Source organism: Cynocephalus volans, chromosome X (genome assembly GCF_027409185.1).
Source record: "Cynocephalus volans isolate mCynVol1 chromosome X, mCynVol1.pri, whole genome shotgun sequence".
Classification (NCBI taxonomy): Eukaryota; Metazoa; Chordata; class Mammalia; order Dermoptera; family Cynocephalidae; genus Cynocephalus; species Cynocephalus volans.
Window position 1 is genome coordinate 113,729,082 of NC_084478.1, and position 144,179 is coordinate 113,873,260.

Here is a 144,179-nt window from a genome sequence, read left to right on the forward strand (position 1 = left end):
GATGTGTATAAATGCACAGCAAAATATCTAGAGAGATAAATACCAGCCTGTTAAAATAAGGTAACCTCTGAAAAAAGGATGGTGGACCAATCTTAAATCAGGTTTCACTGGTAACTACAATTTTCACCCACTGAAAAAGCCCATCAGGCAATCCCTAGCCCTTAAGACTATGTGGGCAGGTATCAGGGAAGCTGAGGGGGAAATCAGTGATTAAAAATGCTAGACATTATCAGCCAGCCACCAAAAATGGAAAAAAAAAAAAAAAAAGTAAATAAAATGCTTGAAAACTGAGCTTTGGGTGCTAGTACAGTATTTTCACTAAACAAACAATATCCTCTAACTGAAAGGACACAAAACTCTGACCAGAAATTAAAGGGCAAAGTCAGTCTTCAGAAAGCATTGAAATCTGTGAATATGGAGACTGACACTGTGGGAATCAGAAAACTCCTGGCTGAGAGAAATACAGACACATTTTGTGAATGATCAGACAGTAGTGATAGTGGCCACTGTCATGGCTTTATATTGTAGCTATCATGCTTACAAAATGTTTCTTTAAAAATTCATTGTGATGGGGACAGAGGGATAGAGTATCTGAGGGTATCAGAGATTTAGTTAATGAGTAAAATCCAGAAAGCCCACCTTGGGTCTCATATAGTATAAAGGTTCCACAAAACAAAGTAATGATAGCTAGAATACTAACTAAAGAAAGCAAGATGGCCCAGTGCCAATCAGACTGTATAAAACATATAGAAGTGGAGCCAGGCTGGACAAGAACTGTTTTGAAAGCCACACTGGTCATGAGCAATTCCTTAGTAAAAGCTTGAGAATGATAGCTAATATCTACTGTATATCATTGGTGCATACATTCATGCATAAGGAAACTACAAAAAGTAATTCACCAGCCAGCCACAAAAAATAAGTTTTATGTGGTTCTCATTACAGAGTGTGAGTTTAATCATTCTCTACAAATTCTATCATTCATACAAAGCCCCAAGTTAAATGAAATGTCTGACATTGCTCAGAAAAATACCTGCACCACAAGACAAGGCTTGTATGCCCAGAGTGAGTTAAGTCCAGGGAAGCAGCCTTCCTAAAGAATTGCCTCAGTAACTTTTATTGTCATCTGAGTATCCTACACATCCAGCAATCAATCACTACCTAGGAACCAGGAGGCAGACATCAAAAGGAAGGAAATATCCATCCTTTTGATATCTGGCTGCTACTTATAATACAAGTTTACAGAAATCTTTCCTACTGTCACTGCACTTCATACCTCCTTTCCCAGAAGTTTAATACTGCTTCATGATCTGACAGATGTATTGTGCACATACTTCATTAAAAAGTTGGCATTACATAGTGTATTTTTTTTCCAAAACAAGCCAGACAAGTGTTTTTTTTTAAGCTGTTTTAAACTTTGAATCTGCCAGTTTCTATCTTGAGTTTCAGGCTGTTACCATTGTTTACTCACTTAGTATAGGTACTCTCTGATCCACTCAGACACCTTCTGTTTCTCTCCCTCATCTAAATGTTGTGCAAGTTCCATCTCCTCTTTACTGCTCTAGCCTGTTTTTCTCTCATCTCCAATATCATATGAAACTGACATTAGTACTCCAGAACTTAGTGTTTATCTAAATGTTTCATGTGTTAGTTTTCCTTACTGAACTACATAGTCATTTCATTTTGCCACAGGGCTTGTGTTATACCTATCTTGCACCTTACACAGCATTTGGGTCTTTGGTAGGCATCCAATACAGTGAATCAAAGGGGGGGGGGTGATCCAAGACATGGAGAAAATGGGGCACAAAGTACGGACAACAGTCACCAACTATATTCCCACCTGTTCCCTATAGGTTAGCTCTACGTTAAGCCAAAAACTGTGAAAAGACACTTGTATATTTGTCTTAGATTTTTATCTTTAATTTTAAGTTTACTTAATGTCTGTATAAACATACATTTTAAGAAGCGAGTTCATACCAGTTAATAAATCTTAGATCTTTCCTTTTTTAAAAAATTCACTATTACAACTACTCATTTGTCCGTGTTAAAGTTATAATATGCATGCGTTTTGAGAGCTGTGCTCATGAGATATTCCATCAAATGGGCATACTTTACTTAACCAAACTCTCTAGAAACACCTGATGTGCTCCTTATACCAACTTATTCTGTAATAACCAATCATTAAAACATTTTGTGTAAAAATATTTTGTCCCCATTTTCCTATTTAAGACTCCCAGAAGTGGCTTTAGTGGGTCAAGAGTTATAAGGCTCAAAATACCTTGACAAATTACTACCCGGCCACAAAGCTGTACCAATTTCTAATCCCACACGTAGTGTGCAAAAATGATTATCACACCTCATAACTCTGGCCTGCACTACAAATCCTCATTTAAAAATATTTGTGTAGGCTGGCCGGCCAGCTCAGTTGGTTAAGAGCATGGTGCTGATAACACTAAGGTCAAGGGTTTGGATCCCAATAACAGCCAGCCACCAAAAAAGAAAAAATTGTGAATTTGGTAAGGAAAGTGAGTTCAGTTGTTCAGTTTGTATTTCTTTATTAGTGACCTTTAATCACTTTAAAAATGTGTCCATTGGCCATGTATATTTCAGCATTTGTCCTTTGCCCATTAATTTTAAGTTGGTTCTTAGTGATTTTAACTTATAATACTTATCTTTCCGTGAACTTTTCAAGGTACCTTTGTATTTCCCCTAGGTTGTTCTTTTGTTGTGACACTGAGATTTTTAATGTTTTATATAATCAGATGTGTAGTTTTTCCATTTTTAAGTTTAAAAATTAACAAAAGATGGCATTTTATGGATTTTAATTCTTTAATCCATCTAGAACTTATTTTGTTAGTTATGAACTGTCAATCTATATTATTTCCCCCTAAGTAATTAAATTTTGTGGCACCATTTATATTTCCTTTACATACCAATAAATACCAAACTACATAAAGATGTGGGCATTCTTCCCTTACCACCACACCCCCAACCCCACCCCAATCCCAGAAGTATCCTCTGGAGTGTGTATGCCTTCAAATCTGAATATGTGACATGCATTTACTTAATTAGTTTTGACAAAAGTGAATGCATATTGCTCTGCATCTTACATTTCTCACTTATCACGGGTATTTTTCCATGTCAGCACATACCTACCTCTTTTTAATACCCACATCACATTCTATAAACTATTACATACTATAATTTAACCTTAGGTTGTTCCCAATATCTCATTAGAAAAATACGTAATAGACATCAGTGTACAGATATATCAGAACATTAGGCAAGTATCTGCGAAGGATATATTCCAAGAGGAATTATTTCAATGAAAAGATCTGCTTATTTACAACTTTGATGAGATAGCCAAATTCACCTCAGAAAGAACTGTTTTAATTTGCATTCCCAGCAAAAACATAAGTTCATTCCTCTATACATTCAGCAATACTGTACAAACATCAGTTTTAAGGTTTTTTTTTTTTTGCCAACTTCACATGTAATAAGATATTCTCATTTGAATTTGTGTGACATCGAGCATCTTTTCATACATTCATTGGTCATGTATCTTTTTCTTTTTTTTTAAAAATATTTTATTTTGTCGATATACAATGTGGTTGATTATTGTGGCCAATTATCTTTTTCTTACATGAATATTTTTGCTCCCTTTTCTACTAGGTTGTTGGCTGCTTCTTACTGACTTCTAATAATTAAATTAGTTTTTTTGTATATTGGAAATATTTTTCCCAAACTGTCACTTTTCTCTTACATTTGTTGGTGTCTTCCTATAGCTGTGTGTGGTGGGTGGGCGGGGTGGGTGGGTGGGTGGGTGGGTGGGTGGGTGGGTGTGTGTGTGTGTGTGTGTGTGTGTGTACGTACCTACCTCAATATCACAGACAAATCTGTCAATCTTTTCCTTTGTGACTTCGGCTTTCATGTCATGCTTAGGGAAAATGCTCTCAAACCAATATTGTAAAAGTGGTTTCCTATATTATTTCTTGGTATTTTCATAGTTTTCCTCAAATATATAACTAACTTTTCCTAATGTTCATTACTGAAGAGTCCATCCTTTACCCACCGATTTGAAATACTATTTTACAACATTCTAAATTCCCAGAGGTATATGGGTCTTTTAAGGTACTCTTTTCCCAAAGGTTTTTATTTAATTTTATTTTTGGCAGCTGGCCGGTATGGGGATCTGAACCCTTGACCTTGGTGTTATAACAGCACACTCTAACCAACTGAGCTAAACAGCCAGCACTAATTTGTCTCTAAGCCATCTGTTCTCTCAGTGGTATGCCTGATTGTTTTCATACCAGTACCACATTTATTTAATTATCACAGTTTAAAGGCATAAATGCTGCCCTGGAATAACACTTGTAAATGGGTATCGAGGATGTCTGATGTATTATTATTTGAAGTAGCAAAAAACTGGAGTCAACTTAAAAGGCTATCAATAATGATTTTGCAAAATGAAATGTGGTAATGGGTATCGAGGATGTCTGATGTATTATTATTTGAAGTAGCAAAAAACTGGAGTCAACTTAAAAGGCTATCAATAATGATTTTGCAAAATGAAATGTGGTATATCCATAATATGGAATATCATGGTAGCTAAAGGGATGCCACTGTGAATGGAATCATATAGAACTCTATGAAGGGACATGAAGACATCCAAGACAATTTGCTGAATAAAAATAGCCAGTTGCAAAATAGTACCTATAGTGTGACATTGTATTTGTATAAAGAAAAACACAAAACAATATTTTATATATATTCATACACGTTTTTTAAACAGGTACATAATTTAGTGATCTAGAAGGAAATAGAGCAAGCTAAGAGTGGTTAACTCTAGGGAGAGTAAGAGAATTGGGGGTGGTGAGAAAAGGAAACCTGAGCCTACTCTGTAATATTTTTACTTGTTATAAGGAGATTGTATTCACATATCAATTATGTGATTAAAATTTTATAAAACAATATTTAAAATTCACACTTTCTGATCTATCCTTATCCATGGATCTCACAGACAGCCTGATTTTCCAGTTAATCATCACTGCATATTGTATACTTTGTAGGCATATCACTCAGGCTGGTTTCTCTCTCTCCTTCTAGGTTATGCCCATCCTCAGAGGCCCAGGTCAAGGTCCTTTTCCTCCTTAAGGCTTTCTCTATTTCAGGTAACCCTGGCCCCTGCTTCCTCTGTGCTTCTACTGGCCCAACAGTCCACTTCCATATCTTTAGCCCTTAATCATTCTCTAAATTGCCTCATGTAAAGGGGTTTTGTGCCTACCCATCTAATACACCTCTTCCACCAAGGCAGTGCTCTCCTCTGAAACCTAGCTTTCTGAAGGAAGAAAAATAAGAAGGAAAATATAGTGACACCATGAGAAAATGTAGCTGTCAAAAGACTGAGTAATCTTCCTTCATCCCCTCATGCAAGCACTGGGCCATTTGGGAATCAGACTCCAAATACTAACATCTTTTGTGTATGCATGTGTCACAAATGAATGTGAATAACATCCCCTAGTTTGTTGGAATAAACCTTTAAATGCACATATACCATATCAGTTACATTTATGTTAATTTTCTCTTCTGGATCTTGGAACATTTCCTTCATGTTTAACAGATTTTTTTTTTTTTTTTAGTTTGAGACAAAGGAGGAACGATATAAAAGCTGTTAGCAGACTGATTATGGTGTGATATGCTAGTTAAAATTATAGCTCCTGGAAATTCCCTCATAAATAAATATGACCAATATACTCAAAACCTTTCTAAATTGTTAGGACAAGCCAGAAGTCATAATTTCAGAATTCAGTTCTAGTAGTAACTGCTGCTTCTGGAAAATGAGGAGAGAAACCAACAATATTAATTCTTTTTTCAATTCCAAAACAAGGTATCCATTGCTTTTAGATGCGTGTGTAAGTGTGCATGTGTAAAACATGATGTATCAGGACCAATAGAGCAATAATTATTATTAAAGCCAACACTTATACATGTTAGGTACTGTTGTGGTTCTTTACATGTAATCTCCTCAACAATCCTATGAAATAGGAACTATTATCATCTCTACTTTACATATGAGGAAACAGGTAGAAAGTGAGTAATATCTTGCCTGGGATTACACAGTTAAGTGGCAAAGTGGCAGAGCAAGGATTTATATTCAGGAAGTCAGTACTTGCTCTTAACCACTAGACTATGCTGCATATCGGATTCCCCCCGCCCCCCTGTCCGCACCCCCCCAATATACTATAGTGATTTGTGGATCCATACCCAAGCGGATCAATTGTAGTATCTTCTATCAAAGGATTTAAGATTACATAGCCCTCTGTTGCTTATCTGCTTTCTATACTGGAAGTACCAATGGACTTAGCACCATCCTTCCCTTAGATATTAGAGTACTTTCCCAGAGAGGAGCTTATTAATGTCCAAAATATTCCTGGACAGTCAGGAAGGTTATGTGGTATTATCATATTTAAGAACTGAGGCCAGGAGAAGGGAGACACTTACCCAAGATTCTGTAATCAGGGATGGTTTGCAATCAGGATCAGATCTGATCCTTACTGTACAGCAAACTTAGTTTTTCTGACGGTGACCTAGAAGGTCAAACAAAGGGACAGAAAAGGACATAAAATAAGAAGATATGAGATGATGGTTTTCTTCTTCAGTCAAGGCAATTTTATCACACACAAAGGAACACCAAAGCTGATAAATAATGTACAAGTGTTTCTTTTTCCTTTCTTGTGGCTTTATTTTCAAATTTACTTTATCTGATTTTTGACAAATTATTTTTAAAAACTTTTTATTAAGAATAATTTCAAATTGATAAAAATGTAGAAGGAATAGTATCATAAACCTACAAGAATCCATCATCCAGCTTCAACAATTACCAACTGAAGGCCATCTTGTTTCATCTATAACCCCACCCACTTCCCCCCCTCCACTTTTTAAGCTCACCGAATAGCTGAATTCTGTATTTTATTATGGAAAATTTCAAGTATATACCAAGGAAAACTGATTAATGTAAGGAACCCCATATTCCTATCACTCAGCTTAAACAATTATTAATTTAGGGCCAAACTGGTTTCATCTACACTCCTCCCTATTTCCCACAACCGCTGAGATTTTGAAGAAAATCCTAGTCATCAACGAATTTTGAAGCCAGCCCCAAACATTATATTATTTAATCCGTAAATATTTTCGTATATATCTCTACAAAATAAAGACAACTTGAAAATATAACCACAATATCACTCTAACGCCTAAAAAATTGACATCAGTTTCTTAAATAACACCAAATATCGAATCCGTGTTCAAATTTTCTCGATGCATCTTACACAGATTTTTACAGCTGGTATGTTCGAATCAGGGTCCAGACAAGGCCTACTCATCGCATGTGATTCATCTCCAGCTCGCTCTCGTTCTCCATTTCCCCCCACCACCACCCCCCTTTTTAACTTTTCAATATGGGAAAATTCCAATCCCCGCTATTTTGAGGCAATTCCCAGGCAGCAAATTATTTCATGGGTAAAGATCGATGTATCTCCTTCATCTCTAATTTCTTCTATAGAAGAAGCCAATGGGCAGAAAAGGCACTATAATCAGCGAATTTACAGGTTTTCTCATTCTGTTACGCTGATATTTATACCCATAACAATATCTAATATCATTAGGAGCTAGGCTCATATTAAGTGGCTTACGCACATTACTGTATAGTACACGTCTCTGAGAGATACTATTATTATCACCATTTTACAAACATGGAAACCGACACACAGAAAGAACAGGAGCCTTGCCCAAGCTGGGCGTTGGCGAGCCGGAATTTCAATCCAGATCTACCCGATTGTGAAGCCACTAGCTAATCCCTGTCACTATACATGACGAAAAGAGAAAATCATCGACCCTTTCTCCCCACCCCCACCCCGAAACCTGAAATCCAGTTCTTCCCAGCAGCCGACGTGCGATGACTGCCGTTCCTCCAACCGCCATAGTAAAGCCAGGTTTCTCTGGCAACTGATATCCATAGGCAGACACGTCACCCTGAAGGCGGGCTTATGCTCTTCAGCCAATCAAAATCATCTTGTCTAAGTTTTAGAATGTTCCATAACCAAATGATTGGACGCTGACTCTTACGTCAGCAATGACACTTAGCCGCAGTAAAGGCGGGTGCTAGCAACCTGCTTCTTCACGGTTAAGGCCTAAAGCAAACCAATCATCTTCCTCCTTTAGTGCGGTTTCCGGCCAATGACGCTTGCTCTCTTAGGTTCTTAGCCCGCCCTCCAAAAGCGTGACAGCCGTTGGGTCATAAGTCTATAGGGCAGAGTGTTCACGTGGCCTATTTTCGCGACCCAGAGTTCCCCTGATCAGAGGGTTCTTTTTTTATTTTTTTTTTTGCAGGGAGGCATTATGGGTTTGTGTCCCCCCCCCCCCCCCCCCCCCCGGGAAAGGAAGTGTCTACGTGGCCTGCGGAAATAGGATAGGCGGAAATGAGCTAAGGTTCCCGCGAGTGGGGAAGCGCGAGGTCAAATCTGGGGCCACGCCCCCAAGCCTGTTGCGCAATTCTCGAAGCAGGAGAAAAAAAAAAGCGCAGTGAGGGTTTTGAAGAGTGTCGGAGTTGGGGCGGTGAATGTCACGGACTCCAGGTTTCAGGACCAGTGTGTATGTGCGCGGGCAAACTCGCGTGGCCTTGGCGTTGGGGTGTGAGCACGCGCCAGCCCTCATGGCGCCGGAGGTGGTGGGTGTGCGCAGGCGTGCGCCTCTGGCGTTGGGGTCGGTGAAAGTGTGTGCGTGTGTATGTGTTGGTGCGCTGCGCTATACTGGTTGTTCTCTCCTTTATATTTTGAAAACTGTTCTAATGAAAAGGAAAAAAAGGCAAGGCGACCCGAACAGAAATAGAGGGTCTTTGTTAGAAATATTTCGGTCTTCCCTACTGATTTAATTTTCGACCCCCAAAACAGACTTTTCTCACGGTTTTCTCTGTGCTAAAATCCTGTTCCAAACCGCAGTCTTCCAGTGGTTAACACCCAAACCCTCCCATCCCCATGTTAGCAACTCCAAGGAGCGCTTCTTTCATTTTCCCTAGTATCCTTCTATTCCCTTCTCCCCGGGCACCCTCCCCTCCACTACCCCCGCTGCCGCCGCCAAAGTTGGGTGCAATTCTCCTGACACATATAGAATTTTCTGGTGAGAATATCTATATACAACAGGCTTCCACTCCGCTGGGGACTCCGAATTTTTGTGAGAGCTGAGGCTCTCCTACGTTTTTGTCCTGATCTCCAAGCACAGTGCCCTTCAGGCAATGCCGACTCAGTTAATTTTCCAGAAAGTTCTCTGGGTGAGGTTTATACCTCTCCAGTCTGCCAGTAGATGCCGCCAAATTCCAGCAAAGGATTGGCTGTTTGGTCCCTAGAATTGTGGGATTTTGTCCCCCTTCCCCCTTTCTGATTTGCTGAATGAACTCTCCAAACCACCTATAGGGATCATGTATATCTTTTATTCCTAGGGAAAAATAAAATCAACTTCTGTAAATAGCCCTTTTTGGCAGGGGACTATGACCCAAGATCCAAATATTTTTGCTCATTTCTTTCCTTCTTGAAAAAAAAATTTCCCCTCTCTATTCCTCTATACTTTCTTCCATGCCTTTTTTTAGAGAGTTGAAGCATGATTCCAGGCACTGATGCTGATGAAGATCATAACCGTTTTTGCTCACCTTTTAACATGCGCACAAATCCCCCAATGGAAAGTATATGGCTGTTTAGTCAGTCAGTACAGATGGATAAGATCTCAGAGGTAAAACTTGGACACTGGTATTGAAAATGGATCTTCCTTTCCTCTTGAAATTTTATGGGATATGTGTGTTTGCACCCTATTATCTGTAGAGGTACTGCTAAACTTCATCGTGTCTTTGGAGTCAGAGATCTGATTGTAAACCCTATTCCACCACTTACTAGCCTGGTGTCCTGGGCAAATAATTTATGTTCTGTGATCCTCAGTTTTTTGGCATGCTTTTTCTATGTGTTAGATACTGTGATTCCTTTATTCTTCACAAAATCCTTATTAGATGGGTACTACTAAATCAAAATCAAAGAACAAAAGCCATACCTCTTTCAGTTATCAATTATGTATACTTGTATACCCACAGGGGGAAGGATTTCTAGAATGGTGTTCTCAGCGTGTCCCGGAAGGACCAGAACGATCAACATCACCTGGGAAGTTCTCAGAAATTCAGATTCTCAGGTACCACCTCAAACCTAACAAATCAGAAATTCTCAGGTGGGGTTTGGCAGTGTGTGGTATTACAAACTATTCCAGTGATTCAAATACACACTGAAGTTTGCGAACCGCTGCTTGGGAGGGCAGAAATGCAATGCTTATTTTCATACACACCACTAGAGGGTGCTACAGAATGTAAAGCAAAATAAATGATGTATGTTTTGAGACAGCTGCATGTTATTAGTCCCATTTTAGAGATGAAAACTAATGTGTAGAGATGTCAAATTATTTTTCCAGTGTACACAACAAGTATGGGAACCAGGATTTGAACTTCACCTGTTTCACGAGCCCAGGCCCTAACAGTACTCTATCGTTCAACCACAGTAGCTTGTCTTTCTGGGCCTCAAAATACATTGCAGATAATCTTGTTCCCTGCTTGGCGTAATGTTGACTGGAGTGTCAAGAAGAGAGCAGGAAAGCAAACCAAGTAAATGGAAATGTTTTGATGATTTTCATACCCTTCTTCATCTCCATTCTACAATAGGATATCACATAAAGTTTTGCCTGTTTCCTTTTTTATTTTTTCTTTCCCAAATGCTCTCTCTACTCTGCAGTTATCTTTTTTAGTTTATGTTCGAATCTCTGCTATGTGTGATGGAAGGAAACAAAGTTATTGAAAACCCATTATGGGCCACACATTCGATATAGCTCTGTATCCATTAATTTGAACAGTAGACCTGTAAATTAAGCAACAATTATCATCATTTTATAAATGATGAAAGTGAATTCTAAAGTCTGTAATTATTTTTATGTGGTCATATAACTTGTAAGCAGTGGAGCCTGGATAATTCCTGGTGTATCTGACCCTATTCTACTAAGCTTTCTAGTCCTCGGCTTTGAACCTGGTTTAGTTACTTACTATTTAAGTAACTTTTAACAAGTTCTTTAACTTTTCTAGGCCTCAGTATCACCATATATTAAATGGAACCAAATATTTCTGCTTCATAATCTTAGAGCTGCACTATCCAATATGGTAGCCACTAGTCATATGTGGCTATTTAATTAAAATAAAATTTTTAAAAAATTCAGTTATTTAGTTGCACTAGCCACATTTCAAGGGCTCAGTAGTAACTTATGGCCAGGGGCTACTGTATTAAACAATGTGGATACAGAATATTTTCAACATCAGAGAAGGTTCTACTGTACAGCACTGATTTAGAAGACATAAGGTATGTAAAAGGGCCTAGTATAGTGCATGTCCCATGGCAGTTGCCCAAGAAAAGTGATTTTTTTCTGCCCTTTCCTTTCAGCATCAGAGCTAGGAGTGTTCTCTTGTTTTATTGATGGGGTCAGGAGAGGGGAGTAGCTTACCCAAGGTACTATAACAAGAGATATGTCAGGCACTGGAACCCACATCTCCTGACTCTTGCTCCAACATTCTGTCTAGTAGATCCATTCTTATGCTTTACCAAGTGAGGTTTCAAGGCCAAGGGTGTGAATAATATTAATTAACTTTGGAGTCAATATGGTAGCAGAAAAAGGCATAGGAACTGAATGCCTTACATGCGCCAGGTGCACTGTGCCCAGCTCTTTACATCTATCTTAGCGAAAACTTACTGAAGCCCAGAGAAGTTAAACACTCACTCTAAGCTGCTCAGCAAGTAAATGGCAGAGCAAGAATTCAGAATTCTCTTTGACTCTAAAGCCCAAGCTTTTCCCCATTATGCCATGCTACCCCCTCAAATATAAATACTCCTTTCCCACCTCCACTTACTAGTGGGATAAGGCTTCAGAAGATTCCTGACTCACAGTGGATCATTTATGGTCCCAGCCTTCACAGGAAACCTAGTGGCTCTAAGAACCCTGTGTTAATTTTCAAGGCCACCATTAGCTCATACAATGCCTTTGTGCTAATTAGAAACCTGTGCTAATTGTGCCACGTGGGGGCAGATAGATTGCAGAGAGGTGTTCATTCCAATGGAACAATGAAAAAAATGCTTTTCTTTCTCTGGGTGGTTGCAAGCTCACCAGGGAAGTTGAAGATTGAATTTCAGCCTGGACTTGTGCCCTTTAGTTAGGCACCCTTGTGCAGGGTGCAGCTTGCTCAACATTATCTGCTGGCCTTACTTGTCTTACCTTGTGGCTAAGAGAGCCTTCCCAGGTCTGGAAGGTAGTGGTTATTCTGTTCTGGAGAGTGAGGAGAGACCCCAGGATTCTCCCATGGCTCCTGGTTGGTAGATGAAATTGGTCTATTCTGAGGTTAATTTGATATTTTAAAAAATTTGGTTTTGACTAGTTTATTGGATGTGTTTGGATGTATAAGTTAAAAACAAAGCCTAATGTTTCAAGGCTAAGCAAAATGGTATTTCTTTAATAAGGATGTTTTTCTGTCTGTCTATTTATTCCTGCCACATTCCATAGGGATTTTATAAAACCAGTCCAGTAAATTAGTCTGGCTCAATCTAGTTTGCTAGCTCATGACAGATAAGGCAAAAGACCGTCATAGCCATAGGAAAGTTTTATCCTTTTAGGAGTATCTTCTTCTAAGTCCTTGGATGACCTTGGGATACCAGATAATTTCTTGTGTTCTCCTTCCTGTGTTTATAGTTTAACATTTAACTTACCAAAGTCTGTGGTTCTTCGAACCACAGACTTCACTTGGAATGATCATGTAAAGTCACCCATGTTACATATCAACCAACAGAGATGAAGACTGATTTCCACCTGTGTACGCTGACTCATAACTCTGAACATTGTCTCAAAAGGATCCCTTGAGCCATTTTTCCAGTGAAGTTTGCTTATGCTTATAACCTCCTCCTATAGCCCCCATTTCACTGGGAATAGGAAAAAAAGCTATGACTTTTGGAAATATTATTTATTTAGTTATGTATTTGAAAATATTATAATATATTATTTAAAAAGGACAGGCCAGTAGACTTAAAGTGCTACATCTAAATTGTTGAAGTTTAATGATGGATACATGGGGGTTCATTATACTATTTCTCCTACTTTTGTGTATTTTTGAACTTTTCCATAATAAAATATTTAAAAAGACAAAAAATTTATTAAAAGTTCCATCAGTCCAGAGGAAGAGAACATACATGGATTTATTTTTAGTAGAATACTTATTAACCAAAGGGATGGTTGTGTGTTAAACCCACACCCTTTAGTAGGGATTTACCATGTAAAAATCTGGGGAGGGGCTTTTAGACTGAAAAAGCCTCTTTGCCAGAAATTCTGATAAGATCTTCTAGAAGGGGAATCTCCTCCTGCCTGTAGTCCCCCTTGACGAGACCCCATAAGAAGCGCCGCTGGTAGTGAAAGAAGTGTATCATGTCCCCCAGGCATTTGGGAGTGGAGAGAGGTTGAAAACCACAGAAACAGGGAAGTTGGTGAAAACCATGTTAGTCAGCAGGCAGAGAAACTGGCAAAGGGAATGTGGGGGCGACAGACAGAACTAGGAGTATAAAGGGGCTTCCTTTTCACCCCAAGTGAGTGCTGGAGAGGGCAAAGCTGCTAAGGGAGAAGGATACCAAGGAGCAGTATATGTGGCAAAGAGACCCTCACTGAGGACCTCAAGGGTATTCTTGGAAGACTTCAGGCCCAATCTGATTTGCAGTTTTTAAAAACGAGAAAGACACCTGAAGGCAAAGGCGAAGATCTCACACACACACACACACACACACACTCACACACTCACTCACTCTCTCTCTCTCTCTCTCTCTCTCTCTCTCTCTCTCTCTCTCTCTCTCTCTCTCACTCTCTCACTCTCTCACTCTCACCTGGAACCTGACTGCTTTCAGCTTGGAAAGGTAGGTTCCATTCCATAAGTACACATTGAAAACTGTGTGGATTGTTCTTTTTTTGTTGTGTTTTTACTGTGTGACTAAGCAAATGAGGGTGTTTGTACACTGCTGGAAGTAAGCAGATATCATTGGAGAGGTGGAGCACTGTTTAGGGCATGGAGTTCTCTTAGAGAACACGTTCTTTCAAGGCCCTGAGGCTGAGATAGAATGATTTGAAACTGAAGACAGAGAAGAAAGCAAGGGCAGTTCCTAAAAGGTACAAAGCCGAGATTTACGCAGCTGCTCCCAGGCCAGAGTTGTGGGTGGGATGTCAGTGAGACCCAGGCGGGAACAGCCAGCTTTCAATAGAGCTGGTCTGTGAAACTTGGCTGAGAGGACAGAGGAAGATTGATGTTAGCTGCAGAGTGGGGCTGTCAGCTGTGTTCACCGCCTCACCATGCTCCCAGCTGTAAACAAAAGTCCTGGCCCTTCATGGCACCACAGAGCAGTCCAGGCTGGCGTAAGTCTCTGAGGACAGCTAGACCATTTTCTCATCCTGGCTGACAACGAGAAGACAGAAGAAACAATAGAAGGTGGTTGGTGGTGGGGCGGGATTGCAAGGAGGCGAAAAGCAATGACCAGTGGAAGGAACTGTCAATTTCAGATCTTAGGTCTTCAGATGCCAGTAGTAGAAATCTTTTAGGGAAATCAGACCCCTTTCCTTGTCAGCTTCAGAGATAATAGTGAATTACTAAAGAGGTCCTGTGGGGACTCCAGTGCTTCATTCCTTCATTGATTCAATGAATACCTTATATGCCCATCACTGTGCTAGGTACCTTGGGTGATGCCAAAGTAATAGAAGACAGTTTGTAAATTCAAGGAGCTTACGAGGACTTTGGGAATACATGTAAAGTTAAGTAACAATAGTAAATACAGATGCACTTCAACTTATGATTGGATTATGTCCCAATAAAACCATCATAAGTTGAAAACACCGTAAGTCAAAAATGCATTTAATATACCTAACCTACCGAACATCATAACTTAGCCTAGCCTAACTTAAAAGTGTTGAGAATGCTTACGTTAGCCTAAAGTTGGGCAAAATCATCCAACACAGACTATTTTATAAAAAAGTGTTAAATAGCTTGCGTAATTTATTGAATACTGTACATTATGTCAAAATTGTGATGGTTCCACACTATCATAAAGTCAAGAAATTGTAAGTTGAACCATCATAGGTCAGGACTGACTGTGGTGAATCTTTAAATGCTAAGTGAAAAACATGGATTAGAAGTTTAGAAGCAAGAGTAGTCATATCTGGCTGTCATCAGAGAAGATGGGATTTGAGAGGGCTACAGAAAGATAGGCACGATTTGGCTAGGAAGAAAAAGTCTTGAGCATCCCAGGCTGGGACACAATCATTAGTAAAAATGAGACCTGATTTGGCCAAAGCAGAATGTTAGTGTGCCAGAGATTCTCTTCATGCCTCACCATGGCTAACACAGCCTTCAAGTCTTACTTTGTCACTTCCTCAGGGAGGCTTTCCTTGCTTTCCCGGACCAGGTTAAGTACTCTTTCTTTATGTTCCTATGGCACCCATTACTTTCCCCTTTCCAAGATACTGCTGTTTTCACCTGATGACCTACTCTTGTCTCTCTACAATTTGTTCTTCCCACTGCAGTGAGGTTTTTTTGTTTTTTGTTCTTTTCCAAATGCATATCTGTTTCATCACTTCCCTCTTTAAAACTCTCCTACACCTAACATCTTCCTTTTCATTTGCCTCCGTGGTCATTCCTGCTTCTTTCCCTCTTACTTTTCCTTCAGGTCACATCTTAAATGTCTCTGTTTCAGGGAAGCCTTCCATGACATCCCCTCCCCCATCTTCTATCACAACTAGGCCAAGTTCTTCTCTTATACATTTCCATAATACTTTCACGTTTTCTCCATTTTAATATTCTCCAGCAACTTAGTCCAAGTTTGTCTCTCCTGCCAGAATATAAGCCCTCTGAGAGAAGGAGCTGTTTCTTCTTCACTGTGTATCCCCTGTATTTAGTACAGTGCCTGGCATATTGTGGTAGGTACTCAACAAAAATTTGTGAGTGAATCCAAGGGAGATGAGGCAATATCTGTAGGTGAAAGCCAGCCTGAAGGATTGATCTTACACCTATGTGCAAACCTTTGTTTGGACAAAGAGTCCAAATATTTAAAATTTTCTATTATGGTAGAAAAAAATCATGAGAGAACACTGACTTCTGAAAAAAAAACCACAAAACAAAAAATGATCAAACAGGGCTGGCTGGTTTGCTCAGTTGATTAGAACAAAAACTTATAACCTCAAGGTCACAAGTTCTGATCCCCATACCGGCCAGATGCTAGAGAGAGAGAGAGAGCGCGCAAACAAAACCCAGAGAATTCCAACTTCAGCTTACCCCAAACTCTAGCCTCCCAATTATCTTGTAAATTCATGTTCTCTCCCTCCCTGTTCCCTCACCCCACGCCCTCAGCCAGAAACACACAAAAAACTCACTCATTGGTTTTTCCAACTGGAGAGATTTGGCAGTATGACCAAATGTGCTTTTCCACATGTGTAGTTGTTTATTTGCTTGGCATTTATTGCCCACCTTCATTGTTCCAAGTGCTGTTCTCATAGCTACAGCTGAAGGAGAACTTCTCTCTATGTCATTGGAGCTCACAATTGAGTGAACCCCCTTACATTGATCTCTCACTTGATAGCTTCAAATTTCCAGTGCTTTGCCTTACCTGGGCTCAGTGAAGGAGAATTTTCAGGGTAGTGGAGCCTGCAAAGGACCTTAATCTCATGGATATGCCCTTTGTAAAACTGGGGACTCAGTGAGACCAGAGAATGGATGCTTATGCCATTTTACACAAGACTTTTACCCTTCCATGAGGAGGCTAAATGGCAGGGTGGAGAATGTCTAGAAAGGTGTTCAGGCAGTAGCCATTTCTTAACCTTGTTAGATCAGGGCACCAAAGCATACCTCTTGAGTGAAGCAGGGTGGAGAAACTCAGGAATAACAGTAAAAGGAATTGTATTCTCCAATAAGAATAGAGCAGCTTCCCTGCACCCTGAGGGGTGCTGAAACAAGAACGTAGCTCCAAGAAACCTTCCAAACACAGTCCGAGAACACTCATCCTCTCCCTGGGGTAACCTTTAATGCCAAGGGATTTTTTTTTTTTTTTTTTTTTTTTATCTTAGATTCAGTTCCCAGGTGGTTAGAAGGATAACAAATGGAGATGTCAAAGAGGCAGTGCACACCCACCCCCGTCACACCCCCATCCCTGCCCTAAGGAAGGGTACAGGGAAGAATTGGATACTCTTGTAGCTGCAGTTCTAACTGGATCTCTTCTGGTTGAAGAATAACGTCAGACATGGTTTCAGTGACGCTTTGAAGATATATTCATTAGTTTTGACCCTCTTTCTCCCTTGAGTTCTTTACTCTGAATGTGAATCTACCTCTAGAATATCGGGGAGTGAGACTACATAAGGAGCAGAAAGACACAAATGAGATTAATTTCCATGATTCATTGGTCTTCTCTGGTGGCCAAAAGTGAAGAGAATTTGTACATCTGGAACTTGAAATCCTAATGAGATGGGACAGGAAGGGTTAACTCCAAAATCAACAGAGTACATTTCATAGAAGGGTAATGATTAATAAAGAACAACATCGTCTTCTTCCTTAAAGGACTGACCTGAAGCTTAGGCCAATCAAATGATGACAACAGGTCATGTTTCTACTAGGGAAAGGCTAAAAGAAATATGTCTAAGAAATCCACAGGTTCACAAAGAAACCCTGGTGAAAGAGACCCTGAATGTCCAGAATTTGGAACTTAGTATGACCATTTTACACCTGTAATATTACCCTAACTGCCACCAAGATCTGTGCTATCCCCTTTCTATGGGGATTGTGGACATCTAATAAATGTGTTAGTCAACAGATGAACAAGGCAGAGGTTGGGGACTGAATGGTCATCACAAGAACAATTTTCTCTGATGCAGATTACCTTTGGCTTTGGATCTGTCACAGTCTGTGAGTCAGAGCAGTCCCAGAAGGGAGCCTCCAGAGCTAATAAATGCTGACACACTCTAGTCTTCATTTTCTTTTTCTTTTTTTTTTTTTTTAAGTTTTATTTTGTCGATATACATTGTGGCTGATTATTGCTCCCCATCACCAAAACCTCCCTCCCTTCTCCCTCCCCCCCCCCCCTCAACAATGTCCTTTCTGTTTGCTTGTCGTATCAACTTCAAGTAGTTGTGGTTGTTATATCTTCTCCCCCCCCCCCCCGCCGGTTTGTGTGTGTGTGTGTGTGTGTGTGTGTGAATTTATATATTAATTTTTAGCTCCCACCAATAAGTGAGAACATGTGGTATTTCTAGTCTTCATTTTCTATTCTATTACTTCCTTTCATAGCTTCAACTAAATTAAGAAAAAAAAAAGTGGGTTATACGTACGGCCTGGGTTTTGTCCAATTAAGCCCTCAGTGTCCCCATGTTGTCTGATAAGAAAACCAGACTAAATGATCTGGGAAGTCCCTTCCAGGTCTGGCATGCCAGGTTGTAGAATTCTAAGACATTGTGATCTGTTGACCCAGTTATCTTGTGGGAAATCCCATGAGACATTAGTTTTCTAAAAGAGCCAACTGTTTCTCTGTGTGGCAGTAGTGTTGAGAGTTAAACATAGTCAAGATAGCAAATGTGTTGCTGTGACCAATGAAGCATTCTTGCCCTTCTCATAGTCATGGCTGTCTTTATGACAATGATTCTCATTGCCTGAAATAGTTAGGGATTAGCATTAAATTGAGTACTGATAAACTGAGATCAGTCGGCCACGCATTGTTGGTAAGTATAAGGGGAGGTAGGGTAACAAGTATTCTGAACTTCTGGAGGTTGATAAATTGAAGAAGTGCTCGGGCCGAGCCCGTGGTGCACTTGGTAGAGTGCTGCGCTGGGAGCACGGCGACGCTCCGGCCGCGGGTTCGGATCCCATATAGGAATGGCCAGTGCGCTCACTGGCTGAGTGCTGGTCACGAAAAAGACAAAAAAAAAAAAAAAAATTGAAGAAGTGCTCAGAGTCAGAAAGATGCCCAATTGTTAGCTTCCTTTTTCATGACTGCCCTTCACCTTAGGCTATTCTCAAAAAACAAGGTCTTCCTATAATATTAGCCAAAAAATACAGTTGTAACACCCCCCCCTTTTTTTTTTTTCCCTTTTTTGTGACCGGCACTCAGCCAGTGAGTGCACCGGCCATTCCTATATAGGATCCGAACCCGCGGCCGCTGGGAGCGTCGCCGCGCTCCCAGCGCTGCACCCCCCCCCCCGAGTGCGCCACAGGCTCGGCCCCAGTTGTAACACCCCTTGACCTGTTAAATGGCTTACCTCTGAAAGTTGTAGGTGATGCAGTTTGTTTTTATTTTTTCAAATTTTTAAAGCAGCAGTAAACTGTCTCCTCACTCCCCTCCTTCCCCAAACAAAATATTATGGTGAAGCAAATATACAAGCTGAAAAGTGGAGTTACTCTGATTGAAATCTGTTTATATGTGTGTGTGTGGGTGTGGGTGTGCATGACTGCCTGTTCTTCCTTCTCATGAAACCCTAAGATTCCTTAAAGATGATTTTGAAAATCCCTTGCCCAATAGATCAGCCATTGTAGTGAGAAATAGGAAACCTGGGTTTGGGTTTTGTTGTGAGACTTGAATAAGTCACTTAATCTCTCTGAGCCTCATTTTCTCACCTCTTGCCTGGATACATGGTTATCTTACCTCATAGGTTTGCTTTGAGGATGACATGCAACTTAAGTGCTTTGAAAATAAAAATAAATACAAAGGTGCTTGCTACCTTGATCCTATGGTCCTTCATGACGCAACCCTTGCAAAGAAAGTGTAGTTGGTGAGAACTAGCATTGCAATTTGGGTGGTTACAAATATTTTAATGAAGAACTACAGTGCTCATTACTTAATTTATTTTTATGCTGTGAGCTTTGTATGGGGAATACAAAGATAAATACATAATAATCCCTGACCTCAAATTTATGTTTATGTAAGAGGGAAGCAGACAAAAAAAAAAAAATGCTATATAATCTTGTAAATACAAATATAGAGCGGTGTACAGGGCATCATGGGAGACCTAAAGCTGTCTGAATGCTGGGGTGGCAGGGGTTTGAGAATGCTTCATGGAAAATGTGATATCTGGCTAGAGTCCTGACAGATGGGTAGAAGTACCTCAGGTGAAAGAGGTCAAGGGAAAGCATTTAAAGGCAAAGAGTGTTAGGCAGGATGAGTTGCTGGGTTCAGGGATCTGTGAGTGATTTAGTATGGCCAAATGCAGGGTGCATTTAGGGGAGCCAGGGGAGTTATGAGAGAAAAGGCTGGAGGCACTGGCAGGGGCCAGAGAAGAAAATCCCTTGTAGGCCAATTTAAGAAGCTTGGTTGGGCTTTTTCCTGAGGCAATAGGGAGCTATTGAAGGACTCAAAGCAAGGAAGCATCATAAAAGACTGTTTTATAAAGGTCAAATTGTCAATAGTGTGGAGGATAGGAAACCATACTGGAGTCAAATGTTGAACCAAGATGAGGTCAGGGAGGATAGAGAAGGAGGGAGAGATTTCAGAAACATTTGAAAGGTAAACTCAACAAGACTTGGTGATTGATTTTATTGAGGGCTGTGGAAATAAGAGTTGTCAAAGATGACTCCCAAGTTTCTGGCTGAGCTGACTGGGTAGGTAGAAGGGCCACTCATCAAGATTGGGAAGATTGGAGGATGGGGTGAAGGAGAACGTTTCTCTCTGAGAAAGCTGAGGCTAGGAGAGATTAAGCAGTTTTCCATAGTTACATAGTTTCTAAGCATGTTATACGCCAGTGGGAAGAACGCAGTGCCAGTGGAGAGACTAAAAAGATAAAAGAGAGGTGATTTTAGCTTGACCTTTTCTGTGAGTGCAGACTCAGCAAGATGAGACTCACAAAATGGAAATCTGAAGTTCCAAATGGCCCATGTGTTAGACATTTGACAGGTGTAGAAGAGAAACTGTGGTGATGTAGTCTGGTCATGTAATAGCTAGTTTTTATTGAGCACTTACTATTTGCCAAGCACCAAGTTAAGCACTTTTATCTACATTATCCAATTTAATAACTGCAGCAACCCTATGAGGTACATAATGTTATTGCCTTCATTTAATAGATGTAAAAACTGAAGCACGAAAGGGTTCAATGATTTGCTCAAGGCTACATCGTTCCTATGTACTGGGTCTTTCAGAGACTTCACACAACCTTTTAGAATAGGAACTGAGGCTGAGGGAGGTGAAGTCATTTGTTTAAGAGCCCGTATCTAGTAGGTGCTCGAACTGTAATTCAAACTCAGGCTCTTTCTGGTACCAAAGCCACCAAACTGTCTTAATCACTGCAGTGTCATGAATGGAGGCTATTAAAATAGAGAATATAGTATATTTTTCTGTATCTAGCTCTGTAAGATAAAATGTTCCCTGAATTTATGTGATGGTAAGAATTTGCCCTTAGTCCAGGGATTTGATAATGAGAGCATGTACTTCCTTGATAATGTACTACACAGTATAATGTAGCTGGAGTATTTGGAGAAAGCCTCATGGCAAAAGCAGAGACTAGGAAAAACAGAGCTACTTAGGCAAGTGGCAGTGGCTGAGTTCTCATGTGACTTCTTTAGGTGGCTCTATGACAGCAAACTTATATCTTTCTTCCATGGAGAGAATGCTCTGTGAGGCAGGAAGCCCTTGGCTCAGGTACCCATCTTCATCCTGGCCTAAGATTTGCTAACAAGATGTTGTGACACCACCAGTCCAAGTTTGTAGACTATAAACATTATCCTAGTTGTGAAGCATGATGTAGCGAAGAGTATGAGGCTGGGAAGAACAGCTTAATTGCTGTCCCTTCCGAGATGACCAGCTCTCCAGTGGGAACAACCTGTGGAGCAGGGGGAGGCAGATGGTTGTACTGCCAAAATCCCCTCTACTGTACTCGCTTGTCACTGCCAGGGTTTTCATCTGGTGATTGGTTTTTGAATATAACTTGATACTAGTCTTATTTGGTGTATTATTAATATTTAATCAAAACATTGTGATTCCAAATTCAGTGATGTAATTTTTTTTTTTCAGTGATGTAATTTACAAGGTTTTGCTTTGCTGTCTTCATGTGTGTGTGCATGTGTGTTTTGTGAGCTTTTTCTTTTTTTTATTTTACCAATTTTAAAAAATTGAAACATGATTATACATGTTCGTGGTATAAGTTTTGCTGTCTTCTTAACTTTGGTTCTGTTACACAAAAGACCAACTTGTGTGTGTGTGTGTGTGTGTGTGTGTGTGTGTGTGAACTCTATCTGATTTCATAAGATCTCTTCCAGGTCCATTTTTCTGTGATCAATAAATTAAAGGAAAGAGGATGGACAAAAATATGGTATATGATAAACCAAGTGGGAAAGCATGCTTTCATTCTACATACACATACTGAGTGTTGCTAGGTACAAGGAGATGTGTGGGCTAAAAAGTTGTATAAGGCAGTCTCTGCCTTCAAAGAGCTTATTCGACATTTCTTCCACTGAGCGAATAATAATACCACCTGGATTCCTAATCCCTTGGTGTTTCTCATGCTGTTTGATTTGTCTTTCATCAACAGAGCAGACTAGGAAGCTCTCCAATCCCAATACAGTGAAATCAAATTTAAGATTTTGTTAGAAAAGATAAGATAGTAATAATAACTACAACATTAATAATAGTAAATTGAGAGTGGAGAGAGACAAGTAGGGACACATGTACAGATTCCTAGGAGATGATATGTCCTGGACAAAGTTGAGATATTTGCATAGCTCAGTGAAAAGAGAAAATAACTTCAAGAGTCAACATTTCAACTAGAAGACTGCCCGTTCTTTGGTGATAGGAGGGGAAAAATGCTTATGGGAGAAAGTTAAAGCAATAAATTTTCTTCACTACCTTTCCTCCAAATAGAAAGCTCTTTTTGCTTAGCCTGTGAATTCCGGGACAGCAGGAGGCCTTGCTAGTGGATTGAGGGAAAAGAGGAAGACAGACCACTGCTTTTCCAAAAAGCAAAGCAAACTGAAGGGAAGGTGGAGGTGCTGATAACCTTAACAACAACTGAATAAATAAATAAAGCTCTTTCTCTGGAAAAATATACATGTAAAATATTTAACCGACCTTAAATATTAACAACGAATTAATTTAAAAAACACACCTGAAACATTTTATTTATGTAGGAAGTTTTTTTTCCCTTTAAAAAAATGCTGTTTTAAATCTCAAAATAACTTTAGATGTGATCCAGGCAGTAAGTAGTGTGGGTCTCTGGAGGGGTGAGTGCTACAAGAATGAGAATAAATGTAAGTGACCTCCAAGTGAGCTTCTTATATCACCTCCTGCCAATTCACTGTAGTAAGAAGGTTCCAAGCTCAAGAATTCCATAACTGAATAGATTGTTGTGTCAGACACACCCAGTGAGATCCAGCATTTCCCTGGCCTCTGTACATATGTGGGAAGGGTGAGGAAAATGAAAGCCATTTGTACTTGATTCTGACACCATGCATCTCCCTTCTCTGCTTAGGGGCTCTGATGGGGAGGGATACTACCTTCCACATGGCATTGCCTCTGAGCAGCTTTGTGAGTTCCTTTGGGCTATTATGTTGGTTGGTACTTTGGCTTCTTTGGCTCCCAGCACCAGCTGATGATGCCCTGATCTGAGTCCCAGTTGGGCAGGATCTATTGCTCAGTGCTGTAGCTGTCTCCAGGGCATTGTTCTTGAGACTTCCAACAGGGCAGATTTGTGCAGTTGGCCCATCTGGACAAGATCTGTAACAAGTAGAGCTCTGTGCAATAAGCTCATCTCCATAGTCCACCCCCGCCTACTACCCCCGCCTTCGGGCTGCAGCAGCCTGACACCCCAGCCCAGTCATGGAGAGTATCAAAGAGATACTCTCTGCTTCTTTCAAAAGGGTATTGCTTGTGGCTTCTCATTGATTGGCACTACCTGGGCAGAAATGGGAAAACAGGAGCTCTCTGCCCTTCTCAAAAATTCTATCTCCTCCCTTTAGCCAATTTTTTAGTTTTGAATCTCCTTGGCACCAGAGTAATAATATTGCCAATAAAAATAATTTCTGGACTGGCTACCCTGGTCAGCCCAGAATGCTCTCCTCAAGACAAAGAGACATAAGAGGAGCATGTCAGTGAACAGGGAAGAACAGACAAGCTCTATAGGAAAAGGGGGAAAGAAAGCAGATATCTTGGTTTAACTATAGGATTTGATTTGACCATTGAATTTATTGACTTTCAACTTAAAACACCGTGTGGAGGGAGAGAGGGAGTGAGGGAAAAAGGGAGAGAGAGAAACGGAGGCTGGGGTGGGGTAATTGGGCTTACATAGTTAATTATTCTAGGTCCAGAGAAAAGGATGCAATGTTGAAGAGATCATTTGAGCACCTCTCTCCTGCAGCTATTAGCCCCACACTTTAATCTCTCCCATTTCCATTTCTCACAGTTGGGTCATTTCAAAGGACTCAGTATACCAGGCCCGTGCATTCCCATGTCCTAGTGGTATGTCAGGCCTGAAATGGGCTCTTCCATACCAACTCTCTTTATTCTGACATTTCTGGTAGCTTTGAGTGACGGCTACACCTCCTCATGGCTCCTTACTGTGGAAATAAAGGGAAGCAGGAGAAGAGTGAAGAAACATCTCTGACTTATGCTTCTATAACTTCTAGAACTACTACCCTGAGGTTGGTCAAGCCAGTATTTGTCCAGGATAGGGGTCCTGTATATGCCTAGTTCCTCCCCAGGAACTTCGAAGCCCTCTGAGCAAGGTTGCATGGCACTATTATTTGCTCACCGAAAGGAAGTGAAGGAGCAAGTTGGAAATGAGAGGTCCTGGAAAATAAAGAGATTTTGGAGAAAAAGAAGAAACAAATGTAAGTCCAGCCAGCAAAAGACTCTGTGAGGATAGTTTTTGTATTCTATCCTTCCTGGGTCCTATTACCCTGGATCTCAATTTCCTTGAATGTTTTCTAGCTTCATCAAGTTAAGTTTCTTAACGAATAAGTGTTTTTATCTTTTTACACTCCCCAGCAGCCCAACAGACCCTGCCACCGTGATAGCTAGTTAAGGAATAGAACAAATATTTCTGAGACCAGGAGGTTCAAATGGATCTGGAAGGGTGGTCTTTCTGAGGGTCCAAGGTTCCTGCCCCAATTCTGACAGTGTTGGGCTCTCCAGGAGACTTGAACACCTCTCTGTTGGGTTTCATAGCAATCCCTAGCCCAGTGCAGCCGATGACTGTCCAACCTTGTTGAGAGGTAGGGAAACTGTGGCTTTGCTTTCCTCTTACTGGAAGGAAACCTGACTGCATCACACAGGGCACCACTTGTGGATGGGAAAGACTCCCTATCTGAGCCTGCAGTAGAAAGGCAGAGGGCAGAGTGAAGGCCAGGCTCTGGGTGGGAGGTGACAGGGTGAGGAGTGTTGCAGATTAAGATGACAAATGCCAGAATCTAGTAGCAGTGGTCTGAATATTCTCCACTGGAGTACTGGAAAACAGAGATTCCAGCAAGGGGAGAAGGTCATCCTGGCCTCACGAATATGGCCAAACCTTATTCTCATGAAGAATGGGAGAGTATGGAGAAGATCTGGATTAGGGTAAATAAGCCATCTTTATAAGTACAGCCACCACTGGCACCATGCAGTATAGGCCCACATATTGTTGGGACTGGTAGTTGAAGTTCTGAGTGGGAGATCAGGAAGGAATGGTCCAAGCCCCTGACGGAGTCCAATGGAGGGGGAAAGCCTACCCAGGAGAAAGCAGGAAGCCAGCATTTGGACTCTATAGCCCCCATCCTATTCACAGTGCCTTGTGGATATCTTCTGAACGTAGTACTTTATAGACAACCCAGTAGAAGATATTGAAGATGAGGAAAGTGAAAGGAAAGACAGCCCGTGAAATGGTGTCAATTCTCTTGGCTCGGTCCACGTAGAGTTTCCGCATGGTTTCTCCCTCCCTTAGAAGAGGGGTTGGAGGTTGGGAGCTATAAATGCCAGGTCCTTCCATTGGACCTCCATCCCTTGTCTGGAGGCAGTGGCCCAAGCCATAGCCACGGAAATAGAAACGACTTTCTCGGATGATATCTTCCTCCTGGAATTATAAGAAGAAAAGGGCAGAATTTGAGGTCAAAGCTCTAAGGTGGAGGGATAGAGATCAGGCCACACAAATATCTCATAGTGATGCTATGCAGACAAGGTGGCTGAGTACACAGACCCATTGCCTGCTTTTCTATGGCCACAAGACTACTCATGAGATAGATGTATGCTAAGCAGCTATATGTGGTTCATGGCGTATGTTATGATTCCAATTTCAGTTAGGCCCTGAGCTGCCTTTTTAAAACGCATAACATCATTTAAAGCCATCTAAAACCCAGTGAAGTGCCAACCACTGTGAGAGGTCACCTGAATGTCGAGTTATCTGGGACTGATAATAAACAACAATGAAACCATTAGACAGTGAAGCTGAGATAGTTAGATTTGGTAAACTTGACCTTAATGACTTCCAAAAGCTTCAGAATTAGTTCTCCTTGTATATAATATCTTTTAAAAATTATCTCACTTCAAAGCTAAAAATTCCAAAAGTTTTAAATAACCTAATAAGTTAATCAAGTTAGAATAAAGCTGATTCCTCTATTGCAGGTATGGGGGCTTCTCTGCAAATGAGCAGATTTGACCTAGGGGTCAGAACATTCAATTTATTACCCAATTATTACCCAATGCACGTTCTGTTCATGTACAATACATGCAGTATGATAAACACATTAACATTGAGGAGGTAATTATTACATAAGTACTAAGTAATGTGGCAGACTGCAGAAAATCCATTCATCTAATAGTCAGCTAACAACCTTAAGTAGCTATAACATAGTTGAGAGCCAGGAAGTAAGGACAGAACGACAGAAATATCAAGGTAAAAGATAAAAGATTATATATATGTGTGTGTGTGTGTATACATATACATATATATATATATATATAGAGAGAGAGAGAGAGAGAGAGAGAGAGAACCAAAGCCCCTTATTGATCAATAGAGCTCTACTTATATGAGGCCCCCAGGCCTCCACTCAGAGCCTATTTACTCTTATTTTATCAACAAACCAAACAATTCTAATTTTATCTGCTTCTAAAGGACAGAGTTGAAAGAAATACTTCCTTCAAAGTTGGTTATAATTTTTAAGAGTATTGATGGCTTTGGAGCAAACTCTTCAGCTATCTAAGAAATCACCTGAAGTGAAATTCCCCTTTGTAAGATGATGCCAAATACCACCTCACTTCGCCCAGGAGTGAAGGGGTTCCTGGGGACTTTCAGTGCTGAAACTGGGGAAATCCAAGGCAAACCAGGAAGAGATAGCCACCCTATAGCTGCCTGAGGCATTTACTACAAATTATAAGAACAAGATAGATGTATATTATGTAGCTATGACATAGATATATATAAAATGTAGATAAAGTATATTTTATTTATTTATTTGGCACCTGGCCGGTACCAGGATCCGAACCCTTAGACCTTAGTGTTATAATGCTGCACTCTATCCAACTGAGCTAACTGGCCAGCCTGATAAAGTATGTTTTAAACACTCTCTAGTTAGAGGGACATTATAGGATCTTTATAATGGGACCTCTGCAGCTATGGTAACACATTGAAAAGTGGCTTCTAGATGAGACGTTGGTGTGGTAGGTCCTAGTATCCCCCGATTATTACATCTCTAGAAGCTGACCTGTCATCATAAGAGCAGGTCTGTTACTGGGCATGAGGAGCAGGCAAGCTCAGGCTGGAGATTCGCCAACAGATTCCATTTCTTTCTCTGCTGCCTGTGAGCTCATAATAAAAACTTGCTGTGCCCCGGCGCCTAACACTGTGCCTGGAACCTAACAGGCACTCAGTAGATATCTGTTGAATGAATGAACAGATGGATGAGCCACATGCTTCAGAATAAAGGGAAGGGAATGGCTTTTTGTTCTTGTGAAGCCAGTATCCTCTCAGGGTCTCAAACTGAAGAGTCTACTCGGGAGAGAATCTTATTCAAAGTGCATGGCAGGAAAAACAATTACTCCTTGCCTTGCTCTGCACAACGGCCTGATGCCCTTTGTCTCTGGAAAGGGAATGGCACTTTTGGTTTAGGAAAGAACTGCTCTAAAGTCTGCCCACCAGAGTGCTTTGCTGCGCAATTCTTGATTTTGCGAGTCTCTGTGGAGAGAATTGTACACATGTAGGCCAGAGGCAACTCACTAGCGTGGTTGTTCATTGACTAAGTTGTAGTGGGGCAGCCTCAGCTCTTTGCTCAAGGTTATTTCCATAGCCTCATTCATCAAAGGCCTTGGCTTACCGTACATGTATTTTCTAATTCATTTTAATACTATTCTTACAGGGGAGTTTGTGCTGGACCTATTTTAGAGATGTGGAACGAGAGGCAAACAAAGTATCTCCCAAAGACTTCAGAAATGATGGGGGTAAGTAAAATGATTTCATTCCTTGATTTTCAGTTCAGGCTCCCTCAGACCACCCTTTTCCTTATTGTTTACCCTCATCCCCTCACTCCCACAGCTAGAAGATACAATCATGGAATATACGTGTTTGCAAAAAAGCTCTGAAGGAGAAAGTTGGATCCAACTGCTATTTCTGTTTCTATATATCCAATTTTTTCCCCTTTTCTCCAATTACAGTAAATCTAAAGGGAATTATTTAGAAATATTTCCTAGGCTGGAAACTGCCATTTCACATGAGAGAGAAAACACAGCCAATAGAGTAAGCCGCACTTGGCTCTTTCTGAGTTTAACATACTGTACCTCTTGTAGTTGTGGGGAGCAAAGATGATTAACCTGAAATTTGAGGGTGGGGTATCCTGGATTTGGATATTATCTATTTAGGCCAAATTCTGAGGGATGTGTTTGTGCGTGTGTGTGTGCACGTGAGTGTGTGTGTGTGATGGGGAGGAATAATGGAATCTCAAATACCATTTTATGGCTTCCATGATCATTAAAATAGAACTTTTTTTTCAGTGATCTATAGAGGAGGAGGAGCTAGAGAGGGAAGATATTCCAAAACCAAGCTGGGGAGGGAGTGCATACTGCAGGAGGTGAGGTGTGGAGGTGGGAAAGAGTGATACATACTGAAGTGAGAGAGGCTGACAGACAAGAGATTAGAGAATGGGGGCAGGGTGCTAGAGGATGGAGAGAGGTAAGCAGGGTTTTGGGACCAAGCCTCTGAGAGGACTTGGCAATATTTTGAAATTTCTTCCAGTTCTTAAGTTATTCTATTAATAGTGGAAAGGCTTTCTCTCCAGTCTGAGAGCAAAAACCCTTGCCAATCAGCCTGCAAAAGTTGGTGGGCTGGGTTACATGGCTGCTGTGTCCACAGCCTGGTGCTATGGCCTGCTGAGGTGATAAAGAGCCTCATTTTTCCCTGTGAAGCTTATAGACTAGCTGGGAAAACAAAGCAGAAGTGCATGGGAAAAAAATTAAACCTCTTTAGACAGTGACATGGAAGGAGACCACCAGGTGGTGAAGATGGGTGGTTGAGGAGAGATTGGAGAAGAAAAGGATTAAGCCGAGAGCTGGCTAAACAGCTGGCTGGCTCCTAGAATAATCTGTACTTGCTCTTGGCTAAGAGCTTCCTGAAAATTGTGTGGATTTCCCTCCTCCCTCAATAGGGCTCTTCTCAGACTGAAAACTTCTGCTTTTCTAACTGGAACAGTAGGGTCCAGAGAGAAGTTCTAGAAATTTCCTAACTCTCCATCAACCTTTTCAGTCTGCTTGGTGCCTCCAGGAGCCCTGCTACAGTTCCACTGGGATGGCGATGGCTTTAGGAGACTCAAAAAGGGACATGATTAATGGCACAGGTTTGATTTTCAGGTGTAATTCACATTAATAATAAACCTCAGTCCACTTTCAGGCAGTCTCCAGGGTCCTAAGCAGGACCCAGGCTGCTGTTATAACTTTGAAATAATTGAGCACTGGTTCTGACAAAGTCCATTATGAGCCCAGCATCAACCTACATATGAGCAGGAAGACAGGCTATGGGCTGTTGGGGGTAGGGGTGGTACAGGGAAGGAGGAGGGACTAGTGTCAACCTGGAGTAGCTCTACAGTAATTGTGGCAGCCTATTGTTGCTGAGATATCTACAGAGGCAATTTAGCTGGTAAAAGGACTTTGGACTGGTTGGTGGCCTGCTCTTCTTTTCCAAGGTAGGCATGGAGAAGGCATCAAGATCAAAATCCCTATGAAGCTAAGATTTTGGTGCCTGCAGGTAGGTGTGACACAGCTAAAGAAGGGGTGAGGGCAGTTAGCTTAGAAAAAAGAGCATCCATTACCTTTTTTCTTGCCCTTCTGCCAAGTTTATATATATTTCTCTAACCCTGGTATGGGACAGGAAAGGCTTTTAAGTCTCTTGAAGAATGAATGAGCCCTACTCAAGAAAATGCAGTTGTGGATCAATCCACTAGAGGGCATACATCCCAGGGCCCAACTAAAGGACTAAAGTGAGACAAGAATTGATAAATTTAGACAAACCATTAGACAAACCACTAGAAGAGACAGGAGCCTGCCCTCAGCAGAAAGAGACCTTAGCAAGGAACGTGAAACCATGGGGAGAGTTTGTGAGATAACTTTTACTGAGGACATATGGTAGGGGTGCCCCAGGAACAGCACAAGTGGGAAGTGAGGTGTTAGGAAGAGGGAGGAGTCCTTGTGCTAGTGTGACAGAGACAGGTTAGAGCCAGGATTTTAACAGTGGGTTCAAATCGTTGTTTCCTATACGCCCAGAGATCATTACATGCTTGTTCTTTGGCTTTGGAGCCTTGGATTAGGCAGAAAATATAAATGCTGTGCACTGATTGAATTGTGTCCCCCAAAGTTCATATATAAGAAGCTTAATTCCCACCATAACTGTTGAGGGTGGGAAATCCCATTATGGTAATTGAAAGGGGGGGGCGTTTAAGAGATGATTAGATTATAGGACCATGCCATAGTGAATGGATTAATAACAGTGGTCAGGGGTGCGATACTGAGGGCTTTAGAAGGAGAGCACGTGAGAATCTCTCTGCTCTGCCATTTCACAATGTGATAGAAGTCACCACCAGAGAAAGCCTTCACCAGATGTATTCCCTAGACTTTGGACTTCCCAGCCTCTGAAACTGTAGGCAATAAATTTCGTTTTCTTATAAATTACCCAGTTCTGTGTAGTTTGTTATAAGCAACAGAAATGGACTGATACAGAAAATTAGAGTCAGGGCACAAGATGGACCAGTATTCTGTGTCTCTGGTGATTAAGCAACCAGAATGTAGCTCAGCAAAAGCTTTCAGCTTTGCTCATAATTGGACACTTGCTTCTGTGAGGGTGGACGAGGCACCTCTGTTGTCATGACAACTTACCTAGCACCTACTGCCTGGGCAATTGGGGGTAAACTGCCTCTGTTGTCATGACGACAAGATTCCTCTTATATTTTCTCAGGTGATCACTCTACTGTGGAAGAAATGGGGTTAACAAACAAGAGTGAGGGAGTACAACAGCTCAAGCCCAACAACTCTGATGCACCCAATGAAGATCAAGGAGAAGAAACCCAGCGGCCAGAAGAGGCAAGTATTGCTTTTTCAATTCCAACTTAGTTATGGGTACCCTTTGATAATGCTCCCCTAGAAAGGTACCAACACCTGACTTTTGAATTCTTAACCACCACTTAGTGCATAACAACCTGGGGTACTTCCTCATGGGTTGGGGGAGAGCCAGGAGCAACCATTCCTACTTCTCAAGGCAATCTCATATTAACAAACTTGATAAGGTTCTAATACTGGCTAACCTATTTTTTTTTTTTTTTTTTTTTTTTTTTTGTCGTTTTTTCGTGACCGGCACTCAGCCAGTGAGTGCACCGGTCATTCCTATATAGGATCCGAACCCGCGGCGGGAGCGTCGCCGTGCTCCCAGCGCAGCACTCTACCGAGTGCGCCACGGGGTCGGCCCCTGGCTAACCTATTTTCAGTGCTCATGTTGTGCCAGTCACTGTGCCCATGGTCCTAATCACTACTGTACTGCTTTGTGGGAATTAACGTCCCATTGGACAGATTAGGAAACAGAATCAAAGATTTTAAAGTACTTAGCTTAACTGTGACCCACCTGGGACTAGAATCTGGGGTTCCTGATTGCTTGTCTAGTCTTTGCAGCCCTAGATTTGGTCTTGGTTTGTGGCAGGAGGAGTAGGGAGCAAAGAGTCCAAAGGAGAAAGAAGTGGACCCCTCCCTAGTTGTACTCACCATGCGTTGGCGCCTTTGCCTTCTTCGAAGTCGCATGAATTCCTTATGCTGACGGGAGACAAAATTGACAGCAGCATACTCCAGCAGGGCAGCGAACACAAACAGCAGGCACACAGCCATCCAGATGTCGATTGCCTTCACATAGGACACCTAGGACATCCACCAACAGAGCAGTCAGCCTTCTAGGAGTCCTTCCATGGCCTATCTAGTGGATTTCCACCCCATATCAATTGCCTGCTGTTCTTCAGTTTTATCCTGAATTTCTTGATAAATCCCATTGCCTGAAGGTCCATGTCAAAGAGATTGGGCTACCCATCATCCTTCACCTCTCTGCACTCTCTACCCTCTACTTCCATCCACTTTTTCTTCCTACATTTCTTTTCCTTTCTTTTCTTATTCTTCTTGTGCTTCTGCTTCTTATTATTCTTTTCCTTCTTATTTTCTTCTGATTCTTTTCTTTCAATAAATGGCAATGAACATGAACATTGTATTTGTTTGCCCTCTGTTATCTCCTAGGGTCCTCGCAGCCATGGTGATAATTGGGCAGGGCCCATGATTCCCATGAGAGACACATGAGGATGCTTAAGGTCCAGAGAGGAAGGGTCTTAGCCAAGATTACCTAGTGAGAAGGTGGCAGTAGGACTTGGGGGTTCTGGGCTTTCAATTCAGTGGCATCGCCATTTACCTAGGCTGCAGTCTCACTGACAACCTAGGAGCTTCTTCCTTTCTTTTCTTCACCTCTGTTTTTCCCTTTCCCCTGTGGTTTTTCCTGCTTCTCTTCTTGAGAGGCCCTGCTGAGAACATGGGCTCAGTAGTGAGCTGGAGCATCATCTCTCACTCTGGAGAGAAGAATAGGACAGGGATCCTGAGAAGGCACCACTCACCCTTGTAAGGATGCTTCTTTAATTGCATGGCACTGTTGGCATCCACCTATCCAGTCCCTGGTGCTCTCCTCTCGCTACTTGCCTTGGTAGACTCTAAGTACTTTTCTCTCCCACTCCCTTGTGAAGGTTGAACCCTGATCTCTACTGGAACAGGGTTGCAGTTGGGTGGGGCCAGGAGGGGAGACGGAGCTCAGGCTTATGAGATCCTTGCACCTCCTGAACCAGATTGACTCCCTATATAGTTTTGAGCTGCTAAGCTCACCCCATAGGGATCCCCAGCAGGAACAGGATTTATGACCGGCAACTTTCACCAGCTTCTGCTATGTTGGGCAGTGAGGGTGCTGCAGACCCCAGGTAAGGAGCAGGTTTCACTGGATAAACCATCTACCTCAGTAGTTCTTAATGGGACAACTTTGCCCTCCCCCCACACCCACCCCCAGGGACATTTGGCAATGTTTGGAGACATTTTTGGTTGCACAAGTTTGGGGTGGTGGTAGCTCCTGTCATCTAATGGGTAGAGGCTAGGGATGTTGCTAAACATCTTACAGTGCACACCACCCCCAACACACATGCATGTGTGTGCATGTGTGTGCATGTACACATCAATGAGTTATCTGACCCCAAATGATAGTAGTGCCAAGGTTGAGAAACACTGCTCTACCTCTTTTAGGGCAATTCCACTGAGATGGTGATGGTGGATTACTAGGCAACCATGATAAGGCATCACTTTGCTATCTACTAAGAGGGCATCCTATTTCATTCACCATCTCCTAGTCCCACTGAGCCCTCAGGGATATCTAATACCTGCTACAAAAATCAACAATGAGTTAATGAAAAGGGAGGACCATGAAGAGCTTTGGACCATCAAAGGAAAAGACACTTCAAGCATCAGAAATTCTTGTTAATGAGGAGTGTGTCGATAATACATCTTAAAAATCTCTGGAACCCATCCACTCACAATTCTAGCTCATCTGAAGGACTGCAGTAGTTTCCTAAATCGTCTCCTGGCATCCACTCTTGCCACCTCCAATCTGTTCTCCAAACAGCAGCCAAAGTTTTGTTTTCAAAATGTAAATCTGATCATTATCACTCCCCTGCTTACAACCTGTCAGTGGTTCTCCATTACCCTTATGATACAGTTTATACTCCCCTTCCCATGACATCCAGCTTCTGGCTTCCTCTTTAGTCTCATCACGCCCCTTGCAATCTGTGACCCTGCCATGTTAAACTATTTGAGCAGTTTCCAAAGGAGTCAGTCTCCCTTCCCCTTTCTCTCCTTTATATGGATAACTTTTACTTGTCCTTCAGCTTGCACTTTAAATACTACATTCTCTGGGAGGCCTTCCCTGATCATCCCAGTCTGTGTCAGTTGACCTGCTATATGTGTCCAGGTTACCTATACCTTCTTAGTATCCAACACATACCTGGCCATTCCCTCTACTAGACTATGAGCTCTTCAATGGCAGAGACTGTTTCTATCTTGTTTACTGTTCTTTCCCTAGTGCCTAACTAAGTGCCTGGCACATAGTAAATATGTTTCGAATGAATGAATGGATAGATGGTTTAACAATGTGTTTGTCCTTGCTGACTTCTGCTTGCTGTCTTTGCCCCCCCTGTCTTTGTCCTACCTGCCCAAAGAGCTATGGGCCATTTAAATTACAGGATCTAGAGAGAATTGAGTCCTTCTTCCCTACTGAAACTTTAGATCTAATCAGCCAGTCTCTGGTAGAAACTTCAATTTATACTTTATATTCTGCTCTGAGCTACCTGCAGTTGTGGAGATCAAGGGCCTGACAAGGAGACAGTGATCAGTGCCTTTGTAGGGCTCACAAAAGCAAAGAAAGAGTAGCTTTCTGGGAACATGAGGACTGGCCACCCCAGCTGAGTTCCCATACAAAGTAACCCTCTGCTACTCTCATCTTGGACACGTCATATTGGGGAGGGTGATTGTTGTGGCTTTCAGAACCCCCTGGCCTGGCCCCATCTCTTTTTTTGGATCTCCCACCAAACCTAATGTTACACAAACTCAGGAGTAAGCCGAAGCTCCCTGGCTTACTGAGTCCCCTTGCTCTGTGGGGCTGGCTAATGAGGCTATTTAGTGTGGGGTGAATGCCTGGGTATCTTGCTAACTGGCCAATGAGGCCATGAAAAAGTCATTAAAATCTGACAAGAAGGCACCAAATGCTGCAAACAAACAACCCTCCAACAAAGTCCGTTTTTTTCCAAATGAGGAAACTAAGTGATTCATGGAGGTAGATGGATTGTGCTCACTCACAGGAGGGGACCAGAAAAGGAAGTTCTCTTGTCAACAATAAGGCACAAATTGCAGTATCTCCCTGAGTTAGAGAAGAATCTCCTTGCATGGCAGAGGCAATAAACTAGGGCAGGGCTCTTAGGTCTGAACTACTTTTCTGGCTTTGGTCTCCATACAAGGCCACTACCAAAACACAGCCATCACAGCCTGGCCCTGTAGCCCTTGTCTAAGTCCAGCCTGCCTCTCAGAGTCTCGTCATCTAAGAAACACATTTACAGGAAATGATCCCTAAGAACTTCTCCCGGGACACTTGATCCTGATCTGAGCTTTGTCACTGTTTATCCCTAGAGGGCTTTGAACCACCTAAAAGGTTTCCTGGCAGCTCAAAAATAATTGGAGACAACACCAGCTACTTTAGCCCCAGATCTATCACTCAGTTTTTTCAACCCTGACACCTAATAATTATAACAATAGTTTTAACATTTGTTGAGCAGTTATTATGTGCCAAACATTGTCCTATGTGTTGATACATTATTTTTTACAATAACCCTATGGAAGAGGTAATATTCTTATTCCAATGTTTATAGGTGAGGAGACAGAGGATAAGAAATTTATCTAAGGTCATGCTATTAGTAAATGATGAGGCTGGGACTTAAACCCCAATCTGCCTGACTTTAATATCTACTCATAACCACTATTCCCCCCATATAGCAAATTCATAAATTCACTATGGATGTCCCAGATTAAAAGCCTTATTACAAAAAAGCACCGACAGATGGGAGATTAAAGGGCCTGGTTTCCAACAAATCAGAGCAAGAGGGACTCTGTTCACTGTAAGATCCACAAGGAACTGTGTTGCTTTTGCTTCCCGTTATTTTTCCATGACCAAGTACAGTGCCTAGTACATAGTACATGCTCAATAAATATTTATTGAATAAATTATTCAATAAATTATTCAAATAAATTTGGCCTTGCTCCCTGGTTTGTTCAGAGCCTTGCTGACTGTAAGGACTTTGAGGTGACCTCTAAATTCCCTCATTAAGACATGAGGCAGGGAGAACCTGTGCCCAGTCCCATCAGCACAAATCTTTCTGCGTAATCAAAACATCACCAGGCCCCAGATGATCAGAGTCCACTAACTTTAATTGCTATTTGCTACCTCAAAATTTTCTCATCCCAAGAGAATGGAGAGTGTCTCTAAAGTTCTTTTAATAGTATCTGATTTCTGGCATAGTAAGAGAACAGAAGTTGGTTCAAAATCCTAATATTTCTTTGGTTGTTTCTTGTGGGGCATAACCTTGAGAAGTTAATTTTACCTCTCTGGGCTGTATTCTCATCTATATCAAGAGAGAGTGGGACTTTCTACTTGCTAAGGGTCTTTTGATCTCGGACATGCTAGTATTTCCTGATGAAAGTCAGAGTAAGTAAGGCATGGTCTCTGCTCCTTTCCTAGCCAGACAGCAACCCTAACCCCAGCCTCCACATTGTTAGCAATGTTATCTGCAGTGTGTTGTGGGAGAAGAGAGAATGCAAGACACCTGCTCTTGTTCTGTGGCTCTTTTCAACCTAAAATCCAAGGTAAATAGTGATCAGGAAGGAGCATGGGATGAATGAGAAATGGGGAGCTCTATGGCAAGCAAGTTCCCTTGCATGTCTCATCACCTTAGGCAAAGAGGCCCGGGAGCCAGAGCTCTGGGTTGTCATGGTGAGCACGGTGGTGATGCCGAGGCCCACGCGGGCAGGGGCAGCATCCATGTTGATCCAGAAGGAGACCCAGGACAGGATGACGATGAGTAGGCTAGGGATGTACATCTGAATCAGATAGTAGCCCATCTGCCGTTCCAGGTGAAACTTTACCTCGATGCAGGTGAATTTCCCTGTAAGGAAAACAGTGAGGTATCAGGCCTCAGGTTCCCAGCCTGCAGCTGAGCCAGAGGCGGCAGGACTAGGGTAGCCCTATCTGCTGGTGAGCCTCTGGGCACCTCAGCTGGCCCGAGAAATGAGCCTTTCAAAATGGACCCATGTAGTGCCAGATGTATGTACAAAGGAAGCTCTCAGAATGGCCATCAAGGACTTGGCCTCTTGCTCCCAGCGCTTTAGTTTCCAGCAGAAGGCCTTTCACATGACAGCACAGCAAGAGGATAAACAGCAAGAGGCCTCACGAGTCAGACTGCCAGGGTTTGAATCTTGAATTCTCCCCTTATTAGTTGTGTGACCTTGGGCAAAACATCCAATCTTTTTGAGCTTAAGTTTCCTTGTCTGTAAAACAGAGTAATAGCAATATCAACTCCACCACTGAGCTATGGAAAAAATTAAATGCGATAATGTATTTGAAGTGTTGAGCACATAGGCAGCTATTACTATTTTTATCATTATTAACAAAGTAATTAGCTTAGATTCCACTCAGATCTCAGCAGCCTTCCTTGTGCTTATGAGGACCCCAGAAGCTCTCTAGAAACAACAATTCACTGAGATAAACACTGCCTGTGTCTTAAGCAAGTGAGAAGAGCCGGATAGCAAACATCTGGAAACAATGCTCAACAGAGACCATCTCTGGACAGCGGGCAGTGGGTTCCTGTAGAGCATCAAGCAGTAGCATTCTATTCCACCAACAAAAAGTGCATTGGCCCCAGGCACATGTACCAGTGCTCCACCTCCCCTGCCAGCCATCATCACTTTACCCTGCTTCCCATGGCCCAAGGCTAAGAAAACACTAGCTCAGAGCTTCTCTCAGAAGCAGGGGCTTAGGATAACCCAAGCAAAAAGGAGAGGATCTATATATTATTTATTCTGGACTAGGCTTACTCTTATCAGACCTGTCTGATTTCTAAGGGCTAATGATTTCATCAATGACTGATTAAGGCTTTGGTGTGATGTATGATGCTGTGATCTTCTACTGTTCCCTGAGTCCACCCTGCCCCAGGCTTCTTGCCATGATATGCCTTTACTAGGTACTCATATTTTCTTTCCCTTCTTTTTTTCTTCTTCTTTTGTTGTATTTAATTGCAAAATTAACTCTTATTTAGTATAGTAAAAATGAGAAGTAGAGAAGGAATAATAAGATTCATAAGGCTCACCTTTATCAAGCCCCTACTAAGTGTCCTGACTTTATATATTTTATCTCATTTAATCCTATAGCAACTCTTTGGGGCTGGTCAAATTATTATCTCCCTTATTACAGATAAAGATACTGAGACACAAGGAGATTATGTTTCTCAGGGGCACCCAACTAATAAATAGTGGAGCCAGAATCCAAACACAGCTCTATCTGACTCCATAGATTTTGTTCTTTTCTGTTGTATCACACTACTTTAGCATTTAGTGCTATTTCCTTTTAATATTTTTAAATGCATCTGTTTGGTTTGTTTCTTTTACACAACATAATAATTCTATGTATACAACTTTAAATCTTACCTTTTTTCACTTGTACTTTTTTATGATGACATAAGCACTTTGTAAGCATTCTTTCTAATGTTTGCATACTATTCCACCAAGCAGCCGCACTAGGTACTTTACTTAGCCTCTAACCTATTGGTGGATATTTAGAACAGTTCCAAGTTTTTGTTAGTATAAATAGTGACCCAGGAGCCCTCTTAGGGTCTAAAGTCAATGTGATATTTTGGACTATTTTTTATAATACATTCCAGGGAGTAGGATTCCTGGATAAACAAGTAGGGAAAAAATTTTAGCTTCTTGACTAAAGTTTCTCCAAGTATGTTCCCCGGACCACCTGCATTAGAATCCTCAGGATGCTTGTTACAATGCAGATCTCTGGGCATCACTCCAAGTATATGTAATCAGAATCTCTGAGACGTACAGCCCAGAAATCAACGTTTAACAGACTCCCCTGGGGAATATAACACACACCAAAGTCTGAAAACCACTGGCTTGTATACAAATTGCCAAACTTTCTCACCAAAAAAAGGTTATACTAATTTCAACTTCCACCTGCATTTTTAAAATTCAATGGCCTGTTTCTCTTCACATTTCCCATGCCCAATGTACATGCACACACATATGTATAAGGCAGCACCCAAAGCATATCAGTGGACCATAGGAGGGACCAAGGATCTCCCCTCTTCAGCCTGTTGCCTCTGTCTCAGGGACAGAGCTCCTCACAGCCAAATTGTCAGGGGAAATGAGGAAACAGTAACTCTTAGGGAAGCTGCAGCGGGCAGATGCTCAGGCTAGAAAAGCAGCCCCTCTCTGCCTCCTGGCCCACACTTCACACCTGGGAAAACAAGTCAGTTCATGAGAGCTGGGCAGTGGCAGCGGCAGGGGGAGGTGTGAATGGTAAGCTGGCCACTGCCCTCAGACCTATTCCCTCCCAGCCACTGACTACTCCTAGATGTGGATTCCCCAGCTTCCATGCAAAGTTTTTTTCCAGGAAAAGTGGAACACTCCTGCCACTCACTGTCACAGGCCCATATGCTCTGCAGCATGTGACAGGGACAAGAACATGGTCTTTGCAGTAAGACAGATCTGGATTTGAATTCTAAATCTTCCATTTACTAGCCATGTGACTTAGACAGTTGACTTAACCTCTTAGAATTTCAGTATTCCCTTTTTGGAAAAACGGTGTTGATAATCGCTACCAAAATGAACTATGGTATATGAAGCACTTAGCACCATATCTGGCATAGATTGGGCCTTCAATAGAAGCTGCCTGCCTTGTCCCCTGCCTCTCATCTGGAGGCCCTCCTGTGGCTCACAGCCAGTTAAAGATTCTGGTTTTTACCTGTGTTGTAGTGCTTGGTACAATAGCCTAGATCCTTCTCATCCCGCAAGATAAACTGGGGCAGAGTCAGCCCCTCAGCCACTTGGACAGCAGGAGCATCTTCCAGCCACTCAAACACGAGGTCATTCATGGTGTAGCCAACTGAAAGTGACAGAGATGACAGAGGGCTGCAGTGTGGGTGTTGGGTGGGGGTAGGCATAGGGTTAGAACTGGCAGGAGGGAACAGATGAGGAGTAAGGCCTGAGGTTTAGGAGCTTTCTGCTCATCTTGGAAAGGGAAACTTTTCTGAAGAGGGAACTTGGTTAATTGTCTCATGGGCCCATCCTAGGTGGGCCAACCAGGAAGATTCCAGACTCCTCTGCTACCCAGTACCCAAACTCGAAAAAGGCCCAAAGAGAAATTATTCTGGCAGACTTAGAAAGCAGGTCAAGAGGGTTGGAAAGATGTCAAGGAACCCAGCTGGGAACCTCCTGCCCTATCTCAAGCCCAGGGGAGTTAGCATGTGTACCAACCACATGTTTAGAACTAAGCCAGCCTCAGAGCCAGAGCTTCTGCCACCTCACCTCAGGGAGGAAAGAGCTATTTATATCCTGGCAGTCATGCATGGGACAATGTGTATACCACAGACTCCTAGCCAGGGCCTTGAATTGGGGAAAATAGAGAGCTAATATCTGAACATGCCAAGCTGTTCACAGATAGCTAGCAGTTCACAAAGGCTCACTCCACATATGACTATATTCACACACGTCAGGCAGAAATGGGAGCAGAAACACCAAGGCTCACAGACATTCAGTATAGGGCCTTGACCCAGAGTAGCTGTGTGACTTTGGGTAAGTCATTTCCCCTTCTGTAAAATGGGGATAACAGTAGCTGCTCCACCACTTTCCGGAGTTGTGGGTGGGTAATGAGAACCTGGATGCGAAAGTGGTTTACGAACTCTAAAGAGCTGACCACAAAGGACACATTCTATTCATTACTGTTATCATATGCTGGAAACAGCCTTACAAGCCTTCTTCTTCTCTGAGGGATGAGTGGACATTTCCTGATCTCACAGTCTCACCTCACCAGGGAGATGGGGAAGGAGTGAAAATAGGTGATGGTCCAGCCTTGACATGTTTGGCTCCTCTGCACTTTGGGCAGCCCCTGCAGGCTGGCACCCTTGCCATAGAGGAGGCCTTGGCTGACTCCACTCTAGGCACTGTCCCATGCCTAGAACTGTCCTCTCCTACCTCTGTACAAAGGTTATCTGTGTTCATGGGGAATTAGGCTCAAAGAGTACCCCCACCCTGCCCACACTAGCATTTTTATAGGTATCTTCAATGTCTTAACTCAGGGGGAGTAAAGGTAGAACTACTTAAGGCACAAGGAGAGGGGACATACCTTTGAGCAGAGAAGGTGACCCCAATCACCCCCCACAACCAGCACCAGAATACTGGAATGTATGGCTGATGCCTTCCCATTCCTTGGCCCTGTGGAACAGCCAGACCAGAAAGTAGTGCAGGAATAGAAAAATGCACTGGACTGGGTGTTAGGGAGCCCTGTCTTTTAGTCCCATCTATGCCAAGAATTGACTGTATGTACTTGGATAAGTCCCTCTCCACTCTAGGTGGCCCTTTTCCTGTCTGGAAAAATCACAGGATGGGGTTAACTAGCTGTTATTCCAGGCGTTACTCTGTAACTCTCTAGAGACACTTACAGCTCTCCAGCTGCATTGTGCAGGTCTGGATGTCCATGGGGAAGTTCTTGAGGTCCATTGGGCAGGACAAAATGAGGGTTAACCTGGAGGGGACAGTAAGAGAGAAGTAACATCAGCTTACTGGGGCCCAGCACAGGGATACCATCCTCCCACCCCTCAGCCTCCATCTGGTTTCTTCTCCTTGACACAAACTCTCCTGCAAACTTTCCATCCAGCGGGTGCACCTGATGCTGTAGAGCACGTTTCCGTTCTTGAAGATGCGCAATAACTTGTTGTCCGTGGTCACCTCATGGAAGTTGGCCCCTTTCTCATTGGCAAAGAACAGGTCTGGCTTCCAGATAGAGTCTAGCATGGAGGGATCAAGGTCCAGAGAGTCATCGGGATATTCTCGGTAGGCCAGGCGTGGGTCATTCCACTGCTGCCGCAAGAAGACATTCACCCGGTAGTCCTGGGAAGGTGCAGAGATGGGGCCCATCAGAGGCAGTGCTATCCCCAGGATCCCAGCAAGCCTACATGGGCAGGAGGGCCATGAGGAGGGAATGCTGAGAGCACATCTTGGGGGCAGTAGGCATTTTCCACTGCAGAAGGAGCCTGCCTTGTGCTGATATGGCAAAGATGGGAAGGGAAAAGGCACTTATTTAAGCACTTACTATGTGCCAGGCTCTCTGCTAAGTGCTTCTTTATATGCACCATCTTATTTAAATCTCACACCAACTTTGTGAGGAGGGTGTTGTCATGATCTCCATTTTACAGATGAGGAAACTGAGATGAAGAGATTTAAGTAACCTGCCTACATTATCACAGCTGTTAGATGGTAGTCAGGATTCTAACTCAGGTTTGTCTGATTCCAAAGCCTGTGCTCTGCATCAAGTTACTTCACAAGTTTGACCATCTTCTGCTTAGGTTAGTTTTGTGTTTAACCACGGAATTCCAAGGCTAGGGAAAAATGTCCTCCCAGTGGCCAACTTCAGATATCTCATGGCTTTAGCCATGACCATGAAAAGGGAAAAGACAGCAGAAGGAAGAAATGCTTGCTATCTGATAGGCTTCTCCCACTCACACTAGAGTGGCAGCAGGAAACAGGGAGGCCCCTTACCATGGTAGTCTCTGTGACGGAGCCAAAACTGTTGATGAAGATGTTGCAGGTCACGTTCACAGGTGGGCCTAAGGGTAGCAAAGCACAGCCCATTGGCAGGGCATTCCAGGAGGCTGGGAGTAGGTTCCAGGACTCCCTCCCTGAGCTTCAGGCCAGGACACTGCTGGGAGAAGGCAGTACCAGCTACACAGGCCCATGGGCAATGGGGAGGGGAGGCTCTTTCTGAGAACTAGCCTTGGACCTCCAGCCTCCTTTCCTTGGAGCAGGCAGTAGGGGCTGGCTGGGTAGTGTGCCACCAAAAGTGGTGAGGAGGGAGGGGTTTTTGTAGGATGAAGGTTTCTTACCTTTAAAATTGGGCCGAATCCTGGCGTCATATCCAGATGTTCGCCCCATAAGCTTGTCCAGGAAATCAGAGGGGGACATGGGCTGGAATCCCTTGGCCCCAGATTTGACTTCCTCTTTTGCCAAAGCCACCCTGGACAGGAGAGGTAAAGAAGTCTGAGGCCCATTGTCTTCTGCATTTATCACAGACTTTCTCCATTAGCATCCTCACCCACCTCTGACTGGTGTCCCCATCAGGCAGGAGGACAGGAGAGGATGGGTCTTTGGGCGCCCATTTGCAAAAGGAGAACAAAAACAGACATAAGCCAATTTGGCTGCTCATCAGTTAGTCCTAGAAAAGTGCTTTTACATAGATTAGATCCTTTTATCATCACAATTTTCAGTGAGATGAGGGTGAGGACTATTATTTCCATTTTACACATGAGAAAACTGAAGCTTCAAAAGGAGGAGTGACTTGTCCAAAGTCTCAGAGCTTATGAGTGACAGATCACGACTCAGACCCCAGGCTGAGGCCTTATCCAGTGTTCTCTTTCTGTTCTTTGAAAGCACCCTAAGGAGAAAGACATCTCACTGGAAATAATGTCGCCACTGTGTTTCTCCCATCTGGCCTAGCCAAAGATGAAAAGGGCTCAAGGACGACTTGCTTCCCTGAGAGTTGACTTCAATTTCTTTACCTTCATGCTGAGCCACTCAGGATCTAGGAACCAGTTTCTGAAGAGGGAGGCTTTGCTTCTGGCGTTTCCTCCAGCAGGAAGCTGTGTTTTGAGCTATATTTTAGTTTGGGGCTGTGGCCGCTGCAGGCAGGCAAAATCGTTTTGGCAACTATGGTGGGGAAGCAGGGCTCTAGGAGCATGGGAAAGCCTCCCAGTAGGGTGGTTTTGCTAAGAAGGTCAACTCCCATCTTTTTCCCCATAAACTTGGTTTTGAGGAAGGAGCCAGTGTGCTTTGGCCTGGCCTAGAAGCCAGCCCCCTTCTCCTGTGACAAGTTTCTAACAGCAGCAGAGCCCCTTCTATATGCCTGCTTACCAGATTACCAGCCAACAGACAGACTAGGGACCAGCAGCTCAGCAAAGCCATGGGGGCAGGGACGGAGCTCAGGGCTGAGCTCAGGCTGGATTCCTGGCTGGGCCAGATGCCTCCTGCTCTATCCTGCCATCAGCACTGCACCAGCCACTCCAGCCAGCTCCACCACTGCCACTGCTGCTGCTGTGGGGCTGGGTGGCAGAGTGACTGCTGTCCTGGGTTCTAGTCTCTTTTGTGTCTGCCAGCCCCTCCTTCCCAGTAAATCCATGCACCAGTCAGTGACAGAATAACATAAATAGCTAAGGTACCATACTAAGTGCTTCACACACCTTATCTAGTTTAGTTCTCACATTGGTCCTCTCAGATAAGTATTATGATTATCCCCATTATATAGATGTAGAGACTGAGGATCAGCAAGGTGAAGCAACATCTTCATGGTCATACAGCTAGTGAGTGTTCAAGTAAAGATTCAAACCCAGAGCTATTGACTTCAAAACTAAATCTATCTACCACAATACCATGATACAAGCAGCCCAGGGTGGGCTGCCAAGGAACCAGAGTTAGGGAAGATCAGTGGCAGCCCCAACTTCACTTCCTAGAGTCCCAGCTCCTTGAAGTCCCCTGAGCAGGAGGAAGACCTTACCCGAGGGACAGAGGCCACCCTGCCCCCCAGCAGGGGCTGTCAGAGCAGGTGGCCTAAGCAGGCTCTGAAAATCCAGGAGGCTGGTGGTGGTGCTGGAGCAAGCAGAAGTCTGTGACTATACCACAGGATGTCCACACTAGCCAGGTGCTGCTGCTGCTGCTGGCCAGCTTCCACCTGCCACCTGCCTGCTGGGAGGCCACATGGCCTTGCACAAGGAACAACCAGACCCTATCCACCATCCTTAGCCCCACTCTCAGGTCATATCTTCTGCTAGTCCCAGCCTTTGGACCCTGGGTCAAGCTGTGGGCTCACTGTCTTGGGCCCCAACTCCTGTTGCAGCCCCCTCTTCTGGGGCTATCTTGTCTGATGACCTGAGAGCTGAGTCACTGTGTGCAGCCACTTCTTATTCCCTTCCATTCCTGGAAAGTCCCAAACAGAGGCAGGACCTAGGAGGATCCCGAGCTGACAGTCTTCCTCATGAAAGGCCCTGGGCCGGGTTGAGAGAAGAACTCTGATTTGGCTGCTGGGTACCTGAGTGACCTTGGACAGGTCACTCCTCCACTAGACCTCAGTTTCCATATGTAAAATGAAGGGCTTAGACTCAAGACTCTCTAAGGGCACGTCTTGCTCTAATCACCCCTGGTCTCCAAGCCCAAGTGAAAGTGTTGCCACTGCAGCTTGGGCCTTGAGGCAGCCTCCCCTCCAGGAGGGCCAGCAAGCCCAGCTGGGTGCCCCCTTCTGCCTGCATCCTCCCATCAACTTAAGCTGAGCTGCCATTCCACTCTAAGCTGCTTTTCACTCTCAAGAAGTTTACTGCCCCGCTCAGCATCCCTGCCTGCCTTGTTCCTCAGGAGCAAGCAGCCCTGGGTGTTCCTTGGATTAAAAGGAGGAGGAGGAGGTGAATACTATGGTGGCACTCACTCCTTGCATCTTGGGAGGCACTCCTGTCATGACCAGTTCAGTCCAAGCCCCAGCCATTTTTCCTGCTAAGCTCACCCTGTCGACCTACACTGGCTCCTGGTCTAATAAGAAATGGGCAATTGGTGTGGGCACATTTACAGAAAACACAAAGCATGTCTTGCCTGCAATCCCAGGAAATGACTACTACTTGGTTCCCGTTGAGGGACAGTGAGCTGCCATGTGTGCACAGGCAGGGTGATTGTGGAGGGCCATGGTCTGGCCAATCCAGCTCCATCCTGATGTGTTCTTGGGGCAATCCCCTGCTACTTGAAGCCTCCCGGGCAGGCAGCTAGCTGACAGATGTTGCTGTCATTTTCGGGGCTCTGAGCAGTGTGTGGCCCAACTGGTAGGGAGACAGGATTGGGTGACAGGACAGATCTCCATTCTGGGGCTCAGCTATCTAACCCCTACCCAGGCCCAGGCAACTCCCACCCATGCAGAAGCCTTCCCACCAGCACCAGGACCTTGCCATCTCTAGTAAAAGGCTCCTGGGTCTTCATTAGGGGAGGGGTTGTCCTCCCCTGGAGCCCTCCAGGCTGTGGGCCTTTGGCAAACTTAGAGGAAACTGTGCCAGACGCCCCGGCCGGCAACCCCGGCCGGCCACCCCGGCCAGTGTTGGCATGCACCTCCTTCTCACCCCCACTCAGCTCACCTGAGGAGGACCTGCCCTGGCAGGGTCCAGAGGAGAAGGAAGGAGAGGGTTGCAGGAACAAGAGTTGTCATTCCGCGGGGACCCTGGAACCCTTTCTCAGCCCAGCTGCCAAGGTGAGAGGGGATATCCCTGTGGGCACGCCAAAAGTACAGCTCCTTCCTCCAACTTGGGCTGCTGGAAAGGAGCCTGTGCAGCCAGGCTAGGAGTTGCGCTCTCTCTCCTCTTCTGCCTCTTTCCCTCTGTCCTGTCAGGGGCCAGAACTCTTCCCTGGAAGTGATCCTGACACAGATAACCCTACCAGCTCTTGATTGGGTTTGCCTTGGGCTCGGAGGGCCTCAGTCTGCCAGCCAGGGAGCTAGAAAAGATTTTCGCTGGGCAGCAATCACTCTCCAAACCCTGGAGAGTCTTGGAGGGGAGGGAAAAGGGAGATCAGTAGGAAGATGTTTCCCTCCCTCCTACCTCCCCACAGATGCACTCTCCTAAAGCAGCAATTTAAAGGCACAGTCGCCAGCAGCTGGAGTGGGTTTCAGAGCGTGTCCGTGTGCTGGGGAGGAGCTTGGATTACTGCTGCTGCTTAGGGAGGGCTGGAGGTGCTCAGTCCAGCCTCTAACTCTTCGGCTGGAGCAGTGCGTGTAGGCAGCTCTGCTCCCCCCACCCATACCCCCGCCCCCTAAACAGCTTTCCTTTTAGCCTGCAGCCAAGCTGGAGCTGAACAGTAAAGTCTTAATGATTTTTATAAGGGGGGAAAGACCTGAGAGGGTTTAGGCAGAGCCACTGAAGCTGATAGCTTCGGGTTGAGAGGAGGCAAGGAGGCGGCCGAGGGCAGGCGCACCTTTTCCCTAACTCTCTACGAGGAGGCACAGAGGATGAATGATACCAAGGAGCTTCGGAGCCCTTCTCATAGGTGGTGTGCCTGACTGACTGTCCGACTTTCTGCCTGTCCCCATCCCCCTTCATCCTTGTAGTTGCTCATTCTTTCCCCTCTGCCTGCTTCTCTCCCTCAGATCATCTGTGGTGAGCTTGAGGCCCTCTGTAGTTCTCAAAACCCCTTCCCCAGCAGCGGGTGGGCAAAGCAAGGCTGGGACACAGCCGGCTTTGCAGGCTTCAGAGAAATCGCAGGGCAGCCAAGTGGAGTGACCCAGCGGCCCTCAGCCCTGGATGGAGGAGAGAGGCCAAGGGGGTGGGCTGGCTTTCTCCCTTGCCTTCTGCACATTTGCTTACAATATCCAAGTGCTTTGGCAGCTCTATTTTCTCCCACCTGCCCCTTCCCCAAACTTTCCCATGCCTCACCTAAACAGCTCTGGGACCCCCTCCCCAGTACCCCTCCTGTACTTCCTCTTTTTCTCTTCTCTCCTCCTCTCTTCCTCCCTCTCTCCCTGAAGTTTTCCTTCATCCATCCTCTCTCCATCTCTGTCTCCTTCCTTGTTTCTTCTCTGTGTCTCACCTCCTATGTCTGACTCCCTCTCCTTTTCCCCTCACTTTTTTTCCATTCCTGTTTTCTCTCTCATCCTCCCCATTATCTTCACTTTCTCACTCTTCCCTCCTAAATCACAGAAGTGAGAAGCCAAGGGTTTTAATTTCTTCTTCAGTGGAAAGTCTCCCACCAGCTTTGATGAGTTCTGAGTGTGTACTGGGGAAAGGGGTCTGTGCCACTTTCCACGGGTCAATCCCATAGCTGACTGTAGCCTCCCCAACCTTGCCAGAGAGGGTTCCTGGGGATTGGAAGCTCTTCTGGGGCCCATTGGCTACATAGAGGGATTAATAACATGGCAACCATGGGTGGAACTTGTGCTGCATCTCCATTTTGGCTGTGTTATTATTTTGTTTGTTTGTTTGTTTGTGGCGGCTGGCTGGTATGGGGATCCAAACCCTTGACTTTGGTGTTACAAGGCAGCACTCTATCCAGCTGAGCTAACCAGCTGCCTAACCGTGTTATTATTAAGGAAGAAAAAATTTTAAGCCACAAGTGAAAGGGAAAGAAGATAATTTTTAAAAATACACACTAAAATGTTGATGGGGAGCTGGGCTTTTGGAAGTGGGACTAAGAACTTTACAAGCCTTAAATAATGCCCATATGGTCAGTAAATGCAAAATACGAATGATCTTAAAAACATCTTTAGCTGCCTTTTCACCTGTTCACCCTCCCTCCTTGTTTCCCTTAAGCATCACAATCCCCACTCTATGGGTAGGAACACAGCCTTACAGAACCTCTCAGGGCAGAACTCCAGGCTGGGGAGCCAAGGAAGGGGCACTTGTCTCCTCTGTGTAATTCACTCCTTCTGACAAACCCGATCATGTCACTTCCTCTGCCTCAGCATGTCTTCATTGCTCTCAGCCTGCAGGCCAAGGCCCTACATGATCTGGTCATTCCACTCATCCCACTGATGCATCTGGAGTTGCTTGTTCTGTCTCTACAGCTTCCAGGTATTTTCACATGTTGTTCTCTTTACCCAAATTACTCCTACCCTTTGGACTGAATTGTGTTGTTACTTTGTCAAGGAAGATTTCTTGAACTGCCCCCATTCCCCTTAGGTCTGGATTAGGAGACCCTCCAACGTGTCCCCACAAGACCCTCACCTTACCCCTTCATAGCACAGTCACACTCTGTCACAGCTGCAACTTACTTGTCTCTCTCCCTACTATAGCTTGAGCTCCCGGAGAGCAGACACACATCATTCACCAAATTCTCAGCACATTATAGGCAATTAGTGAACATTTGGTCAAAGATGCAGACTGGCACCCAGAGACACTTCCTCAAGTTCAGTGCCTCTGCAACTCTGTTAAACAAAAATGATAAGTTTGACGTGCAGAGAGAGGGCCAGCATGAGGTAATGGTAATAAGGAAAAATGAGGAAGCAGTTTTTTTTCCCCCTGTCTCCTGGGCCTGTGGCCTCACAGTCACCTGGAATTCTTGGCTAGTGGAAGGCAGAGGCCCCTGGGGACTGGTTCATTGTCTCGGGTCTCACCTCCTGTGTGCCCCATGGGATACCTGAGTGCTGAGAACATAGCTGGTTCAGCTTCCTGGGAGCGAAGCTCCCTTCTTGTGAGAGGCTGCAGCAATGACCAAATGTCTGGCTGGCAGGATGAAGAGATACGGCTTTCCCAGGGTGCTGGAAGCAGACTCCTTGGATAAAGAAGGGAGGGAAAGAGACAAAGAACTGGGTAAGCTGTGGCTAGGAGTTGATGAGCAGCAGGGGAGATGCCCATACAAAGAGTTCCCTGTACCAACAGGAAGCCACACTTTCTGAAGATGACCTTAGAATTTTCCTGTGTGGGAAGTGCACAAAGTTGTGTCCAGTCTTGCCCCATTACCTTTTTCTCTTTGCCTTACCAAACTATGGTGTATATGAATCTCTATTTTCCAAAATGTTTTGTACTCTCTTTCTGTTTTGCAATTGGCTGCCTTCTCGGCCTGAGAACTGGCTTTATGGCAGTGCTAAGTTTGTATAGAAGCTACAATAGGCAAAATTTTCAGGATGAAAGATATTATTTTGTCATGAAAAAACTACTGAGCTGCTAAAAATGGATTAAACATGTTTTCATAAATGTTTCATTCCGGGAAAGAGTCTGTCACGTTTCAGCCCAATGCAGGGAAATTGCAATTGCACCCCTCTGAGAAGCAGGCTTCCTGAGACCTCAGTCTGAGGTGTGCCATGTCTATGTCAGGATGGGCACTATTTGGTAAACTCAGTGTCTTCTTTCTAGGGCTGCATCCTGGGGGGCAAAGTTGGAGAATCACTTGGCATACCTTCCTGGACCCAACTCCAATTACCCAGTATTGCCTATCTCATTTATTGAAGTAGAAAGTTTTTGAACTGGACATAAAGCCAGTCCTCAGGCCAAGAAGGCAGCCAATTACAAAATAGAGTATAAAACATTTTGGAAAATAGAGATTCATATACACCATATTTTGGTAATGCAAAGAGAAAAAAGGTTATGGGGCAGGGCTGGACACAACTTTGTACACTTCCCACACGGGAAAATGGGCTGAAGGGTGCACCTTTAAAAGGCAGGCTGTGCCCCCAATCTGAGGATATTCCCAGAGCTTTAGCTACTTTTTAGAAGCATTGGGGTAAGAAGTTGAGGAGGGTTTGAAATAAAAGACAGACGCCTTTTTAAAAAATCTGCTGACGATGATTGGGGTGTTTCAGTTGGATCTCTAAGGAACAAGTCTACATCATTTTGCTGTGTGTGAATTTTTCTTTTCGGGGTCATTTCAACTTCCAAGGATGTAACAGTTTACTTGAAAGCAGGGGCTGAAATTCTGGTACTCAGGAGCATTGGCGGCAGAGGCAGGAAACCTTTCTGCCTTCAGACTTAAGGAGATGGTGCAGAGTATGTGTGGGGGCAGTAGTGATGGTGGGAGTTTCACAGTTCTCTACTCAGCTGGAGTGAGGAATAAGAACAAAATGGCAGCCATGTTAGACACGTTCAGTGCTCTTCTGACTGTGACTGGTTCAAGTTAGATGCTTCAAAGATTTGGCTTCTTTCTTTTTATGATGTACTTCAGGTATAGGTTTTGCAAACAAAACTTGGGGTGTCTGAACTTGAGGCAGGCTCATGGAGAGGTCAGCTGAGCTCTTGCCGTTCTCAAAAGACAAACCAGATCCCAGCACCCAGGATAGCACCAGTGAGCAATGGCCCTGCCTCTGTTGCTGGGCTCTCTGTTCCCCGTTCAGGGGACAACAGAGTAGTGGGGCTCCAGCTAGAGAAGGTGTATGACTAGCACCCAGATATGCACCGTTTTTCCCCTGCTGGACACTCAGAATCATTACTCATCCCATCAGCCACTTGAGAGTAATTCACTAGCTGTGCTGTGCAAAACGGTTTCATTAAGGTTTCCACAGACTTTGCACTGACTCACCTTGTCTCTTGGCTCTCATAACTGCAACATTCTTGTTCAGGGATGATAGGACCATGTCACGCCTCTCCTCAAAGGTAAATTGGTTTTTGCTTGTGAACATGCTGATGAATATCTTATTTCACTCATTTGGGGATTGTGATAATACATGCTGTATAAGGCGTGAAGCCCTTACATAACATAAAAGCAACAGAACTTGGAAAAATGAATAAATATTTACTGTATGGAATGGATCTCATTCCCACTAATTCATGCATGCATTCAACAAATATCTATTGAGTGCAAATCATATGCCAAATGTTCCAGGTGCTATAAATACAATAATGAGCAAAGCAGATAAAGTCCATGCCTTCATGTAACTTACATTCTAGTGGGTTAGTAATGTAATTCCTTCCCAAAGAAAGCTTCTGCATGGGTCATCAGTAGTACTCAAGGGTCTGAATGCCTCTCACAGTATTTGAGCAGGGCATTAATTACATGGCCTAGAAAACAGACTACTTTTCATTAGGGAGTAATGAGCTTCATTTCCATCTGTCCCAGAATCTGTCTGCTAGTCACATCACACAGATGACCTGCTAGACACCCTCTGAAGAAGCTTATCCTCCAATAATCCAGTTCTACAGAACACAGATACCCAAGTCCCATGATTCTCTCTGGTGGTGCACACATAATTTTTTGCAACTACTAGTAAGCACCTTCCTCACTAGGAGAGTTAGGTGGAATTAAAACACTCAGCTGTGGTGCTTCTCTAAGTAGTCTCCAATTATTCAGGATCTTCCTTCCTTCCTTTCCTTCTTTCATTCTTTCCTCCCTCCCTCCCTTCTGTCTTTTCTTTCCATCTTTTTTTCAGGCTGTCTTTCTATCTGTCCTCTTTCCTTCTGTCTGTCTTCCTTTTTTGGGTTTACAGTGAATAAATTCGATGTCTGCTGCAATAGGATACTGGACACTAAAGTAAGAAAAATTTGGTTAGTGACTACACAGGATTATGCAGAAAGCTGAGTTTGCATTAGTGATACAAATCATATAGATATGGTTAAGTTAGCAAATTTTATACACCAAGAATGATCAATTTAACATTATAAATGTTGCACTACCTTAACCTTGCACTCACTCCTGCAGTGTTTATTGTCTGAATATACACACGTGTGTTCATGCAAACACACAGAGCTCTCCTCGATAATCTGAAGATGATGCCCTTGCTGCTAGCAATTATTATTCAAGAGTGTGACTGCAGCTGAAGAAGGTGGGGTGTGATTCTCTTTATCCTGAATGCAGGTTGAGCTTGCTCTTTGATTTGTGGCTGTGGCTTCTACATATACTGTACTAATAAAGCCCTTTTAGCCACAGTCACTTACCCAGAATAATAGGAATCCCGAGGTAAAGTGCCAAATTGGACCACTTCTCTTTGCACAGAATGGGGGGAGGTATTCACTTTGTGAAGTTATGCTGTATATGGCCCGAAGCGACAGATTCTAGTCAATGACAGGCACTTGTAAAGAGTCACCAAAGATGCTAATCAGACAGTAGCCTACTCCAAACCTGAGCAGGTCACACACTCTCTTGCACTGTCAGCAACATCATCATTAGACACCAAGAGACTGTTGCTTTGAGAATTCCGACTTCTCTTTCCTGTTCATTGTCAGTTTCTTTCTATAACCTTCACATTGCTTTTCTACCATGCATTAAATCCCACGTGTTCTATAATCACCTCACTTTCCATAGCAGTGTGCTCACTGCTGAGTCAAAGGCAGGTGCTGTTTCACAACTGCAAACCCAATACAACCAGCCTCAATTATGGTCCAGTTTTAGGAAAGATTAATAGGATGCTGAGGTCTTGACATTTTCAGGCAAGCAGTGGCATAGAGCCAGGGAGTCTGCTCAGTTGCATCACTTTAAGCAAAAGCACTTGAGAGGCCAAATTATTCTTTATGTACAGAACTAGGTCTATGAAATGGTAGAATGCAGTAGAGGAGGACCATTTAAAAGGCTCACTGAGTAAGGATGAACATTTTAGCACTTCAGAGAAGCACCCAGGAGGAAACTGGAAGTGAGGGTGGGTGAGCTCAGCTCATCCTCAGCTACTAGAGGGAGAAAAATGTTTCTTTTCTTTTTTTTTTTTTTATGGTTGGCCAGTACGGACATCTGAACCTGTGACCTTGGAGTTATAAGGCTGCGCTCTAACTAGCTAAGCTAACTGGTCAGCCTGAGGGAGAGAATTTGAAGTGGTTCTTTTTGATAGCTCAGATTCTGGCAAAAAGTTTGCTGAGTTTCCATTCAAGATCAAGTAGCAACCAGCAGTAGTCAGAAGATTCCCAAAGAAAGCTAAACTAAAGGATAAGCCTCAGATCAGAGACCAAATCCTGGAGAAGCTGCTAATCAGTGCTTAGAAGGCCAGTGCCTGGGAGTCTTAGCCAATATTAGTTGCATTGATTGAATCCTGGTATAGAACTGAGTCCACTGTAGACTCTAATGACCCAAAGGGCCCTTCCCATCCCTTTACCCTAAGAGGATTCTGTTGTTCCCATGGAGACTGAAAAGTTCTAGTTACTATGAGAGAGTGTATGGCATTCCAGTGTGTCCAAGTTGTAACAGGAAAATCCTTTGTTCTAAGCTGGTGGGATACATACCAATTATTAGATACATTTCAGTGTCTTTAACTCCTAGTTTGAATTTGATCTATTATTGGTCCTAGATCCATTTTACAGATGGGAAAATGAAGACCCACAACATTGTGCATCTCTGTCTTCTCTGCCTCACACCTTGTATCTCCACTCTCATCTCACCTCTGCTTTCCCAAACATTAATTATATCATGTTCACAAGTTGGTGAAAATCAAGCCAACCAATAAGATAGTCTGGGGCAGAAATGCTACAAGGCTTCTTTTTGTAGTTAATGGTCAGGAAATATTAAGGTTTTGTCTCACGTCCAGTTACATATACGGTCTGGCCTCTCCACTGCTCTGCACCTGCTTGGACCCCTACTCACCAGCACATTCAAGGTGCCATCTTCCAGAGATAAACTGACATCTTCTGATGCACAGGGAAGGTCACAGTCTATTCCTTTGAAGAGACAACAAGAATGAGACAATAGGCAGTACAGAATGACTGATTTGTCATGGGACTTGATTCTGCCATGTAGCTCCCCCTGGTCTCAGGAGGTGCGTGGAGAGTGGAGAAAGAACAAGTGTCCTGCTTTCCTAGGAATCAAAGGCTATTCTGGAGGCTTTTATGGGAAGAAAGTGTACTTTCTCCAGCCAGGCTTCCACAGAGGTTGGCCACTGATTAGGCCTTTTTTTCAAAGGTCAAAGAAGTTGGCCATGAAGTCAGGAGACAAAGCCCCATCCGCCTGTCCCCCAAATGGCTTCTCTAGTCAACTGAGAACAAACTGGATCCTTAAAATATTAGGGGACAATGGACAGTCACTATCAAAATGTCCTTCCAAGTCAGACTTTGCTGTGGTTAGTAGTGAAGCTGTCTCTATCCTAGTGAGGGAATCCTTTCAGCCACCAGACAAATTATGGATGATTTTTTTTTTTTTTTTATGGATGAGCATTTTTCACAGCAGATTTTTTTTTTCTTAAAGGGCTCGATTTTTCCTTGCTACACCACCTCCTGCCCCCTGCCACCAATCCTCTTCAACCCTGTTCTGTAGCTTGGCCTAGCTCTACCATGAGTAGAGATGGCATTTAAAAGTACCTTATGGTTTCCATTTGGTGCCTGAAACATATTGATTTGGTGAGGAATAGGGAGAGATACTGAAATTCAAGAAGAAAGGCTTGCATAGGACAAAGGAAGAAGAAGGGCTAGAATTCCCCATACACCTCAAAATCTTATGCAAAACCACCAAGTCATAGAATATTAGAAATGGCTAGATATTAGAGATCAAATCTATGCCTCTGGCTCAAGGTGATCCAGCAATTTGGTGCAGAGCTTAGATTAGATCTCAGAAACTATGTCTCCCAAGCCAGCTGCTTCTCATCAAATTGCTGCCTTCCACCAGAAGCTCAAACAAGTCCTCTGCTTGGTGCTCTGTGACATTTCCCTATGCCCCTGTTCATAAGATACATATGTGCACACCTGCACTCTGTACTGTACCTTGTAGCCATTAGCTCTTCCTGCGAGCGCACAGGCCCAGGCAATCTGGCCTTCCCGAGTTGCTACTTTACAGTAAAAGTTCGGCAGTACGGCCAAGGGAATCTCTTTATACTAAGCCACAAGTCAGCTAACTTATGCACACACAAGCTGCTTCCTCCACTGTTTACTCAGTAACATCCTCCTCCAAAAAACAGAGCTGGGGAGAGAAAGAAGGGAAGAGGATAAGAGAGGAGAGAGCAAGAGAGAGAAACTGAAATGGATGGATTTCCTTAGAATTTCTTGGCAACTTCCCCCCTTACCCAAACCATTTCTTTAAACTGTTCTGTGGCACAACTTTCCCTTGCAACCCTGGGCATTTATTGTCCTAATATGATAATGATAATAATAATGTTGACTCAGCAACGCCTTTCTTTATCCATAGACTTTGTCAGCATAGAAGATTGGTTTTAGAACCAAATGCTATGCTTTGCAGAGGGCTGGGTCTCTTCTTTGACCACAGGAAGTAAGCGATTTGGGAAAGAGGAAGCTGCCTGATATAAGACGCAAGTAGGTACATGCTGTGGCAGCCTTGGGTTCCTCTGCTTTGAAATAACCCACCCTGAGGGAGTTGGTAGTTGGTCCAGTAGCCCCAGACCCATCCCATCTCTCGGAAAATTCAGTACCATCCCTCTTTGTTTCAGGTGGAACTTCCCCATGTAGAAGTGATTCTGCCTCTATAAAGCTGACCCCTGTGTCAGGCACGATGTTAGGTACTTCCATAGCTACAATTTTTGTCAACTCGTAAGTATTACTGTCCCCAGAAACAAGCTCACAGAAGGTAAGTGGAAAGAAAGGTCTCATAGACAGGGCTTCTGGCACCCAACAGTCTCTCCATACCAGCACAGTATGGGTACGCTGAGCAGAGCCCAACCATGGGAAATACACGCTGAATGCATGTCCCATGAATGAAAGAATGAGTGAATGCACGCACTCACTGTCTGAAGAGAAGGCTCAAGTGAGAGTGCCTCCACTCCCTTACCCTCCTTTCTGCTCCCATGGGCTTAAGCAGAAAGACATGGGTTTTTTGTCCAGGATATTTTTATTGACCAGACACCCTTCAAATAATGCCAATTAAAAGGTTTGCCTGGACCCCTATCCCATTCAGTGAGTCAAGACAGAATCTTTCTCCTGAAACCTTTCCTGAAGTTAGTCATGAAAGGAACAGGCTTTGGTGCTAGACTGCCTGGGTTTAAATCCTTCTCTACTGCTGACTAGCTACATGACCTTTGACCAGTATCTTAAATAGTCTAAGTCTCTGTTTCCCCATCTAAGTGAGATAATAAATAACACCTATGCCATCAGTGTTGTCATGAAGATTAAATGTGGTAAATAGACATGAAACTCTGCAGTAGGGTCAGGCACATAGTCAGCACTCAATAAAAACTTTGTTGCTTTGCCTCCCCCGGATTTGTCACCCCTTTTTCCCCTGGGTGATGGAGCGGCCAAAGATTACTCAAAGCCCATCTCTTTTGAGCAGTGAGAAGCCCCAGAAAGGGGTTAATCTCCCGAAACCCTCAAGATAGAGGCATTCCTTCCATTTGGGAAATTAACCACGAATTGGGGTTCTCTTCCTGCATTTATTCTCCAGACCAAGAAGTTACAGGAAGAGACATAGGTGGGGTTTTGCTATGTACAGTTGAACAAGTTTTACAATAGAAGCTGGTAACATTCAGTAAAAACAAGTCAGATGACATTCTGTTAGGCAATTAAGTGATCCACTAACAAAGGCTTGATTTAGCCGACATTCCTTTTCCCTCTAGCAGCTTTTTAGTAACTTTTCATATCAATTAATAACTTGTCTGTCTTAGAACCAGCAGCCTTGCTGTGTTACGATACTTATCTTGCAACAGAGACTCACTACCCTGAGGGAAATTTCCTGTCCTTTGCAAGGTCAATATTTGAAACTGTAAGGCTTTGGAAAACCAGGCCCTGTGAGGTACATTTGCTTTATGAATCCTCTACAAACTTTTATTATTCTCAACCCTGGAGCCCTTCTTTCCCTTCATCTGCTCTGTGGGCTTAAATGATTTTACTGCACTGTGTCTCCCAGCTCAGGGGTAGGGATTCCAGAACAGAGGATGTGGGCTTTAGAGGGAGTACTGGATAGGGCTCACCCAGAACAAAGGCCAACTATTCCTAGGCTATTAGAACTGAAGCTGATAAAACATCCCGTGTGAGGGCTTAGATCTGGGAGAATAGAGATGGTTAGAAATACTGCTGGGGGAGGGGAGTGGGACAGGAAGTTGTGGGGACAGGTAGAAAAAACAGAGGAGATAGACTTCTGGGAAAGGAAGGATGGGGAGATGGGAAGAAAAGGCTTGGGAGAGACAGGGAGGGGCAAGGAGAGCTGAGGAGAAGCGAAATTGCTACTGGAACGTTAAGCATAAATGAGGGGAAATAAAATTAACATCTTTATTGAAAAGAAAAACAAGGAAGTAAGAAATATCCCTGTTTGGGGAAATCTCGTGTAGAAAGGAGCAGGTGCTGGGGGCCTTTGGAGGCTGGTTGCCATGGCAATGTTATATGTCTTCTTTTCTATTATCCTGTGAATCTGTCAGCTGATAGTTTCTTTCTGCTCTAGTTTCTAAGACCAGGTCTTAGCCCTTGGTGAAGCTTTGGTGTTTCCATCTCTAGCACTTTGGTTCTACTGTGAGACCTACTGACTTGTTGTCATGGCTCCTTTCCGATATGATACCTGTCCAGAGAGAAAAAGGAGAGAGTGCATGCTGGGGAGCTGGAAGGAGAAGCCATTCCCAGTTGGATGAGAACTCAAGTTTAGCAGGAAGGGAGCACCTTGGCCACAGGAAGAATGGGGTGATTTTGGTGACTTCTTCTTTTTCAAGGTGAATCCATGTGGGCACTTCTCTAGGAAATTGGGTGACTAATTCATCAGGTTTGCCCAAAACTGAGGGGTTCCCTGGGACACAGAACTTTCAATGCTAAAACTAGGAGAGTTCCAGGCAAACCAGATGGTTGGTCACCTAAGAAAAACCCACTCAGAAATTTCAAGCTGTAGGAAGCCTGCACTCTTCAGAGCCAGACATTAGAAAGATGACATGCAGAGACCAGAGAGGGCTCCCGAGAGAAAGTCACTATTTAACCCAGGCTCCTAAACATGGACAATGATTTACTAGCTCAGTATTTGCCACCAACCCGTCTTCCCCATGCTATATATAGTATGTAAAGAGATTCTCAAATTGGAGCAACATCAGAACCACTTGCCTGCCTTGTTAAAATGCAAATTCTTGGGTCTCACCTTGACCTGCTTAGTCAAAGTCTCTGCGGGGCCTGGGGGGTGGTACAACCCAGTCATCTATATCTTATCAAGTTTTCCTAGTGATCTGATGCTTGGGGTCTGAAGGCCAGGCCTTGGAAAAGCCAGGGTGGCAACAGTCAGAGAGTTTCTTGGATACGTGAAAGCCAGCAGGCATCCAGACCTAAGAGAACCTGACTCCCCAAGACAAAAGAGAGATCCCCATGACATGACACAGCCGGCTTCTGCCGCAGGTGGAACTCGATACTGGGTCTCCTCTCCCCCTTGCAGGCCTGCCTCCCACGTGGCCCCAGGCCATCCAGTATAATAGGGGTAACGTGTCCCATTTCACCCAGCCAAGTGGAGACCCAACGGCCTAGACGGAGAGCTGAGGTCTCTTCAGTCTGGGACTGGACATTCCTTTACTGCTCAGCACTCAGAAGCTTCTAAGACTGCCAAGCAGGGGTGGGAACAGGCCTTCTGGGTTTGACTAAAGTTTGCAAGAAGGATGATGGCCCAGACTGGCGGCATGGTCACCCTGCGGCCACGAGCCTCCAGATGTTCCATTCACCTCCCTGGTCCCTGAGCCTCAGGGACTCCCCGTCTTAGCCCCTTTGGGGGACTCTCCCACCCCTGCCACTGCATCACTTCCTCTCCTTGGCTCCCTCTCAGGCTATTTGTGGGGGCTGGGCCAGGTGGATCACTCCCACCCAAGGCTGCTAATGAGAAGTTTTGTCATGCCCAGGCAGCAAAGATGAATAATTCAGTGAAGGAAGCCCAGGAAATGTTATTCTTTCTGAGAAGTGTCCCTTGACAGTGGGAGAGGCAGAGAAGGACTGCATCTTATTATGGGAGGAGCAGGGGTGGGGTGACAGCAATAGAGGGAAGGAGGAGGAAGGCCACATAGGAATCACTAGCAGAATTCTGAGGGATTCTTGTCAAAGCCTCTTTGCTACTTAGGAGTTAAGCCTACTTAGGCTGGTGCAAAATCCACAGTAATCTGGTGGCTTTTGCTCCGTGAAGCAGTGATCTCTTTATGACCAATGCCTACTTCCAAAAAGCAGTGTTGTCATCTCTAGGGGTGGTGGCCTGTTTTCTTTATCCATTGGACTTTCAAAATGATCAATAGTGCTCAGAGGGGAAAGAGGACAGATGGAGGGAAAGTGACATGCATTCCTAGTCCTCATTTAGGTGCCAGGGGAAAAAAACAAACATGCCGAAGCAACTTGCCAGCTTGTGCTGCATTTGAGCACATATCCCTCCCCTGTTTGGGGATGGCATGGGGGTTGGGAGCTTATTCTTAGATAGCACCTTTGAGGAGAAGACATAAAAAGGTTTTTCTGCAAGGTGATGTGTTTCTAATTCTGACAGCATGGGAGATGCAAGACTTCTTCCCAGTAGGATGCAACACTGGGGCCCTAGCTCATCCTTGTCTGAATAGAAGGTAGCAGTCTCTTAGTGGGAATTGGCATATGACAGAAAGTAAGGTTTGCAGTGCTTTATGTGCCAAGGGATTCCGTGGCTTATGCTCTGGTGTTCTACAGTCAGAAAAGAGTAGATTTTGGCCGCAGCTTTACTACTTCTTGACTGTGTGACCTTAGGCAATTTGCATAACCTCCCTGAGCCTGTGTTCTTATCTGGAAAGTAACAGGAACAGAACTCCCTCACATGATTGATGTGAGGACTATAGGAGATAAAAAAAAAAAAAGTGTTTTGTAAACTGTAAAACTTTGTACTTGTGCAAAGGATATTTACAAATAGAAAGGTGCACTTAGCAACCTGCATGCTCTTACCTGGGCCCCTTTACATGAATTGATTTGCTAGGGTTGGCAACAAAGTATGTGGCCAAGGAGAGCTAACTGTCATATCAGGGAGCTAAATGCTGTCCTTAGTCTCAATGGCACTTCCCTATCACCAGAGGTATAGGGTGCAGGCTTTGGAGTTCAAGGGTTTGGTACCAGGCTCTGCCATTTATAAACCACATGAGTTCGGGAAAATTAATTAACATTCTTGAACCTCATTCTCATCTGTGCAGTGGAATTAATAACAGATTCTACCCCTCAGCGTTGTCACAAGTTTTAAATTTGAGTGTGCATATGAAGTACTTAGCATAGGTCTTGGCACATAGTGGTTTAATAATCGGAAGCTTTAGATGCTGCTGTTATTTTAAGTGACAACATACTCTGAGATTGTACACATAGTAGGCTTCATTCAAAAAAATCTTCACTGAATATCTACTGTGTGCCAAGAAGTACTGCAGACACAGTGATGAGCAAAATCATCTGCCTTCATAGAATTTAGTCTAGTGACTTTCAATAAATGTTTGGTGAGTGAGTGAATGAAAGCAAGACTCCACCCTGGCTCAGAAATCAATATCTCTAAGTTATTAAGGTCTTGGAGGTTGAGATTGAAGGGGAGATGATTATTTTTTTAGACCCTGGGACTCAGCTACTCACTAAGGGAATGGGGAAGAATGTGTAGACAGTACCAGGCACAGAGGAACATACAGAGGAACACTACCTCTGAAGAAAGGTAGTGTTTTTAAGGGGAGAGGAGTGTCTGCTTCCCTTTGCAATAGGGGAAACCAAACCCACTAAGAAAACAAAATGAGCAAGTAACCCTTCACTAGCTGTAGACATGAACAAAACTCCTAGGGGCCTTCCATGAGGCCTTCCTCCCTAATTACTATCTCCCCCTTCCTTGTCAAAGCATGACTTTAAGAAAGGATCTAAGAATTCATCCACACTGCTGTGGTGTAGGACCAATGCGAGCTGCCTAGGGACTAGTCTCAGGTCTGATTTCTAAGTCAAGGCCCAGGTTGTTCATTATGTGGGTCAGTGAATCTGGCTCCAGCCCCATGCCCAACTCCAGCCTCAGTTTCTTAGGAAAGATAGTTGCCTAGAGTAGCCAGTGGGAGTTATACAGCCTCTGATATGACTTGAAGGACTGCCCACCCAGACAGATGGCTGTCCTGTCATGGGGTCAGTGCCCTGTAGTGGTCAGAACCAAATGAAGGGCTGTGGCAGCGGTGCTTTCTGGAGGCTTGGTGAGGCAGAGTTGGAAGTCAGAGAAGTTGAGTTGCCAAGATTCCTTCCTGAGGCACACGCCTCCAGTTTCTTTGGAGAGTTATACTCTCACCAATGACCAGCTACCTCCTGGGCAAGATGAAAGTGAGTACTCTGCAACTTTTACTTTCTGTCTCATCTTCTTGCTTTTGGACAAAGAGGAGCAAAACGCTTTGTGCTGCAAAGAGCTGACTGGCACCCACATACACTGAAGCTTCCTCCAGACTGCAGAGTCTTCCCTGAGAGGAATGGAGAGGACAGTGAGCAAGGTTGGCCTTCACCAAGACTGTTGAGGGTTAATATAAGTTGGCACTGGAGACCCTCACCACCTTCCCAAGGGAATTCCTGAGAGATGCTGCCTAATGGAAACTTCCCATTCCTCACCTCAGTGTTCTCTTTCCTCTCTCTGCTGCTTCCCTCCTTCAACTTCCACATCTCCCCAGGACCAGTTAAATTTGCCCAGTATTGAGATCATCCCAGGCAAAGCAGCCAGCCTCAGCTCTTCACTAACAACTGGATTGAGGACTGAGGAGGCCTGGAGGCTTACTGGTTGCCATGGTGAGGAGTAGGCCCCCGAGAGGATTAAGGAGATGGAAGTGAGAGCTTTTTTGTTTGTTGTTTTTGATGAGTTCTGTTTGCTTTTCTTCCCCCTCCCCTGCTTTTCCTCTGTTCCCCTCCCACCCACCCCTCCAGAGTCTCAAACCACTAAAGCAGAAGGAGATTACTAGGAGCAAAATCAGCTCCTGATGTGGGCTACGCTAAATACAGGCTGCCCTGCTGAGGGTAATTGGTGTGTACTTTGCAATGCGGACTCCCATGAGGGTGGAGTTTGGAACGCAAAATGTTGCACCTTTGTGGCGTGGCACAGCATCCTGAGGCAGAGGGGGACTCTGCAGGAGGAGGGAACACAAAAGCTTGCTGCCTCTTTTCCTTCCTGGCCACAGAATAGGAAAGCCATAAGTAAGGTAAAAGCCAGGAGTTTAGGCTGAAGGAGGCCTCTAGAGAAAGGGAGGCAGCTCTGTCCTGGAACTCCTGTCCTGTGTTTCCCATACCCCAAGGTCTTTTTTGACTGAAGTCCAGACGTACAGTCTACAAAATCTCCCTCAATCAATTGCCTCCTTCCCCACTGGTGACCAAGGTAGAGCATATTTGTAGAGAAAATGTGGGCTCCAGGAGGGCTGTGAGGTTATTTATTATAATAATTGTTGTTGTTGTTAGTACTATTGCTATTATTATTACCTCATAAATAGTTCCCTTCAATTAAATCCATGACTCTGAGAAGGTAGACAGCTGATTCAGGGAAATTTTGTGAACATGGGTAACCTGGACTGCAGTCAAAAATGACCTTGCTCCTTTTTAATTGGTACCCTGGGGCTGAGGAGCAATAGAAGGAAGGGCAAGGGAGGGAAAACTTGAGTGCACCAGCAAGGCCAGACCTTGGCAGATAGTGAAGTCTCAGTGTCACCTGTCTCTTCTTATTCTGTGGCATCTGCATAAAGCTAGCTTGATGGAGATATCAAAGAGTGTCCCTGTACCTGTAGTCTCAACTTTTTATCCATCCCAGCATAGGAAGAGGTGCCTTGCTCCCTTTTTAATCCTCCAAACTTGTATTTTTAGCTTCCTAGGTCTTTACATATTCTCACCTAGGTGTTGCTTTGTGTAGACTCTCCAATCCTTTTCTTTTGTGCATGTTTTATTTTCTCAGCTAGATGGCATGTTTCCTGAGGGCAGTTTCTACTTCATAAACTTTACTAGATCCCCCTTGAGGGCTTTGAACACAATAGAAGCTCAGTGAATGTATCTTGACTTACTGCTCAGGAACTGAGAGCCACAGAAAAGGACCATGCTTTGTATAACAGGCATAATATTGGGAAAATTGGCTTATTATGTTGAAAAAATAAGATTGAAGGCTTATTTCATGCCATATATAAAATAAACTCTAGAGGTATTGAAAACATAAACATGAAAGGCAAAATGCTACAAGGATTAGTAGAAAATGTAGGAGAATATCTTTGCAGCATTGGGGTATGAAGGTTTTCTTAAACAAGATGTGGCAAGCACAAATCACAAAGGGAAAAGTGGATGGATTTGATTATAGTCCATTTAAAGTAAAGATTTCTGTTCTACGGCGGACACAATGGGCTAGTTGAATAGAGAAATAACAGATTTGGAGAAAATGTTTGTAATGTATATAAGCAAAAAAGGTGAACATCCAGAATATATGGGGCAAAATAGAGACAGGAAACCCAATAGAGAAAACAGCAAATGTACACATAAGCAATATACAAAAGGGGAAGCCCAAATAAGTATATAATAATCATCTGAAGAAATGTTCAACCTCATCATAACCAAGGTAAGACAAATTAAAGCAGCATCGAGATACTATATTATACACACGAGACTGGTAAAACATTTTAAAAGAATAAGCTAATAAGAAGCGTTGGTAACAATGTAAGAAGAGAGGGATCCTTACATACTGCTAGGAATTATGTAAATGGTACAACCATTTAGGAAAGCAGTTTGGAAGTATTTAGAGAATTTGAGTTTCTACATATCCTATGACACAGCAATTGTACTTCTGGTTAGATATATCCCCCAAGAACTACTCTCAAGATACATAAAGTGGCTTGCCTTAAAATGTTTGTTGCAAAGAATGAGTACGTTTTGTAATGACGAATATGCCAACTATTCCAATTTGATCATCACATATTGTGCACAAATACTGATAGTCAACGCTGTGCCCCACAAATCTGTATAATCAATTAGGTTTCAATTTATTTATTTATTTATTTATTTTAATTTTATTTTGTCGATATACATTGTGGCTGATTATTGCTCCCCATCACCAAACCCTCCCTCCCTTCTCCCTCCCCCCTTCCCCCCCAACAATGTCCTTTCTGTTTGCTTGTCGTATCAACTTCAAGTAATTGTGGTTGTTATATCTTCTTCCCCCCCCCCGTTTGTGTGTGTGTGTGTGTGTATGTGTGAATTTATATATTAATTTTTAGCTCCCACCAATAAGTGAGAACATGTGGTATTTCTCTTTCTGTGCCTGACTTGTTTCACTTAATATAATTCTCTCAAGGTCCATCCATGTTGTTGCAAATGGCAGTATTTCATTTGTTTTTATAGCTGAGTAGTATTCCATTGTGTAGATGTACCACATTTTCCGTATCCACTCATCTGATGATGGACATCTGGGCTGGTTCCAACTCTTGGCTATTGTAAAGAGTGCTGTGATGAACATTGGGGAACAGGTATACCTTCGACTTGATGATTTCCATTCCTCTGGGTATATTCCCAACAGTGGGATAGCTGGGTCGTATGGTAGATCTATCTGCAATTGTTTGAGGAACCTCCATACCATTTTCCGTAGAGGCTGCACCATTTTGCAGTCCCACCAACAATGTATGAGAGTTCCTTTTTCTCCGCAACCTCGCCAGCATTTATCGTTCATAGTCTTTTGGATTTTAGCCATCCTAACTGGGGTTAGATGGTATCTCAATGTGGATTTGATTTGCATTTCCCGGATGCTGAGTGATGTTGAGCATTTTTTCATATGTCTGTTGGCCATTTGTATATCTTCCTTAGAGAAATGCCTACTTATCTCTTTTGCCCATTTTTTAATTGGGTTGCTTGTTTTCTTCTTGTAAAGTTGTTTGAGTTCCTTATATATTCTGGATATTAATCCTTTGTCAGATGTATATTTTGCAAATATTTTCTCCCACTCTGTTGGTTGTCTTTTAACTCTGTTAATTGTTTCTTTTGCTGTGCAGAAGCTTTTTAGTTTGATATAATCCCATTTGTTTATTTTTCCTTTGGTTGCCCGTGCTTTTGGGGTCGTATTCATGAAGTCTGTGCCCAGTCCTATTTCCTGAAGTGTTTCTCCTATGTTTTCTTTAAGAAGTTTTATTGTTTCAGGGTGTATATTTAAATCCTTAATCCATTTTGAGTTGATTTTAGTATACGATGAGAGGTATGGATCTAGTTTCATTCTCCTGCATATGGATATCCAGTTATCCCAGCACCATTTGCTGAAGAGGCAGTCCCTTCCCCAGTGAATAGGCTTGGTGCCTTTGTCAAAGATCAGATGGCTGTAGGTGTGTGGGTTGATTTCTGGATTCTCTATTCTATTCCATTGATCAGTGTGTCTGTTTTTATGCCAGTACCATACTGTTTTGGTTATTATAGCTTTGTAGTATAGCTTAAAGTCAGGTAGTGTTATGCTTCCAGCTTTATTTATTTTGCTCAGCATTGCTTTGGCTATGTGTGGTTTTTTATTGTTCCATATAAATGTCTGGATAGTTTTTTCCATTTCTGAGAAAAATGTCTTTGGAATTTTGATGGGGATTGCATTGAATTTGTATATCACTTTGGGTAGTATGGACATTTTCACTATGTTGATTCTTCCAGTCCAAGAGCATGGGATATCTTTCCATCTTCTTGTATCCTCTCTAATTTCTCTCAGCAGTGGTTTGTAGTTCTCATTATAGAGATTTTTCACTTCCTTGGTTAACTCAATTCTTAAGTATTTTATTTTTTTGGTGGCTATTGTAAATGGGCAGGCTTTCTTGATTTCTCATTCTGCATGTTCACTATTGGAGAACAGAAATGCTACTGATTTTTGTGTGTTGATTTTGTATCCTGCTTCTGTGCTGAAATCATTTATCAATTCCAAGAGTTTTTTCATAGAGGTTTTAGGCTGTTCGATATATAGGATCATGTCATCTGCAAATAGGGACAGTTTGACTTCTTCTTTTCCAATCTGGATGCCCTTTATTTCCTTCTCTTCTCTGACTGCTCTGGCTAGTACTTCCAACACTATGTTGAATAGGAGTGGTGAGAGTGGGCATCCTTGTCTAGTTCCTGTTCTTAAAGGAAAAGCTTTCAGCTTTTCCCCATTCAGGATGATATTGGCAGTGGGTTTGGCATATATGGCTTTAATTATGTGGAGATACTTTCCCTCTATACCTAACTTATAGAGGGTCTTTGTCATGAATGAGTGCTGAACTTTATCAAATGCTTTTTCAGCATCTATAGAGATGATCATATGGTCCTTGTGTTTGAGTTTATTAATATGGTGTATCACATTTATTGATTTGCGTATGTTGAACCAACCTTCCATCCCTGGGATGAATCCCACTTGATCGTGATGAATAATTTTACGTATGTGTTGCTGTATTCTGTTTGCTAGTATTTTAGTGAGGATTTTTGCATCTATATTCATCAAGGATATCGGCCTGTAGTTTTCTTTTTTGGTTATATCTTTACCTGGTTTTGGTATCAGGATGATGTTTGCTTCATAGAATGAGTTTGGGAGATTTGCGTCCGTTTCAATCTTGGAATAGTTTGTAAAGAATCAGTGTCAATTCCTCTTTGAATGTTTGGTAAAATTCTGCTGTGAATCCATCTGGTCCTGGGCTTTTCTTTGTTGGGAGCCTTCTGATAACAGCTTCAATCTCCTTTATTGTTATTGGTCTGTTCAAATTTTCTACGTCTTCACGGTTCAGTTTTGGGAGCTTGTGTGTGTCCAGAAATTTATCCATTTCCTCCAGATTTTCAAACTTGTTGGCGTATAGTTGTTTATGGTAGTCTCAAATGATTCCTTGTATTTCAGATGAATCAGTTGTAGTATCGCCTTTTTCATTTCTAATTTTTGTTATTTGAGTCTTCTCTCTTCTTTTTTTTGTTAGCCATGCTAATGGTTTGTCAATTTTATTCATCTTTTCAAAAAAACAACTTTTTGATTCGTTGATCTTTTGAATTGTTTTTTGGTTTTCAATTTCATTCAGTTCTGCTCTGATCTTAATGATTTCTTTCCGTCTGCTAACTTTAGGTTTGGATTGTTCTTGTTTTTCTAGTTCTTTAAGGTGAAGTGTTAGGTTGTTCACTTGCCATCTTTCCATTCTTCTGAAGTGAGCGTTTAATGCAATAAATTTCCCCCTTAATACTGCTTTTGCAGTATCCCACAGGTTTTGATATGATGTATCATTGTTTTCATTAGTTTCAATAAATTTTTTGATTTCCTGCTTGATTTCTTCTTGGACCCATATGTCATTAAGTAGAATGCTGTTTAATTTCCATGTGTTTGTATAGTTTCCAGAGTTTTGTTTGTTATTAATTTCTAGTTTTAATCCATTGTGGTCTGAGAAGATACATGGGATAATTCCAATTTTTTTGAATTTATTGAGACTTGATTTGTGACCTAATATGTGATCTATCCTGGAGAATGATCCATGTGCTGATGAGAAGAATGAATATTCTGAGGTTGTTGGGTGGAATGTTCTGTAGATATCTGCCAATTCCAATTGGTCTAGAGTATTGTTTAGATCTTCTGTTTCTCTACTGATTCTTTGCCTAGATGATCTGTCTAATATTGACAGTGGGGGTGTTCAGGTCCCCTGCTATTATGGTATTAGTGTCTATTTCCTTCTTTAGGTCTAATAGAGTTTGTTTTATAAATCTGGCTGCTCCAACATTGGGTGCGTACATATTTATGATTGTTATGTCTTCTTGATGGATCAGTCCTTTTATCATTAAGTAGTGTCCCTCATTGTCTCTTTTTATGGTTTTTAGTTTAAAGTCTATTTTGTCAGATAGAAGAATAGCTACTCCAGCTCGTTTTTCTTTTCTGTTTGCATGGTAAATATTTTTCCATCCTTTCACTCTTAGTCTGTATGAATCTTTATGGGTGAGGTGGGTCTCTTGTAGGCAGCATATAGTTGGGTCCTCCTTTTTGATCCAGTCAGCCAGTCTGTGTCTTTTGATTGGGGAATTTAAGCCTTTTACATTAAGAGTTGTTATTGAAATTTGTTGATTTATTCCTAGCATTTTATTGATTGTTTGGTTGTCTTAGGTGTCTTTTGTTCCTTGCTTTCTGATTTACTGTTTGGTTTCTGTGTTTGTTGGTTCCTTAGGTTGTAGATAGTGTTTTTGTTAGCTTGTTTTCTCTTCATGAATGCCATTTTTATTATACTAGTGGGTATTGATTTTTCTTGGGTTTTTATGGCAGTGGTAGTTATTTTTCAGGAACCAAACCCAGTACTCCCTTGAGGATTTCTTGTAAGGGTGGTCGTGTGGTAGTGAACTCCTGCAGTTTTTGTTTGTCTGAGAAATATACTATTTGCCCTTCATTTCGGAAGGATAGCCTTGCAGGGTAGAGTATTCTTGGCTGGCAATCTTTGTCTTTTAGTATTTTGAAAATATCATCCCATTTCTTTCTAGCTTTTAGGGTTTGTGATGAAAAGTCTGATGTTAGCCTGATTGGGGCTCCCTTATAGGTGATTTGATGCTTCTCTCTTGCAGCTTTTAAGATTCTCTCTTTGTCTCTGAGTTTTGCCAATTTGACTATGACATGTCTTGGAGAAGGCCTTTTTGGGTTGAATACGTTTGGAGATCATTGAGCTTCCTGGATCTGAAGATCTGTGACTTTTCCTATACCTGGGAAGTTTTCTGCCACTATTTTTTTGAATATGTTTTCAATGGAATCTCCATTTTCCTCCCCTTCTGGAATACCCATGACTCGGATATTTGAGCGCTTAAGGTTGTCTGATATCTCTCTCAGATTTTCTTCAATGTCTTTGATTCTTTTTTCTTTCTTTTTGTCTGCTTGTGTTATTTCAAACAGCCCATCTTCAAGTTCAGAGGTTCTCTCTTCAACTTCGACAAGCCTGCTGGTTAAACTCTCCGTTGTGTTTTTTATTTCGCTGAATAACTTCTTCAGTTCAGCAAGTTCTGCTACATTTTTTTTCAGGACATTGATTTCTTTGTACATTTCCTCTTTCAGATCCTGTATACTTTTCCTCATTTCATCATGATGTCTAGCTGTGTTTTCTTGTATCTCATTCAGTTTCCTTAGAATTATCACTTGAAATTCCTTGTCAGTCATTTCAAGGGCTTCTTGTTCTATAGGATCTAGGGTTTGAGATTTATTAACTTTTGGTGGTGTACTTTCTTGATTTTTTGTATTTCTGGTATCTTTTTTTTATGTTTATTCATTGTGGCAGGGGGTTTCACAGTCCACCAGTTTGAGACTAATGAATAACTAGGACGTTGCTGTGGTTGCCAATTTCGTGTGGCTACCTCCGTGGCTGCTCAGTTGGCCTCTAGTGCCTTGCCTTGTGTGTGTGGTTGCCTCGGGTCTTGGGCTCCTCCGGGGAGCCACCTTTCTGGTCAGCTTGGACTCTGCTGGGCTGGTGGATCATGTACCACAGGGTGTGTGATCGCTGTTGAGCTTTCACTTCCTGTGCAGGACTTCTCCCTGTTCCGTGTGCTCTGGCCCAGGCTGTTGGATCGTGCAGTGGCGACCCCACAGGGTGTGTGGTTTCTGTCAAGTCTCCGCCTCCCTGGCCACACGTCTCCCCACTCTGTGTGCACTGTGCCGGGCTGGGGCGTGTCTTCCGCAACCCTCCTCTATCAGCTGGGCCTTCAAGACTCTGCTCGGCACCGCCTCGCCTCGGAAGTCTACCAGGTTTCTGCTAGGCACAGACGACCGGTCGCTCTGGGTGCCTTTGTAGCACTGTGTAGATCTTTCTCGGGACTTGTTCACCTTTGTATCCCCCCGGTATAAACCGAGTCTAGCGCCCGCCTGCAGCCAGCTCTCCGGCAGGTTCAAGAGGACCTGGGAACTCTACTACCACACTATTCCCAACCAGAAATTGGTTAGGCTTTTTTCCGAACTGGTGGCCACAGAGATGGTAACTGTCTCCCAGTAACAGGAAGTTTACCGGGGGCCGGAGTCCAGGGTGTGGTGGAGTGACAGTCGGCCCGCCCGTACTTCCTTGCCCTCCTGACACTGGCCGGGGACACCCCCCGCCACCAGCCCCGCCAGAGAACCACTGAGGGAGTGGGAGGGGAGGCTGGCCCGCAGGATCCGGAAAGCCCTGCGCCGGGCCAAGCAAGTGGGAAGGCTCAGTGATGGCCAAGCTGAGCAGAGCTGCTAGCACCTGGGAAAATGGAGGCAGCCCCGGGGCGGTGAGTGACTCGGTGATGCAGGCGGGAGCCGGGTGGGCATCAGCCCCCCAAACAGGGCTTGGCCAGGGGTCACACAGGGTTGTGCCAGGTCGGGCGCTCACTCTCTGCCTCTGGTTTGCCGCCTTCCCCCTTCTCAGCTGCTGCCGCCTCGGGCTGTTCAGTCGCGGCGCGGCTCGGTCGCTCCCAGGAATCTTGTTTAATGCCGGCCTGAAACCTCGAATCCTGAATAGGGCAGCTGGCCGCCTTCAGCGCGGCCCCGGCCTCCGGGATCCTGTCTGCATCCACAGCAGCCCTGGCGCCATGTTCCCTGTTTAGAGACTCGCTTTTACAGCTAAGAAACAGTTCTTTTCCTGCTCCACACTTCAAAGCTGTTGCCTGTAAATGAGGCAGCCTCTCCTGCCGAGGGCAAAGTGGCGGTCACCCCCCACGACCAGCCACCAGCAGCGGTCCTCCCTTAAGAGATGGCAAGAGGAAGGTCCACAAGTTTCCTGGCTGCCTGAGGCCCAGTGGCCGCCTTTTCCACCTCAGCTACTCCGCCAATTAGGTTTCAATTTAAAAAATACATAAAGTTGTTGCTTTGGCAGCACACATACTAAAAAATACATAAAGAAAATAAAAAAATAAAATGTTTGTTGCAATATTGTAATAGAGAGGAATTAGAAACAGCCTAAATGTCTATCAACAGGGAAATGGATAAATAAAATGCAAAACATGCAAATCATAGAATACTATGTAGTAGTTAAAATGAACACATTAGATCCATAGATATCAATAATTAGTTCTCAATAATGGTTATTATGTGAAACAAAGAAGCAAAAAATGATGTACAGGATAATACCATTTATGTAAATCAAGTAAACAAGAGTGGATGTCCATCAGGAAAAGAGATGGGATAAGGAAGGGTGATAAACAGAGAAAGAAATAAAGTAAAATGAATAAAATATATAAATAAAATAAAACAAAGACTATATTTTCAGGGATCATTTTTATATTTCGTTACTAGAAAAGTTTCTCTGAACATGGTAGAGCACTGAAAACCATGAGGAGGAGGTGCAGCGCTTTCTCCTGAGTGTGAAGCTGGCTCTAGGTGTTGCTTCACTGCAGCTGCCATTTGCCATTGATGGTCATTCTTCTCTTCGTTCAGGAGAGTAAGAAGAAAATGCAGTCTGAGTGACTAAAAAGAAAAAATTAAACAAAGTGGGTAATGCATGAACTGGTGATGACAGTGTAACTCTAACTGAATTAATGCAATTCTTTGCCCCTGAGGAACACCCCCCACCCTGAAGGAAAAAAAAAAAAAAAAAAAAACAGAAATAAAGAAATGGGATAAGGTATAGGAACGTGCCCAAGAAAGTGTCTGGTAATTAATATTTTCTCACTGAATGTGTTTCCTTATTCTGCTTCACCCTTTTTCTTCACTGAGAGGGAAGTGGGAGTGAGCAGAGAGTAGTAAGAGCACAGAAGCCAAACACCTGGTGTCTTAGTCTGTTTTGTACTGCTATAACAGAATAGCACAGACTAAGCAAGTTTTAAAGAACAGAAATTTATTTCTCACAGTTCTGGGGACTGGGAAGTCCAAGATCAAGGCACCAGCAGGTTCCATCTCTGGTTCCAAGATGGTGCCTTATTGCTGCATCCTCCTGTGGAAGAAGATAGAAGGGTAAGAAAGAGTGAACCCATTCCCACAGTCCTTTTTATAGTAGCATTAATCCATTCATGAGGGTGGAGCCCTCGTGACCTAAACACCTCCCAAAAGGCCCCACTTCCCAATACTGTTGCATTGAGGATTGTTTCCAACACATGAATTTTGAGGGACACACTCAGACCACAGCACCTTGGTGTTTGGATTTGTCCCTGGACATCAATTGGTCTACCTGGAAGAAGTGCCCCTGTCAGAGGGCACCAAGAGTGAAACAAGGGCACCTGGCTAGAGATCAGCAAGTGTCCTCCACATGCCCAGTGTCTTGTTGGGATGTGAGCTCCCTTTGCTCCCCATGTTCCCAATCTCACCATCCTTGTGCTGAGAACTTGACTAAAGGAGCCCAACCAGTAGGTCTGCCAGCCTGGCAGTACTGGATCCAGTGAGACTAGCCTCTCCATTTGCTCAAGGGTAGAGGGAAGTTTTACCTTTTCTCCTGATAGAGCCAACATTACACCTATGCAGAAATTCCCCTGGTTGCTCTGAGAAATGGGCTATATAGCTGACAAGCCTGACAGCTGGTTTAAAATAAAAACTGCCTTCCTTGTACAGGGACACAGGAAATGAACACAAAGGCAGGAATACTGTTTGGTTAAGACAACCCAAACATTAAGCTGAAGGGTCCATAGCAGGGAAGTGCCCAGAAAGTCTGCTTTTCACCAGCCTCAGGCTTGATTTTTGCTGGAGGTCAATCAGTTCAGCCTAACCAGGCTCAGCCTGAAGAGGGCCAGTTCTGGAGATAGTAGCCTTCAGGGTCCTGCTGTCAAAGAAGAGAAGAGGAGCAATGGAAAAGTCTTGCTCCTAAGGGCACAGTTTAAGAAAGAGCAATGTGTGAGACCTGAGTCATGACAATGGAGGCAATCAGACAGAAATGCGAGTCTCCAGTCTGGCTCTGACATATTCTATAGCTGGGGGATAACATTCCTTTGTAGTGGTCTCATGACAGAACCAGGCCAGTTTTCTACAAACCAGGAAAATGGTTCAGATGGGAAAGGAACAGACAAGTATACATGGGGCATAAAAGGGAAGGGTTTCTGGGAAGAGCAATTGCTTATCATTTCCTTTTCATTTCTTCTGAGCCAAGCCCCTCTTGGCTAGAATTTGCACTGGGCCATTGTCAGGACATCGCATTGACCTTGGCTTCAGTGATACTAAGAGAGATGGAGGCCTGATCCTACCAGGCCACAAAGTTACTTGGCTGTCCGTCTTGGGGAAAAGGGACGCAACCATGTGGTCGGCATCCATATTTATGCACGCTGATTTCCTCATCTTTATTTGTCTTTGCCTCCACTTCCTCCCCCACCTCCACACTATGGGGGCACCAGTCCTCCTGGCTCATTCCTCCACATCTGTTGTCTATCTGTCTGTCTCTCTGCCTCCAAGGTCAGGCAATTGGGATTTGCTGATTTATTTTTTTAAATTTGTATTTAAAGATTTTGCAGGCTGCTTGCTCAGGAACACAAATGGCATGGGGAGTGACAGTGTGCTCAGGGTACTCTTTTGTCCATCGTCCTTGATGGGATGAGGGAGGGAGGAAGGGAGGAGGGGCTAGGGCCAGGGATAGGAGAACACTACTGGTTCTGTGTTCCAAAGCTCACTTTCTCAGCTTTTGTTATTGGCTGTCCCTCCCCCTCTTCTCACTGGACTCCTTCTGAAGAGAGAGGCACTGAGGCTGAGGAGGGTGCAGAGAAGAAGGAAGAATTACTGAATTACACAGAACTTACGATGTACCTTTAACCATACCAGGAACTGGACATACTTTGCTTCACTTAATGCTCACAAAGGCCAGGTGAGGTCAGTACTATTATCATTCCCCAGTTTATATTTGAGAAAACTGAGCCCCAAAGAGGATAGATAACTTCCCCAGGGTCTCATGAATAGTAATCTGTGGAACTGAGATTCAAATCCAGGTTTGTCTGACTCCAGCTTTGGTTCCCTTAGCCACTAGCTGCCTCATCAGGAGCACTAGGTAAGCTCCTAGGAGGCTATGTCACCAGTATGTATGGCTATTAATGCAAAAATCTCCCTGGGCCATAGGTTCCTCTGGTATAAAATGGGAAAGGCAATGCTTGTCCTGCCCGACTCCTGGGATTGCTGTAAAGATGAAATTGGTTAGGGGACATGAAATAATAAAGAACCATTCTCCCTGGTGGGAGGTAGGGGATGAAATCAACCCTGGTCTGCGAGGTGGGTGCTCTGGGTTTCAGTCATGGCTATGTCCTTCCCTGGCTCTGTGACCCTGGATGAATTACTTCAGGGTTCTGGGCTTCAACTGTCAAATGAAGGAAGTGGTCTCAAAGGTCACATCCAGTTCTATGGGACTGTGATCATCTCCTGAGTCTTAGGCTATCTGCCTGCTGCTAGAGGGAGATGGTCCCACTCAGCCTTCTTCCTTTGCTGCTCACATTAACTGAGTCTGAAATGGTTTGGAATGAACAAGGAATCAGAGTCCAAACAGTCCCCAGGTCTCTTACTGTCCCCCTATCACCCTCTACTATCACAGTGTTGGTCTCAGGTATCACCCTTACTTCCACATTCTTGTCATTAATGGGGGGAAAGACAGTGCTGTGATCCAATTTCCTTACAGCCCAGCATAGCCCTACTCCCACTGCATCCCTCTAAAAAAGTATGAATGATATTGGCTTCACTTGGTGTCACCTGATGCTGCTGTTGGGGACTATGGGAAGGTCCTGGTCCCAGGTGTGGGCTGTGAAGCAGCTCACAGTAACAGAGGCTTGACTATCTGCAGTCCTAAAATGCTATGCTTTCAGTCATATCTTGAATTCCTGAAACCCTGTTTTATTGGGTATTGTTTTAGTCCATTTTTTGTTGCTATAACAGAATACCTGAAACAGGGTAATTTATAAAGGAAAGAGGTTTATTTGGCTTACGATTCTGGGACAGCTGCACGGGCCTCAGGCTGCTTCTACTTATGGTGGAAAGTGGCAGCAGCTGGCGGGTACAAGCAGATCACATGGCAAGAGGAAGCAAGAGAGAGAGAAAGAGAGAGAAGGTGCCAGGGTCTTTTTAAGCAATGAGCTCTCACGGGAACTAATAGAGTGAGAACTCACTCATTAATCCTCCCTCCCCCAGAGAGAGCATTAATCCATTCATGAGGGATCCGCCCCCATGACTCAGTCAGTTTTCAACACTGCCACATTGGAGATCAAATTTCCACATGAGTTTTGGAAGGGACAACATATCCAGACTCCATCAGGTATCTACTGTGTGCAAAGTACTCTGCTAGGTACTAGGAAGGGAACAGTTAGGTAGATGACAAGCTCACAGGCTGGTGCGTGAGACAGATGAGTCTCCTAGGACATACAGCACTTGGGTATTTTACAAGGGCATTCAGAACTTTATCTCATCAGATTCTCAAAACTTATAGGTGATATGCAGGGCAGTATCATCTTCCCAATGAGTAAACTAAGTCTTGTAAATGCATATGAGACCATGTGCCCCTTCCCCCAAACAAACAAACAAACAAATAAATAAAAGTAAGAGAAGAGTAGGTGTCAATTGCAGAGATGTCTGATGATGTGAGGTGAGCAGGTTCTGACGGCAGAGGAGGATGAGCCACTGGGAGAGAAGCATTATGGGAAGGCTTGGCTTTTACGCTTAGCCAGCTTATTCTCAGACAACTAACGGGTCATCAGGACTGTACTTTTATGCGGAGGAGTCAAAGCCTAAGGAACTGATAGAGACTAAGCTGAAGATGGCCCACTGGTTGAGAAGATAGAAGGGTCCTGTAGAATAAGCAGTCATGATGGAACGAGGCTTCCTCTGGATATTCCTATTGAGTCTGCCTTAGGAAGGTTCCAGAATGGAGCCCAAGGGCTTGATCAGGAGTGTAGGAGGCTGCCCACAAAGCTTTGCTCACAGTGTCCTGCAGAGCAGCAGAATAGAGTGTCTTCTCAGCATCTGCCCTCGCTGGCTGGCGATGCTCTCTGATCCCCAGGAGTTGTGCAGGTCGCCCAGCCCCCAGTGCTCTGGCTTCTTTCAGAAGCAGAGCTGGAGGGCACGTTTGCCAAGCTCCTTCACTAACAAGCAATCTCTTCTCTGGCAGCCCTGCTCTGCCCTTCTGCTGGAATAATTGAGCACAGAAGTATGGGCATGTGAGTGCGTGCATATGTATGTATGTGGGAGGGGGGGAGGATGGGGGAGCAGTTGTATTGTCTGGGGAGAGGAGGGGTTTCTCTTCCACTTTCCAGTTCCCTTACTAGCTGCTTCCTTTTCCAGATACCTGATTTTGCTACCCTCCCTCTTTTCCTTTTCTGGCTCTCCTCAAATGTGGAGGAGGAGGCCTCCTCCCCAAGACCACAGTGTCCCAGGGCCCTACATGGCAAAATTCTAGGATTTTCTCTGAGGTAGATGAAGCCTCCAGGCATTGCGAACCAGGTCCTGAGTGAAGAAGGACTAAATCAGGAGGTGGAGGGCAGGAGAGGAGGTTTATCTATACATTGGCACGCTAGCCAGGTGGTATGCATAGTGGTTAGGAGCATGGGATCTGGAATCAGACTGTCTAGGTTCAAAACTTTGTTCTGAATCCTACCAGCTATGGAAACTCTTTGTGTCTCAGTTGCTTTGCCTATGAAATGGGGGTAATTATAGTACCTTCCTTATAGGGTTGTTTCATAGATTCAATGTGTAGTTGTCTACGAAGTAGTTAGAAGAGAGCTGGTCATATTCTAAGCACTCAAAAACTATGAGTATTATCTATAAATAGTTTTAGTCTGCCTTCTAGGGGATAGGCTAAGAAAGGTTTGTTTCCAGCTTCCAAGTTGTCAGGGGCTTCTATGAGATACCTGCCCTGATGAGGAGCCATAGTGCCTTCTAAAGGTTTTTCTCCATGGATCATTGGCTCCTCCCTAGCCCAGTGTAATCAGCCCTAAAGCCTTGGAGACCTCTAGGAAGTGCTGCCTGTGCTGGCTCCAGTGCTGTGATTTTTTGAGGGCTTAAGGCCCAGTGATCATCTCCACTCAGAAGACAGACTGGTCTAGCTTTGGGGGGAGGAGAGTAGATGCCCCTAAGCCTTATAGCCAAGAACAGCAGGAAATGCCAGAAAGGGCCAGGGAGACGCAGTCATGTTCTGCAGGGGCTGAGGGAAGGCCCTCCATGCCACCAACAAGAGCATGCTCCCCACTGACAGACGCCCACCATGTAGCCTGCCAAAGAGGTTACTGCAGGAGGTTCATCAGCCCGAGGCAGAAGGGAGTAAGAGTCTCAAATCAATGAAAACTCCAGTAAAGAGAGAAGAGTTGAAACAGTTGAGATATCCAGGCCAACTGTGGAGAAGCAGAGAATTAAAAATAGCTGAGCTTTTAATCTTTTTTCTTTAGGTGTGGTGGTGAGGGGTGGGATTGAGGAGGGCTGCAGCTGGACAGGACACACAAAAAAACATTGGTTATGCCTGTTCCAGGAAGAGGTAGGTGTGTGTGAATTTGAGTTTCTGGATCACTGCCCAGAGTGGTCACACACGGCTACAGATCAAGAATCCCCTTGCTACCAGAATTCTCTTTGCAGTGGGCACTGTCCCTGAACCCCCAGCCCCCTGCTTGCAGCTGTTATGACTTCTGGTCTTCCCAGGGCCTGAGCACACCTTTTTGCAGGATTCAGTGATACCACATTGGCTGACACTTGAAGAATTCATATTCGGTTTCTGCACACTGGAGGTAGTATTAGATCGGACACTGGGAGTGGTGGGCACTGGGCAGCATAGCCCTGACTGATTCCAGGCACAGGAGTCAGCCCAAAGGACTCCAGTGGAGGTTGGAACTGAGGGCTTGAGTCTAGAAGGGGGACATTATTCACCCCACAAAGCCTTCTAAAGAGGCAGGTCCTCAGTAGAGAGTGGCTTCACTTGGGCTTTGGCATTTGTCTGGGGTAGGATAAAGATGGAGCATAGACCAGTTCCTGCAAGTGAGGTAAGGGAAGGTGCTGCCAAGAAGGAGCTGGGACGGTAGTAATACAGACAAGGTGCTTGCAAAGTCAGGCCAGCCCTTAGGCTATAGGGACGTGGGAAGGAATTAAAGAAAAGGGACTACTGTTTACTATATTCTTACTATGTGTCAGACAGAATGCCTGGTCCTCCTCGTAATGATAATAGCTACTTATTAATGAGCACCTACTGTGTGTCTGGTACTTTCTGTACATGATCTCACATAATCTTCACAGCTACTCTGTGAGTTAGGCATTAATATCTCCATGTTTAAATTAGGTAACAGAAGCTCAGACAAATTAAGTGACTTGCCCAAAGTTGCACAGCTGGTGCAGACCTGGGATTTGAATCTTGTTCTGACTTTGGAAAACCTGGTGCTCACTATACTACACAGTCATTCTTCAGTATAAACAGACTCCTCAGAATTTTTGTCCCAGGAGGTGCAATAGGAAAAAAGAAAAGAATGTCATGATCATATTAGTTACTATAGGATACAATGAACATTGTAACAAGCAGCACCCAGATCACAGTGGTTTAGTGCAATCAACAATTATTTCTTATCAATTTCACTTTCCAATACTGCTTGGAAAACGTGGGGGTAGAGTACGTTGGTGGGCTCTGATCTACACAGTCATTTAGGGACCCAAGGACATTTCATAGTGTGGCTTGGCCATCTCTTATATCCTTGAAGTCCTTTATTGGGTCCTCTGCATTCTGCCAACAGGTGAAGGAAAAGTGAGAACATGGAGGAGGCACACCCACCCCTAAATCCCCCAGTCTGTAAAGAACACGTGGCACTTCTGCTCTCATTCCGAAGGTGAGGACTGACTGCCTCATTGCAAGGGAGCCTGGGAAATGTAAATTAGTGGTGAGCCCTGTAAAAAGAGAAAATGGCTTCGGTGAACATCTGTACAGTCTCTGCCACACTGATCCAATACTTTCGAGTGCAGTCCCCCAAAGTATCAGCTCTGCTGATTACTGGTTTGTGACCTTAGATGGGTTAGTTAACCTCTCTGTGCCTCAATTTCTTCATCTGTAGAATGAAGATAACAGTAGCATCTATCTTATATGATGAGGATTAAATGAAGATTAATACATACAGACACTCAGCCCAGAGCCTAGCGTACAGAAAGTGCTTGATAATTGGCATCAAGCTACAGACTCTATCCCCTCCATCTTTTAGAAAGCATAATGCACATCAGCACAGTGCAGGTTCTGACAGGTCTCAAAGTGAACATGCTCTTTTAAAAAAAAATTTATTTTTAAAAAAATTTTGGTTAATCCAGAATTTCCACAACATATTTGGCTGCAGAACACTTTTTATTACATTATACCTTTCACCATCCAGTAGAACAGGCATTCTCGAAACTTGATTTGGGAAATTTCACTCTCTTTCCAGTGAGAGACTCCAGTAACGTTTGTCAGTGCTTTGGAAATGTTTCCATTGGATGTTAATTGATTCTTTCCTATTCATTATCTCCTATTTGGAGGAGAGATGGAGAGAGGTTCTTTTTAAAAACGTAGGCTGTATCAGCTGGGCCACCGGGGGAGGGAAAGAGGCATTGCGTCTTTGTTGGGGCTGGGGCTTTCTAAGAGGAGGAGGAGAAACTGGGCTGATGGCTATGGTGGCCATGGGATAAACAGGATGGAAGTTCAGATGGACCAAGTCAACCCTCCACTCTAGCCTTCCAGATCAAAGCCCAAGTCAACCCTCCACTCTAGCCTTCCAGATCAAAGCTTGGAGGATCAAGTCTGAAGAATGCCATAGATCGTTCCAAGGATCTTACTCCCCTCCTACATCTGTGAGTGGAGTAGGGAAGATGTTCTCATTAATTAATAAAGGCCAGCCCTGAACAAGACACCCTACTAGGATAGGCCCTGTGGGGAAAGGATGCTTAGTTCTTACAGCCTCTACATGTGGGCTGTGTCTAGCACAAACCTCTGCCCCTACCAGTCACAGGCCCTTGTGGGGAGGTCCTGAATATGGTCTTAGATAGTCCATAGCAGCCACTGTCCCAGCTGATTTTTAGGAAGGAGCCACCGTATCTGACATAGTTTGGCTCCTGCTGGCCCCTTCTCAAGACTCCAGAGCCTCTTCCTTGGTCCCATCTCTCTGGCTTCCTCTGTTGCCTGCCTGGCCCAGAGAGGGAGCACCTCTCATGACACTTGAAAGCAAGGGTGGCTGGGAGCAGCTTTAGCTCTACTCTTAATGCTGTAAGCTGCTACCTGCTCACAAAACCACCCTAAATGAAAGTATAATCCAAGTAAAATACTGCTAAACAAGCGCAGCCTCCAGACAAACTTCCCTATTCCCCTAACACACATTTCAGATTGCTGTCCCTAAGCCGCTGCTGTATAAAAATTGCTAGAACTTTGTTCCTCTCCTTCCTCCCTCCTTCCCACCCCTGGTGACTTTCTTCCCTGATAATTATCCTAGAACAGAAATGCCTAGGTCACTGAATGCTCACACTTTATCTAAGAGCCCTCATGACTGTGCTTCATGCCCGCATCATCTAGCACGTCCACCCCCTTCCCCACAGGAGTGTTTCCTTTGGTATCTCAACACGGTCTCCAGATGGAAGGGAGAGAAGAGAAGACAGGAGGTAGACCCACTGTGGGAGGCTAAGGTAAGCTCCCCAGAGCAGACTCCATATCTTATACCTCTTGTGAACCCCCTCTTCTACCTCTTGTGCCTAGCACAAAGAGGCAGGAGGCTGACAATAGTAAGAATTCACTTCCTTGCTCGGTGACTGATGGCTAATTCTCCACTGTCAGCACTAAATAGGCAAAAGCTCTGCAGTGCCGACTCTGGCCCCTCCCTTCACGCTCCCTGGAAACTCCTGTGCTGAGCTAGCAGCAGCCTCACCACAGCCCGAGAGCTCCTCAGCTCTGTTAGGGCCAACCTGGAAGGGGCCTGAAGAGAGAGGTTTGTTTCTGTTCTGTGCAGATATGGTCGGGGTGATTCTACACTTGCAGCCCCAGCACAAATCACATGACACATCAGATACATCACAACACACCCACCCACAACACACACACACACAATTTATTGAGCAACTGCTGTGTGCAAGGTTAATGAGAACATTCAAAGTGGCCAAGGATAATCATGGAGGGGATGATATGCCAATATGGCAACTAAGAGTAAGATGTAGCCTGTTGGAAAATGGAATTTTCTTTAGAGGAATTTCCAGGAACCTAATAGAATCTCCCTTAAAAGCACTCTTCTAAGGGCAGTATGGCATACTGCAAAGAGCAAGTCCTGGATACTTGTTTGGGTTTCTTGGTTCACTAGCTGGGTAGTCTTGGGAAAGTTATTTAAATTCTGAGTCTCATTTTCATTATCTGTAAAATGAGGATGATGATAATTTCTTCCTTGTGGAATAAAAGGGAGGTAATACATGCATTACTCATTGCAACGAGGGAGAATGCACACCTTGGGGAAGTATGGGGAGCCTCAGTAACGGGTGTTAGGAATGACTTATTGCAGGATTTGGACCTGTGTTAGTGATTTGGAGAGGGCCTAAGAAAGTGGGGCTTTGCTCTGAATTGTATACTGTCAGGAAGCAGGGTAATTCTATAATTGGGTATCTCAATTAATCTTATCTATAAGTAGGGAAGATCAGAGCAAAGATAGAGATGTAATTAAAGAAGCAGCAGCTAATATAATACTCACATTAGTCAGAATAGGCAAGTTTGGTTATGTCTATAGTTTAGACACTATTCATGTTTTGTCTGTGTTCAGATCTGATTACACAGTGATCTTGTTTTGTTTTGATCCATCATGGTCACAGAGTGGCCTTGTCTGATGTTGATATTCTGTGAAATTGTTTAGCAAGACAAGTCCAGGTCCTAGCGTCAGTTAGTGCTTGTTTCTTTCTTAGACCTTTCTTTACAGCCAAGGGCAGAAAAAGTCAGGCTGGAGGACATTAGTCAATGATATCCAAATCTTCACCATTGCCAAGATTTTGCTGATCAGGAGGTGGTTTAGAGAATGTAGTAGGATTAGGATTAGTCTGTTCTGCTCATTATGTTGCAGGATGAGTTGTTGAATCTTCTAATATGACAATGATTGTGCAGTAGCTTTTGAAACTCTAGACAGGACACACCTGCCAACTGTAATACTAACAATCATCAGAAACAAAATGATTATTAGTCCAGGAAACGACCTTTTTTTTTTTTCTAGCTATTTTACTTATCTCATAGTATATAGATGCAGTAAGAAGTATTTGCTATAGCATAAAATTCCCCTTAACTAGTTAAGAGAAAATCAAGGATAATATGTTGTCCATAACAATTTTTGCTACTGAATTTAGAATAGTTTATTGGGCTTTCAGAGTAGAGACTGTGTTATTTATGCTTTTGTTACAGTCAAAAACAAGTTTTGAGCTGTTTTGGTCAACTGTATTACTCCTAACATGGGAATTGCAGCTTACATAGTATGCATGAAGAGGCAATCAGTTATGTCTTCTCAGAGTTCTCCAAAGTAGCCTGTGTGTGCCTCTTTTTGGAGGTGACTGGATACTTTCGGATAATTAAAAAAAAAAAAAAAAGTTTTAGAGAAACATGATCCTCTGGAGGGGTGGTAATTTTAAATATCTGAAAGTCTCTAAAAATTATCCTAAATTTACAGTATAAGTTACGGCATAGCATTGATATCTGATGTTCACATATAAAGTAGTACTCCTAGTCGGCACAGACTGTACTGAGAGCAAAAGTATCACTTATGACAAGAGAAATGAGGCCATTTTGTGTCCCTTTAAGCTAACAGATTTTTTTGAGTAGAGTTAAACAGTTCCTGCAAAGCAGGCTGAAGTGTCTCCGAAGGTCTGTGCAGGGTATGGAGAATTCACTAACAGAAGTAAGCAGTTGCAGGTTTTCCCTTCTTCAAGTAAATGAAGAAGCATGACTGGGTTTAGAGTATTGCAGAAGCAGATAGTGTGAAGAGGAAAGCAGTAATATTTCCTAGGTGGCTAAGTAACTAGCCGAAAAGCAGTGAGCAGTTTTTGTCAATAGAAAAGTTTGCACAGCATGGGGAACTATTAGTTTAGTGGAGATCCAGAACTAAGCTAATTGAACTTTTACATGTTTTGCTATTGCTGTTATAGCTCTTAGACAAAATAGCTATGCCTTAGCTACTGGATCTAATGAAAGCCTGAAATAAGCAGTATACCTCTGGCCATTCCCATGAAATTGAGTTAGTACCCTTAGTGCCTACCAGAAACTTAAACAAGAAAAGAAAAAGAATTTGTGAATCTAAAATGCTGGAAAAATCTTTTGGTATACACGTATTATGCCAGTCTTTGTGATTAAATATGAAAATGTTTCTTTTAACTTAAAAAGTATTCAATCAGTGAAAGACATTCATATTTGCATATTTTACTTATATCCGGAAGATAAACTCTGTTTTTAATTTTTCCGTTTATTTTAGTACTGAGTTTGGTAGTTCTCATAACAGTTTGACTAAAAGTTGGAGAAATTTAGATAAACCTAATTTTTCTTATTGCCCTTTCTTCTATAGGGTGAAAAGGCAAATCTTTCTGTCACCTAATGGCATTTTAGGAAACCTAAAGATAGTTTAGGCATAAAAGACATCTTCATGGTTTTATTATTCTGAATTTAGGAGAGGCAAGATTGAGAATAGTTCTTAGAAAGGACAAGGTAAAAGTCATAAATATTTAAAGCAACAAATATTTACAGTCAACATTGTAAAATCACTGAGCAATAATAATGGCTATTAGGAAATTAGCTTTTTGTTTAAAAGTAAGGACTCATTTAAAAAATGATTTCAGAATATGTTGAAAATCCCTACAACTTAACAGAATAATTTGGTGACAAACAGGAACTTCTACTAATAAGGACATAAAATAACTTAGTCATTCTGTATAAAAAAGACTCAAATTCTAATTTTACTCTTTTGGCACATAATTCATGCAGCAATTTGTATAAAGGATTTATTAATATACCTTTATATGTATGCACTTATGCATATACAGATATATAAATATAAAAATAGGTTATAATCTGAAGCTTTTAACTATAGCTTTAAATATAATTAATTGATATATTAAATAAAAAAATATATATCATATGAATAAACTATAACAACTTTCTTAATAAGGAAACTGAAGATAATATCTATTATCTTATACACATATTTTTATTTATCTGTAATTATTATACCTAATATAACTAACCATTTTTATTAATTCCTATTTTTAATCAAAGTAACCAACTTTTCTTTCTTCACACACAAGAGAAAACTAGAGAACAGAAACTAAAGAGTTTACCTATCTTTTTCTTCAAAACAATTCTTTATTTATTTTTCCTTTTATATTTATTTATTTATTTTAATTTTAACTTCTCAATATACATTGTAGTCCTTTTTCGTGACCCTTTACCCATTCCTCTTTCCCCCCTTCCTCTCTCCCCTCCCCCCAACTACATCATATCTGTTCACTTGTCTTAACAAGTTTCAGGAATTGTGCTTGTTGTGTCTTCTCCCCCTCCCTTTATTTGTTTGTGTGTTTATTTATTTATTTATTTATTTTTAGCTCACGCAAATAAGTGAGAACATGTGGTATTTCTCTTTCTGTGCCTGATCTGTTTCACTTAATATAATTTTCTCTAAGTCCATCCATGTTGTTGCAAATGGTAGTATTTCATTTTTTTTTATAGCAGAGTAGAACTCCATTGTGTAGATATTCCACAATTTCCTTATCCACTTATCTGATGATGGACATTTAGGCTGGTTCCAACTCTTGGCTATTGTAAGTAGTGCTACAATAAACATGGGAGTACAGGTATCCCTTTGGCATGATGATTTCCATTCCTCTGGGTATATTCCCAGCAGTGGAATAGCTGGGTCATATGGGTCATATGAGGAAACTCCATACCATTTTCCATAAAGGCTGTACCATTTTGCAGTCCCACCAACAGTGTATGAGAGTTCCTTTTTCTCTGCAACCTCGCCAGCAGTTACTATTCTCAGTCTTTTGGATATTAGCCATCCTAGCTGGAGTGAGATGGTATTTCAAAGTGGTTTATATTTGCATTTCCTGAATGCTGAGTGATGTTGAGCATTTTTTCATATGTCTGTTGGCCATTCATATATCTTCCTTTGAGAAATGCCTATTCAGCTCCTTTGCCCATTTTTATTTGGGTTATTTGGTTTTTTGCTGTAAAGCTGTTTGAGTTCCTTGTAAATTTTGGATATTAATCCTTTGTCAGATGTATATTTTGCAAATAATTTCTCCCACTCTGTTGGTTGTCTTTTCACTCTGTTGATTGTTTCTTTTGCTGTGCAGAAGCTTTTTAGGTTGATATACCATTTGTTTATGTTTCCTTCAGTTGCCTGTGCTTTTGGGGACATATTCCTGAAGTCTGGACCCACTCCTACTTCCTGGAGTGTTTCCCCTATGTTTTTTTTAAGGAATTTTATTGTTTCAGGATGTATATTTAATTCTTGAATCCATTTTGAGTTGATTTTGGTATATGGTGAGAGGTACTGGTCTAGTTTCATTCTCCTACAAATGAATATCCAGTTTTCCCAGCACCATTTGCTGAAGAGGTGGTCTCTTCCCCAGTGTGTAGACTTGGTGCCTTTGTCAAAGATCAGATGGCTGTAGGTGTATGGGTTGATTTCTGAGTTCTCTATTCTATTCCATTTATCTGTGTGTCTGTTTTTAATGCCAGTACCATGCTGTTTTGGTAATTATACCTTTGTAATATAGTTTAAAGTCAGGTAGTGTTATGCCTCCAGCTTCCCCCCCCCCTCAGGATTGCTTTGGCTTTGCATGATCTCTTGTTATTCCATATAAATGTCTGGATAGTTTTTTCCATTTCTGAGAAAAATGTCATTGGAATCTTGATGGGGATTGCATTGAATCTGTAGATCACTTTGGGTAACATGGTCATTTTCACAATGCTAATTCTCCGATCCAAGAGCATGGGATATCTTTCCATCTTCTTGTGTCCTCTTTAATATCTCTCAACAGTGGTTTGTATTTCTCTTCATAGAGATTTTTCACATCTTTGGTTAACTTTATTCATAAGTATTTTATTTTTGTGGTGGCTATTGTAAATGGGCTAGTTTTTTTGATTTCTTTTTCTGCATGTTCACTGTTGGAGTATAGAAATGTACTGATTTTTGTGTGTTGATTTTTTATCCTGCAACTTTGTTGAAATCATTTACAAATCTAAGAGTTTTTCTGAAGAGGCTTTTAGGCTGTTCAATATATAGGATCATATCACCCACCAACAGGAACAGTTTGACTTCATCTTTTCCAATCTGGATGCCCTTTATTTCCTTCTCTTCTCTCATTGCTCTGGCTAGTACTTCCAACACTATGTTGAATAGGAGTGGTGACAGTAGGCATCCTTGTCTAGTTCCTGCTCTTAATGGAAAAGCCAAAAAACTTTTCCCTATTCAGGATGATATTGGCAGTGGGCTTATCATATATGGCTTTAATTGTGTTGAGATACTTTCCATCTATACCTAATTTGTAGAGACTCTTTATCATGAACGAATGTTGAATTCTGTCAAATGCTTTTTCAGCATCTATAGAGATGATTATATGGTTTTTTTTATTTGCTTTTATTGATGTGATGTATCACATTTATTGATTTGTGTATGTTGAACCAACCTTGCATCCCTGGGACGAATCCTACTTGGTCATGGTGTATAATTTTGTGTATGTGTTGCTGTATTCTGTTAGCTAGTATTTTACTGAGGATTTTTACATCTATTCATCAAGGATATTGCCCTGTAGTTTTCTATTTTTGATGTATTTTTGTCTGGTTTTGGTAACAGGGTGATGTTTGTGTCACAGAATGTGTTTGGGAGAATGGTCTCTGTTTTAATCTTTTGGAATAGTTTGTAGAGAATTGATATCAGTTCCTCTGAAAGTTTGGTAGAACTCTGCAGTGAACCCATCCGGTCCTGGGCTTTTCTTTGTTGGGAGCCTTCTGATAACAGCTTCAATCTATTTTATTGTTATTGGTCTGTTCAGTTTTTCTGTATCTTCCTAGCTCAGTTTTTGTAGTTTGTATATATCCAGAAATTTATCCATTTCCTCCAGATTTTCAAATTTGTTGCCACATAGTTTATAGTAGTCTCTAATGATTCCTCATATTTCTGAGGTATCAGTTGTAATATCACCTTTTTCATTTCTAATTTTTGTTATTTGGGTCTTCTCTCTTCTTTTCTTAGTTAGCCTTGCTAAAGGTTTGTCAATTTTTCTATCTTTTCAAAAAAACAACTTTTTGTTTTATTGATCTTTTGTATCATTTTTCGGGTTTCTGTTTCATTTAGTTCTGCTCTGATCTTAATTATTTCTTTCCATCTACTAGCTTTGGGTTTGGATTGTTCTTGTTTTTCTAGTTCTTTAAGGTGAAGTGTCAGGTTGTTTATTTGCCATCTTTCCATTCTTCTGAAGTAAGCATTTAATGTGATAAATTTCCCCCTTAGTACTGCTTTTGCAGTATCCCATAGGTTTTGGTATGATGTGTCATTATTTTCATTAGTTTCAAGAATATTTTTGATTTCCTGTTTAATTTCTTCTTGGACCAATATGTCATTAAGTAGAATGTTGTTCAATTTCCATGTGTTTATATAGTTTGCAGAGTTTCATTTGTTATTGATTTCTAATTTTAATCCATTGTGATTAGAAAAAATGCATGGAATAATTCCATTTTTTTGAACTTGTTGAGACTTGCTTTGTGACCTAACACGTGGTCTATCCTGGAAAATATTCCACGATCTGATAAGAAGAAGGAATATTCTGAGGTTGTTGGATGGAATGTTCTGTAGATATCTGCCAAGTCCAATTCGTCTAAAGTATTGTTTAGATCTTGTATTTCTCTATTGATATTTTGCCTAGATGATCTGTACAATGTTGAGAGTGGGGTGTTCAGGATCCCACTATTATGTTGGTAGTGTCTATCTCATTCTTTACATCCTTAGTGTTTGCTTTATAAATCTTGCTACTGGGATGTAAAGTGCATATATATTTATGATTGTTATGTCTTTTTGATGGATAGATCCTCTTATCATTATATAGTGGTCTTTTCTATCACTTTTTATGGTTTTTGCTTTAAAGTCTATTTTATCTGATATAAGAATAGCTACTCCAGCTTGTTTTTCATTTCTATTTGCATGGTATATATTTTTCCATCCTTTCACTCTTAGTCTATGTGTGTCTTTACAGGTGAGGTGAGTCTCTTGAAGGCAGCATATTGTTAGGTTCATCTTTTTAATCAAGTTAGTCAGTCTGTGTCTTTTGAGTGGGGAATTTAATCCATTTACATTTAGAGTTATTATTGACAGATGTGATTTGCTCCTAGCATTTTTTTGATTTTTGTTTAGATGTCTTAAGTATCTTTTGTTCCTTTCTTTCTGATTTTCTGTTTGTCTTCTGTGTTTGTTGGTTTCTTGAGGTGGTAGGTAAACTTTTTTTTCTCTTTATTGCTAGCATTTTGGTTTTACTGGTAGGTTTTGTTTTTTCTTGAGTATTCATGGCAGTGATGGTTGTTTTTCAGGTATCAAATCCAATACTCCCTTGAGAATTTATTGTAAGGCTGGTCGTGTGGTAGTGAACTCCTGCAGTTTTTGTTTGTCTGAGAAATATACTATTTGTCCTTCATTTTGGAAGGATGGCCTTGCTGGGTAAAGTATTCTTGGCTGGAAATTTTTGTCATTTAGTATTTTGAGTATATCATCCCATTCTTTTCTGGCTTTAAGGGTTTCTGGTGCAAAGTCTGATGTTAGTCTGACTGGGGCTCCATTATAGATGACTTGCCGCTTCTCTCTTGCAGTGTTTAAGATTCTCTCTTTGTCTTTGAGTTTTGCCAGTTTGATTATAATATGTCTTGGAGAGGACCTTTTGGGGGTGAATATGTTTGGGGATCTTTGGACCTCCTGAATCTGAAGGTCTGTGACTTTTCCTATGCCTGGGAAGGTTTTTGCTATTATTTCATCGAATATGTTTTCAATGCCATTTCCTTTTTCCTCCCCTTCTGAAATACCCATGAGTTGGGTATTTAGCACTTAAGGATGTCTGTTATCTCTCAGATTTTCTTCAATTTTTAAAATTCTTTTTTCTTTTTTCTGTTCTGCCTGTGTTAATTCAAACAGCCTGTCTTTAATATCAGATATTCTCTCTTCTGCTTGTTCTAGCCTGCTGGTTAGATTCTCTGTTGTGTTTTTTATTTTGTTGAATGAATCCTTCAGCTCCACAAGCTCTGCTACATTCTTTTTCAGGGCACTGATTTCTTTGTACATTTCTTCTTTCAGATCCTGTATATTTTTTCTCATTTCATTGTGTTGTCTAACTGAGTTTTCTTGTATCTCATTTAGTTTCCTTAGAATTGTTGCTCTAAATTCCTTGTCAGTCATTTCAAGGACTTCCTGTTCTATAGGATCTAGAGCTTGAGAGTCATTATTTTCCTTTGGTGGTGATGTACTTTCTTGATTTTTCATATTTCTGGTATCTTTTCTTTGGTGTTTAGTCATTGTGGCAGGGGGTATCACAGTCCACTTGTTCCACCCTGATGTCTGGCCTGGATCCTGAAGGTAGTGCCAATTCTGGGCAGTGGGAACTAGCCTGGGTTGGGGGTCCCACAGTGCCTGCCTGTTCTGGCATGGCTGGCTTGGGGTGTGGGGGCCAGGTGGCTCGCAGGCCTCTCTGGAGAGCAGGATCTGGCCTGGGCTGGAGGACCCATGGTGCCTGCCTCTTCTGGCCTGGCTGACTTGGGGCATGTGGGCCTGGAAACTCCGGGCAGTGGGGACTGGCCTGGGCTGGGGTTCCCACAGCACCTGACTGTTCCAACACGGCTGACTCAGGGTGTGTGGACCTGCTGGCTCTCAGGCCTCTCTTGGTGGCAGGCACTGGCCTGGGGTCCCTGCAGTACCTGCCTGTTCTGGCATGGCTGACTTGGGGCATGTGGGCCCAGCAGTTCTAGGGTCTTTCTAAGTGGCAGGGACTGACCTGGGCTGGCTCTCAGGCCTCCCACAAACAATTATTTGATATCATTTTAACAGTTTTAGGAGACAAAATATAAAATATTATCCAGAAGCTTTTGCATATTTTGTTAGTTGATTGCCATTTAAACAAATAAGCATAAAGCTATGTATCTGTGTTGCTTTGCCTCCCACGGATTTGTCACCCCTTTTCCCCTGGGTGACCGAGCCACAGAGGATTACTCAAAGCCCATCTCTTCTGAGCAGTGAGAAGCTCTGAAAGGGGTTAATCTCCCGGAACCCTCAAGATAGAGGCATTCCTTCCATTTGGGAAATTAACCACGAATTGGGGTTCTCTTTCCACATTTATTGTAAGTCACAAGAAGAGAACATAGGTGGGGATTTTGCTAAGTATAGTTTAACAAGTTTAACAATAGAAGTGGGCAGCATTCAGTAAAACAAGCAAGATGACATTCCATAATGCAATTTGAAAGAAGTTAAGTCAATCCACCAACAAAAGCTTGATTTTAGCAAACATTCTCTTCTTACAGCAGTTTCCCAATATTTTTACATATAAATCAGTAACTTGTTTGTCTTTGATCAAGCAACATTGCCGTGTTACAATTCTTTATCTTACAACAGAGACTATAGCCTGGGGAAAATTTCCTGTCTTTTGCAAGGTTTACATTTGAAACTGCAAGGCTTTGGAAAACCAGGCCCTGTGAAATACATTTGCTTTATGTATACTCCACATATCTGTTTTTTTTTGTTTTTGTTTTTGTTTTCTTTTTGGAACTGTACAAGCATTCAAAGATTATTTGTAATTGATTTAGGTCTATGGTCTTAAAGTTAGCTGAGAATCTGGAAATTACAATTTAGCTAACATAGTGAATCCTTATGATTTATAGCATTGTAAGAATTTGATAAAATTAAACCCTTTTACAGATATTCATTAATATCATTCTATTTACTTGAATATAATTTTATACCTCTAATTTTAATTTTAAACAAGTTATGAAGACAGTGGTAATTTATTTAATTCATAAAACCAGTGTAGGAAATTTAAGAAGTTTGAATTATGAGACATTTAACCCTGGTCTTTAACTAACCAAAATAGTGTGCTGAAGACTGAATCACACCAAAATTCTTTTATGTTGAAACTGAATTCTTTTCTTATTTTCTTATAGCTATAGTAACAAGGCTATTATGTAAATATACTTTTCAGTGCACACAAAAAGTAACAGTTTAATAACTTAAAAATTTTTCTTTTAGGTAAATTTGACTTTATCTGAATGAAACATTTCTAGAGTGTATGCAAGACAAATAAATGATTTTTTGATCAGTTAATCTTCAAGGTTTCGCAAGAGAGAGAAAAGAGAGGAAGTGGGACAGAAAAAGAACCCAGAAAATGAAAAAGGGAGCCAGATATGAGTCAAACATACAATCATCACTGTAAAAGACTAGTTATGTTTCTTCTGCAAGGAGAAGGAAAAAGGTTAACATGTAGAAACACAGATTTTGAGGCATATACACACAAAAGTGTGGCATATAGCTGGTTTTGACATAAGATAGGTCCTTGAAAATTTTATCAACCTGTTTAATTAAAAAGCCAGCCAGCATTTATTAATCTCCAAAATATGGAAACAGAGGAAGCCTCCTATGTTAAACAAAATTATTTCTCTTAGACAAACAAGATAATCTTGTTATGAGGATTTCTTTTGCTTTTTGTTCTAAAGTACCTCTTTTGCTCATGTCCAAAGCTCCCCAAAGTAGCTCCTGCAAGTTTAAATTGTCCTTGGTAAAATTGTGCCAGTCAGAGGGATAAGTATAAAGTAAGCATTGTCGTGAGAAAACATGAAGGAAGCAGGTGTTTAGCCTGGAAGAGGTATATTTTTAGATTGAGAAAACCCCGTGAGAACTCAAAGTTCTTTTAAGATGGTCGTGGTGAACTGGATATCTCTGGAATGTGGCCAAAGCCAATCACCACTGATCAAAGGCTGGATAAAACCCCCTGATTGTAGGTAAAGAAAGGGGCCGGCCCATGGTTCACTTGGGAGAGTGTGGTGCTGATAACACGAAGGCCATGGGTTCGGATCCCGATATAGGGATGGCTGGCTGAGCTCACTTGGGAGAGCGTGGTGCTGACAACACCAAGTCAAGGATTAAGATCCCCTTACCGGGTCGGGTCGTATTTAAAAAAAAAAAAGAAACTAAAGAAAGCAGATCTCAGAGATACAAAGACAAGATTGAGAAGTGTTTTTCTTTTGTTTGTTTGTTTGTTTTAGGTTTTGAAATGATAACCTGAGGCAAGATTTATCCAAAGGACAGTGGTCTGAGGGGACCTTCTGAACTTCTCAGTCCTCACGGGCACCTCAAGGATGAGCTTATTGAACCTATGCCCCATCCTTTCCTTATAGACATTTCCTCTTATAAACAAACAACTTTAAAAGACACCAGACAGGCAGACAGACCATAGGAGCACATGTTAGACGGCTAGAAAACAGTTTCACCAAGGAGCAATACAAATCTGATCAGATAACCAAAAACTCCCCAAGGGACCTCATTCCTAGCAAAACAAAATAAAACCTAATGTTAAAGGGCTTCAGTGAAATATCAGAACTTAATTCAACATGAATTTTCCTCCCAGATTTGGGCAAGCTGGCACCTCCAACAGGTAGATACAAGGAATCTCAGACGTGGTCACTATTACTAAGTGGAAGATTCAAGGCAGTGAAAAGGGTTCAACTGAATCTCAGTGAACCTGTTTCCGTGAGTGCCCTCCAGCCAAAGACCACCAGGAGCATGCCTGTGGTTGAACATTTGGGCTTTTTGTTCATTGCGCTAAGGGAAAACACCCATAGTGGGGAAAGTGGGGTGTCTCCCTTTGCTGCAATGAGCAGTAAACCCAACTTGATCAACCCTGGGTGTATTCCTGGTGGTCTTTGGCTAAAGGGCGTTGACCGCGCACTGAGCCAGAGAGCCTACATACTGGCTTCTGCCAATTATTAGCTGTATGATCTTGAGCTCAAGGTGCTTGAGTTCTCTGATACTCAGTTTGCCCATCTGTAAATTGGACATAGTGACAGTATCCACTTCTTTGGACTGCTGTAAGACCTAGAAGTACAATTTGTTTAAAAAACAAAAGCGTGATAGCTAGGTCATGTCTGAAGTGGTTTCTAGACCAAACAACCCAGGAATCCAGTGACCTAATAAATCTGGGGGTTTGTGATTTTGCTGTACACAGAGAGCTCTGCTCTGCTGGCTCTGGAGCTGGCCTGAGGGAGAAGCTCGTAGCCTGCAGCAGGTAGGCCCTTTCCCCAGTCAGGGAACCCTCTACCTGACAGTAATTTCTCCAACCCCCATCCCTGGTGCATTTGTTCTCTAATTGTCCATAACACATAATTTAGCACTTTCTGATATATTCTCTCTGCAGCAATACTCATGGGTAGTGATAAGAACTCTAGACTCCGAACTTAGAAGAACTGGGTTGGAATCCTAGCTCTTCCAATGCTGGCAGGGGGCTTCAGAAGCCTCAGTTTACTCATGTGTGGAATGGATATAATAACCCTACTTCATGTGTTGTGGGATAAATAGTGATTACATTTGTAAGTGAGAAATGGTTGATAAAATGATTATTTCATTAGTTGACATCAAGGTTTTTTTTAAGGAGAGAACAGTTTTTTTTTAAGGAAAATACCCTGATAAACCAATTGAAAGACTGAGAAGCTCCAATGGAAAGGATTGGAAGATAACATATATGTAGATAAACTACTCTTCATAAGAAATAAATATAAATTTGGTGTGGACAGGGAAGAGAGGAAATGGGAGAGGGAAGGGAGGAGCAAGAATGGGTCCAAAGTAGGGCTCTGGAGTATGAAGAGAATTTCCAAGAGGCAATGTAGCCAAGGACTTTTAAATACGAGAATGTCTAGTAATCAGTTTTTAATTGTTTTTGTTGTTGTAGTATATGCCCCCTTCATCTGCCCAAACCTGGGTGAATTCTGTTACTTGCACAAGTTCTTCATATGTTTTTTTTTTTTTTTTTTTAAATATTAAATAGAAATCAGGGAGAAGAGCAATGTTCCCAGTGTGATGTGGCCAAAAAATAGCCATGGCAGGTGAACTATGAAATCCGAAGTTCATTTGGAGCCCAAATTCAGAGCCACATGGGATTCCAAGCCCCCTCACAATTCTCAGAAATCTTGGGGAAGACACTGGACTTTCCCAACAAGGGGTGTGATAGGGGCTCAAGCCAATTTTATTTGAATTGGAAAGGACAGGCTGAGCCTTTGCTGCCATCTGCCTAACATGTGCACTTAGAGCAAGGCCAAGCACAGGGTAGGTGCTCAATATTACTTATGTCTGGATCTCCATGTTTCTAATATGCCTTTCAGCTGAGGCTATAAGCTCCCTTGGGGCAAGGACTATGTCTAGAAACCATCCCATTTCACTGTGTTCTTCTCAATGTCTGGCAAAGTGCAGAAAGGAAAAGAAAAGATAAACAGGAGAAAGGTCAGGCTCTAAGTAGGAAAAACAATTGCTACTTATTGTGCTATGTCCTGGACCGAATTGGAATATGAACCCAATTTGGGTGGCTACTAAGCCCAAACTCCTAAATCCTAATCGCTATGTGTTATGCAGCCTGCCTCAGGGCCCAGTTCATCTTGCCTTGCCCTAAATGCTCTTTGCATGACTGGGGAGCTCAGGGCAGGCCCACAAGATGAAGGAACAGGGGATTGATATGCAGAGAAGGTGTGTTCATAGAGACTGGGATTTCTTGTTTGAGGTTTCTGCAGCAACTCTCCTGGCTCCCTCCCCAGAAGCCAGCTTGGCTTGCCATGGCAAACTGCCCTTGCCTGTAGGGGTGCCAGATTCACAAATAAAAATACAGGGCACCCAGTTAAATTTGTCTTTCAGATAAACGATGAACAATTTGTTAGTATAAGTGTGTCCCATCCAGTATTTGGGACATACTTACACTAAACAATTATTCATGTATCTGAAATTTAAGTTTAATTGGGCATCATGTATTTTATCTGGCAACCCTGCTTGCCTGGGCATATTTGAGAGTGGAGGAATGGGGGACTCTTGGAATTTCCCACCTGCTGTTTTTGGCGGCCGTGAGGCAACTGTTTCAAGTGCAGTGCTCAAGTGCTGGTGTAGGCTGACCAACTTGTCCTGGTTTTCCTAGGGCTTACCCAGTTTTAGCACTGAAAGTCCCATATCTTGGGAAACCTCTTTTCTTGGCAAACTGGGACAGTTGGTCACCCTAGTGTTGGACATACCTAGGGGAGCTGGAGATATTGTTGGAAGACAATGAATACGTAACAAAACTTCTAGGTGACTCAAAGAGTCTCACCATCTCTTCCAAACACATTTCCTACATTTTAATGATAAGCAGGTTTTGGAGAAGACTAGGAATCCTGGATCCGAAAGGTATTGGTTCTAGAGATCACTAAAGTTCAGCTTCTATCTGTTAAATGTTTATCGAACATTTCCAGAGATACTCTGTAACCTCACCTGGTTATTATCATTATTATTGCTATTGTACCTTAGCGTTGGCACTATATTAAGAATTTTACGTTCATTATCTTGTGTAATCTTCTCAATAACCCTTTGAGGTTACCACTATTATTATACCTTTTTTAGGGATGAAAAAAATGAAGACTCAGAGAGGTTAAATCATTGCCCAAAGTCACAGAGCTGGTATTCGGTAGAGCTGATTTTCAAGCCCAGGTACGTCTGACTTCAAGGTCTACATTCCTAATCACTATATTCCACTGCTGTTAGAGAGCCCTGATTATCTGGAAGGCCCACTTGATGTCTAGAAAAATACTTCATGCTGCAATGCCAATAACTTCCTTCTTTCTCAGTTATCAGTGAAGGAAACCCAGGAACAACCACTCTTTCCAAATCCAGCTTTAACTGGGAAAGCCAGCCCCACCCCAGCATTCACCAGCAACCTCCATGTTGCCCCTTTTGAGGAAATTTGAGGACAACTGAGCAGCTCCTGCCTCAGAATGGAGAGCTCCATTGGCTCTTGAGGCTTGTAGCTTAGGTTCAGTGGCTCTCCCAAAGGCCAGCTCCTTGAAGGGAGACCCTTGGACAAAGAACTGAATGGACCCTCTGTGGCTGGCCAGAGTAGAGAGAACATCCCAGTGAGGGTTTGCTTCTCTTTGTGAAGGTTTCTGCTGTGGGGAGGGAGGTGAGGCTACAGGGAACTGCTGCCACTGTATGTACCCTTTGAAACCCTTCCAAGAACTGCTGGATTCAGCCTGTGGAAATAATTGCCGTGCTTTAGAAATTTTGAAGGATTTTCAAGGATAACCCAAGGAGCATGTAAAGCCCTCTTTGGAGGGTCCTCCGGGGGAATCACTTCTTAGACTTTATGGTTTTGGACTAATTGTGCTTAAAAAAAGAAACCAATTTCCCCCAAGGGCCAGGGTGCCTACAGCCTAGGAAGGGGCAGGATGCATTAACCCCTCCCCACTGTGAGGGCTGGGGGTAGGCAGCAGCTCAGCAGAGCCTGCAAACGGCCTCAGCCCCAGGGCCGAGTACCCTTCATGACCTCCTGGCTTTCACACAAAAAATCACACAGCAGCCAAGTTCCTCGGGCAAAAATAGTTGGAGCAAGGGGGCTCCCCACGGCCCAGAGCTTGCCCCATCCTACTCTCCCCCTCCTTGTGCCAGGAAATAGGCTGTCACTTGTGCCCATGCTGTCAGGGAAAGCAGCTGCTCAGGCCTCCTCCTGAACTTGGCCAGGGTAGAGGAGGAGGGAGGAGGGGGAAAGCAGGGCAGGTCTCCCTGTGTGGGGTATTTACTCTAAGCTCTGGCAACACAATCTGTGCTTACCTGGAGTGTGCAGCTCGCAGCAGGGAGAGTGGAGGCTCCCCTTCTTCTCTAATCTGGCTGCTGGCACAGTTTCCAAAGAAGGTACCTCATCCTCAAGGTTAGACAATCTTCTCCACAGGAGCCCAGCCTTGGATTGAGGTGTCACCCACAGCCCAGAGTGAAACCTTTCAACCAGCCAAGGAGCTTGGCCTGGTTTCTCTAAAAGGGACAGCCAACTTTGTTATTAGTAGTAGTAGTAGTAGTTTGTTGGAGGGGGTGAAATCACATTTCTAAAAAGGCTGCCCTGGGCAGTGGCTTTGATAGGAGGAGGACTGGGGAGCTTCCAGAGCCAGTCCTTTCGGGGGTGGATAAATCTGTCAGTGTTTGTGGGGCCGGTAGAGGGGTGAGGAGGGGCCCTGCTCCCCTGGAAGGCTGCCTCTTGGGCTGAAGACCTTTCCAGTTTCAAGGGCTCGTGTCTTCTCCTTCCACAGGGAGCAGGGAAAGAGTAGCAACTCCTCTTCCCCATCCAGCTGTGCCTCAGGAAGGTTTCCTGAGAGTCCTCTACTCGGGCTAGGGGCAGCTATGTTTCAGAATAGCTCAGTGTTTCAGAGACATCGGCAGAAGAAGGGTGTGAGCAGCATGGGTGGTGTGTGGAGGCAGTGGAGGCTGGCAGCCTGCCTCAGTGAAGGCTTCACTCTCACAATCTACCTGAGATCAGCAGAGCAAACCCGAGGCGCCTGCCAACTGCTGTCCCTCACCTGGCCTGAAGGCCTTCTCGAAGGAGATTTTCAATAAAACAAGTACGAAATGCATATAATTGCAAATTCCAACCATACTAAAGGGCATAGAGTGAAAAGTTTCTCTCCCTTTTCCCAGAAGCAGCCACTCTTACCAGGCCATATGCATCCTCCTAGAAATATCAGAGATTTCTCTTGGTAATTTTTTTCTTCTTTCTGGGTAAGTCTGAATTTTAACTTCAAGGGCTCCTCTTTTCTGACCTTATGTCCAACCATATTCAAAGTAGAGAAGATAGTATAATAAATCTCCACATACCCATCACCCAGCTTCAAAAATTATCAACATTTGGCCAATGTTATTTCACCTAACCTTGTTACTAAAATTTTCTGGAGAGGGAAAATCACAGGTATCATGACATTTTACCTATAAATATTTCTCTATGCATGGATAAAGACCCTTTGTAAAACATAATCACCATGTTATCACACCTAACAAATATAACAAAAAATGCTTAGTATCATCTACTCTTCACTGACTTCCACTGACTGATATGGAATCCCACTGGTTCTACAAACCACACAAAACTTGTTTCTGTTCTGGATGTCGAACATGGGCCTCCTACGTAGCCTGAGAAGGATAGAGGGGTGGAAACTCGGGCCACAGCAGCCTGAAACCCCCCCCCCCCCCGCAACCACCACCATCTGTTCTTGTTCAGGGCGGAGACTCTATTCAGACTTTCCTTTTGGAGCATACCCATCTTCCAAGCAACTTCAGGCAATAAGAGTCTGGAGAGAGGCATTCTCCAGAGGTGGCTGTCTCCCTTGCCGGCTAGGTGGCACTGGGAAAGCTGCCTCTGTACCCCATCAGTCAAACGGAACAAATAACATTAGTTCCCCAGAGTTATGTGAGTATTTGACAGCCAAAGATAGTAGTTTTATTTCTGCTGTGCTCAGAGATCATATCAAACATGCAGCCTCTCTGCAGGGGCTACTCTACCAAAGCTGGCCAAGTTTTTATGGTGGTGGAGGTGGGTATGTGGACAACTGGTTTCTCCACATTGCTAGTAGCTATTTGGTGTTCCTCAGGCACTCTTTTCCTGAGTTTATTCATTTGATTATTTTGGCTTACAGGCTATCTCAAAGCTATGGGCATCTCCCCCTCATGAATACATGTCGAACTTACCACTTTCCCCTGTCTATTCTCGCACTGCTCCCTGAATCTTCAGGAGAGGTAGAAAAGCACCCTCAACTCCGCCCCTCCCCACCCCATGCCAGCTAAAAGTATGTGACATCTTTGGCCCTCAGCCCTCAGTTCTCTTGGCCAGAAAGGCATGGCCAAGCCAATTGGCATGAAATTGGATGTGGAAAGTTCTAACCAGCCAGCCAGCTTTCTATGGCAGTACTAGAAAAGCTGTAAGAAGCAGCCACTTGCGTTCCCAAATTTGGTCTGAGAGGATGTTATCTTGGGGAGGAGAAGCAAAACCTCAGCTCTAGAAGCCCAAATACTAGCAGGTGACTCCAGGCTCTCACTGGTATTGTGCCTTCTCTGTTCCTCTTTATGATCTCCTACATGGACATAAAGAAGTGGACCACTGGATTGGGCATTTGAACTCTTATCTGGTTTCCTGGGAGAAATTCACTGGATTTTCCTGAGTTTCAGAGTTCATTCTATAGAATGGAGCAAAGAGAACCCACTTACTCTGTGGCCTTCAAGAATCTGTAGTATGGGATCACAGATCAGAGTGGAGGTAATATCCAAGTGTTCTGGAGTTGTTTGCAAGAAAGCTGCACAACCAAACCACGATATGATTAAGGGGGCCCAGATTCTCTGAGGAACCATCAGAATTGCATGAAGCAAACTGTTTACTAGTTTCATACAATCCTGCATTGTTCCCACAGGCACCCAATGCAGGCAGCAGCCACCACCAAGAAGGCTGCAGTGCCCTCTTGAGGAATCCCTGGGCACTGCCAGGAGCCCAGCTGGACTCTGGAGAACATTTTGCCAAGGGCACCCAATGGAACCAATGGAAGCAGAATCACAGAAATAGGTTGAGGTGCAGAGATAAAAAGAAGCTTCTTGAGAACCTGGAAAGAAACCCTATGAGGGCTGTGGGGAGGGCTCAGTAAAGAAGTGCTGCTGAGAGGGTGCTGAGGCAGAGTGTCGGGATGTACAGAATGATGGGAACACACTAGATCCTAGGGAGTTGGGAACCTTAGGGCACTGGGCACAGTTACATGAAACAGTCACCTGGAAGAGCCCCTTTCCCAGCCCTGGGCATAAGAACAAGGCAGAGACAGGAAGATCTGCTCCATCTAGGAGTGTGGAAAGCAAAAAAGAAAGAAACAGAGACAGATACACAGAGGATCAAGCACATAGAGAGAAACCATTGACAGAGATGGAGTAACAGAGACACAGAGAGATTGAGACTTGGGGATAAGATAAAATAAATAGAAAACAGTAGGAATGGAGGAAAGGAGAAGAGAAATGTGTATTATAGGAATGTGGTTGATAAATTGGTATCTGTGAAATTATTGGGAAGACATATTTTCTTCTGGGTAGCCTAGCCATCCCCAGAGAAGCTGCTGAGAATTCAGGTGAAAATTTGTGAGAGGGCTTAGTCTGAGCAATTTCCCTTGTGTGCAGAGCTGTCTCATCTATTCAAGCTGTGAGATATCATTTCTCTCGTTCCTTAAATCAAAGCCCCCAAAGTCTGCGCTTAGCTCTTTCTGCCATCTGATGAACCGAGGGCACATGTTTGACAACTTCTTGCTCTTGGTCCTTCCCCTCCTCCAGGGCCATTCTGATAATGACCATCCAGAAGTTCATTGCTGGCACAATCCTATAACTGAGCTCACACAGCAGGCAGAGTCTATGGCTGGAGAGCGGGGATGGGGAGGTCAGGGACCCTAAAATCCTCTACCATAAGCCATATGGCCTTAGATGGTCTGCTGTGGAAGGCTACTACTATCCTGTTCTGCAAGGGGCAGCATTTACAGGGATCCTTTCTCCTTGGGGCTGGTATAAGAGCAAAGGATCTAGAGTTCTAGACTCTGAGCAAGCCTCAAATCTTGCAAGACTCAGGTGCCTGGATGGCCCCTGGGGACATCTACAGAAGATTCACCCACTTCCTAACAGCAGAGCCTAAAACAAAAACATATCCAAGGTCACAGCCCAAAGAGAAGCTGTAAGATACAATCTTGCTTCTCTCTCCCTGCAAGAAGATTCTACGCTTTGTTCCATATCTCCCTGTTCTCCTCTTACCCCAAGGCAAAGCCACAGGAAAAGTTCTGGGAGACCATACCTTCCTTCTCTGAAGTCTTCCAACAGGTGCCCCCTCTTGTTATATGCCAGCCAGCTTCCTTATAGGCCATCCATGGGAGGACAATGGCCTCTGGATCAAAAGAGCTGTGTCTCTCTGAGGTTTCTAAAGGGACAAAGAACACTGACAAGGAGCCTAGATAGACACTGCTTAAGATTCACCTGTTCTAGAAAACCTTTCCAGGCTAATTCCACCTAACATTGGGCACTCAAATGCCTTCACAATCTTTAGAAATAACGATTACTGGTAAGGCAGGTTTCATATATTATTTCTCTGTTTTTGCTTCTTCGTCGTCTTTTCTTAATGTGTCTTTCTCTGAGACAAGGAATATGTTTCGTTTCTCCTTCTCTCCATCCTCACTGCCACCTGCTGCTCCATCCCAACCCACTCCCTGCCTCTCACCAGCCTGGCTTCAGCTCTCAGATGAAGGAGAATACAACATTTTCAGGATGGAATATTGACCACCTGATTCCAAGATCGTGTTCTTGACTTGTCTCAAAGTCGAGTGGAAATCACCCACATCCTCAGCTCTGGCCTTTTCTTTAGCCTATTCTGTGAACTTGCACAGGTCTCGCCCCCTCTGGGTCTCTGTTATCCTATCTATAAGATTATTACAATTCTAGCCTCCCCCAGCTTGGTCACAATCTGTTTGTGGAATCAACAGCTTGCATTTGTCCTCATTCCATTGAAACCAAGAAGGATTTGAAGGAAATTATTTTAAAAGACAAATTTTTTCCTTCTCTATTGTGTTCCTGGAGCTGGGTGGGGGGAGGAGTGTTTATTTTGCAAGGGGAAAGAGGGAGGAAAGGGCCCAGGGCATCTAAAATTGAGAGGTGGGGTTGGGGCAGATTTGGAAGGACTCTGGGAGATAACATCTAGGTTTTTGACCCTGACCCCTGTCACGGCTACCACTTCCGTGGCTTCTCACACTTGTGCTTCCACATCCCATACTAAATAGACCCAAGCATCAGTTGTAGGCTTCCGGGACCACTTCATTTTATTTCCACCTTCAGTCCACGTTTCCAGATGTCTCTGCAGCAAAGTGAAATTCCAGGCAAGACTTAGAGAAAAAAAGAGAAAAAAGGAAACAATTGGCAGTGAAAGGCAGAAAGAGAAGATGGAGCCCTTACAGAACGGAGTATCCCGGAGGAGGTGGGGACAAAGGGAGGAGAAAGGGAGGAGAGGAGGAGGAAAGCGGGCCTGTCCCTTTAAGGGGATTGGCTGTCAATCAGAAAGCCCTTTTCATTGCAGGAGAAGAGGACAAAGATACTCAGAGAGAAAAAGTAAAGGACCGAAGAAGGAGTCTGGAGAGACCAGGATCCTTCCAGCTGAACAAAGTCAGCCGCAAAGCAGACTAGTCAGCCGGCTACAATTGGAGTCAGAGTCCCAAAGACATGGGTGAGTTTCAGAAACTTTAGAATTGAAGATTCAAGCAGGCACAGGAATTCACAAGAGAATTTCCAACCTTTGGGTTTGGGGTTTCCAGAGGTTTAAATAAGTTGTTTGGGCAGTTGTTTTCTTTTTCAATTCCTTAGCACTCAATTAGATTAACTCCTTCTCTGCTGTAGTGAGCATGATGGAGAGTCCCACAGACCCTTGGAAAGAGTGCACAGCAGGATGGATGTGGTCATGTGTCCTCCTACCCCCTCACTTCCCTCTACTTTCCTTTTCCCCGGATTTCAAGGCACTGATAATGGCTGGGTCAGTTGGTACCCTTGGTTCTGCTGGGGGCAACTGAGTGTTGGCTAGCTCTCAGATGAACAAAATAGCTGCTTGCTTGATACAAAATTTTGATCCCATTTGGCATCAGTAGGAAGTTGGGGAATCAAGCATGCTGGACTCAGGCCTGGCCATGGCTGAGGAGGCCATTCTCAGGTTCAGGAAATAAATGTGAAGTCCTCAACGGCTTTGCCATGGGGAACAGATATGGGTAGGGGTGTGTATGTATGTGTGTGTGTATATACATATGCGTGACCATTTCTAGCAAATATCACACACTTAACTTAGCCTTATTCTTAGTCCCTGCTGTGACAAGAAGACTGGTGTGACCTTAGGGCTTTTGCTGAATTGGTCGAGTACTGAGGGCTTTTCTAAGTTTCATGAACAAAGAGAGAAGCTATGAGGTTGTGATATCTGGTAGTGTCTACTCAGAGTAAGGCATGCAGAATTCAAGCATCTTTGTTCATACAGGATGCCACAGAGACATGTAGACATTGCCACCATTTGGCAAAATAAGAGTAGCAGCTTGAACACATTGTAAATGAAATGAGACTCAATTGCTCCATGTATTCACCATTAAATGTAGTACTCAGTAGACTCCAACAAAATCCATGGAGATGGGTTTTCAGTTATACTGAGCTAGTGTCAGTCTTTAGGTTCTTTCATCCTGAAACACTGAGAAAGCTCTTTGAAGCATGTATTCAGGTAGGATAGTTAAGAGGGCAGAGCACCGGACTAGAAGTCAGAACAACCAGGTTCAAATCCCAGATTTGCCACTTACAAACTGCGTGACCTTGGGCAGATCACTGAATCACTACTTCATCATCTGGGAAATGGGGGTAACAATAACCTTTTGTCAATTTTGGGAGTTGTGAGACTCAAATAATAATGACATGGAAGTCCTTTGAAAGTGGGAAAGCTCTATAACAATTTAAATTATACAATAATGTGTGTACAGGCTGACTCTTAACACTTTCAAACGTGGTTGGATTTTCTTTGTGTGCTTTGGTAAGAATCAGTTGACCAATTAAATGTGTCCAGGTGAGAGGTGAATGTTGGAGGAACTCAATTCCTGCCCTAGGTAACATCAGGCACCCTATTTAGAGTCAGGGCAGCTGATTGGGTAGGTTGTACATTACAAACAGAGAGGGAGTAAAGAAATGTTGAAAATTACTTCCTTAGGGGATGAAAGCCCTGAGAAAAAGGCAGGAACAAATAAGGTACCCACAGGGACAGTTCTCTGATATGGATGCTGAATTATTTTTCCCAGAGGAAGAGTGCCACAGATAAGGGCAACTTCGAGGACATGTATTGGGTCCTAGCTCCTGGAGTGAGCAATGCTTGGGCCAGGTACACATGATGAAGTAGCCACTGAGTTTTCTGTTATTCAATAACAGAGTATCTAAAATATTTTGTGAAATATAGACCATCTCTAACACGGTACTGAACTGCTACTACTTCTGATGTGGAGTGTGTTGCTGTTTAACAATTGCATTAGACACATTGTATCATGGAATCTGGGATTGGAAGGAACTTTAGAAGTTGTCTGAGCCAACCCTCAATGCAGGAGTTATTTCTACAACAACCAGTTAAACGTTTGTACAGCTTCTGCTTAATTACCTCCAGAAACAGGGAGCTCACTATCTAAACCATATGGAATCCCTTAGGATTGGAAGTGAAGAGGAACATTGAATTCAATAGTGTCCACACAAAAGGTTTATGGGGGAAATGATAATGCATTAAAGTTTACACTGACTTGGAAGGAGGTTGTTTCAAATGAGTCTTTAGGATAACAATGAAATCAGAAAAGAGCCAAAGAGCAGTAGCTGGTTATTCTCTGCTGAGTAAGACAATGCCATTACTGAACAGCAAAACATTGACTTCTGCAAGCCTGATGACATCTGGGAACAGTGGCTGTTACCTTGGTAACCTGTGTTACTGTGATGCCTCCCTCCAAAAGTGGCTGTTTGCCGAGCAGTGTAGTTTTGTCTGGTTCAGAGTAAGTCGGTGTAGCACATACAAAAAGTGTGGAGGCAGAGCAGGGGTCCGGTTTTACTAAATGCCTGAAGACTAATTGAATCCTATCAAATGGCAAGAATGCCACATGAGTACCAGGAGCTAAAGAGAAACCAGATCCAAACCAGCACATTCACTCACTTGTCCTAGAGATGCTGACTAAAATGGTCAAGGGCAGCCTTTCCTACCCCACTTCTCACTTTGGCCTTGCAAAGTCAGAGGAGCTCTTGGAGAGCCAGGCAGTTTGCAAGGGCTGCAATTCTGTGGGGGGCTTTCACCCTGGCTTTGAGCTAGGAAAGCAACAGGTTTTCTCAACAGCTTGACAACTAGAACTGTTCTCTCAGATATCTGAGTAGCAACAACTGCAACCCTGGGAGGTGGGTGGGAGGGGAAATATAGTCTCCAAACCCAGTAAGGTAGAACTGGGCATCTTCTTCCCTCAATGCTTTTTTGTGTATTAACTTGAAGGCTTGAAAACTATCCCTCGGGTACAGCTCTTTGTTTTGAAAGGAAGCAACGGTAGAAATGCCCTCCCTCCCAAAGAAATTTGGGTCTAGAAAAGGTCAAGTCAGGACAGTGGCATAATCAGGAAGGGTCACATTAGCCATGGTAGGTGAACAGAGCAGCTTTCCCTTCCATTCCCACTCTCAGACACTATCCATTGCCAGACTTATATCAGAAACTCAGCAAGTACTGATCGATTAATCCCTCCTTGGCTATTGCAAAATGGTCCTAAGGGCAATCTTTCAGCTCTGCACTGGCCTCTGAGCTCTTTGCCAGTCAGGGCTCTGGAAAAGAGTCAGTAATAACCCAAGGAAGAGAGTAAGGTTCTCCAGATCAGCTCTACACTGCAACCAAGGAGAGAGGAGGAATTGGTGGGAGACTGACCTAAGGAACAAGGTGTGGCTACTGTTGTCTCTGGTGCTGGGTACTTCTCTTTCATCTTCCCATAACTGAGCAAGGTGGAGACAATGTGCCAGGGGTAGGTTTGAACAGTGAAGCTTGCACCTCAGCCTCCCAGTATTTGGGTATAAACTGGCATGAGTGTGTGTGTGTGTGTCCAAAGAAGGTGGTCCAGATGCTGTTGCCATGGTAATAACAATACCTGTCCAAAGAGTAGGCTAAGATTCCTTTTTATTTAACCTTGTCCACATGACTTAACTATCCAGCAGGCTTGGATTCCCAGGCCCCAGATGCTACAAGGCCCCTTTCCAGCACTTGAATGTGGTATAAGTGCTGATATCATGTAGGAAAGACAAGATTATAGGCAGGGCTTTGTCTGACCAGGATAAGGCCAGAAGCAAAAGTCTTTGTCTCCAGCACTTCCTGGCGATTGTTGTTTTACTCCTAGAACCCACCCACTGATCCCCCATCCATCCCTAGTACCAGTCACGGCTGCTCTAGCATCTTGGCCCTGTCAAATGCTGTCAACCATGATCAAGGAGGCCTCTGTTCATGGGGTGAGGTTAAGGGGTGGGTTCTGGGAGGAGGGTAAGACTGTAGTGCAGATTAGAGACTTAGGGAGATGGGGCCAGTTCCTCACTCAATGAGCCTGCCTGTTGTTTAGCTCTATTGTATAGGGTTCTTCTCTCTCTCCCTTTGTCAGCTGGATTCAAGGGACAGGCTGGGAATTGTGCAGGGTACAATTGGTCTCTTTCTACCACTCCCTTCGATGAAAGCCCTTCCTCTCTTCCCTTTGATGAGTTCCCAGATTCACGCTGAATTTCCATCATGTAGTTGGTCCTTGAGGCGTGCCCAGGGCATGTGAAAGGAGGGAGGGCTTGGGAGCTCTTGGCTTCTGCTTAAAGAGACAGCATCAAAATCATCACCAACCCTTGGACAGGCCTGGATTTGTATGAGAGTCATCAACGGTCCTCTTGATCTCTGTCAGACTGCTGTGAAGAACGTTTGGTGAGAAGGACTTGAAGTTTTATCACAGATTGATTAGATTTGTTTGGGGAGTTTGCAGATAATTGTAGCCAACCCCAAACTGCTCTTTTCCCTTTGTTTACATTTATAAAACTTACGTTTATAAACTTGGTTATAACCATTTTAATACTTGATTATAGGTAGTTGTGGTTTTTGATTCACAGACCTAAGTTTGTTCTCCCCAACAAGATTGCAAGTTCTCTGAAGAACGGGACTGGGCCTTATAATTTCCTTCTGTTTCTCATAGTGTCTAGGTCATTGCTAATGTGCTTAGTGCTTTTACTGAATCCACATATGAACAGAAATAAAAGGAAAACACTGGAGATGGTTCATTATCTTTCCCTATGACCTCTCATCAAAGTCAGGCACTTTAATATAAGAGAGTTGCATTGGGTAATATCATTACTATGTAGTTATTTTATGCCAACTGTACTTTGTTGCAGTCGGTACTTAGCCTGGAAATGTGAGAATGTTTTAGGAGAGAGTGCAGGAACTTCTCTTCCAGAATGCCTCACAGCCTTCCTGAATCAAACCCACACCCTTTTAACCATGAGGAATTCTAAAATAGACAGCTTGTGGCTTTAGGCTATTGTTCACACATACCTGACAACATTTCTTGGGCTTTGAAAAATCAAAGTCAACCCAATGGATGGACCTTTCTAGGAATGCTTTGACTATCAATTACTTTGATAAAAAGACTATTTCTTGCGTCTTCTGAGTTTTTCCCAGTCGGAATCCAAAGTTTGATATTTTGCTTGGACAGACTGAAATTCTTCATGTCTGCTGAACTCAAATGCCCTCAGAACAAATGTTTTATCTCAGTTGTGAAGAGATGGATATCTGATGTTTGTTTATTCTGATATTGTTGAACTGTTTATATCTCAATAGTGATAGATTTATTTAAGGACATTTAATTCTGACTCCACGTTAGAGACGCATTAAAGCCTATGTCCTTCTTGTCCCTTGCTTTGAGCAGCAGTGGAGTGGAAAAGGGGTTGCTAAGTCATCTGAATTGTAAGAAAATAGATGAAAAAGGGATGTAAAATGAAAGATTATCATTTGGCGATTCAGAGTTGTTCCCAAGGCTTATCCCCTTTTCACCCATTAGGAACACTGCATATGACACTCTCTGGTTATTTGGATGACGATCGAGGGATCAGATACACTAAAGAAGATTTTTTCCCTTATCTTTCCAGCCCTGGAGGGGGCATCAGCTAAAGCTTAGAGTGTAATTCTGTGTTTGACTAGCAAGAATTCAAGTTCCTCCATCCTTGATCACACCTGTACCACCATTTAGCTCTTCCCACAGTGAAAAAGCTGGGATGAGTGAATGGGCCTAGTACGGCCACTTGCTAGGGTGGATAGCTCTCCTTACCCCGGGCTAAACAGACAGTCCTGCCATTGTTCCCTGGGTATGACCCCCTCCCCACCCCCAGGCCTACAAGCCCCTGCAGAATACCAATGAGGCTCCTGAGATCTCAGAGAAAGACAAGGCTTCTTTGTCCAGGGGAGCTATGGAGGGCTCTGTCCAAGCTCCGACCCTGTGCTGGGGAGAGAGGGAACAGTCGGGTCACTGACCTTCCCCTCCCCCACCCCCAGGCTTCAGAGACCTTCTTTACTAGAAGATTCTAAGAGTTTGGGGGTGGGGAGAAGTTGGATAAGCAGAGAAAGAAATGGTACTGTTTACTTCCAAGCTCCTTTTCTTGACGTACAGGATGCATTTAGTATCTTAACCTGTTGAGAAATAGGAAGATCATTTTCTGGAATGTTTCCTGAGAGCATTGATCCATTTCAGCTCTAGTGTTTCTCTCTAGTATACATGTGTATGTTCACAGTTGCATACATGTGTGCACGTGTGCACCCCCCCTACACACACAATGGGCCAGCTCTGCCAAAGCACTCTTACCAGGCACTCTTGCAAAGTTCATTCTGAGTAAAATTGGCCTCCACTTATAGCAGCACAGCTACAAATTGATTGCTTCTCATAGAGACCAAGTTTTGTGGCAGTAGTGCTTTGGGTCTTGGAAAAAGGAAAGGAATTCAGTTTGGCTGCAAATGTTAGCTACTTACTTTGCTTGGGTTGGGCTTCTGAACCTCATCTCTGGTGTGACATTCAAGGATCTTTGAAGAAGAGGCTCTTTGAAGTCCAGGGAAAGGCTGTTATTTCAGGGGATGGTGGGTAGTAGGACTCACTCATTCTATGGCTCTGAGAACAGAGGTAGAAATGCCTCTACCTCAACTTTCGCATGGTAGAGATAATTTGGTCCTTCGAAATCTGTTCACATTGATGCAGTTCAACCATGCAAATCAATGGATGTTCAGGCACTCAGGGCTAAAAAGAAACCATACTAGTATTAAGAGGGTCAGACATAGGACTCTCCTTTCCCCTGGTACCCTGATATAGACAAGTGAGCTTGGCCTGGAGAAATGCTTGAATATAAAAATCCAAACCTAAAAACTTAGTACAATTTATTTTCATTCTACAAAGAGCCACAGCATGCTTATTTAAAAATAGCAACTTCCCAGCACTTTTGCTGATTATTTATGTGTATATATAAAGAATTTTTGTCTGAAGGGCTTAACATTTTCATTTCTTCCATCTTTCGGGGATCTGGCCAAGAGGCCAGAGGAAGCCATCCTTTCTTCCATCAAGTCAGTCCCCTAGTTGGCATTTGCTAAGTTTGACTCCATGTGAGACCTTAGGGCATGGGACTAGTGCTTGAGACACAGCTGCTTTCAGAGACTGTGATTTCTCATGTTACTTTCCTGTTTCTCAGCACCACTGGTGTGGAGCATGGGATACCAGGTTTGGGGATCTCAGGGACTCTGAGCACTTTTAAACACCTGTATTCCCAGGCCCTTGTGTGTTTTCCTTGTGCCAGAAAGATATTTCATGCTTTGCCAACTTTGTATAAAGTCTTTTTGTAGCTGTATTGACAGAACCTCAATGTATGACTGAGGGTGGGAACTTTGGCTAAGTTGCAGTATAGGGGGACAAGACAGCTATGCAAAGTATCCAAAATCATTAAGCCTGCATTTTTATTATTGCGAGTAATCGTAATCCTCCTATTATCACTTCCTGTCCTATACCAGTTTCTTCCTTCTCTTTGGACTGCTCCCTACATATCTCGACTAAGAAGAATTAAGCATTCCTTGCAACAAATACACACAGTGTTCAGGAATATCCAGGAGCCTGCAATTTCCAATGTTTTCTCCACCTGGAATGCTCTTCAGGCTCAAATCCTGTCTGACAGTACCAACGTCTTTGGCCAGTACTCATCCCTTCCTGGAACTCCAAGTTCATTTACCCTCTGTAACCACTTACTTGGTTGCCTGGAATTGTTAATTGAAAATATTAGGTTCACCTAGCTAATTCTTCTTCAGGAAACTAAAGACTCCCATATGGCAGAGCCTATGTCTTTTCTGTCTTCATATCCCATATAACACCCAACACAATGCCAGACACATAGTATTTCATAAATAGTCGATGAATGATTAAAACAAGCAAACAAACAGACCAGAGCAATAAGAAAGGAGAGATTGATTCCATTATCTCTTTGGCTTGTTACTTGAGTTAGTGAATTATTTTCTAAAAAGCACCATAAATTCTGGGAATTAAAGGTAACGATTTATTTTCAAGAATGAAACAAAATAAGAATTCTGGGTCAATGTCACATGCCAAAAGCTGAAACCCCTATATCCCCCCTGCTTCTGGATTCTGGGGTACCCACTCTCTCCGTGCTTGTGAGCACAGGTACTGCCTGGTCTGGCAGAGTGGTGTGAGTGGCGTGAGCTTCCTGTTGTACATGCCTGACTGTCTTCCCTCCTTCTCCCACAGGCTTGTTAGAGTGCTGTGCAAGATGTCTGGTAGGGGCCCCCTTTGCTTCCCTGGTGGCCACTGGATTGTGTTTCTTTGGGGTGGCACTGTTCTGTGGCTGTGGACATGAAGCACTCACTGGCACAGAAAAGCTAATTGAGACCTATTTCTCCAAAAACTACCAGGACTATGAGTATCTCATCAATGTGTAAGTATCTGTCTTCCTTCACAGACACATCTTTTTTTCCCTTTATCTATCCTGGAGATACAGAACTCATCAGTACCTTAGTGACTAATAGGGGATTGGGGTGGAGCCAGACAGGATTCCTGAGTCTTCTCTCTGTGTACAGATTCCACCTAAACCATATCTGAAGCTCTAAATGAAGGGAAAGTGCCAGATTCAGAAAGGGGAATTCTGCCAGCCTGCCAGCCCCCATCTCACCCCTCCTTGTTTTCTCACATATGTCCTAACTTCTGCTATGTCTGATTAGTATTGCCTGAGTTACAGCCTCCACAGTGGTAGGTATGGAGAATCCAGGGGAGGCACAATGACTAGACGGAGTGGAGTCACTGCTGTTGGTCTGACACATGGCTTGCATCCTCTCAGACTCTCCTGTTCCTAGAACAGGTTAGGCTCCTGTTACTTCATCCCTCTTCCTTCTTGTCTAGTTCCTCTCTCCTGCAAGGCAGCATCTCTGAAGGGTCAGACAAGGCGAGTAGGGCCCTGGTTCTCCAGGTCGCAGGGAGAGCAAGGTGAGGGGGGAGGAGCATGTGCTCTTGGCCACACGCTCCCTGTTTTCATTTACTTCAATAAAGATAGAGTGAAACCATGGAAGAGGACCCTAGTGATTCCCCTGAAGTATCCCAGACTGGCCGGTTGGCTCAATTGGTTAAGAGTGCAATGTTATAAAACCAAGGTCAAGAGTTCAGATCCCCATACTTGCCAGCCACCAGAAAGAAACCTCTAGCCTTGTTAAGATGCCAACTCAGGTGTGTACCTCACTTATGTGAGAAATGATCTGGGTCCTCAATTAATTAGATTCTGGTCTCTTTTGTCTATCTGTTGACACAGGATCCATGCCTTTCAGTATGTCATCTATGGGACTGCCTCTTTCTTCTTCCTTTATGGGGCCCTCCTGCTGGCTGAGGGCTTCTACACCACCGGTGCAGTCAGGCAGATCTTTGGCGACTACAAGACCACCATCTGCGGCAAGGGCCTGAGCGCAACGGTAACAGGGGGCCAGAAGGGGAGGGGTTCCAGAGGCCAACATCAAGCTCATTCTTTGGAGCGGGTGTGTCATTGTTTGGGAAAATGGCTAGGACATCCCGACAAGGTGATCATCCTCAGGATTTTGTGACAATAACAAGGGGTGGGGGACAATTGGGCATGAGTCTGTGGCCTCATTCCTACCCAAGGCTGGGTCCTCTCTAGGGGCCTGGTTTTTGAGTGAGGAAGTGATGGCTACAGCCAAATGAGGTCGGGAAGAACGTGGTGCCCAGCCAGCTTAGACTCACCTTTCAAAGGTTCCCTAGAAAATTTCATTTCAAAAGGAAAAGCATGAGTTTTGTGGGATGTTTTGTACAATCAGACCATTTCTAAGCCATCTGTTGGTGTCATTTTACTCCCTTCCTAGCAGGGACCACAAAAGTAAATATGACTGTACAAGAGTCTAAAATGCTGCTCAGGGGGTGGAGGTGAGCAGCACCTGATCTGAGAGGGTGGGTGGATCATAGAAATTAAATAATTGACTCCAAGGTGGAATCCACAATATTCTGGGACACCACACTGTTGGAGGTCCCAGAAAGAATTAGAGTAGATCTTCACAGCTAATGTTCTATCTTTGTCTGAAGGTTATTCGTGCTTCTAGTAAGGCACATGTTGGTTTTCAGTCTCTAGAGTTAAAGATCCTTTAGGGGCTGAACATATATGGGTTATGGTGATGTCTCTTTGTGGCCAGCAGTTAGCTTAGAAAGGTTTTTGTATCTGAAATTTGTCTCCTATTGGCTCTGTTCAATGACTAGGGAACAAAAATCCTGTGACAAGGAATATTTTCTAAGCTCAGCCTAAGGCATGAAATGGCACGACTTTCTTTCAAGATCTGTTTTGACCTCTTTACACCTTATCTTCCCCCCCCCAAATCCCCTGAAGCCTCTCTAACCCAGGGATCCTTCTCACTCCAATCCCCACCCATTCCCCCCCACCCTCCGTCACACTTGGGGCCAGTTCTCTAGTAAATACTGCCAATGACACTTGGCAGAGGTGCCCTGCTCACTAATTTCATTTGGGGGAGATCCTTGGAATCTGTTTTCATTGTCTGGCACATGCCACTCCCAGGATCTCCCAGTTTGTGTTACAACATCTGCAGGCTGCTGCTGGTTTCTAACCATCCCATGTCAATCATTTTAGTTTGTGGGCATCACCTATGCCCTGACCGTTGTGTGGCTCCTGGTGTTTGCCTGCTCTGCTGTGCCTGTGTACATTTACTTCAACACCTGGACCACCTGCCAGTCTATTGCCTTCCCCAGCAAGACCTCTGCCAGTATAGGCAGTCTCTGTGCTGATGCCAGAATGTACGGTGAGTTAGGGCATGGATGCCTTGTCTCTGCTACCCACTATGGAAGCACTAGATAGTTGTTTCTTTTCTTAGGGTAAGGAGGGTGGTAATTATAAGGAAATTATAAGATTATGAATGCCTGTGTCTTAGTTTCTTAACCTCTCCCCACTGAAACCAGAAAGATTTTTTTTCCTTTGGCAAGGGAACTTGGAAGCAGTGGGAGTTTTCTTGGTTGTTCACACTGCTCCACTCTAGCTGACTGCTGTTCACAACCCCAAAACAGTACATTTCAATAACAAGTACAAGCCTTCACAACTGTTCAATACCAACTTTTCTTTTTTTGTAAATCTTCAGAAAAGAGGATCCTGATTGTTGGTAGAATCCAAGTTTACAGCCAGAATGATTAGAGATGGAAAAAGGGCTCTGGGGAAAAGTCTCCATGGGGCCCCATAACTCCACAAAGCTTACACTGATTGATTTCTGTGTCTTATTTAGGTGTTCTCCCATGGAATGCTTTCCCTGGCAAAGTTTGTGGCTCCAACCTTCTGTCCATCTGCAAAACAGCTGAGGTGAGTGGGCTATTTGGGTTATTTTACAATGAAATGGTTAATACCATACAAATTTCTACCCATAGCCTTCAATTTTAAGGATTAATGTTTCTCTTTGCTGGATTTTGAACTAGCAGATTGCCTTCTACAAAATATTGGCTGAGTATGCCTGATCAATGAGCATAGATGGTAAAACCCCCATTTTCCCTAGAGCTGTGTAGAAAGATTTCCATTCTAAAACTTCCTTCTTTACAAGAGAAATTTGTAGCTAACCTAAGTAAAGATAGAGCATAATGGCCAAATTCCCCAAATGAAAGTTTTTATTCTTTTAGTTAAAAACCTTATCAAGAGAATGGACCATGCACAGAGACATTCATAGGTTTTATAGAACACTTTCAATTTGAAACTTCTTAATCGCTAATGAGAGGTAAATTAAGTACATTTCAAAAAGAAAACTCTGTATTGAGAATCACTTTTTACACAAGTGAGGAAAGGGGATAAAAGTATATCCTGGGGAGGAAGGAAGCAAACTATTTCTTTCAAAGCAAAGTGTTGACATTAAATTTTGGGACCCTGGGCACAACTGTAGGGACCCAGTTGATTATTTGAGAGCACTACACTATTTTATGAGTATTCTGTGTTCTGGGTGTTATGGAGCTAGGTGCTAATGGGAGACCTACCCTTAGGGAAGTGAAAATTTAGTTAGAGATGCAGGATTAACACACAAGAAAGATATCAACACATTCAGAAAGCTGCTTTCACAATTTACAGGGGAGTATATTTTTGCTGTTGCAAAAAACAGTTCTCTCTCTCGCATTTTCTTGCAGTTCCAAATGACCTTCCACCTGTTTATTGCTGCGTTTGTGGGGGCTGCAGCCACACTGGTTTCCCTGGTGAGTTGTTTTTGAATTTTCTTAGCCAATAAATGGTCCTGGGACACTTTGGGTACAGCTATGCCAAAAGGCAAGAAGACAGATGCCTTCCAACCTTGAAGCACTGGAGAGAAGCTACTGGGAAGAAACAGCAACATGTAGAGGCTATATACTTCTACTTTGGGTTGGCAAGGCAGAAGAATTTCAGAAATTAGACAGGAACAAGAAAAGTGGTGTGATGAAAGAGGAATTAAGAGATTCATAGTCATGACTGATAATATTTAGCATTTACAGAACATGTAATATTGCTAAGTGTTTTGCGGTCATAAATTACAGTTAATTCTGAACACATCCTGGTCAGATCAGTGAGAAGAATGCTGAAACATCATTAAACATAATTTGCTATAACTTGGAATTCTATATACTATAGATATGAATCCATCTTGTACACTCTCCAGTGGATTTAATTACTCTCATGGAAATACTGGAAGAACCTCCTAACATGATTAGCATTGTTATAGCTATAATGCAGTTTTAGTTCCCATGTCCTGCTGGCAGTGTTATAGTGCAGTGTCAGTGTAGTGTATTCATTGTACAGATTAAGTACCTAAGGAACTGAAGGATGGAGTGATTTATCTGAAGTCATCAAATAAGTGAACAGAAAAGGATGAACTCACAGAACTCCTGGTGCCTACTGCTGAAGTTTTTATTCAGAGCTGAGTAATTCCTCACCTTGCAAGACAAATTGATACATGCTGCTTGGTGTGGCTGTGTGTCTACAGCAGGCATCCTGTGACTCCATGTCACTCAGACTTGTGGATGTGGCAGAGCCCAAGAATTGTTCACTTCCCTGAGGAAAACTCAGTGGTATGCCGTGTATAGGTGTGGGATAAATCTTTATTGATTTGATTATCTGGGTCTGGGCATTGGAAGAGAGGACTTCTAGTCAAGTGTATAGGGAGAAAGCCTGGGATATGCTGCTTCTTGCAGAGCAAGGAGTTTTCCTGGATTTAGTTATGATTTTATTTTTACTTTTCCTCATTCCTGAAAGGATTTGAGGAGGAAGAGCTTCCTTTTCTACTCTTGCTCATATTCTTTCTCTCTTTTGTTCCCAACAGCTCACCTTCATGATTGCTGCCACTTACAACTTTGCCGTCCTTAAACTCATGGGCCGAGGCACCAAGTTCTGATGTCTCATAGAAATCCCCCTTTCTCTAATAGTGAGGCTCTAACCACACAGCCTGCAATGCTGCGTCTCCCATCTTAACTCTTTGCCTTTGCCACTGACTGGCCCTCTTCATTCTTGACAAGAGTAACAAGAAAGGAGAGTCTTGCAGTGATTAATGTCTCCCTGTGGATCCTCCCCTCTTATGTACATCTTTTAGTCATTTTACTTCACAGCTGGTTCCTGCTAGAAATGGGAAATGCCTAAGAAGGTGACTCCCCAACTGCAAGTCACAAAGGAATAGAGGCTCTACTTCAATTTTCAAGCTTTTCTGAGGACCAGGAAAGGCCTTCTTCTCAAAGGGCACTTCCACTGATGGAAACAAAGTGGAAAGAAAGATGCTCAGGTAGAGAGAAGGAATGTCCTCGTTCCCTTTGCCATCTATAGGGGCCAAAATTCTCCTTGGTGTACAAAACAGAGAAGTCACTCTTGTCTCCTTATTATCACTGAAGATAGAAGAAACAAAGAATACCAGCAAAGCATTAAGAGCATTTGCCCAAATCTGCCTATTGCAGCTGGGAGAGGGGGGTCAAAGCAAGGATCTTTCACCTATGGAAAGAGAGCGCTGACCCCGATGGCAATGGACTAAGCCCTAACTCAGCCAACCTTACTTATAGCATAAGGGAGCATAGTGTCTGTGTAGACTGAGGGGGCATCTGGCTTTACACCTCATTAGGGAAAAGAAACAGGGTGTTTTCAACATCTTCTCACTCCCTTCTCCTTGATAACAGCTACCATGACAAACCTGTGGTTTTCAAGGAGCTGAGAATAAAAGGAAACTAGCTTACATGAAAAAAGACTGGCCTAAGGAGCAGCAGTTGCTGGTGGCTAATAGTGTAACCTGAAATGGCCCTCTGGTAGACACAGAATAGATAACTCTTTGGATAGCATGTCTTTTTTCTGTTAATTAGTTGTGTGCTCTAGCCTCTGTCATATCTTCACAATGGTGCTCTTTTCATGGAGTATTATCCATTCAGTCATAGTCAGTGATTTGAAGATCTTGATTTGTTTCAGAATGATGCACATTTTGCATTTTCCAATCTGTTTCTTACTTATTTGGGGTTGTATCAAAAAGGTCTGGAGAATGATTCTTTGATTATGATTCTTTAAAAAAGGAAAATTAACCATTAAGCATCACGAGTGATACTTACAATTGGCTAGTTCTATGAATCTGCTGAGATTTTCTGTAAGTATTCTGCCCTTTGCAGAAATAGATTAGGTGAATTTGAATCTCAATTTGCATAATCTGTTTGATTGTTCTTTCTAATTAGTGGGAGATGGTTTTACTTAGCAATATTATGTTGGCATGTTAAGAGTCAAGTTTAACATAAAGGGTATTTTCTCCTGGTGTAGATCACTAAACAGAATACACCAGTCATCAGCTATTCAGTTGGCAAGTTTCCACAAAAAGGGACAGGCAGAAAGAGTTTGAAACTAGCATAGCTCCCAGATTTCAGTCTTTTCCTTTTCTTGTTCACTTTGGGTTAAAAAAAATTGTCCGATTGTTTTTACTGAAGGAAAGATTTTTACTGTAGCTTTTTTATTGTAAAGAGTTGTGTTGTTCTTTCCCTCAAAGTGGTTTCAGCAATGTTTAAGGAAATGTAAGATCTTTACAAAAAGACACTTGATACTTGTTTTCAGACCAGTATACAAGATAAGCTTCCAGGCTGCATAGAGGGAGGGGAGGGAAAAACTTCTATAAGAAACAAATCAAGAGTAAGGAAAGTGAAGTAACGCATACCTTGTGTTTTGTTTTGATTTAATAACATAACAAATAACCAGCCCTTCCCTGAAAACCTCACTTGCATACATACAGACATATACACACACAAAGAGAGTTAATCAACTGAAAGTGTTTCCTTCATTTCTGATATAGAATTTCAATTTTAACACACATAAAGATAAACTTTTAGAAACTTATCTTACAAAATGTATTTTATAAAATTAAAGAAAATAAAATTAAGAATGTTATCAATCAAAAACTGTGTCCTTTGATTGAATTGTTCTGTTTGACTTCACAATAAAAACTTAAAAATTGTAATTTGTTCAAGAAGCTCATCAATTTTTCAGGTCATCCAATTCATTCTCACAACACTTCTCTGAGGTAAATAATAGATAAATAGATCACTTCTATTGTTATAGCTGGAGACACTAAGAAAACGAGGCAAAATAATTTACCCAAAGAAATCCAATAAGTACATGTCTGAGCTTAGAGTAGAACTCAGGTGTTGATACCAATTCATTGCCTGTTTAAAGGTTTTTTTTTTTTTTTCCTTATCAACATTGGGTTTCAGAGTGTTCTGCTTACTCAGAGTCAAATATGGTTACTTCTTCAATACCATAGTGTTGCCCCAGCCCCTAGTGCATTTAGAATTAAGTTATCATTAGCTTTTCTTTAAATTGTTTGGATATTCTTTTTTTTTTTTAATTGTTTGGATATTCTGATAATTATCCCTTAGTGCTTCATACATCACTAATACTTAGTGTATCTGGAAAGTACTCGATGAAAAGTTTAATGTTTAATGTTTAAAGGGCAGAGTAGATATGGCAAAGGCAATGTAAACATAATCAGGCTGTGGCAGGGCATTATTAAATTAAGTTAGTGACATCTACTGCCCTGGATGGCTAGCCCACTAGACCACCTGGGACATAGCATTAAAATCTTGCCACAATGCTAGGTTCGAATTTGGCACTCGTGGGCAGCACTCTGATGACCAGCCTAAAGAAAGCTGACTTAAAATTAGCTGTACAGCCCAGTGTCCTTGCTACTTTTGGAAGAATTTTGCTCTAAGTAGCTGCCTCACTCCTTCATCCTCCCCACTAAGAGCTAACCCTGGACTCATTGGACCCAGAGGGGAGTGCCAGCCCGTGCACCCGGCCTGCCAGAGGTGAGCCCAGCAGAACCGCATGGCAGAGGCAGTCCTTCCCCCTCCTTGGACCCAGAGGGGAGTGCCACATGGGCCCAGCAGAACTGCACACTGTTGGGTCTCATTCTACGACCACAGATTCTGGAACAGGACCCAAGGTGGTTTAACAAAACCATCACCACACCTAATGTCAATCAAAGACAATTCACCACCACAGTAGCATCCAGGGTCACTCCACAGCAAACCTCATTGTAATAGTAGTAGCAAACCCTCTCCCAAATGACCAAACATAAAAAAATACTAGAACTACAAATAAACAGGAAGAAATGACACCACCGTAAGAATAAAGTAATGTTCCAAAGTCAGACTCCATGGAACAGGGAATCCTTGATATGTCTGAAAAAGAATTCTGAGCAATGATCTTAAGAAAACTTGAAGAAATAAAGGAAGACTCAATTACAGAACACAATGAAACAAGAAAAAAATATCTAGAACATGAAGGAGGAAATCTACAAAGAGATTAATACCTTAAAAAAGAGTGTAGCAGAACTTCTAGAAATGAAAGATTCACTCAATGAAATAAAAAACACAACTGAGAGCTTGAGCTGCAGGTTAGAGCAAGCAGAAGAATGAATTTCAGAGCTTGAAGATGGTATTTTTGAAATAACTCAGGCAGACAAAAAAATAAAAAGGAAAAAAGATTTTAAAATAATGGAGAAAATCTAAGAGAGAGAGCAGATAACTTCAGGCACTCTTAACATCTGGATCATGGGTATTCCTGAAGGGGAGGAGAAAGGAAAAGGTATTGAAAACCTATTCAAGGAAATAATAACAGAAAACTTCCCAGGTGTAGGGCGAGATACAAATCTTCAGATCCAGGAAGCTCAAAGGTTCCCAAACAGATTCAATCCAAAAAGATCCTCCCCAAGACACATTATAGTTAAATTTGCAAAGCTCAAAGACAAAGAGAGAATTCTAAAAGCAGCAAGAGAAAAGCATCAGGTCACTTATAGGGGAACCCCCATCAAACTAACAGCAGACTTCTCAACCGAAACCCTACAGGCCAGAAGAAGGTGGAATGGTATATTCAAGATACTAAAAGAAAAAAATTGTCAGCCAAGAATTCTTTACCCAGCGAGGCTCTCCTTCAGAAAGGAGAAATGGTGTATTTCCCAGACAAACAAAGGTTGTCAGAGTTCACTACCACATGACCAGTCCTGCAAGAAATTCTCAAGGGAATACTCATCTGGAATCGGAATAATGGTGACCACAAGAAGAAGAAATAAAAAGGGAAAGAATGATCAAAAGATATTTAAACCATCTAAACAAGATGCAATTAAATGACAGGAATTAAGCCACACTTGTCAATAACTACCCTAAATGTGAATAGACTAAACTCCCCATTCAAAAGACACTGACTCATTGGATTAAAAAGCTAGACCCAAGTAAATGCTGTCTTCAAGAAACCCACTTTACCTGTAGAGACCCACATAGACTAAAAGTGAAGGAATGGAAAAAGATATACGATGCAAATGGAAATCAAAAATGAGCAGGAGTAGCTATTCTTATATAGGACAAAATAGCTTTAAACCAAAAAACATAAAAAGAGACAAAGAAGGCCACTATATAATGATAAAGGGATCTATCCAGCTAGAAGACATAACAATCATAAACATGTATTCACCCAATACAGGAGCACCCAGATATATAAAGCAAACACTCTTAAACCTAAAAAAGAAATAGGAGCTAATACATTAATAGTGGGTTATCTGAACACAGCTCTCTCAGTATGGGACAGATCTTCCAGGCAACAAGTCAACAAAGAGCCACAGGATTTAATTTACACCTTAGACCAACTGGACTTGGCAGATATACAAAGAACATTTCACCCAACAACTAAAGAAGATACTTTCTTCTCATCAACTCATGGAATGTTCTCCAGGATAGACCACATATTAGGTCACAAATCTAGTCTTAGCAAATTAAAAAAAAAAAAAATTGAAATCATTCCAAGTATCTTTTCAGACCACAATGGACTAAAATTGGAAAGAAATAATAAGCAAAACTCTGGAAACTACAAATACATGGAAACTAAATAATAGGCTCTTGAATGACCTATGGGTCCAAAAAGTTAAACAGGAAATCAAAAAATTTCTAGAAACTAATGAAAATAAAGATACATCATAGCAAAACCTGTGGGATATTGCAAAAGCAGTACTAAGAGGCAAATTTATTGCAATAAATGCTTACATCAAAAGAATGGAAAGACTTCAAATAAATGACCTAACACTACACCTCAAAGAACTTGAAAAACAACAACAATTCAAACTTAAAGGTAGTAGATGGAAAGAAATAATTAAGATCAGAGCAGAACTAAATGAAATAGAGACCCCCCAAAAAACAATAGAAAAGATCAACTAAACAAAAAGTTGGTTTTTTGAAAAGATAAATAAAATAGACAAACCATTAGCTAGGTTAACAAAAAAAAAAAAAAAAAAAAGAGAAGACCCAAATAACAAAAATCAGAAATGAAGAGGGAGACATTACAACCGATACCACAGAAATACAAAGAATCATTAGAGACTGTTATGAACAACTGTATGACAACAAAAATGAAAATCTGGAAGATATGGATGAGTTTCTAGACACATACAAACTACCCAGACTCAATCAAGAAGAGATAGAAAAGCTGAACAGACTAATAACAAGCAAGGAGATTGAAATGGTAATTAGCAATCTTCCAACAAAGAAAAGTCCAGGTCCACATGGTTTTACAGCTGAATTCTATCAAACTTTTAAAGAGGAGTTAATAACAATTCTCCTCAAACTATTTCAAGCAATTGAAACAGAAGCTATTCTCCCAAACTCATTCTATGAGGCCAACATAACTCTGAAACAAAAACCAGATAAAGACACAACAAAAAAGAAAATTACAGGCCAATATCCTTGATGAACCTAGATGCTAAAATCCTCAACAAAATATTAGTAATCAGAATACAGCAACATGTTAAAAAAATTATACACTATGATCAAGTGGGATTCATCCCAGGGATGCAAAGATGGTTCAACATATGGAAGTCAATAAATGTGATACATCACATCAACAAACTCAAGGACAAAGACTATATGATTATCTCAATACATGCTGAAAAAGCATTTGACAAGATTCAACATCACTTGGTGATAAAGACTCTCAACAAATTATGTGTAGAAGGAAAATATCTCAACACCATAAAAGCCATTTATGACAAGCCCACTGCTAGTATCATTCTGAATGGGGAAAAACTGAATGCCTTTCCCTTAAGAACAGGAACAAGACCAAGGATACCCACTCTCACCACTCCTAATTAGCATAGTACTTCAGGTACTAGGCAGAGCAATCAGGCAAGAGAAAGAAATAAAGGGAATCCAGATTGGAAAAGACAAATTCAAACTTTCTCTATTTGCAGATGATATGATACTATATATAGAAAAACCTAAAGACTATCAAAAAACTCCCAGAGCTGGTTAATAACTCCAGTAATGTTGCAGGATACAAAATAAATGCCCCCAAATCAGTTGCATTTATATACTCAAATAATGAACTAACAGAAAGAGAAATAAAGAAAGTGAGCCCATTTATAATTGTCATGAAAAAACTAAGATAACTATGGATCAATTTAACCAAGGAGGTGAAAGACCTCTACAATGAGAACTAAAAAACTACTTCTGAAAGAAATTAAAGAAGACACAAAAAGATGGAAAGATATTCCATGCTCTTGGATTGGAAGAATTAACATTGTGAAAATGTCTATACTACCCAAAGTGATTTACAGATTCAATGCAATCCCCATCAAAATACCAATGACATTCTTCCCAGAAATGGAAAAAACAATCTTACCTTTCATATGGAACAACAAAAGACCCTGAATAGCCAAAGCAATCCTGAGAAAAAAAAAAAAAAAAAAAAAAGCCAGAGGCATAACTCTACCTGACTTCAAATTATACTACAAAGCTATTGTAACAAAAACAGCGTGGTACTGGTATAAAAATAGACATTCAGACCAATGGAGTAGAATTGAGAACCCAGAAATCACCCCTCAGGCTTACGGCCATCTGATATTTGACAAAGGCAACAAAAATCTACATTGCAGAAAAGACTGCCTCTTCAATAAGTCGTGCTGGGAAAACTAGATATCCATATGCAGAAGAATGAAACTAGATATGCACCTCTCACCATACACTAAAATCACCTCAAAATGGATTAAATATTTAAGTATAAGACCTGAAACTGTAACATTACTAAGGGAAAATATTGGTGAAACACTTCAGGAACTAGGTCTGGGCACAAACTTTATGGACATGAGCCCGGAAGCACAAGCAGCAAAAGAAAATATAAACAAATTGGACTATATCAAACTAAAAAGCTTCTGCACAGCAAAGGAAACAATCAACAGAGTGAAACGACAACCTACAGAGTGGGAGAAAAATTTTGCTAACTATGCATCTGACAAGGGATTAATATCCAGAATATACAAAGAACTCAAGCAATTATACAGTGAAAATATAAATAACCCAATTAAAAAATGGGCAAAGGAGCTGAATAGTCAGTTTTCAAAGGAAGACATACAAATGGCCAACAGGTACATGAAAAAATGCTCAACATCACTAGTCATCAGGGAAATGCAAATTAAAACTACATTGAGATACCACCTCACCCCAGTTAGCCTGGCTATAATCAAAAGGATGGTGAATTACAAATGTTGGCGAGGGTGTGGAGAGAAGGGAACACTCATACACTGTTGGTGGGACTGTAAATTAGTACAACCAATATGGAAAACAGTATGGAGGTTTCTCAAACAACTACAGAAAGATCTTCCATACAATCCAGCAATCCCATTTCTGGATGTATACCCAGAGGTGTGGAAATCATCATGTCAAAGGGATACCTGCACTCCCATGTTCATTGCAGCTCTACTTACAATAGCCAAGACATGGATCCAACCTAAATGTCTATTGATGAATGACTGGATAAGGAAACTGTGGTATATATACACCATGGAATACTACTCTGCCATAAAAAAGAATGAAATACTCCCATTTGCAACAACATGGATGAACCTGGAGAAACTTATGTTGAGTGAAATAAGCAAAGCACAGAGGGATAAATACTGCATGATCTCACTCATATGTGGGAGCTAAGAGAGAAGGAAGGAAGGAAAGAAAGACCACAGTAGTGTGTTGGTCTTGCAGAGGGAGAGAACATTCCTTGGGCTACAATGTGGAGTGGGGGAGAAAGGGGGAGGGGGAGGGAGGTAGGGATAATTGGGTGGGAGACACGGGGTACAAAAGCAATTTCTGGTAATGGGTATGCTGCCAGTATGAATCTGGCCCTCACATTGTGCCATGAGTGGTGACAATCAGCTTTGTATCTCATGAATATTCATAATAATAATAAAAAAAAGAGCTAACCCTGGAGGAGCTCATTATGGGGTGGCCATATTTGAAGTGGACAATCTGAATGCTGTGGCCTCACTTGAGTGATGTGAGCAACGACAGGTCCAAGTACCTTACACTTCAATGAATTCTTCCAGGGCTTCTCTGGCCCATGTGGGAAAGGTGATTTACAATTTAATGTATTTCCATTTGGCCATAGTCCCTGGGATAACAGCATTACTGAGATGGAGAGAATCTTTGACAAGGATTACAATCCTGGGGAAAAAAAAAAAAATTAGCCGTAGAGTCATTGTCCCATAGTTGTATCTTGGCAAGGAACATGACTGAAGAGAAAGCAGGCTTTAGCTGGGGGCAACAAGTCAGTTATCAGTTAAGGAGCTCTGTTCAAAAGTAGTTTCAATTTAACCTTCTGATTTCTGCTTCACGAAAATTAATATTCTGCAAGTGAGTCTGGTTGAATGACTTTAAGACAAAAAGAATAAAAATATTGCAAAAACTTATTTTTAGATGCTGGCAAACAAGGACACAGCACCATATTTTGGAGAATTGATTCAGGATGCTACAGAATGTATTTTTGCCTCAGAGGATCTGAAAGCTGTGTTTTCCATCTGCCCTTATTTGGCTCTGCCCTCTGGGACAGATCTATAGATGGAGTTTCCAGGCTCTTAGAAGCTGAGAGCATCTCCAGTCTATCAATTGAGCCCATTGTTCTTAGCTCTCCTACACACCATAAACCTCTTTTCTCTGAACTGAAAGAGCTCTCTTTGTGCTTAGATCAGCCAAAGATTAAGATGCAGCAGTATAAACAAGAAACATTTTTTTACAGCATCAGTTATATTGCTTTTCCTATCTCCAGTGTCAGTACTGAGTGCAGTTATTCAGGGTGTGGAAGCTGCAGCTTTGTCCAGAGCAACATTCATTCATGCATTAATTCATTCTGGAAACATTTATCGAGCACCTACTAAGCATTGTGCTAAACTCCTGGAGGTTCAAGTTTGGGGACGGTGAAAGTAGAAAGGTGGTGAAGACATGATCTTACACTCAAAAATCTCTCTTGGCTTCAACCATCGCAGAGAGGTCTCCCAGGGTGGACTGGAGTGGAGGCAGGGAGCAGGCAAAAAGCAATCTGACCGTCTGACTTATCCCCTCAGTATGTGGGAGAGGTGCTGGTTAAGGACCATGACTTCACATGGCTCTGGTTTTCTAGGTCACTGATAAAAACAAAACATCGATCTAGAGTCCTGACAATTTGTGACTTGCTCTCTCTATGTCACCTTGATTCTTGCCTTACGTGTGACAGCATTCATGCACACACTGGCCCAATGCATGTGCGTGCTTCCTTCCACCCACTCAGTCATCTGGGGAGTCAGAGAGAGGACCTGGATCAGGATTTACACAAATACAAGCTATTCAGCCTGGCTCTTTCTCTCCATCCAGGATGAATCTGAGAAGCCAAGAAATGATGATGGAAGATATATGGTCCTTCTCTCTTTGAATCTCCTTACTGTGAGAACAGATAGCATGTCTATTTTCACATTAGCAGTTAGCTTGATGACTATTAACTAACAAATGAAAGAAATATTTATTCTTATATTTAAAAAGCTATAGTTGGACTTTTCCATCAATAAACAGATAAGGAATTCAAGTCAATATGTATGAATTGGGAAAGATTTTCCTTGTTCGCTCACTTGCTTTGAAACGGCAGCTATGCTCTTCAATAGTTTTGTTGTGCTACAAAGTTTGGTGTCTGTGTGATCTGTTCTGGTACTCCTTGAATTGATCTACTTTATTCCAAAGTGAAAAAATAAGATAAAGTAATGAATATTTTACTGATTGTAAAACAATGAAAGGAAATCCAAACTTAGAATTTATTAAAATCTTCAACAAATATTTAACAAATTCTCTGTGCCAAGTGTTTTGCTAGGTGTTTGTAATGCAGTGATGAATAAAACAGACACAGTCTGTGCCCTCATTGAACTCAACTAAAGACAAAAAGGTAGAATAGTGGTTACCAGAGACTGGAAATAGGAGGGGGGTGCAGAGAATGGGGAGAGGGTGGTCAATGGGTACAAAATTGTAGAGAGATAAGAATAATAATATCTAGTGTTCCATAGGAATATAGGGAGACTACAGTCAACAGCAAATTACTGTATAACTTCAAGTAGCTAATTGAGAGGATGTTGAATGTTCCCAACACAAAAAGGTGACAAATATTTGAGGTGATGGATATGCTAAATACCCTGATATGCTCATTGCACACTGGATAAACGTACCCAAATATCACATGCATGTCATAAATATGTACAATTATCATGGGCCAACTAAGAAAAAATAAATTAAAAGAAAAATTCAGAGACAGAAATAGATTAGAGGTTACCAGAAACAGAAGATGATGGGGGAGGAATAACGAGAAGTTATTGCTTAATGGGTACAGAGTCCATGTTTGGGATGGTGAATACGTTTTTGGAAATAAATAGAGGTAGTGATTACACAGTATTGTGAATGTAATTAATTCCACACAACTGTATGTTTAAATTGCTTAAAATGGCAATCCCTATGTTATATATGTTTTACCACAATAAAGAAATGGGGAATAAAGACCAAAAAAGAAGACATAAAAAAAGACAAAAAGGGTTAGGAAGGGAGATAAAAAGCATGGTAAAGAATGAGACTAACTTCTTAGACAGAAAAAGTGGAAAAGATAGAGTCAGGGAGAAACATGTGCAGTTCCATGAGAAACAAAGGGTCACATAAAAGAAGACATAGACATACAAGTCTGTATCTAGAAAAAGAGGCCGGACATACTGCAGTATTTAGGGTCAAAAAATGTTTAGCCTTGGACTGTTTTGCTCACCAACATGGAAAGTAACCCAGCTCTGGGTTCCAAAGGAAATAGCTTCATTGATACCCCATATATTATGTGAAACTCTACCTTTCAAACACAGAAATGGAAAAAACCCATAAAGCTGGATTCTGAGGGTTACAGTATTAAAACTAAACAAGCCAGTTGATACTTGAAAATTTATAAGTGGTTGAAATTCTAATTGATAACAAACTCACATCTGGAGCGACTTTAAATAAAGGAAAGGAAATGTGGCCCTTGCAATCAAAGTTTTCTTACATGCCCCAAAATGTACCAGATCTGAATTTGATGAAATCTTAAATTTGATTTAAAATATGAAATCAGTTCACATAAACAAAAAAAACGTGAACAGAAACATAAGAATTCTCCTATATGCAGATGATATTATTATCACAACCTAGGAGTGGTCTTAGTAAACAAATAGCTCAGATAATTATTGCTAGAAAGACATCTACATATCAATTTTCCTAAAAACAAATCTGTCATTTTTCGTAGATGTTTCCAACTTCTTGTTGGTGAATAGCATAAATAATTCTATAGAACAAGTATCTCAGGATATATTCTGCAGTTAGTTTATCTGGAAGGACACAAGTAAATTACATTTCTCAAAGCCAGGTGGCTTATTGGTACCAAATTTGTTTGTGCGTGTGTGCACGCGAGCATGCGTGCATATGTTGTTGTTGCTTGATTTTTTTTTTTTAATAGCTGAGATGGTTACATCCACATTAAAATATTTCCATGTTGAAATGTTTTCAGTCATGCTCTTTGACATAAGGTTTTGATGGCCTACTTGTTTCCATGTTAAAGAAGACACAAAATAGTCTGAGGAGAATCTTGGCTCAGGCATAGGCAGCCATACATACCTCCAACAATAAAAGCTATATGCTACGGAGCACTCTGCAAATTACTTTATATGTGTTATCTAATTTAATCCTCCCTTCCGTCTTATGAGGCAGAAGCAACTATAATCCCAACTATTATCCCTCAGCTCCATGCTGGAGCACGTACCCTTGTCGGTCACATCAGTTTGCACATGGGGATGTTAATACTATGCCAGCTCAGACGACTGCTACTACAGAGATTAGCTGCATTCAGGTGTTTGTCAGGGAGCAGAACCACAGTCATTGTAGCTCAGTACCTACCAAAAACTCCACGGAGACAAACGGTAGTTCGGGAGGAAAAGTGTGGTCCATTCACTCCTCAGTTATCTCCAAACATTTTTATATGTGCAATCCTATCAATAAAACATGTTGCAGTGCCACCGCACTGCTCCCCACCCTGACCTTGCCGCTCTAAGTGTGGTCTGAGGACAGCCGGCATCGGGATCACCTGGGAGCTAGTTAGAAATGCAGAATCTCAGGCCTTGACCTACAGCTACTGAATCAGAAACTGCACTTTAACAAGATCCCAGGATGGCTTGTATAACATTAAAATCTTAGAAGATTTGTTATGTGTAATTACATAAAAATGTATTAAAATATTTAATACACTTACATTTAATTATTAACATATTCATGTACTGCTGTTCTAATATATTGTTTGCATTATAAAGCATGCAAAACAGAACATCTGAGTATTGATAAATAGGAAATAATATTTTAAAAATAAATTTCCTTTTATTTGATCATAGATACAAAACTTATTTCTTATTAGAAACATTATTAATGTTTTAGTGAGAACAATGTGATTGAATATGGCTCAGTAATTTTGAAATCATGGTTTAACATTTTGGAATACTGAGTTCAGTTTAAACTGACACTTGGCTCAACTGGATGTCATAGCTGAAAACAATACCTTCTAAAGATTCATAGATCTAAATAGACACAGTGTGATATTGGCAGTGCTCAGTAAATCGTGCTGCTAACTTTTCAGTCTCACTGCAGTTATGCAAAGGTTGTTGCTGAAATTTGGCTGTTAAATTTTCACTCTCCCTGATATCAATCACTGGCTCTTGCAAGCTAAAATACTTTTACAAATTAGTTCAAGCAATTGGAGTAGAATGTTTTAGGCAAGTTAAAAATGTCCTGTTACTTTTTTTTTTTTTAAACAACTGAGCAAATAGGTGACACACATAGTTTTCAGCAACAAAATCACAAGATGGTCAAAACAGTTCCAAGCATCTGTTTTCAAATGCTGTCTACGACATATTTCTTTTGAAAGGTACTTACTTTCTCATTCATTCTGTCCTTGACAAGTAGGCAGGGTGAGGACATCAGAGTCAATCTTTATATTAGACATTAATAAAATGTTTTTTTAAATTTTAAGATTAAAATTAATATAAATACCAGTTCTAATGGATCATGTTGCAATCCCCGTAGAGCGCACACATTTCACATTACAGGCCATACTGTGTAGGAATTTTCCAAACAATTTTGAGTATGAAAATCTCTTATACGGTGATAACTTTTTTCAGGCCTCCACCAAAACAGTGGTTATACTTTAAGTATCCATTAGTTGAGAAAATATTTAAAATCTACCATCAATTCCGTAACACTCTCTTAAAACTTTTTCTTAAAGAAAATTTCAAACATACACAAAACTAAAGAGAATCAGGCAATAAACCTCATGTAACCATTACTCAGCTCCAGTAATGATTAATATTCAGTAACACTTTAAAATGAATTTGTTTTATTGATGTTCACATACATGAAGACATATCATTCATTCATTCTACTGACAATCCTTGGTGTTCAGATGGATATAGGGACTGCTTGCAGAAATGCCTCCATTTTCTACCCCACCCACAAGAGGACAGAGGAACAAGGCCAGGGACGAGATCCACTTTAGTATCTACAATATTTTCCTGATTTAAGCTGCACCAACAGGTAGTAACATGCTTGAATCTCTTCACAGTGGCTCCCATGGAATTTTTACTGAATTGCTCTGTTTTGTAATGTCAGTGGGGAGTGTTTTTAAAAAGCAGTTCTATGCAACAGTGGCAATGTTTACTGTGGGCATGTTTTTGTGGGTGTCATTCATTATACTGTATTTATCCAGAAGGCTACAGGGAAGACATTTCTCTTCAGCCTCAGTATCAAAAATAGTTGTGCTTTATTTGAGTGGTGGAGTAAGGCAAACTGTCATCGTAATTATTGATGTTGCTGTGCTTTGGATTGTTGGGGGGGCAGGAGGACACATTCATTGCTTTAGTAATTTAATCTATTTCTGAGTTGTTGAAACCACTCCAAGACAACCTCTTGCTTTGTCAGGTTCTCTTTTTTATCATTATAAGGATTTTTTTCATTGCATATGTTTATGGGGTACAGTTTGTTGTTTCAATACATGCAAATATTGTGTAATGATCTAATCAAAAGAGTTAGCATATCTATCACCTAAACATTTATCATTTCTCTGTCGTTATAACATTCAAGATCCTCTTTTCTGGCTATCTTGAAATATGCAATATGGTATTATTAGTTATTGCCCCCTAGGGCCCCAGAACTTATTCTTCCTATCTACCTGTAATTTTGTACCTCTGTACCAGTCTACCAACCTTTACCCCACCACCCCCTCCCTTTCTCTGCCTCTGGTAATGTCAGGTTCTTTTCCTTTCTCTTTACCCTCTCATTTCTGTGGACGTGTGCAGAGTGGTCAGAATTGAAAGAAGAAGAAAGAAAACAGCTCTATGTCTGTTCTTCCACAGCCCCTCACTTCCAACTCTAGAATTCAGAAAACTTTAAAACACTGGGCTTAGATGTGGTTTTGTCAGTAAGTGAATAGAAGGATTCAAGTACTGTGAATTAATATCTTCTCTCAACCAGACCTTGGTATCTTTGATACTCCAGCCCTAATAAAAACCCCAGGCTCTTTGCTTATTTTATTACATCAGTGTGGAAGAGACTCTGTCTGGAAAACTCATCTAGAAAAATACATATAAATTTGAATTTAAATGGCTCCATGCTAAAGTTTTTACTTTCACAGGTAAGGCAGGCTTTTGAAATTGTTCATTACATCCTTCTCACAGTGAAAGCCTAGGGTAGCTAATTTCCCAGGCTGTTTTTTAACATCTCGAGTTATCTATAATTGTTTCAGGGAGTATTAGGAAAATGATACAAATAAGATTTTAATGCAATTAAATTTTTAAAGGCATATGCCATATATTTTCAGGAAAAGAGAACGAGATAAGACAAAACAAACAAACAAAAAAGTATAGTTTTACAATTCTAAAATATTTGGGGATTATTGCTTTAAAACAGGGTTGCCAAAAGCACGGATCCATTGTAGGCTCTGCCTCATTCTCTCCACCTCTGCTTTCCTTGTATTACAGTTGAGTATAATGGCGTCCCCAGGACTGGGTTTTACTGTTATTGTTGATACTTATGACCCCTCCTCCAAAGTGTTCTCGTACTCCATTCTCCCAGTCTGAGTACCCACCTTATATACCACTTAGAATAGGATGCCCCCATTTCAAATCACTACAGCCGTCACATATTGCTCCAATTTCCTCCAGGGGTGTGACTTAGACTTGTCCTTTCCAGTTTGTCCTACCACCTTCCCAGGTACTCTGTTCTGTTAAGTGGTGACAGGCCTCCTAATGACCACTGCTAACCTGCCTGAAACTCTCTAGATCTTTTTACTGTTGGGTCCAGCTTCTTCACTCTGCCCACTTTACTGGTGTGTGTAAAGTACTGTTTCATGAGAATATTCTGAGGTATGACTGACAATTTGGAAATATAATAGTGGCAAGCACATAGGACTTCTACTGTGTACGAGCATTTTTCTTAGTACTTTGCAGATATTAATTCAGATGCCTCATAACCACCCAGAAGTGAGAACTATTATTATGCCTATCATTCCGATTATAAAGATGAAGAAACAGAGGCACAGATAAGTTAAGTACATTGCCCAAAGTTACAAGATGATAAGTGGTAGCACTACAATTTAAACTTGGTAGTTGGATTCCAGAGTCTCTGCAATTAACCACTGCTTTATGACCCGCCCAGCATAGGGAAAAGTCCTATCATAGGGGAACAGGAATTTAAAATTAAAGAAAAAATATTTTATACAACAAAACTGTCCTGTTTATCATGGGAGGGGGTCATGTAAATGACATAATGAGATTAATGAGAACAGAATGCTGAGAGCCAGAACAGCCTAATCAGAACTTGGAACACCCAGTCCTCACCATGAGGAAGAATCCCATAGCACAAATGTCAGTGTGCACATTATGAAGCCACTAAATGCAGAGCAAGTTTTGTCAAAAAAAAAAAAAAAAAAAAAAAAAAAAAAAAAAGCTAAAAAATACATGCTACATAAACACCAGGAGATAAGCAGATAATTTACAGGGATACCAGCATGATTAAGGACTATATTAAATACATTAAAGTGGATGTCTAGGGTGGGGGAATGGGAGCAGTGATCATAGAAAAAGGAAAAAACAGAGAGAGAGACAGAGAGAGAGAGCTCTTGCCCAGAATGATGATGGAAATTTACTAAGAGCTCAAAAATATGATCAACTCAATTCTGAGCCACCTGAGGTCCAAATTAAACAAACACACAGTTGACCTGGAATGGCATCCTTTGCTCTTGAGGGCACTCATAATTTCTCTGATTGGATATAAAGAGTTTCTGATACCTCTCAAGGGTAAGCAGGACTAAAATCTAAGAAGCAGCTATGTAGGAATGAACCTTGGTGTAGCCTTTGCTTTGCTGGGAAATGACTAGGTTATTTTTTGCCTCTGCTTTTCTTTGCAATTAGATGTTTCAAGGAGTGTTAGGAAAACAATACAAACTCATACCACAGGCTGAGTGTGTGACAGGTTACTTCTTAACAACTTTATGGAGATATAATTCACACGCAAATAATTGACCCATTTGAAGTGTGCAGTTCAATGGGTTGTAGTATGCTCAGAGAGTTGTGCAACCATCACAATCACTTTTAGAACATTTTCATCACCCTCAAAAGAAACTCCATACCCAATGGCAATCACTCTCTATTCTCTCACCCCCATTTTCCCAGCCCCAGGCAACCACTAATCTACTTTTTGTGTCTGTGGATTTGTCTATTCTGGGCAAATCACAGAAATAGTATCACACGCTATATGGTCTTTTGTGACTGACTTCTTTCTTTTAGCATAATAGTTTTGAGGTTCATCTATGTTGTCACATATATCAGTATTTTGTTCCCTTATTGCCAAATAATATATGTTTCAATTTCTGAATAATATATATACTATTATAGGGATATGCCACACTTTGTTTATTTATTCTTTGGTTAATGTACATTTGGAGTTTTCCCAAATCTTTGCTATTATGAATAATTGCACAATAAACATTCCTGTACAAGTTTTTGTGAGAACATATGTTTTTAATTTTCTTGGATATATACGTAGGAGTAGAATTGAGACATATGGTAATTCTGTTTCACTTTTTGAGAAACTGTCAGACCGTTTTCCACAGTGGCTGTACCATTCTACATTCCCAAGAGCAATGTATGAAGGTTCCAATTTCTCTACATCCTCGTCAACCCTTGTTATTATCTGACTTTTGATTATACCTATCTAAGTGGCTATGAAGTAATATTTCATTAAGATTTTGATTTACATTTCCCTGATGACTAATGATGTTGGGCATCTTTTTGTGTGCTTATTGGCCATTTGTATATATTTGGAGAAATGTCAATTCAGATAATCTGCCTATTTTGAAATTGGGCTATTTGTGTATTATTGAGTTGTAAGAATACATATTTTAGCTATCAGTCCTTTATTAGACACGATTTTCAAATTTTTTTTTTTCTCATTTCATGAGTTGTCTTTTCACTTCCTTGATGGTGGCTTTGAAGCAAAAAAGTCTTTAATTTTGATGAAGTTCAATTTATCTATTTTTTCTTTTACTGTTCTTGTTTTTGGTATCATATCTGAGAAACCGTTGCCTAATTCAAGGTCACACAGATTCTCCCCTATGTTTTTTCCTAAGAGTTTTATAGCGTAACTCTCACATTTAGGTCTATGATGCGTTTTTAGTTAGTTTTTGTATATAGTGTGAAGCAGTGGTCCAATTTCATTCTTTTCCTTGTGGGTAACCAGTTATCCCAGCACCATCTGTTGAAAAGACTATTCCTTCCCCATTAAGTTATCATGGCACTTGGAAGGTTAGAAATTTTGATCATTTGATTTTAGAATAGGGTTTTTAGGTAAATGTATGTATGGGGCAAAAGCCCTCAGGTAGGAGAGCACAGTCTACAGATAGAGGGCAACAGTCCATCTAATCAATTCTAATTAAATAATGTTGATTCTCATTTAGTTTTTAGAATAGGGTTTTTAGGTAAATACATATATGAGGCAAAAGCCCTCGGGTAGGGGGCCACAGCCCACAGATAGCATGGCAACAGCCCATCTAATCAACTCTAATCACTGCTTAGGTATGGGATTGTATACTTTAATGATTTTAGAGCTAACAGGTGGTTGTCATACTGATCCTGTTAAGAGATTTTAAGAAATGCTGAAGGGAAAGATGTGAAAAAAAAACGCTTGCTAGGGGCAAGCTCTCTGTTCTGGGAAACTTTAGAGATAATTGTATTTAGATTTTATCATAAGAATGTAACTTTTGCTTAAGGAGAGGTTATACTTTAGATAATGAGCCGGCTTAACCAATTTAACTTTTCACAAATTATACTTTGGAATGTCACATTGTTAATTTTACTGTTACTAGTTTCCATTTTTTAAGCTATACTTAGCCATAGATAACTTTAGTAACACTGCCCACATCCTTGTGTCCTTTTGTAATGACTGAATCAACTGAATTTTCTTGTGACACTTCCTTGTCTTTACAATAAAAAATGGAAGCTAACTTTGAATCAGGACTGTACCCAGTTTTCTCCTTCTAACAGGGGAGTGGCTGGGGTACAGACCCTTCAGGCTTCTCATTGCATTCATGGTGCTTTGAGTAATTCTTTTTTTGTCTCCGTCACACAGTGCGAAGAGTAACAATGGCACCCTTGGTGAAAATCAATTGACCATAAATGTAAGGGTTTATTTCTGGGCTCTCAATTCTGTTCCTTGTATCTGTTTGTCTATTGATATGTCATCACTACACTGTCTTGATTACTGTAAGTTTTGAAACTGAGAAGTGTGAGTCTTCCAACTTTGTTTTTTTTCAAGTTTGTTTTAGCTGTTCTCGGTTCTTTGCATTTCCATATAAATTTCAACATCAGCTGGTGAATTTTTGCAAAGAAAAACCAGATGGGGTTTTCGTAGGGATTCTGTTGATTCTGTAGATCAATTCGAGAAGCATTGTCATTTTATCAATACTGAGATTTTCAATTTAAGAAAAGAGTCTATCTTTCCATTTATTTAGGTCTTCCTTAATTTCTTTCAATGAAGTTTTGTAGTTTTCAGTGTATAAGTCATGTGCTTTTATGTTAAATTTACTTCCTGCTACTTTGACAAACTCATCTATTAGCACTAATAGTTTTATTTATTTAACTTTTTTACAATTTTTAATATATAATGTTATGTCAGCTGTGAATAGAGCTAATTTTGTCTTCTTTTCCAATTTGGATGTCTTTTGTTTCTTGCTCTTGCCTAATTAACCTGGTTAGAACTTCCCTTACAATGTTGAATAGAAGTGGAGAGAGTGGACATCTTGTCTTTTTCCTGATCATAGGGGGGAAGTCTTTAGTCTTTTTTTCCCCATTAAGTATGCTGTTAGCTGTAGGTTTTTTGCAGGTGCCCTTTATCAGGTTGAGGAAGTTCCCTGTATTCCTAGTTCGTTGAGTATTTTTATCATGAAAGCATGTTTGATTTTGTCATTTATCAAGATTACTGTATGTTTTTCCTTTTATTCCCTTTATCTCATTCCTGTGATAAATCTTACTTGGTCACAGTGTATAATTCTTTTTATATGTTGGCTGACTCAGTTTGCTACTATTTTGCTGAGGATGTTTGCATCTATATTCATGAAGGTTAGTGGTCTGTATTTTTCTTTTCTTGTGTTGTCTTTGTCTGGCTTGGATATCAGGGTAATACCAGCCTTATAGAATGAGTTGGGAAGTATTCTGTCATCTGTTTTGTGGAGAATTTGTGAAGGATTGGAGTTAATCCTTTTTAACAGCCTGGTGGAATTCACTAGTGAAGCCATCTGGTTCTGGGCTTTTCTTTGTGGAATGTTTTCTGATTACTAATTCAATCTCTTAGATTTCTATATCTTCTTGAGTCAGTTTTGGCAGTGTATGCCTTTCTAGGAGTGTGTTCATTTCAACTAAACTACCTAATTTGTTTACCCAGAGTTTCCTTCTTTCTGCTTGCTTTGGGTTTAGTTTACTCTTCTTTTTGTAGTTTCTTAATATGAAAAATTAGGTTATTGGTTTGAGATCTTCTTTTTTAACATAGGTGTTTATGGCTATACATTTTCCTCTAAGCAGTGCTTTTTCTGCACCTTATAAGTTTAAGCATGTTATAATTTCATTTTCATTCAACTCAAATTATTTTCTGATTTTCATAGTGATTTCTCCTTATGTCTATTGGTTATTTAGGTGGATGTTGTTTAGTTTCCTTCTGTTGTTGATTTTTAATTTTATTCTACTGTGATCAGAGAACATTCTTTGTATACTTAAGTACTTTTAAATTTATTGAAGGTTGTATTATGGCCTAATATATGATTTATACTAAAGAATATTCCTTGTATACTACAGAAGAATATGTACACTGCTGTTTTGGAGGGGAGTTTTCTGTAGATGCCAGTTAGATTAGTTGGAATATAGTGTTATTCAAGCCTTCTATTTCTTTGTTGATCATTTGTCTAGTTGTTTTATCCATTATTGAAAGCCAGATAATGAAGTCTTCAACCATTAGTATCGAATTGTCTATTTCTCCCTTCAATGCCATTAATTTTTTGCATCATGTATTTTGGGGCTCTATAGTTAGGTACATATATGGGATAGATCACTGAAGCTTGCTCAGTTTCTTTTTATGCCAAACTGATGAGAATAAACCTCTTAGGGGAATAAGGTGATGTTCACCTAAGGTAAACAAACTTCAGGAAAAGATTTAACCAGGTCTCTTCATGATAGTCTTGAGAATAAGATGGGAAAACCATTAATTATTTGAGGACATAGTTACATGGATTTGTAATAAGTTGAATGATCATACTCTAAAAATGCTAATTGGTAGATTTATGTTGATCTAAAGGGCTCTGTCCTTGAGTACATCCTGTTCAAATTTTTGATCAATGACGTAGGTAAAGATATCATTGGATTGCATGTTAAATTTGTGGATGACAATAGTTGAGAGCAATAGCAAATACAGTAGCTGCCAGAATTAGGATAAGAAACCATCTTAAGAGAGTGTGACCATGAGCTAGCTCTAACAAAATGCAATTTAGCAGGGCTAAATGTATTCACACAGCAACAGTTGCCATACATTGAATATAGTAATAGCCTCCTGTCCCTATCTCCTTTAAATTAATTGCACTAATACAAGATGTGGGTATAAGACTGAGCAGTATCATATGAGAAAACCACCTAGGAGGTTTAATTAGTAAGCTCGGTGTGCCTTTCCCAGTATCCGGCATACGGTAAGCACTCGGTAAATATTTGAGGAAGGGAAAAATAAAGGGAAGGAAGAAGAAAGGGAAGAAAGCTTGTTGTGGTTGCGAAGAAAGCTAATGTAACTTTAGGTTGAATTAACAGGGGTTGATTATCTTGAGAAAATTCCACAGCAGTGAAGTTCCTGGGGGAGAAAACTTAGAAGGTGGAGGGGCTTCCTGTGGCCCAAGACCTGCCCCATCTTCTTTATGCCAAAACACAGGCTGTCGCTAGATTCCTTGTTGATGGGAAGAGCAGGTAATGGTTGCATTTTACTGTGGTGCTACAAATGCACCTAAAATGACACATTTTAAGAAAGAAATTAACAAGTTAGAATTTACTCAGAGGATGGTGCTCAGAAACCAAAGACTCATCCTAGACTCTTCCTTCATGACACACATCTAGTTGTCAGTTTTACCTTTTCCCTCTCGTTAAAACTGACACCTGAAAGATTGGCATAACCTTCCTCTCTGCTCTTCTCGCCTCAATTCTAATTCAGCTCCTCACTACAGAAGAGTCAGTACTCTTTCAAAAGACAATTCTGACCTTCATTTCTGTTTAAAACTTTTTACTGAAAGCAGATGCTGTCACTGATTCCTCTGTGGCCTTCCTCCTCCTTCCCTCTATTGCTGTCACCCCACCCCTGCTCCTCCCATAATAAGATGCAGTCCTTCTCTGCCTCTCCCACTGTCAAGGGACACTTCTCAGAAAGAATAACATTTCCTGGGCTTCCTTCACTGAATTATTCATCTTTGCTGCCTGGGCATGACAAAACTTCTCATTAGCAGCCTTGGGTGGGAGTGATCCACCTGGCCCAGCCCCCACAAATAGCCTGAGAGGGAGCCAAGGAGAGGAAGTGATGCAGTGGCAGGGGTGGGAGAGTCCCCCAAAGGGGCTAAGACGGGGAGTCCCTGAGGCTCAGGGACCAGGGAGGTGAATGGAACATCTGGAGGCTCGTGGCCGCAGGGTGACCATGCTGCCAGTCTGGGCCATCATCCTTCTTGCAAACTTTAGTCAAACCCAGAAGGCCTGTTCCCACCCCTGCTCGGCAGTCTTAGAAGCTTCTGAGTGCTGAGCAGTAAAGGAATGTCCAGTCCCAGACTGAAGAGACCTCAGCTCTCCATCTAGGCCGTTGGGTCTCCACTTGGTTGGGTGAAATGGGACAAGTTACCCCTATTGTACTGGATGGTCTGGGGCCACGTGGAAGACGGGCCTGCAAGGGGGAGAGGAGACCCAGTATGGAGCTCCAGCTGCGGCAGAAGTCGGCTGTGTGAGCGGCCCAGCCCCCCGCCCGTCGTCTGCGGCGCAGCTGCGCTTCGCGTCCTAGCTCTGCCTCTTCCCTGGCGCGTGACCGGAAACCCTTCATCCTGACAAAGCGTCCGTCTCCTCCTCTGTCAGACAGGAACAACGATAGCGCTTATCTCGGAAGGTTGCGGAAAACGCGTGAAAAGCAGTCAGCTCAGGCCTCCACAGACACTCAGTCATCGCTGGCTGCCGGCCGCTCGTCAGGGAGCCCCTTTCTCAGAATCTGGTGGTGGCCCGTTGAGCTCTGCACTCGCAAGTCTGTTGCTTGACCCGGTGGTCACGTCACGGGGACCTGGCTTTTCGTCTGGAGGGAACGTGGCATTCCCGCAATGAGAAGATGCGGTTTGCAGGTTGCCTGTGCCAACACCTCAGAACACATGTTGATCGATTTGCGTCGCAGATGACTGCATGCAAACATGTGTGACCCCCTCGTTTGCTACGCACCCATGGAAACACCGCCTTGGAGACGGCTGCTCCGACCCCTGCCCCCAGCTCCGCACACAGCAGGTGGCAGGCGAACACTGAGGGCCCCGTCTGAGGGTGGCAGGAAGGCTGGGCTGCCAGAAGCCGGGGAGGCCAAGGCCTCCCCTCCCTCCTGGGCCTCAGCTGTCCAACCAGCCAACTCCAAACGCCTCTCCTCCCCTGGCCTCGTGCCCAAGACCCGGCTGCCTTGGCTTTTTTGCTTTACCTCTGGGGAGTGACTTAAGGTTCTGCCTAGAGACTAGAGCCCATGAAGAAGGGGCCCAGGCCCCTACTTTGTTACCTTTCAAGCCATTAATGGTGTAGCAAGAAAACTTACTGACAGAGCAGCTACGATGGGCCCCTGGAGGCACTGCCACTCGCCACTGTCGTGTGCCTCCCCATCCATTCTTCCATTTATTTGTTCATGCCTTCATTTGCAGATATTTAGCTGGCACTCACCCTGTGCCTGGCCCTGCACTAGGTGCTGGAGGGTGCACAGCAAGGAGAGAAAGAGGCAGAGGACCGACCTCATGGAGCTAGCTGCCAGTGTAGGAAGGAGGGGCGTGTATGAAGACCCATACACATGAAGGTGAGGTTACAAGTTGTGATTAACACAATGAAATAAAGAAACAGGCTGTTGTGAACGCCTGTGAGATCATGTAGGAGGACAGGAAAGACCTCCCAGGAGGTGATGTTTAAGCCTCCACCCCAAGAAAGAGAAGGCACCAGCCAGGCAAGAGCAGAGGGGAGATTGGTGCAGGTGGAGGGCGGGTGTGTCCCTGTCCCGGTCAGGGCCTTTCTAAGCCCTTTTCTCTTGGGGAATCAGGCTCTCTGAGGTCTGGATGCCTGCCGGCTTTCACCTATCTGGCAAACTCTCTGACTGCTGCCACCCTGGCTTTTCCAAGGCCTGGCCTTCAGACCCCAGGCATCAGAGTCACTAGGAAAACTTGATAAGATGTAGGTGCCTGGGCTGTACCACCCCCCCAGGGACTTTGATTAATCAGGTGAGGGTGCAAGAATTTGCATTTTAGCGGGGCCTCCAAGTGGTTCTCCTACAGGTGGTCTGTTGTTCTGTGGATCATTCCTTGAAGGCATTGGCAAGATAAAATCTAAAGGCCTTGGCATACTTTGCATGACCCTTCAACTTTTCCTGTCTATTGTTACAGCCTTCTCACTGGTCACCTGTCTCCAGTCTTGTCATACCTATTCCCACCACGATCTCATCCTCCACATCACTAGAGCAATCATGCTATAACACAAACCTAAGCTTCCCACCTTTTTGCTTAAAACACCTCCTTTTATCCCTTATTACTTTCAAAATACATCCACATTCCTTAAGATGACATAAATGGGGCTTTGTGCTTTGCTTCTGCCTCAACTTCTGCTTCTGTCACTTCTCATTTCCTCCCTTCATTGCCATACCTAGTATAGTGCCTGATGCTGATAGACACTGAACAAATATTTATTTAATTACTAGGACAATGAGGGCTTAAATATGTCATATTTCACTGATGGACCTGGGGATACTTTAAGTTATTAAAATAATGTCTAGCAGGGAAAGAGCTGTCTTCAAATGTTAGAAGGCCCATGTCATATGGAATACTTGTTTTGAGTGGCCCCAGGCCAAAGCAGTGGAAGTCATAAGTCAGAATTGTACTCAATATAATGGATCATGTACTATTTTTGCAAGATGTAATGATTAGTTTTTGAAAATGGGAAGTTCCCAGTCACCTGAGGTATGCCAGCATTGATTGTATGACCTCTTGTCAGTCATTTGGTGAAAGCACTCAAGCATTGAGTGGAATTTGGACAAAATAACCTACCATTCTGGAAATCATAAGACTCTGTGGGCAAATCAAGGTGAAAAGAAAAAGGAAAGAAAATGAACTCCTCCATTATGGCCACCCTAATTCTAAGTTATACACTTTGGGCTTTTTTGCTTATTCTCTGAATCCTCAGTGGCCAAAAGAGATGCTTGTAGCTTACAGGTATTTGCCTACATATGTATTCTGTGTTTTTTAAATGGTTGTATTTTTTCCCTTACATATAAAGCAATAATTATAAAATATTCAGAAGGAAAAAAAAGGCATAAATAAAGTTATCATAAATTAAAAAAAAAAAAAAAGAAAAGGAAATGAACTCTCCATTCTAGTAAAATAGAGCATTGTGGTTGTTACCATACATACTCTATCCATACACACCATAGATGGAATGCTTGTTTTCCAGACTGTAGAATAGATCTAACAATAATACTCTGTAGTTTTTATTTGATAATCCAGAAAGTAATTTGGGCTCTAATAGAGTCTAGAGGTCACCATTACAAAAGTGAGTTCTCATTAGAGTATTAAAGTGTGGAAATGCCAGTTTTTTTTTTTTTTTAATCTCTGCTAGAATTGGAGAGAAACCAGATTTTACTACTGTAACTTAAGCAATCTTCTAGAAAAAAAATTAAAAGTACATCATGCGAAGAGACAATAACTTTCCAGCTTAATTTAGTATGCACAAAAAAGTTGCACTTGGGCAAAGAACCATGAAAATCTACAGAATAATACTACAGACTAGGAGGCTCACTTGGCTGTAATATAGCTAATAACAAAAGCTAATGTCTTCGTCTGCTCAGGCTTCTATAACAAGATACAATAGATGGGGTGGCTTAAACAGCAGGATTTTCTCGTAGTTTTGGAGGCTGGGAAGTCCAAGATGAAGGTGCTGGCAGATTCAGTGTGTGGTGAGGACTCTCTTCATGGTTTGCAGACAGCTGCCTTCTTACTGTATACTAACATAGCAGAGGGAGGGAGGGAGGGAGGGAGAGAGAGAAAGAGAGAGATTTCCCATCTCTTCCTCTTTTTAGGAGGGCACTAATTTCATTATGAGAGCTTCACCGTCTTGACCTATTCTAACCCTAATCACTTTCCAAAAGGCCTACCTCCAAATATCATCACATTAGGGCATAAACGCATGAATTTTGACAGGGGGTCACAGACATTCAGTCCGTAGCAGCTAACAACTGCTACATAATCAACAATTAAACAGCAATTTCCATAATTGATTGCCAATAGCTTTTTTTCTTATGTTATCTCTACATAAAAAGTAACAAGATAAATGTGGGACTGAGTAACAGGATTTTGAAGATCTCCCCTGTCAGGTATCTCTTTCTTCGTTCTATTTAGTAGCAGCATTTAGATTTTAGTCATTTGGGTAATTTTTTGAGAGCTTTTTTTTATTGAAAGATAGTTTGTTGTTTATGTTTGTGGAGTACAGAATCGAATATCAATACATATGTACAATATGTGCTGATCAAATCAGGATAATTAGTATACTCATGTTTACAAAACATAATCGATCTTTGTGACCCTTAACTAGTTTTTTGCCTACCCCCCTTCCCACCACCTCTAATAACCACAGATCTGTTCTCTCCTTTTTAAAAAAAGTTTAATGTATTATTGTGTTTTCTTTCTTTCTTTCTTTCTTTTCTTTCTTTTTTTTTTAGCTCCACTTATGAGTGAGGACATGTAATATTTCTCTTTCTGTGCCTGGCTTATTTCACTTAACATAATTTTCTCTAAGTTCATCCATGTTGCTGTGAATGGCAGAATTTCATTCTTTTTTATGGCAGAGTAGAATTCCATTGAGTATGTATACCACATTTTCCTTATCTAGTCGTTTGCCAATGGACATTTATGTTGAGTCCAACTCTTGGCTATTGTAAACAGAACTGCAAGAAACATGGGAGTGCAGGGATCCCTTTGACATGATGATTTCCATTCCTTTGGGTATATACCCAGCAATGGGATTGCTGGGTCATATGGCAGTTCTATCTGTAGATGATTGAGGAACCTCCATACTGTTTTCCATAATGGCTGCACCAATTTACAGTCCCACCAGCAGTGTAGGAGCGTTGCCCTTTCTCCACATCCTCGCCAACATTTGTTATTCTCTGTCTTTTTGATAATAGCCAGTCTAACTGGGGTGAGATGATATCTCAGTGTGGTTTTGATTTGCATTTCCATTTGGATAATTTTTAATCAGAGTTTTAAAAACTTACGATGCTAACAAAAACCAATGGCTCTGATTTTAACAACAATTTTCAGTAGCTTTTGTTTATTCAATAAGTCAAAGGCTACTGGGGAGGCACATCTGCTCAGTAGTTCCTAGGATTACCTCTTTGGGAGGGATAAGAAGGATACGACTGGCCCTAAGGAAATTTCTCCCAGGCAAGAGCGGTTTGCTACTGTTTACTTCTGCCCTTTCCACCATCTGAAGCCTAAACCCTGCTTTGCTTAGAACCAAACCATATTTTTTCTTTGCTTCTCTGGTTTCATTTCCTCCCCATCCCTATCTCTCTACATCCTACAGACTACATTGTGAAAATTCTCACCCTAGACAAAGAGGTGCACTGATAACAGTACTGGATTGAGAAGCAGGAGGCTAGCCTTCGAAGTCCTGATTGGCCACTGGCAAGGTGTGGAGTTTTCAGGAATTTGCTCAACTTCTTGGTTCCTCAATTTTATTATCTATAAAAAAAGGAAATTAGATCACATTATCTTACAGTCTGTCCCAACATTTCACCTAAAATGGCACAAACATCACTATGCTTTCTGCACCTCACCCCTAAACTGGAAACACCCTCCCTTTTTCAGAATTTTTCCAATAAACTTGTTTGTTTTAAAGAGGGCCTTTTGCATC

The 144,179-nt window shown here is 42.3% G+C and overlaps 3 protein-coding genes, 1 long non-coding RNA gene and 1 other non-coding gene across 6 annotated transcripts in view; 2 read left to right on the forward strand and 3 right to left on the reverse strand.

Annotated features, from left to right (window-relative positions):
- MORF4L2 (mortality factor 4 like 2) overlaps window positions 1-8,003 on the reverse strand; it is an 11,706-nt gene extending 3,703 nt beyond the window's left edge. Inside the window, exons 1-2 of the mRNA XM_063084101.1 lie at window positions 7,918-8,003; window positions 6,499-6,584 (exon numbers count right to left, since the gene is read on the reverse strand). The gene's annotated coding sequence lies outside the window, so the exon portion shown is untranslated. The remainder of the gene's footprint in view (window positions 1-6,498; window positions 6,585-7,917) is intronic.
- Window positions 8,004-25,857: 17,854 nt separating this feature from the next.
- Window positions 25,858-46,662, reverse strand: LOC134366989 (glycine receptor subunit alpha-4). Of its 2 annotated transcripts, XM_063083621.1 has the most exons (9): window positions 46,592-46,662; window positions 43,316-43,446; window positions 42,972-43,039; window positions 42,100-42,323; window positions 41,876-41,958; window positions 40,180-40,320; window positions 37,104-37,318; window positions 32,304-32,453; window positions 25,858-26,148 (listed from the first exon to the last, which is right to left on the reverse strand). In XM_063083621.1, exons 1-9 carry the CDS (start codon window positions 46,660-46,662, stop codon window positions 25,858-25,860), a joined length of 1,374 nt encoding a protein of 457 aa, XP_062939691.1. The 2 variants fall into 2 exon arrangements, with proteins under 2 accessions (XP_062939691.1, XP_062939692.1); XM_063083622.1 differs by lacking the exons at window positions 42,972-43,039; window positions 46,592-46,662 and having other exon boundaries at window positions 43,316-43,417.
- A 25,175-nt stretch (window positions 46,663-71,837) lies between these two features.
- On the forward strand, window positions 71,838-72,049 carry LOC134368729 (small nucleolar RNA U3). The gene has a single exon (XR_010022447.1). It is a non-coding gene; the product is annotated as a small nucleolar RNA U3 (small nucleolar RNA).
- Window positions 71,847-97,462, reverse strand: LOC134366610 (uncharacterized). The gene is made up of 3 exons (XR_010022348.1): window positions 97,322-97,462; window positions 72,432-72,516; window positions 71,847-72,050 (listed from the first exon to the last, which is right to left on the reverse strand). It is a non-coding gene; the product is annotated as an uncharacterized LOC134366610 (long non-coding RNA).
- Window positions 97,463-102,441: 4,979 nt separating this feature from the next.
- Window positions 102,442-117,923, forward strand: PLP1 (proteolipid protein 1). The gene is made up of 8 exons (XM_063083429.1): window positions 102,442-102,509; window positions 102,609-102,755; window positions 110,860-111,046; window positions 111,911-112,067; window positions 113,246-113,414; window positions 113,889-113,962; window positions 114,769-114,834; window positions 115,932-117,923. Exons 2-8 carry the CDS (start codon window positions 102,752-102,754, stop codon window positions 116,001-116,003), a joined length of 729 nt encoding a protein of 242 aa, XP_062939499.1. The 5' UTR covers window positions 102,442-102,509; window positions 102,609-102,751; the 3' UTR covers window positions 116,004-117,923.
- Window positions 117,924-144,179: the final 26,256 nt, after the last annotated feature.

Excerpts from the sequence above, each read along its gene's own strand:
- LOC134366989 (XM_063083621.1), bottom strand. The coding sequence starts at position 46,662 with ATGACAACTCTTGTTCCTGCAACCCTCTCCTTCCTTCTCCTCTGGACC. Across the intron at positions 43,447-46,591 it reads CCAGGGCAGGTCCTCCTCAG|GGTGGCTTTGGCAAAAGAGG; the intron begins GTGAGCTGAGTG and ends TCTCCTGTCCAG. Across the intron at positions 41,959-42,099 it reads AACGTGCTCTACAGCATCAG|GTTAACCCTCATTTTGTCCT; the intron begins GTGCACCCGCTG and ends TGTCCCCTCCAG.
- PLP1 (XM_063083429.1), top strand. Across the intron at positions 112,068-113,245 it reads GCAAGGGCCTGAGCGCAACG|TTTGTGGGCATCACCTATGC; the intron begins GTAACAGGGGGC and ends CAATCATTTTAG. Across the intron at positions 113,415-113,888 it reads TGCTGATGCCAGAATGTACG|GTGTTCTCCCATGGAATGCT; the intron begins GTGAGTTAGGGC and ends TGTCTTATTTAG.